Source organism: Rhinopithecus roxellana, chromosome 4, assembly GCF_007565055.1.
Source record: "Rhinopithecus roxellana isolate Shanxi Qingling chromosome 4, ASM756505v1, whole genome shotgun sequence".
In the NCBI taxonomy this organism is placed as follows: domain Eukaryota; kingdom Metazoa; phylum Chordata; class Mammalia; order Primates; family Cercopithecidae; genus Rhinopithecus; species Rhinopithecus roxellana.
The window spans coordinates 114,254,371-114,398,549 of record NC_044552.1 but is presented as its reverse complement, the minus strand read 5'-3'; the positions used below and the strand labels follow the sequence as shown (position 1 = coordinate 114,398,549).

Sequence of the window (144,179 nt, the reverse complement as noted above, 5' to 3'; positions counted from 1 at the left end):
CCACCAGATTGAGGCAGAAGTGGCAGCCTAAGGCCTCCTCCCACCTTTTGCTGAACCCAGGTCTATCCTGGGTTCTGTTTCAACACCAAGGGAGTATATTAACCCTGCAATTTCATCCATCTCCTCCACCTAGGCTTTCAGAGGCCTTCACAAATGAAGGCCATGCAAAACTTCACACATTCATGTCTGTTTCCTTGGTCACTAGAAATCCTTCACATGCACTGTCATGAGAGGTAAGGAGGTTATCTCCAAATACTCCAGGTCAAAATCCCAGTCCCCAAACCCATGAGACATAGGCCAGGCTCCTCCTCTGTAGGCACATGCCACAGTGATAAAGTCCCTCACAGACCGCCCAGAGAGGCTGTATGTGGCAATGGAGAAAGCATGGTCTCCACTGCCACTGTTTAGCTGGGTCTGATATGGTTTGGATGTGTCCCCACCCAAATCTCATCTTGAATTAGAGCTCCCATAATTTCCATGTGTTGTAGGAGGGACCTGGTGAGAGATAATTGAATCATGGGGCTGGTTTCCCCTATACTGTTCTCATGGTGGTGAATAAGTCTCCTGAGATCTGATGATTTTATAAGGGGTTTCCCTTTTCACTTGGCTCTCAGTCTCTCTTGCCTGCCACCATGTAAGACGTGTCTTTCACCTTCTGCCATGATTTTGAGGCCTCCCCAGCCATGTGGAACTGTGAGTCCATTAAACCTCTTTTCCATTGTAAATTACCCAGCCTCAGGTATGTCTTTATCAGCAGCGTGAAAATGGCCTAATAAAGTAACCTTGGAACGTGAATGTAGTCTCTGAATATCAGTTTCTTGATACTAAGGATATTGTTATAATAATACTATATGTATATTTAAAATACATATACCTTTTGATATATCAGTTTCACTTGCAGAAATATGCCCTTCAAGTATTACTGTACAAAATACAAAATGTATTACCTAATTGTTTAAAATAGCCAAAAACTAAAAATAAGCATCAAATGGGGATTGGTTAAATAAGTATGGTACATTCATCAATTAAATCCTATTGCACTTTTAAAAAATAAAATGGATCTATATGTGCTAATAAATGTAAATACCCAGTATATATTATCAAATATAAAAGTAATAAGCCCAATAGTAGATAAAATTTTATAAAATAAATATTGGCTATGCATGGGGGGGAACCTAGAAAATAGTACATTGGAGGTGATTCGGTTGTTTTCCTCTTTTACATTATAAATTTATATATTGCTTTAATTTTCATACCAACATAAATTACTTTTAGAATCAGATCAATCAAGTTTTTTAAAGAAATTTAGACTTCTAAATTTTTTCTTTATTTTGTCGCTGAAGAAACTGGAACCCAGAGAATCATACAAGGAATGATTTCTACCTTTTACATTGTTCACGTTTTTGGCTATCCTCTAACTCTTTGGGAAGCTAGCTTCCCTTCCCTATCTGGAAGAGAGAGATCGATTCTCATTTAATTAGTCTAGGGTGTGACCTGAGCACTGGGATTTTTTTAAATCTACTTAGGTGCTTCTGAAGTGTAGCACCCAAGTTTGCAAACCACTGTTTCATATAGTGTGTACTTAATAAGTAGAACTGATTGTAATTATAAATTTGATGAGGCTCCAAATGACTGTGATGATGCCTAACATATAACACCCTATAATATCATTCTATCATAAGTCGCATACACCATGCTGTAATAAAGAGCAGAGAGAACTGTATAACTTAGCAGCTAGGTCTTACCTAAACATTTTCTTTAAAAAGCAGAAGAAAATGTACCAATCAGATATGGGCATATAATTCTGGCTGACCAATTAGAATATACATCCTGCAGAACATAGGGCTTGGTTCAGGGATGAATATGTGACACAAACACAGTCAATTCAAATCATTTTCAGGAATTCCTATAGATACAGAGAGAGAGGACTTCATACCTTTTACCCTCAATCACTATTCATGAGTAATATCTAAGTTGAAACTACCTAGGCATATCTTTTGCCACAAAGTAGAAAAAATAAACCTGAAAACGAATTCAAAGAAACAAGAAAATCTGGGAGAGCAACAATGTTCTATTCACGTCCATAAAGCCACTGGATCCAGTTGGGCCTATGGCTTGCTCCATCCTCTTGAAATTCTTGGTTTTGCTAACTAGTGTAAGGGAGTTTTGCAGAAAACAGCAGCTACAGATGATTGCCAGCATCGCAGAGCTCAAAGGTGCAGAGCGAGGGCTAACTCCCCGTCCTACCACTCTCCCTCCAACCCACCCATTGCAATGGCTGTCGCACCACACAGATGCCCCATCACAAGGCCTGTGGTGGCGCTGTTGTTCAGATGCTACCTCTTCGGTACAAATGTACACTTGTATAAATTGTCTGGAATAAAACTTCACAAAATGTATTATGAGCCCTCAAAATCTGCACTTCTCTGTGACAAGGGGAAAATGTGTTGACGAATGGTCTTTTTGATCATTAAATGTCTCATTGTCAATGAAGGCATTGCCTTTCTGATTTTAGCGTTTATACTCTTTGGCTCACTATCGCCACTTAGAAAATAGATCCTACGGAAATTTTTTAAATTATGAGCAAAAATTTATGAAGAAAGAGGTTCATATAAAATAGAAAAATGTGAGATATCCTGAGGTATGATGATAGTGAAGCAAGTTATGACATATCCAAAGAATGGAATATTAAGCAGTAATTTTTAAAACCTGTTGCACATTTATGGTCTTTAAAGACAAGAAAAAATAATTAAGTAAAAAGGTAGGGTTTGTTTCACCTATTCCATTTTACCATAGCTAATGTATCTTAGAAGCATTTCATTAAAACCATCTCTAATTTGGGAAGCAAACTGACACAGTATAGCCAAGAGTTAGATTTGCTGAAGAGACCTACAGTGGCAGATCATTATTATTTGGTTGAAATAATATCAGTACTACAATATACATCGCTGAGCACATTTCCAGTCATATCAAATATTCTTCACATCCTAGCTACCACAGTTCCTATGAATTGCTTACACAAAATCTTTGTACAAGTAGTCCCAGAATGATGCCCTTGAGGCAAACAACTGAGCAAGACCACAAAAATGTAGGAAGAATTATGTGAAGCTCCCCTACAGGCAGTTTTGGTTCTTCCAGACCGGTTACCTAAGTCAAGCACACTAGAGCCCCTACATAGCTAACTAAGGATATTTTCTCTATAAAATGAATATTCAGTGTGTCCCCTGGGACTCACTCATAACCAAAAGGGAATATTTTTATCCTGCCACCTGCCTTCTGCTTCTGTAACTGAAAAACAACTCTTCACCTTACTATATTTTTTGCCAAGAACTATGTTTCATCAGGAATCTTGCATTTATTGCTGTTCTTGATAGATAGATTTAAAGGTTTTATTAATAGGGTAAAAGTTTAGGAATTATTGTCGATTTGGTTTACTATAGAAAAATATCAAAAATCTATATTTAGAAGCAGCGTGGTTCTATGGGGAGTACCAGAGACCAGGGTTCAAATCGTGACTGGGCCTGTTTTGAGCTATTTAATCTGCCCAAGCTTTAACTGGGCGGATTAATTCCCAATTTAAAAAATGCTGAAATACCACTTTGCTGGGTAGTGATAACTTTAAGCCTTGCACAGTGCCCAGCACATTGTGGGAGCTTAATAAATTGTTCATAAATGAATGGCTTTAAAATGCTTAGCATTGCGCCCTTCAGAGTCCATCAGTGCTCCCGAAACCTTAAAAGTGCATATGAAAACATCTTGGGCCGGGAGCGGTGGCTCACGCCTGTAATCCCAGCACTTTGGGAGGCCGAGGCGGGTGAATCACCTGAGGTCAGAAGTTTGAGACCAGCCTGACCAACATGGAGAAACCCTGTCTCTACTAAAACTACAAAATTAGCAGGGCGTGATGACGCATCCCTGTAATCCCAGCTTCTCAGGAGGCTGAGGCAGGAGAATCGCTTGAACCTGGGAGGCGGAGGTTGCGGTGAGCCAAGATCGCACCACTGCACTACAGCCTGGGTGACAAGAGCAAAATTCCATCTCAAAAAAAAAAAAAAAGAAAGAAAGAAAAAGAAAACATCTTGCAATATTGATAAAGATCAGGCTCTGATACAGTAAGACTGGGAGGGGGCACGAGAGTTCCAACAAGCTCTCAGGTGATACCAATACTGCCGGTACACAGACCAAGCTATCAGTAGCAAAACTATATATATATCACTGGTTCTCAAACTTGACTACACCTTTGAATTATCTGAGGAACTTTAAGAAATACTGAGGATTGAGTTCCACCCCCAGAAAGTCTCATTAAATTGATCTACGGTATGGCCTGAGTATTGGAATTTCTTTGAATACCCCTAGGTGATTCTGAGGGGTAGCACCCAAGTTTAAAACCCACTGTTCCACATAGTATGTACTTAATAAGTAGAACCTATTATAAATTTGACAAGTGTTCAGATTACTGTAATTATACTTAACATATAAATACTATAATACTACTCTATAATAAATAATATAGATCATGCTGTAATAAAGAAGAGAGAAAACTGTATAACTTAACAGGTAGATCTTAGCTAAACAATTGTTTTTAAAGCAGAACAGAATGAACCAGTCAGAGTCTATATAGAATTTAGAGTTTTCTAAATTGTATATGTAACTACTTTAAATGAATGCATATGCAACACTTTAAAGAGAAGTGCTTTAAGAGTGTCTCTTCAAATGTATCCCAATGCATGGCACACATAAGAAGGTTTCTGTCCTATCTTGTTAAAATGTTTGGGGTTCTTTTAACTGCATTCTCATTTCCAACGGAGAGTGGGAGCACAAGACACATGATACAATAGGGAAAATGTCGAGACAGCGCTTTCAAACATAGTCATCCAAATGTGAAGGGACATGCCGTTCAGAAGAAACAGAGTAAGATGATACAGCAAGAAGAGAGGAGAGCAGGTGACGCAATGTGTTGTGACGCTGACATGCCAGATCAAAGACTCTGAGAGGACAGAAACATTTCATTTGGGAATCAAGGGAATTGTTATAAAGTTAAGAGAGAGAAGGAGGACTGTGGAAATAATAAGACTGGCTTTCAGCCACCACATCTAAGGACTTTGCCCAGAGGAACTAACTATTCAAGTGCTCATTCAGAACACTCTGACTGAAAGCTTAAATGGAAAGGATCCGGGATTCCAGTGGGATCTGCTTGTCTTTAAATGTCTCCACCCTAATTCAGGGACCTCTGACCATCTACAGAATGTCACCCCTATTCCAACAATCTTCCTCAAAGAGCAACAATCTCTAGCTCTTGAGAAATTATAGTATTCTACCAGTTCATTGACTTTAGCACTTAATTTTGCATTTAGCACTTGCAATTGGACTCACTTATTATACATGCCATTATTTTTTAAGTAAAAACTACTTTGCCGTGTTTTTAGACTATTATGTCTTTCTATACTCCTTAAACCAAATAATTTTATAATGTCTTCTTAATTTTTTTTAACTTTTTTCTACCACTTTACTGTTTTCATAACAAACTCACTGCTTCAAAGAAAACAATTTTAAGCAATTTATTTGGAAAACTGAAAAATAATACCTATTGAGTAGTCTGAAGAGAGAGCACTACATGGTTTTCTCTCTAGTTTTGCCAGTCTCTGAGGTTGTTTGAGTTGGGCAAGACATCTATTCTTTTTGACCTTGTTTTTCCATTCATAAGGAACTTCAAAATATGAGAGATTTTGACAAAGTGATACAACATTTCTCAGATGGACACAACGTTAAAACTTATTAAGACAAAGGTAGGAGTGGAATTAATATGAACTAATTGTGCAACTTAAAGAAATTTGAATGTATCTGAAACAACAGAATCATGTTTACATTCACCAGATCATGAATCTTAATAAATGAAGTTCAAGAAATATCATGAAGTTAATAATAATGAGTTTAAAATGTTAAACTAAATATTTCCATAATGGTGACCAGAGTCATAAAAGAAAAAATGAAAAAGTTGAAGATCCTGTCACATGCAGGCAAATGAGAAATCTCAGTAAAGTAAAACAAGGCAGAGAATTTGGAAGGGTCTGACACTGGAGGAGAATGTTCCATTCTTGGACCAACTCAGTGGAGCTGAAGGATAAACGTGGTTGTATGCACTGGAGCTGGCAGGTGCAACATGATCTCTAAAGAGTATAGTCACAGAAGATAAAGCCTGGCACACAGCGGGGACTCAGTAACTTCTGGATGGATGGGTAAATGAATGCGTCTTCCTATTCAGAATCCAAAAAGAGCTATGAGATATTAAGTTATCTATAAAGGGGAATGAGGGATGCAGGAGAAACTCAGCAGCCCCGACAGGCAGGCAGTATCAGAGAGATCCATCAGCAGGTGGAGGAAAGTATGGAGAGAGAACAGAGAGAACTACCAAAATAAATGGAAGATTGTTGAAAAAATAATTTATACACAGGCAAATAACACAAAAACTAAGAAGAAAATAACAACAACAAATGGGTATTTTTCTGCAAGGAGAAAACAACAATGAATGGGTCTTCATTCCTAGACAAAAGCTCAATTCTCAGACCTAAGGCATAGAGCAAGATATCTCATGACCAGCACACAGCTTCAGAAATTAGAACTAACACCAAAGGCTGCTTGCTGCTGGGACCTGGAACTCCTATAAATCTCCCCCTGCCTAGAGGCAGGATTAATCCTCAAGCCCAGGACAGAAGTGAGAACTGCAGGTTTGTCCAGCAAGATACAGCCTTTGGGAGAGGAAAGAACAAAGGCTGAAAACCAGACAACCTGGGAAGCAAACAGGATCCTAATGACTCCAGAGAAGAGAAATGGGAAGTGAAATGGGATTCCAAAAAAAGTAGAAACAGCAAATCCCATGGACTATTACAAGTCATCTAAAAATACAGCCACTTTACAATTGCTCTGTGATTGAGAAGCTTGAATCCTCACGTGGTCTTTCTTCTATGAGCCCCGATTACACTAGTAACCTAGCATACTAGTAAGCCAATAACACAGTTCGAGCCCCAATTACACTAGTAACCAAGCGTACTAGTAACCCAGTGGCACCAGCCATTAACACTCCCTGACTTCCCTTCCATACAAAGAGCCCTGTTCCAGGCTTCTGTCACAAAAGTGAATTCCTGTGATTTAGGATAAACTACTGACAGGAATGCTAAGACTGAACAAGGATTACGTGAAAAATATCCAAGGGTTTCCTTTTCCAAAATCAAAACATAGACCATTTCACGCCAAGAGTAAGGATTTCTGCCATCCATTGGGAAGAATGGAAAACAGCCCGTTGAGCCCACGGGAATACTGCTTGCTGGAATAAAAGAGCCAGAGTGTGCAGAGAGTACTTCCCTTTTCAGCTCGGGTCCAGATCTCTTATTCCCTCATCCAGTCAGGCTCAGTGGCTGAGCCTCTCTCCAGCTAAACAAAGAGGAAAGCTGAAGTCATTGACTCTGTGCCCTAGAATGTGAGCAGTTTGCTCACATGGAAGGAAGTCCCTTCTCCTGCTCCGTCAGCTGCCCATTCTAAGGAGCCTTCCTCACATCAGTATTCTGAGGGGGCCCTCTGATGCTCGGTGGCATTGAGGCTGAGCAGTTGTTTTTGGTTTTAGTCCATTCTGTATTTTTAGCCCCTAGCATTGCCTCCAGCCACTTGCACTTGTTTAAGAGGATCATTTGCTACTGATGTTTGCTCGGAGCATCAGCAAGATGTGATGGTGCTGCCTTTGCTTAGCAAATAAACCCAGTTTCAAAGAAGGAAGACAAGCTGCCTTGCAAAGCAGAGTCACTACGGAGGATTCTATAAGGAAGGCTCGGCCTTTCCAGAACCAGGCTTTGTGGTGCCTCATCCCACAGCTTTGTGGTGCCTCATCCCACAGCTTTGTGAAGCTGCTTGCAACAGCATCCTCACCCCTGAGGCAGAATGTAAGTCTAAGAAAGTAAAAGAAATGCTTCCCCAAAAGTCTGGCTCCAGTACTAAAAAAGGAGGGAAGGAAACCATCTTAGCTCTGAATGTTAATGAACCTTTAAAGAGTAGGAGAGCACCCCCTACACTAATGGAAGATTCCTGTATCCTTCCTACCGTAGCACCATTGATACTGGCCATGATGCCAAGAAGAGCTCAGCCCAGGGACCCACTTTGCCACCCTGCCCTCAGTGCTACTCAAGCAGCCAAAGACAAATTTGGCCAGGCCACTCATGTCTCCTTCCCATGAAAAACCGTTCATGTGTGTCGGAGCCTGGATGACTAAGATGGGGCAACTTTACTCCATTTGCTGCCTCCTTCTGAGTCTGTTCAGTCCTTCTCCTAGCTCAAACTATTAACGTCATCCTCTTTTTCTGCCTCTCCTTCTTCCGTCCCTGTCTCCCTTCCTGGATTCTCAAAGGGGAAAGGTAGGATTGGGGCACAGGACAAATAAGCTAAAGAGATGGATAAGGTTGAGAATGGAGACCTATCCAATTAATTTCGGGGCACTGCTAATGCTAGCTGTATTGACAGCTTCTCCCATTGTCATCCTGGCAGAAAGTTAAAGACCTCTCTTCTTTGAGGCTAGGTTTCCTCCACTGGGAAATCAGGATGATAACACCTATATTGCAGGGTTACTGAGGGAATTAAATGGTATGATGAGTGCATAATGCCCTGCACGCAGTAGTCACAAAATAAACAGGAGCAGTTACAATTGCTCTCTCCCCTGGCAAGTCATGCAAATCAGCACCCGGTTTACTATTGTTGCTTTCTGTATAACGAGCTACCACACATATCACACACAGCTCAACTTCATTACACAAAACAGATGCAGCAATATCCACACCTGGCCACCTTCAGCTGTGGCCCCCAGAGAACAGGTAAACTCTCTCTTTACAAGGCTGTATGAGCCTCAGAGGATAAACTAAGCTTCACCATCAAAGAGAACTGACCTTTAACCTCAAATTGAAATGATACAAGTTCTTTTGAGAATTCAAAACATCCAGTAGCTCTCCTTTCGATTTCGTAATACATTCTTGTAGTTGTAATGATAGGCTGACTTCAGAGAGCAATGTTGTAATTCTAAGGCCAGACTGTATCAATATTTCTGATCCACCTAAAACCAAGTAAGTGCCCAAGAAAATCCTGGACCTTGTAAGATTTACAGACCAATTTTCTAAACCAAAGTGGTTTGCATAGGCTTTGGATAAGAATCTGAAATCAAGTTTTCTTATCTAAACTAGACCACTTTAAAAGAAGAAAAAGAAGAAGATACAATATTAGCTTTTCAGGGAGTGGTTTGCAGCAATACAAGACCAAGGAAAACAATTATCTGGAAAATGAGTGTTACAAATCAACAGTTCCTATACAGAAAAGACACGACACCACATTTCATAGAGCTTGGGAGTATACACTTGAAATAACTACTATGAAACAAAAAAAATCACCAATTGAACTCAAATTGTATCACTTATTTGGACCCTGACTGCTATCTTTCAGATTATGATGAAAGGGATGTGATAAGAGGAGATACTGCCTATCTGAACCGTGACTGGGGCTGGCTGGGGTCATAAATCTGCTGGGGTGTTAACCTCCCATTACAGTCTGTACACATCTCTCACCATGGAAGTAATGGTGGTCATGGGGCCTATCTGTCTCAGATGGAACAGAGACACAGAACTCCATTTAGCTACAGTAGAGGTCAGTTGTTTCTTGGGCATAATCTCCCCCTCCACGACTGAGTATCACATGCCCCTAGGATGAACAGGATTTTATTGGGAGGACTAAAAGCATATTCTTAGAAGTGGAAGTAACCCACACAACTTAAAATGTTTGCCATATTAAACTGGAAAAATGAAAGTTGTGCATGTAAGAAAAATGGAAATAAATAATAGCCATAAATAGGAAATTGATTTTAAATAGATTTTTCAAGTATTTCTCATCTCTGTTGACTGTTGAAGGGCTTCAAACATCATTTTGGTCTTCAAATTAATTTCAACTATTGTAACATTTGTTCATAATCTCAAAGTGGTTTCAAAAATTAGTAGATTCCCTATGTCCCTCAGAAATGAATCTCTGACACCATTTTAAGGCAGATCCTAGAGAAATAGAATCCCAATGCACTAGGGGAAGCAGAGTGTTAAGTGGGGAATATTTAAGAGAACATCTGAATTCAACTTGCTGAAATTGTACAAAATGGATAGATAAAAATATGGGACACTTACCTCTCATTCACTCCCACATTCCTGCCTTCTGGAAGGGTATTGCTTCATACTCTATCATATCCCTACAGGACAGATGTTCCTAAAGGAAGAGCTGTCCAGAGAAACGTGATTCCATTAGCAGTGCCCTGGAACACCGTCTCCAAGCTTCACCTACTCTTCTCCACCCAAAAAACTTGTCTGGTTTTTCTCCTTTCTACTAGATCCTTCTCAGACAGGGAGCACCTATAATACCTGGGAGCGTGTTAGAATGCATACTCTCAGAACCCACCCTGAACTACCAAAAAAGAATCTGCATTTTGGCCAGGCATGGTGGCTCATGCCTGTAATCCCAGCTCTTTGAGAGACTGAGGTGGGTGGATCATGAGGTCAGGAGTTCGAGACCAGCCTGGCCGATATAGTGAAACCCCATCTCGACTAAAAATACAAAAATTAGCTGGCCATGATGGTGAGCGCCTGTAGTCCCAGCTACTCAGGAGGCTGAGGCAGGACAATCGCTTTGAACGCAGGAGGCAGAGGTTGCAGTGAGTCAAGATCGCACCACTGTACTCCAGCCTGTGCAATGGAGCAGGACTCCAGCTCAAAAAAAAAAAAAAAAAAAAAAATCTACATTTTATCAGGATCCTTATGTTATTTTCTTGCACATAGAAGTTTGAGAGGCTGCCACATCATTACATACATTCTTCTTCTTCCTAAGTCCCTCTCCACCTGGCCCCCTGAGTCCTCCCTTTTCTTTTATTAACATCCTAAAGTTTTTCTTAGTGAGTTTGTCATGATTTCAGTCACAAGTCTTTCCCCCATTGCTATTCTGTCCCATCTCCCACAGTACATGAAGCTGTGTGTAGGAAGATATTACTTTTATTTTCTCTTGTGCTTTTCATTATCTGTGCTTACCCAGATTTGCCCTGTCGTCTTCATTACCCTTGAAGTTCAGCTCAAACCACATGAAATTCTTGTCTATTCTGTGCCAGGCACTATGGCAGGTGCAATGGTTACAAAGGCAGCTAAGATGTAGGACAAGGACATGTCCTCCAGGAAATGCAGTCTAGACTCTCTCTTACCATTCATCCCAACAGTAGGCTGTATTGTGAGCACTCCAAGGGCACCAACAACTGAGAGAAGACCTTCACTAACCAAAACTAGGCAAGACCAAGATGTGACAACAAACAAATTAGAGCTATTTAGGTATAAACTCATTTTTTATTTGGAAAAGTGCCTCACTCTACTTTCTATACTTGGATTAGATGGCCAATGTTCAAAGCAGAAAGACCACCATGCACCCTCTTCAGTCCACTATGCTTTCTGGTTTCCTCCTAAGAAAACTTGCCAATGCGTGCAAGACCCATTCAGCACTTTTGCCAAAGGAACAGTAAGGAAGCAGTTGCATTCCCTAGAATCCTTGGGGTGAGATCTATCTCTTAGCCTGCTTTCACCAATATGACCAATCAATGTGTGAACATACAGTGCATGGTAGAGTACAGCTGGCCACAAATCCTGTCACTCTCCCCATAAAACTGTAGTTTATTAACTTTCTCTGTGAATCTAGGCTGTTGCTGTGACTCCCTAATGAATAAAAGTGACAGTGTGCCAGTTCCAGGCCTACGTCTTAAGAAGGTCTGGCAACTTCCCCTTTGCTCTTTTGAGAGCCCTGAGTTGCCATTTGGGTAATCTGACACCCCTGGTGGAGAGACCCCATGGAGAAGAAAGGCCAGTAGCTACATGGAGAAGGAGAGAGATTCAGCCCTCCCAGAATCCCAGTCCAGCCTTCAGGCAACTCCAGCCACGTGAGAGACTCCAAGCAACTAAGCAGAACCACACTGCTGAACCCAGTCAACCTACAAAACCAATGAGAAATGATAGAATGGTTCTTCTTGTAATCCCCTAAGCTGTGGGAACTTCATTACACATCAATAAATAATATGTTGAAGTAATATACTTCTGGTAAGTCAGAAATGGCCTTGGGATCTCAAGAAGATCAACCTACCTATCAGATCAGAAATGGCCTTGGGATCTCAAGAAGATCAACCTACCTATCAGAAATCTATCTTATGTGAAAGAAAACAACCAACACTTCCAAATGGTCAGCCTTCAGTCTATTGCTGTGCCTGCTGCAATCCCAGTGCATGTGGAATAAACACTCTAACACTTACTAAAAGAGGATGACTGATAAAGGGCTGGGAAGTCAGGGTCCAGCTACACTTGCTTCAGAGTGAACATGACTACTGTTTTCAGGTGTGACCAGCCAACTCTCAGCCAGCTGAGGTAATCTGCCCCATGAACTATATCACCTTCGTCAATGTTGAACCTCAACTGTGTCACTCCATTCAAGAGAAGGAAAGACTGCAAGAACCTGCTTAGGATACCTGTAGACATGCCAATGTCTGATGAGGGATCAGGAGTTTTCAGTGAAGAGTGTTGGACCTCCCAGAATCAAAAAGCCCTAGCAATTTGTTTCTGATCATTAAGTGTGTCCACCCATCAGGTCATATTCCTCCATTCACCTCTCAATGCTAAAGAAAAAGCAACACACCCGCGACCTGATCAACTATACAATCATTGGTCATTAGGTCTCAAAGGGCAGTTAGGTGAGTGCAGGGTGGACCAACCTGAGCCTGAAGAACTAGAGATGCTGGATGATGAAGTTAGCAACATGCAGCCAATCAGCATCCCACCATTCAGAGTTCAACATAAAGCCATGTAAAAGAGAATGGTCAATAAGAGGCCCATGATGTCCCAGCATCTTTCTCATGTGACAGCAGGTGGAGATAAATTTACCGGAATCATTGGCTGCAAAATAGTCAGCACCCAACCTGTGGTTGGCAATGCCCTGGAAAACATGCATATGAAAACTTACATCGAGATATAATCAGCCAAAATTAGAGGAGTAATTAAAGTACTTAGGGTATATTTATGTGAAATTTAATGTTGCCATTAAAAATTATGCTAAGGAAGAATATTAATGAATGGTAAATGCTCACGATATAATGCTGTCTAGCTAAGTAATCTTGGACACATAACTTCAGCTTTCTGTGCCTCTGTTTCCTCATCTATAAGTGAAGATACCACCACCATATTTAATTAACTTTAAGATGCATATTTTCTCACACTTTAACATCTCTAGGGAAAGAACAAATTCTAATTTATAGTGACTTAAAATTAGTGGGTAGTGTTTTCTTTATTTCTTATGGTACATAAGATGCTCTAAAGTGATGCATCTTAGAACCCACAGCATCTTACACTTGACGAAAAGGTAGGATCTACTGTATTAGGTTGTTGTGATGATTAACAGAGTTGAAATAGATGGACAAATCTGAAACTGTGTGTCACAAGAGGCAAGCACTCAAAAAAATTAGCTGTTATCACTCTTATCAAATGAAACAGTGTACACATGTACTCACCTTAACAGGAACAGTCAGCTGCCTGCTTGAGAGGGCTGAGCAATGCTGATAGGCAATCCCACCTAAAACAAATGTACCCCTCTCTCTATTTTGGTGCCTGGACTTCGCATCACCCATCCCTTTCCATCCACAAAGCACAGCTTCCCAACTCTGATTGCACAGAGGAATCACCTGAGGAGTTTTTTAAGTGCCAGTGGCTGGGACACCTCCCTCACCCAAACACACATACACACACACATTCTGATTTGATTAGCCTGGGATAAGGCCCTGGCACTGGGATTTTTAAAAGCTCCCTAGGTGATTCTGATGTGTACTCAAATTGGAGTCACCGCAGTAAATTATAAGGTCTTTGCGACGAAAGGCTTTCCCAGGGAGAAAACCAATATAATGGCACAGTAGGGTCCTGGAGTCAGCCAAACCTGGGTTCAAATCCCTGCTGCTCCCCTCGACTAGTTAAGTGACAAATTGCTTAACTTCTTGCAGTCTCAATTTCTTCATCTGCAAATTGGGAATAAAACCAACCTCACAGGGTTGTTTTGGGGATTCATAAAATGTCAACAAATAAGCTACGAATATACATTTAATAAGTAAGTTATTAGTGCCATTTTGTGGCCTTTTGGGCACCTCTCTAGTGACTTGCCACTGGAGGTACTTAATAAATAATTGTTGATTTGAATTGGAATGCTAGAGAAAGACTCTTTCATGAGAGAGAAGGACATAAGAAGAGGTCATCAAAGGATCGCAGGTAAAGGCCAATCCCAATTCAGTCCAGACTTGTCTGTGTGTCACTTGGTAGGAACACATCCTTCATCAACAGGGCAGCATTCAGTTCCATGGACCTCCACCCTCATGGCATCCTCTCCACGTTCAGGGTCCTGGGTAGGTAAACTGACAGTTGACCAGCATTTGATAATTCAGTCAGAGGCACAATCTGAGGGATTTTTACAAACAAGGGATGTTGGAAAAAGAAAATGTATAAATATTCGACTAAATGCAGGGCTCAAAGTTCCTTTCCTTGGGAATAAACCCCGACCTTAAAAGCTGGGTGGACAGAAAGGCACCATTCCCATAGGCTTTTCCATCCTGCATGCCTGGGCCAGGAGACCACCCGCCAGGACTTGCCAGGCTCCTGTGGTAAGCTGTACTAACAAGAATTCTCAGAGAAATGAAACCAGGTCCCATTCCTCAAATCAGCATCAAATTTTTATTTCTTGACTAAATAGAAGCTCTGTGGCAGAGAAGCAAAATGACTTTTAAAAAGAAGCAAAACTAGAATGGAAATCATTTGCTGCCCTCTTGTGGATGCCTTGGTATCCCATCTTGCTGCTTGCCAAGGGAGGTCTGGGTTATCTCCTTAGCCTTGGAAGAAATTGTGAAGGAGGAGAAGCAACAAAAGGCATAATTTGTCATAGTGCTTATAGTTTTCTTGTGGTACAAATCTGAATTTGGGCTCTTGGCTTAACCCTAGGCCACCCAGGGGTGGTGGGAGGTAGGAGAAAGCTAGTAAGATGAGGTATTCCAAGACCGATCCTCAGGGTTACATCTCCTCTAGAGAAGAGGAGGTCAGGGGCTCAGGCCAATTACAAAATCTTGGACTAGATCAACCGTGAAACCAAACCAGACTTCAGGGAGCAGGAGGTGAGGCCGATTCACAGTAAAGGTGGCCTGAGCTGGGAGCAGGTGCTGCGCCCCAAATTGCAGCTTAAGTCCTGTCCACAGTGGGCCAAATTAGACTTTAGCCCATCAGGAGCTAAGTGAACTGCTTTCGTTTTTAGGAACGTTGAAAGATGTTCTCCCTAGCTTGGAATAGATCCAAAATGTGTGTTGAAGTCACAGTCCCTCTAGAGATCACCCTGTGCTAATGACAGATTTAAGATTTCCCTGTGAGCTGCCACACCATTTGCAACTTAACTAGTGACAGAAAAATGAACCTAAATGGATTTTTAAAATTATTACATTCTTAATATATACATGAAATTTCAGCAATCTTACAGAAATGTAGCCACATATTCTAATAATCTAAGAAAATCGGGGAGCCTTAATAAAACAATATTTTATTTACTATTATCTTTGTATTGATATATCATAATCCAAAGTCTACTAATACTATTGCTGGAGTAGTGCTTTTAAAGTAGCATTCATTCTGATCCCACAAGCATTCACAATAGAAAAGCCTGTTTTATGAGCATCCTCTATCCTAAGGTAGTAGTTTTCATTCCAAAGTTGGTCCATGTAGAAATCAAGCAATGAATTTATTTTTTCCTTACTTGATTGACCTAGCATTGCATAGATACAGCTTCATATTAATGATTCCTCAAATGAAGACTCATTAAACACATACCTGACTGCATCACTCACCTACCTGGAAACTCCCATGGCCCCCATATTCCAGAGTGGCACTGTCTGATATTGTAGCCACTAGCCATGTTTGTCTAAGTTTATATTTTAATGCACTAAAATTAAAGTTTCCTCATTGCACCAGTCACTAGGCCCTTTATTGTTCAGTAGCTACATGTGGCTACTGTATTAGTGCAACTGTTGAACATTTCCAAGATTACAGAAATTGTTCTTAAAATAGGATACTGATGAAAATCCTCAGCAAAACAAACAAAGCCCTTTACAGCCTGGTCCCAAATGCCTTACTCTCATCTCTAGCCTCTTCCTCCAAATATCCCCACTACATCACTCCCTAACCCATCACTGCCACTGATCTCCCTGGGATATCTCCCCTCTACTTCCTACCCCACTACCTGGGATCTGCTTACTCATCCTGTAAGACCCAGGTTGCTTAAATATCACCTCCTCCCTGCAGCATTCCATAACTCACTTTCTCTCACCAAACAACTGTAAGGTTAATTGGTCTCTTGTGAGTAATTTCACAACTGTTTATTTTTTAATAAAATATGTATTACTTGTTAATTGGTCTTAACAATACATTTTACTAATATATTTTGTTATACAATATTTTATCTTTTATTGATATTTAGAAATTTGGGGAACTATTACTTTTAAAAATAAATGTGAGCTTTGATTTCACCCATGTTTGAAATAGAGCTCTCAGAAAACACCTCCTGTATCTTCAGGGTCATAGTGAACTGGGAGAAAGAAAATTGAACTGGGAAGTGGGAAGCCTGGGGTCAAATCCTGGCTCTGACCTAACTAGCTGTGTAATCTGAGACAAGTCACTAAACCTCTCAGTTTTCTTATTTATCATGTGAAGATTTGGGTCTGGCAATTTGAGTTCTTCTAGGACTTATGTCTAAGCAGGCAGCCAATGGAAGAACAATGGACAACACAGGTGAAATTGGAGAATCAGAACACCCCTCTCTTTGTAATGAAGCTTCAGGAAACTAAACCTAAATGTCTGCTTATTCTCCCCCAACTCATACCAAACTAGATTAACTCCAAGAGTTGTTGCCTCAGTCAAGCCACCAGAGCCAACAGATTCTTAGAGGCAAATCAAGATTCACCACTCAGTAGCAATCTACCTAGGGCTTCACTCTCAGACTTGCTGTCTTTACGATTAACTTGCAAATACTAGAATTATTGGGGGCATTTAAAGGTACTAAAAAACTTGAATGCTACGCAAGTCAAATATCCTTAGCCTTCCGCATCTATTGATCTGAATGTTTCCTGACATGTTGAGGGCTCAGCTCAAATGTCATCTTCTCAGAAGGGCTTTCCCTGGCTGTGCACCAGCCCCAGTTAGTCTTCTTCACACTACCTTGTTTTGTATTCTTTGTAACACTGATCATTATCTGAAATTATCTTTCCTGTTTGTTTTCTTGTCTATCGTGCCATAGACACACTACAAAAAGCTCCAGCAGGGCAGAAATATGCCTATCTTATTCACCAAGTTTTCCCTAGCACCTAGAATGATGACTGGTACATAGTAAATACATAAAAAATATTTGATGAAGGAACGAACAAATGAGGTCAGCAACATGATGGCAGAACCACTCCTACAGTATAACCAACTTTTGCGGTGTAATTAAACCTCTCGCTATTCCCTTGGTTGCTCTTCAGCACTGGGTAGCTATTGAAGAAAATCTTACTGCCCTGACCTTGCTCTTGTCTGTACTAATAAGACTATATTCTCATATATTCCAGTAAACACACTTTGTTCCTTTGGCATTCTCTTTATACTATGCCATGTCTTTATTAGGAATCATTGAGGGTGAGTAGCTTATAACATACATCCTTCACTGGGAAGTCCAGAATGCAGAAGCTGGGTCCCAGGGGTTCTGTGTATGCATAACAAAACCTTGAACTTCTGACTACATGAGCCACAGCAAAGTGGGACTGCCAAAAGTGGGGAGCTCCAGGGACCTCCAAGGCAGCTCCAGAGACCTCAATGATACCCAAGTTGGATCAATCAGATTCTTTCACCAAGAATTTTGAAAAGTAGAATGGAAAGACCTAGGAGCTAGGAGTCACCCATCTCTAGAAAATGTCACAAACACTTAGCACCAAATTGCCCATTTCAAGGTTTGATTATCCCATTCTTCTTTAGCTTTGTGAGATGACAGAGTTCTCCCAATTGACTGCTATGGTTTATAATCAAATGAATCTTAACTGACGCAAGACAGGGCATACTCCATTCCACCCTGCAGCACATGACTCTGTCACTGAACATTTTATCTGGAAGATATCAGTAACAGCATGGATACTTAATTATAGCAAACATAAATTTACACATCGATCAAATGTGGCTGTTCACCAGTAGGACGATGTCAATACACTGTAAAGTACAGGAACCCGAGTGAAACCAGCAGCCTAGAAAGAGCCCAGGTTGCTGGAGGAAATGGCACAAAACCAAAATGACCAAATTTTATAGGAATAACTATTAAGACCCAAATTAATGCTATAATCATCTACATAATCAAATAAGAAGAGCTGGAAAGAGGCCAGGCGCAGTGGCTCATGCCGGTAATCCCAGCACTTTGGGAGCCTGAGGCAGATCAATCACCTGAGGTCAGGAGTTTGAGCCCAGCCTGGCCAACATGGTGAAACCCCATTTCTACTAAAAATACAAAAATTAACCAGGCATGGTAGTGGGCACCTGTAATCCCAGCTACCTCAGGAAGCTAAGGCAGGAGAATCACTTGAACCCAGGAGGCAGAGTGAGCTGAGATAGTGCCATTGCACTCCAGCCTAGGCAACAAGAGTGAAACACTGTCTCAAAAAAAAAAAAAAAAAAAAAAGAAGAGCTGGAAAGATCTGGTTTCTTTGCAGTTCAAATGCATGAGACCTGAAGATTTTAGCTGGGCCCAATCTCAGGATAAGCCAACACTATACAAGCACAACATGATGAGCATTATTAAAATGACAGAACTCCCAGAATATGATAGGTAATGATTCTACAGTCTGTATAGATTAAATATTATTTGAAGTATTATGCCCGATTTGTTGTCATCCTATAAAGATGACACTGGCTAGGGATCATCCAGCGAGGGCTCTAAAGTGAAGAGAAATGTGTAAACTGTGTGATACAAGGAACCATTAACAGAACTTGGAGGTGTTTGGCCTAGAGAAGGAAAGGCTTCGAAGTCTAATTTCTTCTTCACATATTGAAAGAACAAGCACATAAAAGAACATGTTCACTGTAACTCTGGAGGACAGAAGCAGGATCCTGGAAGAAAATTACAGGGAAGCAGAATTGTTTTTAATAATTTCAACTTTTATTTTAGATTCATGGGGGAGTGTGCACGTTTGTTACCCGGGTATATTGCATGATGCTGAGGTTTGGGTTACAATTAATCCCGTCACCCAGGTACCAAGCATAGTACCCAATCGTTTTTCAGTCCTTGCTCACTCCCTTTTTCCTTCACTCTAGTAGTCCCCAGTGTCTATTGTTAACCATCTTCATGTCCATGAGTATCCACTACTTAGCTCCCACTTAAAAGTGTTAACACACAGTATTTGGTTTTCTGCTCCTGTATTAATTCTCTTAGGATTATGGCCTCCAGCTGCATCCATGTTGCTACAAAAGATATGATTTTTTTCCTTTTTATGGCTGTGTAGTATTCCATAGTGTGTATGCACCACATTTTCTTTATCCACTCCACCACTGATGGGCACCTAGTTTGATTCCATGTCTTTGCTATTGTGAATAGTGCTGCAATGAACATACACATGCATATGTCTTTTTGGTAGAACAATTTATTTCTTTTGCATATATACTTGCATATATACCCAGTAATGAATGGTATTGCTGGGGGAAATGGTACTTCTGTCTTAAGTTCATTGAGAAATTGCCGAACTGCTTTCCATAGTGACTGAACTAATCTACATTCCCATCAACAGTGTATAAGTATGACTTTTTCTCCATAGGGTGGCAGAACATAACTTAAAGAACAGCTTGCTTTCACAGTTCTCCAATAATGTAAATAATGTAACAATGCACCTAACCAAGAAGTGGGTTGCCCTCCCTGGAAGTATCCTCCAACAGTCTAACAATTTAAGGATGCTTGGAAAGTGTTTCCGTGTTAGATAACATACAGTCTCTTTCAATACTAAGACATACCGCTTTTTTGCTCATGGGCTAGGTGACTTGAACAAGTAAGTTAATTTCTTTTGGGCTTTTCAGCCTCACCTATAAGAGAAAGCTAATTACACGATTTGAGGTCTCTCGCGTTGCAGAAATCTGTAACTTACAACAGAGGGAACAGAATATCTGAGGTGGAGAAAGGGTAGACTCAGAGAGCAAGAAAGAGGAGGGAATGGGGAAGGGAATCTGCAATTTGACAAAAAAAAAAAAAGGAGAGGCTGATCAAAGACCAGGGTAAATAGCAGTTTTCAAGAGGGAAGAAAAAGCATAAACACAGTCATGTAGCAAGAGAGAAAAAAAAGGAATCAAAAAGAAGAAACAGAAAGGTCAAAAGGGAATGGTGTTCTGCCTTTCCCCAGCCCTTGCTAGATCTATCTAATAGCTCCATCCCCACCTTCTTTTTTGTTCAGCTATTCTGATAAATTTCAACTGGCATTAATGTAAAGCATATGGATAATACCATAGTTTTAACTCCCAATTCAATTTTATTACTAAAGGTGTCTTTTTTCCAAACAAGAATTTCTCTGAGACTCATTGCATTTTCCCTTTATATTCATCACATATTAAAGGTTTCCAGAAGCCCCTAAATTTCCCATTTATGCTGATGTTCCCATTTGGTATGCTGAAGGTACTTCATTGCCATTCGTTATGAATGAGCTGCAACAGTATTGCAACAGTGCTCAGCAAACAGCTCCTGACTTTCAGGTGTCATTACATGCAAGTTAAACTAAATGGATGCATTTTTAGCAGGAATAATGTAGTTCATGTTGACATTATTCACAGCTTTCCCAAGAAGACAGGTATTAATCAGAAAACACTCACGTAGGTCTCAGTATATAAATATTTGGGCGTCTGGCTAAACAGTGCCCTAACCTTTAAAAGGCATATAGACCTTATGCTTTAAATAGGATCATCAGTAAAAAGGGCAATTTAGGACAAATAAAAGGAAGAACTTCCTTGCACAGGAGTATGGATGTATATGGAACCTATCATCTCAGGAGTTTGTACAGCATAAAAATAAAAATAAGCCCAAGAAGGATTTAGGTAGGTCAGTAATTACAAAGTTCTGTGAATTCTTCCTTCAAAATCACTCATCTATTTGCCTTTCCCTTCTATTTTCACTATCCTCACTTTGAACACTGTATATTTATTGAATCCTCCAAGAAAAATTTTTAAATGCAAGAAAACTGTATTTTCTGAAAATGTATAATCTCAAAAGTAGATGTGATATAAAACAAGAGATGAATAGAAAATGACATAGGCACATGCTAGTTGCTAAGGGAAGAGATAAACAATAATTGCTTCAAACCTTAAGAAGAAGGGACTATTTCTCAGGGCAGGAAGACTTCCTGAAGAAGGATAAACTTGATATGCCACACTGCATGGGGTGAGCACAGATAAGTAGACAGGATGGAAACCCCGCAAGCCAAGACACGAAGGCAACCAAGAGTATAACCCAATTTGAGTAAATCAGTTGTCTGGATGGACAACGGAGTTCATTCAGGTGATGAAACTTCACATAGGAGAGCAGGAGAATGAGATCTTTAGGAACAGGATATTAGAAGTTTTTGATAAGCAAGCTAAAGAGTTGAGACTATTCTGTCATGGTGAGGAGCCACCAAAGGTGTCTGAGCAGGAGGTTCTGCCAAGGAGAAATAAGGACCCAAGTTGAGAGCAACAATGTAGAAAGAAGGGAAGAAATTTATAGGACAGTCTGCTCTTCCCTTCTAATGCACACTGCTGCTGGATTAATCCTCCTTTATCAATTTGCTAATCTTCCACTCAAAAGACCTCATTGTATACCATACAAAGTCCAAACTCCTCTTCTTAGTATCCACTATGCTTTGCCATCTTGCACAAATCTATTTATAAACTCAGTTGGCACTTACAACATGACCCTTCCACTGCATTCAACTAATCAGTTGACTATATCCAGCATACATATAGTTTATTATTAACAAGGTCACCCACTGTGCCCTGCTCTGTGCTACATGTGAAAATGAAAGAATGATAAAATAGAGACTATTCTTGAAGACCCAAATCTAATGGAATCCCTCTTCCACTGCTTTTTGCCTGAACACTATTCATTCATCTAAAAGCATGTCCATATCTTCTCCAGGGCCACTGATGATCACACTTACCTACACCGCCCTCACTTACTCTGAAATCATCTGTACCTATAATCTTTTCCATTTATTTTATAATTTTATTATAATTTATAATTTTATATTTATAATAATTTATAATTGTATTTTAGTAATCATTTCTGATTTTAACATATCAAAAAATTATCACTTTCTAAAAACAGATTCAACACCTAAGATTGGTTTTTGTTCACATTCCCTGCAATTTGCACATGCTGTCACCAGGAGGCAATAATGTGCCAGGGGTACAACAGCAACCAGACTTTAAAAGCATAAATTTCTATTTTTATAGGTTTTAGGTTAGCCCTAATGTTATAAACAAGCATAATTAAAACACAATTTTCTTTTTGAGATGGAGTCTCACTCTGTCACCCAGGTTGTAGTGCAGTGGCACAATCTCTGCTCACTGCAACCTCCACCTCCCAGGTTCAAGTGATCCTCCCACCTAAACCTCCCATGTAGCTGGGATTACAAGTTTGTGCCACCATACCTGGCTAATTTTTGTATTTTTAGTAGAGACAAGTTTTCACCATGTTGGCCAGGCTGGTCTCACACTCCTGACCTCAAGTGATCCGCCCACCGTGGCCTCTCAAAGTGCTGGGATAACAGGCATGAGCGACTGCACCTGGCAAAACACAAATTATTATAACTTCCCTGAATCACAACTTGGGAATAAACTTCTATGAACAATTTATCCTTCACTTTTGGCTTTAGAAGTGAAACTTTAATAACAATTTTTCTCAACAGATTCCACTTACTTTTCATAAAGCCAAGTCTCCTGCTAGTCAAGCTAGGCTCCTTGACAACCCCTTGCCCATTTTCTAGGTATCTTTTCACATACACATATTTTAGTATTCTCATATTAAAGAACAATCTTTAGTCCCTTCAACTCCCTAACAAAGAATAGAACATGAGGTGAGCAATAAATATCTTTTGATTATATGATTGATTTTTATATATGTGTATTAGTTTCATTTCAGGTTATTAAAAGAACATGTGGAAATATTCCTACATACTAAGGGGATATCACCAGAGTACCTCAGAATCTCACTTCAGAGACAAGATACAGAGCTAGCTTAACCAGTTATTTGGGCCAATGAAGAATTTTTACTATCTTATTTTGCAATGATGAAGAAACAGATAGGAGCTTACAAGAAAGAACTGAACAGGTGGGAATACTTGGAGCAGAGCCCTTGTGATGAGTGCCTCTCACACCAAGCCTGAGGAGAACACACACCAGAGTCCTGCTCATCAGTGGCTCTTAACAGACTCATGAATATCAAGCCTATAAAATTACTTGGTTCTCTTTCACATGTATATGTTACACTTTACAGGATAGTAAAGTGGTACTATGCCCTCACCTTCAACTGAGAGCTCAAGACAATAGACACCAACTAATCTCACTCTCCTCAGTGGAGTCTTAGACCACATAAGCAGAAGTGGATGATGGATGGGGGAGTCACCTCAAGCTCAGTGATTGAGGCCTGGTAGAGAATTCACCCTTTGAGTGGAAAAGTATACATTTTAACATAAAGAAAGGCAGAGAATGGTACCATCTTGGAGACTGCCTAAGAGGGCTTTTAGAAGAGTGGCAGAATTCTAACCAAAGAATAACAGCAGAGTCATAAAGGTTCAGCCAGAGAAGATGCACTTGCCTGTGTCATTGCAGCTGCCAGGTCATAGATCCCCAGTACTAGCAAGTCTCTAAAGGGCCCGTGAATGTACCCACAAGAGAGCCATATTTAAGCATCTGCAAATATCTACAACCATTTTGGTGGCAGGAGAGTTAAACATGCCCTCCCTTCCTCTACTCTAACTCTAGAAGGGTCAGAAGTTGAGGCTAACTAATGCATGGATGGGGTGGGATGGAGGTAGGAGGTAGAAGACTTGATTGAGGAAAGAAAATAAATGTACCGTGCCCCTCTTCTGATGGAAATCCAAGCAAAGCAAGAGAGTAACTTCAGTGTTGAATGCAATTCAGAGTTTTGATGATTACACTTGACTGGAGGTATTAACAATAGAACTGCAACTGTTTTAAGGGATTACATAGATCCCCTACTTTTCATTGTGTAAGAGCGAGCAGATAAACAGTGAGGCTTGCCTGAAATTTCATCTAATATCAGGAGAAAAAATGATCCCCATTGAGTGACTTTACAGGGGCAGTTATTTAAAAATATAAGTTGCGTTATAATTGTTCCTGACATGTGTCTGTTTTAAGCATATAACAGCACAGGAAAGACGGCTAAAAACAATAGCATATTACTATGAGTTCAAATTCTTTTTTTTTTTTTTTTTTTTTTTTTTTTTTTTTTTTTTTTGAGGCAGAGTCTCTGTCGCCCAGGCTGGAGTGCAGTAGCGCGATCTCGGCTCACTGCAAGCTCCGCCTCCTGGGTTCACGCCATTCTCCTGCCTTGGCCTCCAGAGTAGCTGGGACTACAGGCGCCGCCACCACGCCCGGCTAATTTTTTTTGTATTTTTAGTAGAGATGGGGTTTCACTGTGTTAGCCAGGATGGTCTCGATCTCCTAACCTCGCGATCCGCCCGCCTCGGCCTCCCAAAGTGCTGGGATTACAGGCTTGAGTCACCACGCCAGGCTGAGTTCAAATTCTTAATAACGGGGAAGAGCTACAGCAGAAGGAAGAAAAAGTAAGAGAAGACAACTTATCTCCTACCTACTAAAACGGGAAAGGTTCCCTTGTCCCCTTGCAGGGCGTGCGAGAGTGGATGAGGGAATCTTTCCTGTTTCAACTGGGGCCTTGCCCTGGGATCCTGGAAGGTGAGTGTGAATGAATGTGAAACTGTCATGTCTGCCTCTCTTCCGAAGCCCTGTCACTTCTCTCTCTTTCCTGTGGGTAACAGGCTCTGTTTCCCTTCAAAACTCTGCCCTAACTGGCAAGTCAAAACCCCCAGACTTTGTCTCTTTTCTTTCACCTGGTTTGAAATGGCTCTTATCTCTGTCTTTATAACGTTAAGAGTTTTGCCACAGGGAACGGCAATGTCACTAAGTAAAGTGAGCATTTCGCTCAGCTGCCAAAGGTGCGATCAGACCAGCCGTCCCTAGAGGTGCCATGCATGCCACCACTTTGACAGCCGCAGGCACGCATGGCCCAGGACACCTCTCCTTATCCTTTCCCACAGGTGCCTAGCCGTGCCCACAGCAGGCAAAGGCTGAGCCCTACAGCTACGAGTGAGGGGAGAAAACCGCGGTGGTAGCCACGACCCTACAAGGTGCTTCTAGCCTGCCGAGCAGATGGAACCTTTTCTCTCCTGGCCAAGGAATTCAACCTGGTTCAGGGAAAAGATATCGAGATTAGGGGTGCCCACTTGCACTAAGCAAGGTTTTCTTCCCCCAGAATCTTCCCCTCTTTCCCCTTAAACTGTTTTTCTCTTTTTCCTTTTCTAAGTGAAAGGGCTCCCCACCCCGCAACACCCAACTCTGTTTCTGGTAGGGAAGTTAACAGAGGAATGACACCTGCTGGCTGAAAACTTCGACAGGACACGTTTGAGACACTCCAAACAGATGCAAACAGCCTCTAAAATGCCTTTTCAGTCCCAAACTCGATTCCAAGCTTCAGGCAGAGGCCCTAGAAAGAAAAACTAGGTCTGCATGGGTCCAAAGCCAGGCAACAGGACAATGTAAATGGGCACGACGAATTCCTGCCAACTGAACCCTCCACCCCAAAGAAGGAGGCCACGCTTCATGGCATAAACAGGCCCGGAGAACTCAAAGTTTGCCAACAGCAGGAAGAAATGGAGGCATAGGTGAGGGTGGTTAATTCCTATTCTCCAGAGTTTCACTGCTTCATGAGTATATTCCGCAGTGGTACCTATGGCCGGCTCAGGGATAAGGGTGGATCGTGAAGGGAGGTGGCTCGCTTTCTCCCTCCATCACCTTCTGAGTTTTTGCTGAAAGAAGGAAGGGAATGAGAGACACCTCTATCCCCTGTCTTTCAGAATGGGCAACCAGTTCTCTTCACCACCCCCAGCTATACTACTCTGGAGTGTATCCTGAACCATTGGGACTGCTTTGACCTTCCAAATCTGGAGGAAAAATGCCTCATAGCCCCCTCTGCACAAAGCTTCAGCAAATTATGATTTACAAGGATTGGCTTGACCTCAGGAAGGAACTATTCATTTCAATACCATCTGGCAATTGAAACTTTTCTGTAGACATGAGGACAGATGGTCTGAGGCCCCATATGTGGAGGCTTTCTATAACTTGCAAGGCAATCCAGACCTTTGCAACAGTGTAGGATTGATCCAGCCCTCCTGTTTGCCATCTCAGGGTAGGCTGCAAGGGGCAAGCCCAGGGAAGTAAAGATAGGAGTCCCAGAGGCACCCCCAGCAGAGGAGCTGGCTCTCTCCAACCTTGCCTGTCCAGGTTCACCCCTACCTCCCTATCCTGTTTCAGCCTCTCACTTACCCCCTCCTAAAAATCCTTGCCCTAAACAAGCCCCAGTCTCTCTCTTGCCCCCACCTCAACAGATGCCCAGTGAATTTGGGCCCAGTAGGGTTCAGCTTCCCTTCTCCCTTCAGAACTTAGGGCAAATTAAGGGAGATCTTGGCAAGTTTTCAGATGACCCTGATAGATATATAGAGGCTTTCCAGGATTTCATTCAAATATTTGAACTCTCCTGGAGAGATGTTATGTTACTTTTGAATCAGACCCTGGCGGACAATGAGAAGCAGGCTGCTCTGCAAGCAGCAGAGAGGTTGGGGGATGAGCTTTGTATCACATATAGTGTCAGGGAAGTGGACAAACATTATTCAGCTGGAAGAGAAGCAGTACCAATGAATTACCCTAAATGGAACTCCAGTGATGAGATGGAAGTCTCAGGTGTGCATAATGGAAGGCTTATGGGACCAAACCTCTCAATTATACTAAGTTGTCCATGATCGACCAGGGATTTGATAAAAACCCCACTGCCTTCCTGGAAAGGCTAAGGGAGGACTTGGTAAAGCACACTTCTCTATCTCCTGATTCAGTCGAGGGACAGCTAATCCTAAAGGACAAATGTATTACTCAGGCAGCTCCTGACATCAGGAGGAAGTTGCAGAAACAAGCCCTGGGACCAGAAAGTACATTAGAGGACCTCCTGAAAGTGGCCACCTTGGTCTTTCATAATAGAGACAGGGAGGCCCGGGAAAGAGAGAGAAGATATAGTTATTCCCAGGGTGCACCTGTTAACTGCTAAAGATATGGCAAGAACAGTTATCTCTCTTCTAAAACGTTATCTGTTCCCATACAAGGTTTAATTTCTTTCACCAGGGTAAACCAGCTCAGGGTACAATGTTGTTATTAGTATACTTTACTTCTTGTCTCTGTAATCTTTGGCACTAAATCCTTTCTTTATATAATACACATGTTTAACCCATGCATACTTAACCTTATAAAACTTGTTTTTTTCTCTCACTCCTAGAATCCATTAAACTCCAAATGGTCAAGCAACCAGAGCCTCAGATGATACCTTACCTTTGCTAGGAACCCTTAGATAGACCTCTGGGAGGAGTCTGACTGCTGCTTTCCTCCAAAACAATGACTGCTGTCAGGAAGATGCAGCTAAGACCTGTCACCGTCCATATTCTAAAGGCAGTTAGATGTACCTCTTCAGAGGGGGAAATGATACGGAAGTGCTGGGAAGGGAAGGAGCGTTCCCTTTAAATGATACGGAAGTGGGGAAGGGAAGTGCTGGGGAGAGAAAAGGTGTGGTTCCTGGCTAGGGCTCCACCCTCAGGGACCTAGGTGAGGTCAGGCACTTCTGCCTTCATGTCCAAATGTTGTGTTTCCCAATACTACCCTGGCCTGCCATGTCACCATCCTGTGCCTCTAAAAACCCGAGCAGGGCAGAGACAGAGGCAGCTGGATGGGAGAGGCGCACATCAGCGGAGGAACACACAGGTGGCTGGACATGGAGAGGAATGCACCAGCACTGGCATGCCCACAGGCCACTGACCAGCAGAACCACGTGGAGTTTGGCTGGGGCAGTTGGAGGAGAGCCTGGCCGCCAGGTGGCCGACTCCACTGGAAAACCGTCTCCCTTCTGGATCCCCCATTTGCTGAGAGCTACTTCCATTTAATAAAACCTTGCATTCATTCTCCAAGCCCACATGTGATCTGATTCTTCCGGTACACCAAAGCAAGAAACCCCAGGATGCAGAAAACTCTCTGTCCTTCTGACACAGCAGAGGGTGTAATCGAGCTAACACAAGCCGCCTATAGAAAGAGAAAGGCAAACTGAAAGAGCACCCGATAACACATGCCCATGGGGGTTTCAGCTGTAAACATTCACCCCTAGACACTGTTGTGGGGTGGGAGTCCCACAGCCCGCCCATCTGTATGCTCGGCTAGAGGTTTGAGCAGCAGGGCACTGAAGAAGCAAGCCACACCCCCATCACATGCCCTGGGAGAGGAACAAGGGAACTTTCCCGTTTCACTACCTCTCTATTGTGGTGTACAAAGATCAGACTAAATGTATACTTGCTAGCACTTAAGCAAAGAATGCACCGTGCACTAGCCTCACTCTGCTTCATACAGGATGCAAAAACTGACCGCTAAAAGAAATAAATTTCCAAAACCCCAAAAGAAAGCCATTCACAAAATGTTCATCTATGTAGTCTCATTAATAAGTTAAACACCCAGTAATACATGGAAACAACATAACACAAAGAAATACGGAAATGTACCTAACACTAGAGGCTTCAACAGAAAAATTTATTGGGCAGCGAAAGAGTGCAGGAGTGGTGAAAAACAGTGTCAACCATGGGCAAGATTTGGGATTCAAATCCATGGTATGCTTCTGTCAAGGAAACAGGAGCTATTTGAATTATGGGGCTATAATTCCATCGAGGGATGCTGAGGACTGCATAGACCACTTGAGCCTGCAGAAATTACTACCCCATAATTCAGTCACCTGTGATTTGTTCTATGAATAATTTATTGGCTGTCTTTGCACAGTATGTTGTGTCAAACCTGAAACAGGATATTTCTTTGGAATTTGATTTGTCTTTTACCTGAGAATCTGTCCATTTCTGTAACAAATCTTTATTGAGCATTTACTACATGTACCGAACTGTGAGGGGAAGTGGATTGTGCAGTTACCTTCGGACCTCCAGCTACTTCAGGCTTTAGGCCCATAAAGCTATTGACACCAGAAAACAGATATTCTATAGCCAGCTAGAGAGTCCTGCCTGCAGAGTAAACACCCATCAATAACAAAAAAAAAAATTAAACAAATGTTCAATGAGGACACAACCACAAATGTTCTGGAGTGGGGGTTCTCAGAGTGTTCTATCCTTAAACCTCTATCTAAGCAGTTTCCCAGGACTCCACCCATAGGGAAAAGCTGCTGCACAGTGACTTTGGGAAGCTGCTGTTAAGGAAAAAAGGAGTGACTTAGTTGATACTAAGACATAAACCACATACACCCAATCAGCCCACACCACCTGCCTCCAAACAGCTAGCATGATACTGCTGAGCAAAACCCTGTCCCTCCCTTTTACAGATGCACTCCATGTCCTTTCTGACCTTTTTGCCTCCTTTATCCCTTCCATGTTAATGTTATTTACCTATATAAGATGCTGATAGTGGATAGAGAGCCCTTGACAGTGTAAGTCGTCTCAGGAGGATGCAGATGAACAGAATCTTACACTTAGAATTCAGGTCCTATGGTCTGTGGACAACTATTTCTTAGACTTCCAGCTTTCTGAAAGTCTTTCTAACCAATAAAAGACATGTTTCTTCCTTTATATGCTAATGAGAGGGCACATCTGAAGGTGATATGATTTAGAAAACTAAGTTAACCTTCAGGCCGGGCACGGTGGCTCACGCCTGTAATCCCAACACTTTGGGAGGCCGAGGAGGGTGGATCACAAGGTCAAGAGATCAAGACCATCCTGGCCAACATGGCAACACCCCGTGTCTACTAAAAATACAAAAATTAGCTGGGTATGATGGCGCATGCCTGTAATCCCAGCTACTTGGGAGGCTGAGGCAGGAGAATCATATGAACCAAGGAGTCAGAGATTGCAGTGAGCTGAGATCGTGCCACTTTACTCCAGACTGGTGACAGAGCGAGACTCCGTCTCGAAAAAATAAATTAATAAATTAATTAATTAATTAAGTTAAACTTCAGTACTACAAGGGCAAGGAGAATAATAGAGAGAGGCACAGAGCCTGGAAGGTCACTTCCAAGAGGCCTCCCTGTGTTTCTGGAAGGCCTGTGGTGGAAAGACTCTCTTTACTATAGAGTCCAAATTATCTTATTATGAGCATCTATTTTGGGAGGTTTTCTTGGAGACAGAGTCTTGCTCTGTTGCTAGGCTGGAATGCAGTGGTGCGATCACAGCTCACTGCAGCCTCCATCTCCCAGACTGAAGTGATCCTCCCACCTCAGTCTGCTGAGTAGCTGGGACTATAGGCATGAGCCGCCACAACCAGCTAAATTTTTGTAGACAAGAGGTCCCCGTCTGTTGCCCAGGCTGGTGTCAAACTCTTGGACTCAAGCGATTCTCCTGCCTCAGCCTCCCAAAGTGCTGGGATTATACGCTTGAGCCACCGGGCCCAGGCAGCATCTACCTTTTTTTCAGAGTTTTGTGTGTTCATGCCTTACCTTCCATTGAAGGCAGGATCAGTGCCTGGTTTATCTTTATATCCACCACTGTATTAGTCAGGGTTCTCTAGAGAAACAGAATAAGAAAGAGAGATATTTATTCTGAAGAATTGGCTTATACAATTTTGGGGGCTGAGAAGTCCCTCGCTGTCTGCAGGTTGGAGACACAGGAGAACCAGGAACACTAATGATGTAAATCCTACCCCAAGGTCAGGAGAAGATTAGATGATATGTCCCAGCTCAAGCAGTGAGGCAGGACAAAACAGAATGAATTCCTCCTTTCTCCACTTTTGTTCTATGCAGTGCTCAAAAGATCCAATGATGCCCAACCACATTAGGGAGGGCAATCTACTTTACTGAGTTTACCAATTCAAAAGTAAGTCTCATGTAGAAATATACTCACAGGGGCACCAGAAACAATGTTTAATTGCAGCACCCTATGGCCCACTCAAGTTCACACACAACATTAACCATCATAACTATAATTAGCAATAGTATATAGTTTCAAATAGCTAGAAGGAAAAAAATAATAAATGTTTGAGATGATGAATATGCTAATTACCATAAGCTGATCACTGTGTGTACATATCACAATATCACTATCTATTCTGTAAATATGTGCAATTATTATGTGTTCATCGAAACTGTTTTGAAATTTCAAAACATTTAAAAAATTTAAATAACAATAAATAAATAAAAATAAAATTAACCATTATAAAATTAAAGTGATAGTTAATAAAATTAACTGTCATTAATCCACTATATCAAAGAAATGAAAGAGAACCTTCTAGTGATCCTCTCTCCTTGGTGAAACGATAGTGAAATAAAGGTGCTCAGCAGAGAACACAGAAAAATTAACCATAACCAACTATTTGCTATGTATGTAAAAGAAACAGACAAAGATGTCTGTCGCAGTCTGTTCAGGCTGCTGTTACAAAATACCACGGACTGGATAATTTATAATATAGTAGAAGTTGTTGATACTTTGGGCTTGGACTTCCCAGCCTCCAGAACTGTAAGAAACAGTGTCTGGTGAAGACTCACTCTCTACTGTCAAAATGGCATCCTCACATGGCAAATGGGCACAAAAGGGATTCTGGATCTCACTAGACCTTCTTTCATAAGGACACAAGTGCCATTCATGAGCACCCTGCCCCCCCAAAGGCCCCACCTCAATACTATCACATTGGAGATTAGTTTTCAACATATGAATTTTGGAAGGACACATACAGTCAAACCATAGCACTGTACAGATTTTTTTTAAACAGCATTCATCCCTTGGTGGTGGACTGCCATGTGAAGCAACATGACCAAAAACAATACATAGTTTGGTAGCTCTGGAATTTGGTGTATGAGTATGGAAAGGGCAGTAGTGGGAACTGTGATCAGTAAGGGAGGCAGGTTCCAGGGCACTAAGATTATTGTATGCCTGAACTTTATCTTGAAATCTACAGAAGCAGCATGAACAGGTTTTTGCTTTTTGAATAGCTTGGCAGCAAGGTAGAGAATGGGAGAGGACCCAGATAGAAACAGCCACTCCTGGCTGGGTGCAGTGGCTCACGCCTGTAATCCCAGCACTTTGGGAGGCCAAGGCAGGTGGATCACTTGATGTTAGGAGTTGAAGACCAGCCTGGTTAACATGGTGAAACCCCATCTCTACTAAAAATACAAAAATTTAGCAGAGCGTGGTGGCACAGGCCTGTAATCCCAGCTATTCGGGAGGCTGAGGCAAGAGAATTGCTTGAACCCAGGAGGCAGAGGTTGCAATAAGCTCATGCCACTGCACTCCAGTCTGAGTGGCAGATCAAGGTTCTGTCTCAAAAAAAAAAGAAGAAGAAGAAGGAGGAGGAGGAGGAGGAGAAGGAGAAGGAGAAGGAGAAGAAAGAAAGAAGAAAGAAGAAGAAAAAGAAGAAATAGCAGCTTCAGAAATTCAGGTTGAGCTGAGGAGGAGAGAAATTAAAACTATCTTCAAAAAAGAACAAGATCATGTCCTTTACAGCAACATGAATGGAAGACAGTCATTATCCTAAGTGAACTAACACAGAAACAGAAAAGGAAATACCACATGTTCTCACTTATAAGTGGATGCGAAGTATTGAGTACACATGGACACAAAGAAGGGAACAACAGACACCAGGGCCTACTTGAGGGTGGAGGTTTAGAGGATGAGGATAGAAAAACAACCTATCAGCTACCATACTTATTATCTGGGTGATGATACAATCTGTACACAAAACCCCTGTGACATGCAATTTACCTATATAACAAACCTGCACATGTACCCCGATTCTGAAATAAATTTTTTTTAAAAAACTATTTTCAAAAAGCAGAATCTACAGGGTTAGCTAACTCAAAATTTTCAAGGGGAAGGTAGGAGCCTTTTAGATGACTCCAAGCATTTTGCTTAGACATTGGGTGGATTAGAAACATCAGGAAACAACAGACTAGGGGAAAATGATTACAAGTTCACTTCTGAATATGTTGGGACGTCAGAGGCAGTGTCCATAGATGTGTTTATACATGGGTCTGGAGATGGGGAGTAATGTTTGGGGTTAGAGATGTAGAAGTGTGCATCACCTGCTTGTAGATGGTGGAAAGCAATATGTAAGGCAAGTTTCTCAAGGCAGTGGCAGTTGAAGCCCTAAGAATCATGCCATTTAAGGGTGTCTTCTCCTTTTTCAGTAATATTCCCAGGACCCAAGAAGTCAGGGTGAGCGAATTGTGTGGAACCAATGGTTATAACAATCAGAATTAAGGTGAACTGGCTGGATGTGGTGGCTCACACATGTAATAGCAGCAATTTGGGAGGCCGAGGCAGGCAGATCACCTGGGGTCATGGGTTTGAAATTAGCCTGGCCAACATGGTGAAACCCTGTCTCTAATAAAAATACAAAAATTAGCTGGGCATGGTGGCACACAGCTGTAAATTCCAGCTACTTGGGAGGCTGAGGCAGGAGAATCACTTGAACCAGGGAGGTGGAGTCTGCAGTGAGCCAAGATAGGGCCACTGCATTCCAGCCTGGGTGACAGAGTGAGACTCCATCTCAAAAAAAATAATAATAAAAATTAAAGTGAACTGACCATATATAATTCACAAATCAGACAGGCCCTCTAACAGAGAATCAAGGAGTGTCTGAACATAGACGAAGGGCATGATGATGTGTCCGGAGTTGGTTCCTTCCAGTGGGTTCTTGGTCTTGCTGACTTCAAGAATGAAGCCGCGGACTCTCGCGGTGAGTGTTACAGTTCTTAAAGGTGGTGCGGACCCAAAGAGTGAGCAGCAGCAAGATTTATGGCAAAGAGCGAAAGAACAAGCCTTCCACAGCATGGAAAGGGACCTGAGCGGGTTGCCACTGCTGGCGCGGGTGGCCAGCTTTTATTCCCTTATTTGGCCCCGCCCACATCCTGCTGATTGGCTCGTTTTACAGAGTGCTGATTGGTCCATTTTACAGAGTGCTGATTGGTGCGTTTACAAACCTTTAGCTAGACACAGAGCGCTTATTGGTGCGTTTACAATCCTTTAGCTAGACAGAAAAGTTCCCCAAGTCCCCACCCAACCCAGAAGCCCAGCCAGCTTCACCTCTCAATCCCCCCTCTAAACAGGACACCCCAACTGCTCTTGGGAATTGGCCGATGACCGCTCTAGCTACTTCCTGCTGGATAGGGGCGAAGAAGGGGCCCTGCAGTTGTAGTGTCCTCCAGTGGGGAACTCTGTAGGCCAGTGAAAGGACCAGTGGGTTGGTCCAGGGGTCCTCAATAGAAGTTGTTAGTGGAGCTCATTTCGGGTTCCATTTGTAAGACCATCTGTAGCTTGATGGCCTCAATCCTAGAGGAAACAAATTTGACAAGGAGGTTAAAAATATAGGGCCCGAAGGCAAGTAATAGCAAGATGGCTGCCACGGGACCTAGAAAGGGGAGAAGCCGTGTTGCCCAACTCCAGAGATTGGTATAAGAGTTTGAAAGGCATTGTCTGATTTCAGAAGCCTTTTCCTGTAAATGCCAGGTGGCATCTCGTATTATCCCTGACTGGTTAGTGTAAAAACAACACTCCTGCCCTAAGAAGGTGCAGAGTCCTCCTTTCTCAGCAGTGAGGAAGTCTAGGCCTCAGCAGTTTTGGAGTCACTGCTGCCAAAGAGTTTATTTGGGATTGTAGTTACTATCCTTTCTGGATAGATTTTATTTCTTGCAAACTGCCTGAGAAATCCTTTGAGAGTGTGTGGTAGTAGGATAATGCATGTTACACTGTTAACTTTTAGCAAACTTTACTTTAGTTGAAAACCTTGTAAGTTTGGGATTTTAATTTTTCTTTGCTATTAATAAAACCTTGTTCAGTCCATATTAACTTAAAAATGGTATAGATGGCTCCTTCCTGATTCTGTAAGTACTTTAAGATTTGGCTGAGTGCAAACAACTCGCATGTTTGAGCAGATCAATTATTAGGCAATTTTACTAACTGCTTCTACAAGAGTTTCCTTATCACTTACTGAATACCCATTGTGTCTTTTTTTTTTTTTTTTCCTTAATTGCCTGGGAGGAACCATCTATCATCCTGTCCTGAAGGGAGATCCTCCTAGATCTGGTCAGACCTTTGTATGGTGATTAATTAAGATTTAGATCCTCTGTTAGGAAACCTGCTGGGTTAAGGATTTTTTGATAGGAACGCTATGGGTTGTCAGTGGCCTCAGTGCTTTCGGGCTATGCCCTTGTTTGCACTGACAACAGGTGGTATTGGAGTGTTATAGGGTCACAGAGAAGACCTTCAATTATCAATTATAGGTTTTAAATTTACTCTGGCTTTTAAAGGAATAGGGTACACTGTTTTTTCTTTACTACTTCCATCTCTCTTTCTTTCTCTTTTACTTCTTTTTTTTTTTTTTTTTTTTTTATTATACTTTAAGTTCTAGGGTACATGTGCATAACGTGCAGGTTTGTTACATATGTATACTTATGCCATGTTGGTGTGCTGCACCCATCAACTCGTCAGCACCCATCCATTCATCATTTATATCATGTATAACTCCCCAATGCAATCCCTCCCTCCTCCCCCCTCCCACCTCCCCATGATAGGCCCCAGTGCGTGATGTTCCCCTTCCCGAGTCCAAGTGATCTCATTGTTCAGTTCCCACCTATGAGTGAGAACATGCGGTGTTTGGTTTTCTGTTCTTGTGATAGTTTGCTAAGAATGATGGTTTCCAGCTGCATCCATGTCCCTACAAAGGACGCAAACTCATCCTTTTTTATGGCTGCATAGTATTCCATGGTGTATATGTGCCACATTTTACTTCTTTGTCTCTCTGTTTCTGACTCCCTCTTTGTCTGTCTCTTTCTCTCTCTGACTTTCTGTCTCTCTCTCTCTCTCCGACTCCCTCTTTGTCTCTGTCTCTTCCTTTCTCTCTCTATCTCTCTGACTTTCTGTCTCTCTCTTTCCTTTCTGCTGGTCTTTCCCTGCCTCTGCTAGCTGCTTATGCTTCTGTTCTCCCCTCTCCTTCCCCTTTTTGATGGCTTCCGCAGTATAAGACTGCCACCTCCTTGGGTTTTTGTACTGCATGCAATAACTCCATAATTTTCTTGTGGTATTTAATGGGGGTTCACCCAGAGGTTAGGAACTCCCTTTCTTTCCATATTGCAGCATGGGCACGTAGGATTAGACAAGCATAGTTGCTATCTGTATACACATTTATTCTTTTTCCCTTTCTCAGTTCTCCAGTTCTAAGACTCAGGTAAGTGCCACTAGTTCTGCTAACTGGACACTGGTCCCTGGGGAAACAGGCTTACTTTCAGGTGTGGTTACATCACTAACAATGGCATAACCTGCCCTTCGTATCCCATTTTCCACAAATGAACTTTCATTGGTATATAGGTTAAGGTCAGGATTAGTTAAGGGGACTTCTAAGAGATGATCTTGGGCGGCATAAGTCTGGACTACAACCTGTTGGCAGTCATGCTCAACCAGCTCCCCAGCCTCTGGGAGAAAAGCAGTAGGGCTGAAGGCTGCACACGTACATACTTGAAGCACTGGTCCCTCAAGGAGTACCACCTGATATCTAAGCAGGCGGTTGTCTGATAGTCATAAACTTCCTTTGGCACCTAGTATGCCATTTACATCATGAGTAGTCCAGACAGTGAGATCCTTTCCTTGTATTATTTTCATAGCCTTTGACACTAAGATGGCCACCGCCACAACTACCCATAAACAGTGAGGCGAGTCTTTTGCTACTACATCAATTTCCTTACTTAGGTATGCCACTGGTTGTGGGGTTGTCCCATGGGTCTGAGTAAGGACTCCAAGAGCTATCCCTGCTCTCTCTGTGACATATAAAGAGAAGTTGTGTCCTGTGGGAAGGCTTAAAGCTGGAGCTTGTACTAGGGCCTGCTTTAAGGTTTTGAAGGCTGTTTCTGCCCCTTGTTCCCATTCTACTAGATGAATACTTGCCTTCTGGGTCTCCTTGATTAGAGCATAGAGGGGCCTGGCTATCTCTCTGTATCCGGGGATCCATAGTCAGCAAAAGCCGGTGATTCCAAGGAACCCCTGCAACTGTTTTAATGTCTTAGGGTGAGGATAAGCCAGTATAGGCTGTATTCATTCCTTGCTGAGGGCCCTGGTTCCTCTGGCTAAGATTAGACCTAGATATTTGACCTGCTGTAGGCAAAGCTGGGCCTTTGACCTAGACGCCTTGTACCCTTGATTAGCTAGAAAGTTCAAGAGATCTAGAGTAGCCTGCTGGCATGAGGCTTCCAAACTGGTAGCCAAAAGTAAATAATCCACATACTGAAGGACCAGAGTGCCTGAACTTCAGAAGTGGCCTAGATCTTGGGCCAGTACCTGACCAAACAGATGAGGGCTATCCCTAAACCCTTGGGGCAAGACAGTCCACCTAAGTTGGGACGTGTGGTCTGTGGGATCCTCAAAGGCAAAGAGAAACTGGGAGTCAGAGTGCAGGGGAATACAGAAGAAGGCATCCTTGAGGTCCAGAACAGTGAACCATTCTGCTTCCTCTGGTATTTGAGAGAGCAGGGTATAGGGGTTGGGTACAACTGGATATAGAGGAATTACTGCCTCAATGATGAGTCTAAGATCTTGCACTAGTTTCCACTGACCGTTCAGTTTTGTACTCCTAGAATTGGGGTGTTGCAGGGACTGCTGCATTTCCTTACTAAGCCTTGAGCTTTTAAATGTTTAAAAATATCCTGTAATCCTTTATGAGCTTCAGGCCTTAAGGGATATTGCCTTTGATAAGGAAAAGTGGTGGGCTCTTTTAGCCTGATTTGGACTGGGTGGGCATTTTTTGCCCTTACAAGTTGTCTTTCCAATGCCCAGACTTCAGGGTTGATTCCCTCCTCAAGTAGGGGACAACAAATGGGTAACTTGTTCCCCATATTCATGTAGATAATAGCTCCAGCTTTGCCTAATATATCCCTCCCTAATAAGGGTGTCGGACTTTCAGGCATAACAAGAAAGGTATGTGAAAAGAGCAGTCTTCCAATTACAACTGAGGAGGTGGGAGAAATACTTGGTTACAGGCTGTCCCAGGATTCCTCAGATGGTAACGAACCTTGAGGACAGTTCTCCAGGAGAGGAGATTAACACTGAGAAGGCTGCACCAGTGTCCAGGAGGAAGTCAGTTTCCTGGCCTTGAATGGTTAAACGTACCCGGGGCTCAGTGAGGGTGATGACATGAGCTGGTGCTTGCCCCGGGCACCCTCAGTCATGTTGTTGGATCATCTGGTTGGGGACTTCTGGCCCAGAGAACCGTTGCACTCTAGGGCAATGCGCCTTCTAGTGATTGCCTCGGCCATAGTGGACATGGACAAGAGGGCGGCTTGTTTCTCATTGGACAATCTCTTTTAAAGTGTCCTTATAAACCACACTGATAATAAGCCCTATCAGTTATCAATCACTGATAACCAGGGTGATTGGCCTGATCCATTTTCTGTCCTCTCTGAATCATCAAGGTTTGTTTGTCTGAGGGCTATGACTAAGGCTGCAGCCTTTCTCTGATCTCACTTTTCCTTTTGAGCCTGTTCCTCTTGGTCCCTATTATAGAACACTGAGGTTGCCAGGTTTGATAATGCCTGCAGATTTCGTTCAGGGCCCAGGGCTCGCTTTTGGAGCTTTCTCTGGATACCTGCGGCTGATTGGGTAATAAACATATCTTTTAGAATCAATTGACCCTCTAATGAGTCAGGTGTTAGGGGAGTATATTTTCTTAAGGCTTCCTGTAGCCACTCAAGGAAGGCAGAAGGATTTTCTTCCTTTCCCTGAGTTGTGGTAGACATCATTGAACAATTTATGGGCTTTTCCCTAATTCTCCTTAGTCCTTCTAGAACACAGGTCAACAGATGTTTACAACTCCAGTTCCCATGATCTGAATCGAGGTCCCAGTGAGGATCCATACTGGGGACAGCTTGCTGACTGGTAGGGAATGTGTCCCTTTCTTTGGCTGTCATTCTGTCATTTACTTGATTAAGATACCAGGTATCTCCAAACTCTCAGGCTGCAGCTAAAGTCGCATTCTTTTCATTAAAGGCCAGGGTTTGATCTAACAATAGCATGACATCTCTCCAAGTGAGATCAAAGGTTTGCCCTAGACCCTGTATGATATCTATGTACCTATCAGGATCATCTGAAAACTTCCCAAGATCTGCCTTGATCTGCTTTAAATCAGAGAGGGAGAAGGGGACACGCACCCGGGTTGGGCCAAATTCCCCTCCCCCTACAGCTTGAAGGGGACATAACTAATAGCCGAGGGGAGTTTATCATCCTTTGGGGATTTCTTTACCTATTTCCTTCTGGCTGGGAGAGATTACAGGAGGCTTATCTTTTATAGGGAGGGGAACTATAGGGAGGCTAGGATATGGGGGTAAGCTAAGAGGTCCTTCTGTGGATGTAAATTGCAAGCTTTGCATAGTTGTGTATTCTTTTTCAATGAAAAGAAAGCTTGGACATAAGGTATTTCACTCCATTGGCCTTCCTTCTTACAGAAAAGGTGAAGCTTCAGGATAGTATTGTAATTTATACTTCCTTCAGGTGGCCATTTTTCCCCATCAGAGAGAGAATATTGGGGCCAAGCTGTAGTGCAGAAAAAAATGAGCCACTTCTTTTTCAGGGTGTGTGGGTCAAATTGGTCCCAATAGCTTAGGATGCATTTCAAGGGTGAGTCTGTTGATGCCTGAGTGTTTCCCATCTGAAAGACAAAAATCTCCTGCAATTTTGGTTTGTTTGTCTCTCCCCCAATCCAAGAACCCACAATGGTACATGGACCATGCTGATCAGAATAGTTGCACTCATCAATGCAGCAGCAGAAACACTAGTTGTCTTCCTAGACCACAAGAAGGACCGAGGAAGGTCGGATTTAGTGGCCCTTACTAACGTATTCTCGAAAACCTGTTAGAGTCCTAAGCGTTCTCCTGTTAGTGTTGGGATCTTACCCATGTCCTATAAAGATGTTATGCCCCAAAAATGAAGTGGAGGGCCACACCCTGAGGGAGGGAAGGAATCTCCAGAGTAGGAAGAGTGATGCCTTTTGTCCTCATTTATATGAATAGGAAGGATAAAATTTCTGAGGTTCCCCATGTCCTAGCTTCAGGAATAGCTTTTGTTAGGCCTGCTTGTCCGAGGAGGGATCCTAAAATTCCAGATAATCCCCCCTACAACACAGCATAGGGCAAAAATAATGTCTTTCTGGATGCTGAGCCCGGGTGCCTAAAGAAGATAACAGAGTCCTGAAGTTTATACCAGAAATCATTCTTAAGGAGAAACTAGTAAAGCACCACAGACAGGGAGTAGTTTTTAGAAGTGGGATTAGCCTCAGAGAAGAGAGGCAAGAGGAAGTTTGTCTGACCGGCATTAGGACCCAGGAGATAAGGGTCAGGATAGATAGGATAGATGGGCGAGTCTTGCTTGGGTGATATGACTTTGACAGTTCTGCTCATGGCCGCAGAGTCAACCAACTTGTTGTCGGGACCCCGGAGCTGAATGGCTTTCCTCTCTGTTGACCCTTGGCTCAACTCAGAAGTACAGGAAAAGCGCAAGCTGGTTCCAGGCAACCCAACGCTCCAAACGCAAACGCCGAAGAGTCGGGGGTTAGAGACCCCTTTCCCAGAAAGCCTGACACCCGTGTCTTTAGTCTGGCGGCCATGTTAGTTGCTTTTAACTGGCCGACAGGTGCCTGGTATTTAGCCCCTGAATTCTAAGGAAAAATAGGACAGAATAGCAAGCAAAAGGGGTTCAATGGTATTCACTGCTTGGTGATAGGTGATAGTCCCATCTGGGTCACCAAAATGTGTTTGGATTTCGTTCCTTCCAGTGGGTTCTTGGTCTCACTGACTTCAAGAATGAAGCCATGGACCCTCACGGTGAGTGTTACAGTTCTTAAAGATAGTGTGTCCAGAGTTTGTTCCTTCAGATGTTCAGATGTGTCTGGAGTTTCTTCCTTCTGGTGGGTTCGTGGTCTCGCTGACTTCAGGAGTGAAGCTGCAGACCTTCACAGTGAGTGTTACAGCTCTTAAAGGTGGTGCAGACCCAAGAAGTGAGCAGCAGCAAGATTTACAGTGAAGAATGAAAGAACAAAGCTTCCACAGCTTGCTGCTGCTGGCTCAGGTGGCCAGCTTTTATTCCCTTATTTGGCCCCACCCACATCCTTCTGATTGGTCCATTTTACAGAGCACTGATTGGTCCATTTTACAGAGTGCTGATTGGTCCATTTTTACAGAGTACTGAGTGGTGCATGTGCAAACCTTTAATTAGACACAGAGTGCTGATTGGTGCATTTACAATCCTTTAACTAGACAGAAAAGTTCCCCAAGTCCCCACCCAACCCAGAAGCCCAGCTGGCTTCACCTCTCAATGGTACAGATCTGCATGTGTTCTGCAAGAAGGCAAACCCTGCATTATGAGGTGAGGGTGATTTAACAAAAGTTGATGAAGTAAAATCACTTCCGGTTCAACACAAGCACCTCCCAATCTTCACAGCCTTCTACCCAGGAGGCTGTGTGGTCTGACAGCAGAAGAGATAGAGTAGTGTAGAGCTAGTATTGTGTAGGGTGTAAAAACTACATTCCTAAACCTAGACTCTTTGCTTTCAAACCCCAGGCCTGTTGTTCACTTGGCATGAGATCTCCAGTGAGTTATGTAACCTCACTTTGCCTCAGTTTGTAATCTGTTGAGATGATGATGGTGATGGTGATGGTGCGGATGGTGATGGTGTTGGTGATGGTGACAATGGTGATGATGGTGGTGATGATGATGATGGAGTCACGTGATGGTGATAATAGTGATAATGATGATGGTGACAATGACAATGGTGACAATGATAGCACCTGTTTTATTGTGAGAATTCAATGAGTTAATATATGCAGCTTGCAAAGAACAGTGTTTAGTACATGGTAAGTGATATGTAAATGTTAGCTATTATTAGTTGATTTGGTCAATAAACTCTTCATTGATATGAGAATCAGGAAAGCAGGAGGTAGAATTAGTGTTTATAGAGAAGTGGTACTCAACTTCAGGATAGAATGGAAGGAGGTTTGAGCGAGAAGGTATCTTAAAGATCAACCTACAGGCCCTCTCATTTTGTATAAGAAGATAATAGTGACACGCTCCAGGAGTTACTGACAATATCTTAATGATAATTAAACACAATACAAATATAAGGTGCTAGTAATTTTTATTCTGTCTCTAGCTCTCCAGTTTATTTGCTTTATATCCCTTCAGAGGCTGTGGCTTCACTTTACCCCATCACAAGTTCCAGGCCTGTATTTGTTACTGTATCCTCAAATTCAGTGTGGCTAAAACCAAACTCCATTTTCTCTGCAAACCCACTGCCCTTCCTCCACATTTCCCAAGTCCTGACAGCAGCATCACTACATCCCCAGTCTCCTGGGGTAGGAGCCTAAGCACTACCTTCACTTTCACTATCTCTCTCCCCTTGTTGTTCCTCACATCTTAGGAACCTCAGCGTTTCCTTGTGCACGTGGCCGCTCTCTCCCTCTCCCCCTCTCCACCACCCCCTTCCCCTTGCACACCTTTAGCTTCACTCTGAGCCCCAGGAATCAGCAGGTCTCATTGTTCTACCACGGCCTCTTATCTGACTATATCCAGGCTGTCCTCAGATGAATCTTATTTAAAATAATACTCTTCCGTTGTGTTAGTCCCCTGCTCAAACACCCTCCTCACTCCCAAAGGGATGACTTCCGTAGAATCTGGCCCTGCATACTTCCTCCTCACTTACCCCCGTTCCCAAGCTGTGCCACCAGTGAATCAGGACTATTTGACTTTTGACAGTCACACAGGATTTCCGCCATCTTCCTTTGAATTCCCCAGCTAAAGTTGGGAGGAGACCTGTGACAGTGGAGAAGGAGGCAGCCAGGCCCCCACACAATCAATGCCTGTAAATAGGTAGAGTAGGGAAGGGAGCTGGGCCTGCCCCCTCCCACACACAGCCCCTCCCTCAACCCTCCGCCCTTCCGGGGCTGCCTTTCGTGTTTGTTTTCATCCAGATTTACCTGGATACAACGTTGAGCATAGGTTACCCAATGTGTTTGCTCAGGCCCAATATACCCTGCGATAGGTGAACGTAACCCTCCAATCCTAACAGTCCCTACACTGGAGAGGAGCCCCTGTCTTCATAACACTAGCACTAAAATAGACCTCTTAGGTACACCGGACAGAAACACACTAATTCCATAAGGAAGGAAGCTGGTTCTTTTTCCTCTTTTTTTTTTTTTTTTTTCCTCCAAAATCCACTTTTATCCAAAGGATAAGGTGCTCTGACCTTGACAGTTTTTAAAAGAAAAATCTGTTGCTAATGGGAACCAGCCCAGCTGTGAAAGATCTAATGAGTGCCTGCCAGTGGCATCATCTAGAAACAAATCAAGCAGCTTCTGAGAGAGCAGGGAGACCAGCTGTTCCGCCTCTCCTCTAAAAGGAAAGAAGAACAGAAATATGAAAAATTGAGTCAAGAAACAGTACAAATGGCAGTAAAACATGTATTTTAACGCTTCTGAGAGCACAGCACACTGGAAAGGTAAATGACGCCCTTCCCTCTGAACAGAGTACTGAAAGCTAGGACAGCAAAGCTTCCCTAACGGGACAGACGGGAGTCCAGGACCCCAAACAAGTTCTAGAAGGGTCTGGAACCAACTGACGTTGACGTAGATGTAGATCTATGTCAAAGCATTTCTGACTAGGGTCTATGTTAATAAACAGGGCTGATAGGATTTATAGATCAAGAGAAATGGAGTCTAAAAAGATAAAAACCAAACTACAGGTTGAGCATCCCAAATTCAAAAATCCAAGATCTGAAATGTTCCAAAATCCAAAACTTTTTGAGCACCAACATGACACTCAAAGGAAACAGACATTGGATTATTTCAGATTTCCAATTATGATTTTGGGATACTCAACTGGTATAATGCAAATATTTCAAAATCTGAGAAAAACCCAAATCCAAAACACTTCTGGTCCCAAGCACTTCAGATAAGAGATATTCAACCAGTATTATCTCTGAAATGTGGGATTAGGGGTTTCTCTCATTTGCTACTTAATAGATATTCCCATGTTGGGAAGGGAGGGTTAGAATTTTGAATGTTACCTGATTGTAATTTGCTCTAAGTGGTAAAAAGCTGACATTTGAATAACAGTATTATTATTTTACCAAAGATTTGGTCAAATTTTAAGATAAAACTTGAAACATCCTGCATATCTCTATAGATCTTGACATGCCTATACGCCCAGCTTTCCTTTAGGGTTCATTATGATACACGTGTGAATCACTTCGTAATAAGATTTGACTTTCCAAAATCTTCCTGTGAATCTCTGACCCCAATGACTTGAGCATATCATGGCCATATTACCATATGCCAGTTTATCACCCCAAACCTCTTTCTTCATCTATAAATTGGGAATAGAATAATTACTTTATTGGAGAGGTATAATGAGACTAGATAGATAGATAGATAGATAGATAGATAGATAGATAGATAGATAGTTTTTTTTTTTTTTTTTTTGAGAAGGCGTTTTGCTCTTGTTGCCAGGCTGGAGTGCAATGGCGCAATCTCGGCTCACTCCAGCCTCCGCCTCCCAGGTTCAAGTGATTCTACTGCCTCAGCATCCCGACTAGCTGGGATTACAGGCATGTGCCACCATGCCCAGCTAATTTTGTATTTTTAGTAGAGATGGGGTTTCTCCATGTTGGTCAGGCTGGTCTCAAACTCCCGATCTCTGGTTATCCCCCAGCCTCGGCCTCCCAAAATGCTGGGATTTACAGGCATGAGCCACCATGCCCTTCCTAATTGAGACAATATTTATACAAGGGAAAATTGGTCTATTATAAGGCATAGCCATAGCAAAGGTCTTAACATGTGCTCCCAGCTCTCCCTCTCCTCCTTTTCTTCTCTGTACCAGTGGTTCTCACACTTCGTAACACTCAGAGGTACACTGGGCATGAAATAAAAGCAGGAGAGGATGGGACAGCATATTCCGGAGATCTGTTTTTCTTCTTAAAAGCCACTCATTTGAAATTCTATCAGAAATTTATATGCCTAAAATATTCATTACCTCTGTTTTAATTATACAAGAAGCTTACAACTAAAATACTCTCCCAATCATCTAAGAGACCACCACTTAACAGTATATTAGATGCAAACATTTCAGATTTTCCCCATAAGCCTGAAATTTAAACATTCAAATTTGCAAAACAGAAGTAAACTGGAATAAAGACATTCACAGAAAACTATTTCATATCCATTAGTTATCATTTACACATCAAATACATACAGCATTAAGACCAAATATACAGAATTTCCACATTTATATACAGTAATCAACATAGTGCACAATTCAAATCTATCTTACAATCAAGTGTACAAGTTTAAATATGGCTTTATAAACTACTAATAACTCTGCTAAAGTAACTCATAGATCCAGAAATAAACACTGAAATGCCACCTTCACACTGGGGTCATCATTCAGCAAGATGCTAATCATTGTGTTTGCAAAACAGATGGTGCAGGTAAGTGTTTCCAGGTGGTGTCCGCCCGTTAGCCCCCAAGTAGCTGAAATGTGGGTTCGAATTATGCCAACACTGGCCCTTCCTCTCTCAGATACCTGAAAATAAGTCTGCACATCTTCCACACATTTGAAGACACAAGATTATAAACAAATAGAAAAAAAGACATGTAATCAGTGAGATGATTAATTACCAGGCATTATCAAAACATGTTTTTCAGATTGTTGCTGAAATTCACAGACAATACATCCTGCATTTGCATTATCTGGGTACCACCCACCCCTACTTTCTTTTCTTGTTTTGCTTAACTCAGTGGGTTGTTAAATCTCTCCAGAATTTTCAAGGCATTCTAGATCAAGTGGTCCCAAAAGCAGAATTAAAAAGTGCAATCTTAAAGGTGACATCAAATTGTTCATCCTTCTCTTCCCCAACCAAAAATGCTTATTTTAAGTAAAAATAATTAAATACGTTGACCTAAAATCATGCGTCCATGCTTATTTTATATCTGCTTTGCCACAAATGGTACATACACATTCTCTAATCAATTACAGGCATCTGGGTGCTACGCCTAAAGACCCCTTGTCCCATTCTCTAAACTCCATTGAGGACCAGAAACTATACTTTTAAAATGTCTATGTTTGCTATGGTTTTTAATGTTTACATCAGGAAAACAGTGTATACATATACAGCAGTGTATACATATATACATATATATCATAAATAAATACATGGAGGGGCATGCTCAGAAAGTTTTATTAATGGGGTGAATAAGCACAAATGTTTGGAGACCGCTGCCTAAAAAGGGATGATCTGGGCTGTCTCCAAACATTTAAAAGACTTCTCTAAAACAAAATATACATTACTTTGTACATTTTATATTTAGAAAATGGAAAATATATGCCGCACTCTTGAAAGACTAGAAGGAAATTCCAAAAATAAAGGAGTAAACATCAGGGCCAGACCCTCTAAGTTGCTAAAGTCCCAGGCCTGGCTTCAGAAGAGGAATGGGGGACATGAGCATAGAAATTAACATAAAGATAAATGTGACTTCAACACTTGCTGCACTGGCCACTTGTATATGCATAGACAATCCTTCCCTACGTAGATTGCACTTGTTTTGATTTACAAACCTGTACTTTTTATTATTTTAGCAAGATGGCACCATCTAGAAAACTTTCAATTGCCTGATACATCTCTACCACAGCTATACCACATGGTTGCTTGAAACTTTGACATTCGTTACTGTTTTCTTCTCTCCTCCTACTCAGCTAAATTCTAATGCCACCAAATGAAGGACTCAGACCCGAATTTTTCCAACATCACCATGGAAAAACCATCGCTGTCATCAACATTTGAGTTGTCAGATATTTGACATGACGTAGATCACTGGGAAAAAAACATGTGTTTAAAATAAGCATGTTCTGATCCCACGAGGCTTATTACTTGCAATAAAATCATTTTGACAGGAGTAACACAAACATGTCACCCCTACTGAAGCAGAAGTCTTTAGCCTTATTTCTGCAAAAAACAAATCCCAGGCATAATTTTTTACGGATAAAAATACAATCATTTGGACATGGTTTATATTTTAATAAGCCAGATATAATCTCTTGTAGAAGAGAAGCAAATACGAAAGAACATTTCCGATTCTAAACAATGAAAGAGGAAAAAGGAAAAATATTTTTTAAAGAGGAAGAAGATAGTAAATATTCACAGCATTCCTTTTTAGCCCTCAGTGAACAATTATATTATATTCCCTCTGCTATCTGTTTAGCCACCATTAACTAACATAGCAATTCAGAAGTTGGATCTTATTTTTTTAGAAGCCATGGGGTAACTAAAAACAAAAAAGGTATTAAATAAGGAAAAAAGCTTAAGCATTACTAACAAATGAAAGGTAGTCTATTCCAGAGCCACAAATAAAAATAAATGCATGCCAGTGGGGGGTGGGAGGTGAATTAGTCACATTTAGTAACACAACTTTTTATAAAGTTAATTGATTATGATATATATTGCTTTATGGTTAGTGGATTGTTTCAAAAATGCATGATGGCCATTAAGTTCATTGCTAAAATTATTTGTGTGCAGAACACCAAAGTACCGTATCCATCTTTTACTCCAGATGACTTGTTTTCCCACTGAAATGGTCAGTTTGGTGCTGCTAGACCATATCTATAGGTTATTTGTTTTATTATTGCAATGGTCCCCTTTATTTGTCTACCAATTTGACAACTTAAGGCAATCATCCCCATGAAATTTGAGCATCCTAGTTTGTCATGGTCCAGCCAGCAGCAGGAGTTTTAGAGGGCCTAGGTCTGGGGACAAGTTCCTTGCTTTGGCAAAAGCAGAATGGTTGAGGAGGTCACCCTGTCAGCTCCAAAACAGCTGAGTCCCTTTTTTTAAATCTATGTTTCAATGCCCCCTGTAATCATCGCTAACAGGCAAGGCTAATGTTGCTGGTTCCAGCAGTCTAATCTCAAAGATTAAGGAAACTTAAATATCCTTAAGATATTCTTGAAAGTCAGGGACCAAAAATCTGAGTTTCTACTAAGGAATTCAGACAAGGAAAACATGCCACAGATGTTCACATCCACCCTTGACACGAGCAAGAGTCTTACAGGTAAGAGGCCCCTCCCTCCTCATCCACCAAGGGGATCCTTTTGAACTTCCCAAGTTATATCCAGACCACTGGAAGCAACTGAATAAAGGTCAAGCACTTCACAATCACATGTAATTGATCCCTGGACCTGTTAAAGATGGGTTGCCAGAGCCCAACATTTAGCCTGGGAAGGATTTGTCATTGAATGTACTTTTATCAGTTCTAGTTTGACTTAAATAGCATTGCATATAAAGGAGAACAAAGGATCTTGGGTCATAGTCAGGAACAATAAAATAACTGTACCCTGTTAAGTAAATAAATAAATAAATAAAAGAAGAATAACCTGAGTTGTTCCCTATCGACAAAACACACCAACTTTTATTGAAAATACACTCAACAATTGTTCTATGAATGAATGAATGAATGAATGAATGAATGAATGAATGAATGAATACAGGAAAACCTGATTGTGCACATCTTTCTTCTGTAAGGAGAAATCCAGCCTCTTCTCTCCCACCTTCAGCCGAGGCTGATTGCCCTATCCATGCAGAAGCGGTGGGTTTCAGGGCTGAAATGAAGTGCACTTGGCCCTGAACTCATTTTGATAAATCAATTTTGGGGGTGGTTAAAAGATAAATGACAAGGACAACAACAAAATCCTATCACTTTCAAAATTTCAAACCTCCAAAACAAAATTTTTTCAAATAACCTAAGAGCACTTCTTTCTTCTTTTCTGTCACTCAAGACATACTGAACATGGATAATAGAGATTACTTTTGCTTGCATAGCCTGTACCAATTTTTCTTCTCTCTGGCTGTGTTAAAAACAAGAACAAACACAATGATAACATTTAAAGACTCTTGGGAACAAGACTTTTTAACTGGGTTCCATTAACCCCCTGAGGAAACCATGGATAATTTCAGAAGGTCTCTAAATTTCCTGAATTTATTTGTAACATTTTATATATTTGCATATACGTGTTTTTCTGGGAATAGGGTATAGAACTTTCATTAGATTATCAGTGGAGTTCCTGACACAGAAAGTGAAAAATCACTATTTAATGGTATGTGACCCACTCTCTGAGCATCTTTCCCATGCAACCTTCAGGGAAGAAAATGATGAGTGCTTCATTTTCAAAGGAAGAGATTATAATCAGCTGGGAAGCCTTCATGTGAAGCTGACGAAGTCAGACCTTGAGAGATGGGCATGACTTGGGCCGGTGGAGCAGAGAATAGAACATTTCAGAAGGACTGGCATGAGCAGAGGCACAGAGATGGGCCACATGAGGCTTTTTTAGGCAATGGCAAATGGATCAACCTGGCTGCACTGGATGGCTCTCATGGAGGAGCTATGCAGACAAGGTGAATAAAGGTGAAAACACCAGACCCTAAGGAGTACCCCTCACCCTGAGGCAATGCCACATCCCATCAGGGCCAGAGCTTTTTATAGAGATTAATCCATTTGTAGTGGGTGGAATGGAACAGGGAAGCAGCCAAGTAGGTAAAAGAGGCTAGAGAAGTCTAGGCAAAAAGGGATGCCCTGAAATCAGAGTTCTGTGCTGTTCTATTTGCCACTCTGCAACCAGTGTAGATTCGAGGGCCAGGCACAGGGTAGGTGCTCTGTAAATATTCAGCAAGTGAGGGAATGGACATGGGTTCTTTAAAAGATACATAAGAAAGTATGAGGAGTCTCGGTGATTTGGGAATCCATCTTGCCATTCTTCAGAGTCTAGCAATGCCCTGCAGAGTCTAGCAATGCCCTGCACTGATGAAAGGTCTCCTGTATTGGTCTTGACCAGGCTGAACAAAAGTGAAGGATTCCAAGCAGGGAATGGCTGGAGATGTGCTGGTTCTCTGAACACAGGGTGACTTCTCAGGTAACGTGCATTTTATAAGACAACAAAGCCAAGGTGGTATAATGGAAAGAACCATCAAGGGCAAGGTGGTGTAATAGAAAGAAACCATCAAGGGCAACGTGGTGTAATGGAAAGAACCATATTGACCTCAGTTTTTGGTCCTGCCCTTCAAATAAGTATGTATGTGACACCGAGCCAGTAAGGTGCTTCCTACAGCTAATTTTGAGCACAGCTATACATTTCTATGACTCTACATTTTCTCTCAAACAAATCTAAGCAAGACCCACAAGGCCAAAATCCTTAGTATGTCTGTTCCTTGAACCTTAGTTGTTTCACAAAAATATACTCTAATACCTCAGTATACATGGGCAGGGCTCACTTGAGGAGTAGACTGCAGTTGTGATTCAAGTCCAAGTTGTTCCAAGTCTGTGATTAGTCTCCCAGGTAGCCCACAGCCTTGGTAGTGTCACTTTCTACAATTCATTATGTAACAACAAAAAATTGGTAAATGCTGACAATATAGTTTATCTTTGCATAAATATAGATTGTCCTTATATCTGTTCTGATGGAGAGTAAAGCGCAATGATTCTGCTCATTAATCTTGTTGAGTGAGGGTGCAGGTGGGCAAAGAGAGGTGGATACAAGAGCTTGATTTACTTTTACAATGAGAGGTAAAAAAGGAACGAATAGCCTATGGGTCTTTTGTCCAACCAAAAGCATCTGTTAACATTAAAGACCACATACTTCAAGTTATCTTCCAGCAAAAAGGAAACACAGAACTTGAACAAGAAGCCAGATGACCAAAATGTCCCTTAACTTCTTATTGTTTTTTCTTATAATTAGCACCTGTTCATGAAATGGGAGAACATTTCAAATCTGGGTAGCTTAAGAATGAAGCACATAAAATTAAATCCTTCCGGATAAAGACTCACACCATGGTGACTTTGTCTTGGTTATTCTGTTGGCATAACCCACCTTGGGAAACATAAAGCAGGAACATATTCTAGGGCTCTAAATCAAATTGACACCTACAAAATGTTGATGCCCAGTCATACGCTGTCAGGCAAGTACCCAAGACTCCAGGTAGCAAAGTCCATTCATGCCCCTGTAAGAGGCACCTGGATGGAATGACTTATTCTACAACTTCATTTTCAAAGTTGGTTCTCCACATACTTGTATTCCAAGTAATACAAAATTAAAAACATATATGAATCTACATTCTCATAACTTAATCATCCTTTGAGAGAACATACATCACACTTGGTACTGTACAGTAAGAATAAATTGTTTATAGAAAAAAATTCCAATACATTTCTTTTCGGCTAAAATGTGGTGGGAAAAGAACAACCCATGCTTTGTGGAGACAGGTCTGCAGTCCACCTGTACATCATATTCATATTTTCAGTCCAGGAGTCTCCCTAGTCACATAGAAATGCCACCAGTTGGCCTTAAAACACACTTGCTAGAGAGAGGGGAGGCAAACAGTCCTCCCAAATGACGCTGGAGCCTCAAACAGGGTTATCCATTCATATCTTCTCCACCACATTCTTATTAGGCATCAAACAGTCCCTTTAAATAAGACTGGTTTTAATAAGATATTAACAACTAAGTTTCCCGTGAAATAAGAATTTCTAAATTAGGGTATCTCAGCACGTATTCCCAGTCACATATGCCCTACACAATTGCTTAAGTGGTAAGCAGCCTTAAAAACTCTCCTCTCTTTACCTCTTTGTGAATCTACAGCAGTCTTTTAAGATTGTTTTGCAAATGCTATATTCACAAAGAGGTGTTTTTTTTTTTTTTTCAAGTAGAGTGCATGGATTTCTCAGAAGTTTCTGTATTTTAAGAAGTGCCTCTTTAACCCCATAATGAGCAATCCTTATGTTGGTCAGAAGCAAAGCAGTTTTGTTTGCAGTTGTAAAACTTGGCTCTCCTAGCCCAAATTCAACAGCCATCACCCAGGATCTCTGCCCCATGTGTCTCTGGAAAATGTCCTAAAAAAAAAAACTTCATCTTTAGAAATAGGGCGTCTTCACAAATATGGGTAAGCCAACAGTTCACAGAATACTTTAGGGAAAGAGAGAACGGGGAGCAGACAGCAAAAACATTACGACTTGTTCTCAGCATTGTTCTCCTCTCACTGGGCAGTGGCCTAAAACACCAGAAAAGTTGCATTAATAAAACTGCATATAATCTAACACTGCACAGAGTGCTTTGATACAAGTATCCTCTTGCTACTTCATCTTTTCAATACATCTTTGCAAGTTTTGTTTTCAAAAAGATGTTACAAGTTGGCAGGCTTCTGCTTACAAAAATCAATGAAATATTTTCCCTTCAACTCTATGAAACCTGCCATATTCCTGAGATTTATTCTCCTCAAATAAACCAAACATAGGCAACGTAACACTCTGGAGTCAACACAGAACATGCCAGGGTGAGTTCAGGCAATGAAAGAACCACTTTTCTGCAAATACATGGTAGAAATGAAGACTGTGTGTAGCTGTCGATAATTTGTAAAAACATTTCCAATGTTCTTTCAACAAAAGATTTTGATTCAGCTAAGATCACAGAAAGGTATGATGACAAAGTCCTAAGTGTACCTTTGTGTGTATTTCATCTGCTCAGCTTTTGCAAGTGACTGTGGTGGTGGTTGCCTGGATGTGGAATTCCTTTGCCCTCAAATCTTCACATGCATGAAGTGCAATAAAGAATAAAATGCTGTGTTTATGTCGCACCACTTCCAAGAGGCTTAAACCGCCGTACGAATGTTACCACATGAATCCCCACAACACCCCTGTGAGGTAGGTAGGTGGAGAGTATTGTCATCCCCACTTTACAGGTGGGAAAAATGAGGCACACAATAGTTAATAAGAGATTTGCTCAAAATCACACAGCTAGTCACTGGCAGGGCTTAGAATAAAACATATACTGATTAGCACCTAGCACAGTGCTTTGCACATAGTAGGTGTTCGTTGAATATCTGTGGATTTTATTTGACTTATGTCTCAACATACAATATACACACATAAAGTACAAGCAGCCACCATAAAACATTTATCTCCTACATTTTCTCTGATGATATCTCTCATTACTTCAAATCCTGGTGGATGAAGGAGGTTCAAGAATCCATCTCACAACTAAGACCTCAAGGTTGAAGAGGATCATCATAAACACTATCAGCTGACAACCCGCTCTTACAACTGCTCTACCACACAATATTATTAATAGTTTTCTAATGAAAACAAAAATAGATTTCAGGAACCATGCTGACATTATTATTTTTTGCCTGTTTGTTTTCAATGGAGTCATCTGAATGGTTCTGTGTTTTGTTTGTACAAAAAAGAAATAAGGCTGCTATAGTCCAGTTAGCATGTGAAAACTGTGCCAAGCACGAAGATCTCCTCCCAGCTCGGATGGATTGCTACCTGGGAAAATGGACCGACCCAGGGAGTGGCAGGTACCAAGGAAGAGGGTCAGCGAGGCTGGACGTCACTTGCATTGTTCGTGGTCTGTATAGTCATCCATGTCCACATCCGAATCAAAGAGTGAGTGTCCGGTAAAATCCGTGTCTGGGGTTCTGGAAAAACTGTTTTCTGCTCCCTCATCTTCAAAGGTCTCTGTCCTTGAGTAAAAGCTAAAATCCAGCAGCGGGGTATGGGTTTTGCTGCCTTCGCTGCTCTCCTCGGACTCATAGATGGTATTGTCATCATCGTGGTGCCACTCTGGCCAAAATTTCCTCCTTATCCTCTCACAGTACATGGCAAGGTTGATCAGCTCACCTGCAGTGTGGTCAGGAAAGCAAGGATTAGTTCTCAAAGGCAGCAGTCTACCACGTCTATGGTCTGTGTTCCCCCAAAACTCCAATGTTGAAATCCTAACTCCAATGTGATGGTCTTAGGAGGTGCGGCCTTTAAGAGGTGGTTAGTTCATGAGGGCCAAGCCCTCATTTGTGGGACTAGCGCCCTCATAACAGAGGCCTGAGAGAGCTTCCTTCCCCCTTTTACCATGTGAGGACACAGCAAGACAGCACTGTGTCCAGGAAGCAGGAAGCGGGCCCTCACTCAGGCAGGCCCTCGCCAGATCCTGAATGGGCCAGAGTCATGATCCTGCATTTCCCAGACTTTCCCAGACTCCACAACTGTGAGAAATGCATTCCTGTTGTTTACCAGAAACCAAGTTTACGGCATTTTGCAACAGTGGCCCAAACTATGACATTCAGCCACTAGGCTTTCTGGGAAACTGGAATAATGGGGAAGGTAAACATTAACAGTATTTTTCCATAGAGATACTGTGAAAATATTTAGGTTTTTATGCACATAATAAAAAACGGCGAGTGAGAAAAGTTAAATTCAGTGAGTGAGCAGAATGAAATGAAGAAGTGAGTCTGATGATGATCTCAGTGGCAGAGTAGTTTATCCAAAACGGCAGATAAACTACCATCACTTGGCTTTAGGAAGCATTTTATTATTTTCTGTTTACATATCAAGAGAACTAATGCTTTGATTGGTTCATATATAAATTAATTTATATTCCATGAAAATACATCAACTGTTGGTTGCATTAAGTCAGCCAGAAGTAATCGTTTACTCAACAAAGTTTTACAATGCTGCTATGGGCTGAGTACCATGCCAAGTAGCTGAAAAAAATTATGTTAGGACATACACTTTTCCCCCAAAAAAATCCATAAAATGGATAACTCAGAATTGTCTTTATGGATAAGTGTGCCTGCAAACACACTTAGTATAAGATATTTTTAAATTTTTACATGAAATTGAACAGCGGTACTCAGGATCCGGGTCCCACTCAGTCACTAGACTAATTATTTTTTACGTGAATCAAAGGAACTCTTGTGTTAAGTCACTATTACTGTCTAGGCATTTGTCTGAAACGTGACACTCTACCTGGCCTTCATTTCCTAATTCCAAATGAAAAACAAAGAAAGTGGGTGAGTTTCTCCCTTTGATCCAGCAGATGGCAACATTGCTTATAAATATATGATTTGCTACTGTCGCATATAGGACATTATTACTCTAAGAGTATCTTTGGATTTAAGTTATACAAACATTCATTTATAGTGTAAATAATCCATGTTTTAGTGCAGAAAATTAGAAAAAACAGATAAGCAAAAAATAAAAGCATTACCAATAATCCCATTCCCCATAATAACATTTTCATTTATGTTCTTCCAGAAATGTACATACTTACATATACATTTACATATATTTACATGTGCTATATAGGATTTACTATCTATTCTTTTTCTTATCCTACTTTTTTCCACTTAACAATGTACAATAAAAATCTTTGAATTTCACACTCTGACCACAGTGGTAACTGCACACTGTTATATGGCTGTACCGTAGCTTCAGTTCATCTTTATGAATCCCCATCACAGGCTGTTTAGGTTGTTTCCATATTAATGGTTCTGTTAATGACAGTTTGTCACTAACTTTTCTGTTAAGGAAAATAACATATTCTCATTTTGGAAAATTAGAATTAGTCTGTATACAGAAACTATACAAATACATAAACAAGAAAACAAAAAGTACCCATGATTTCATCGAGCCAAGATAATCACAATTAACATTTTGGTGTGGCCGGGCGCGGTGGCTCAAGCCTGTAATCCCAGCACTTTGGGAGGCCGAGACAGGCGGATCACGAGGTCAGGAGATCAAGACCATCCTGGCTAAAACGGTGAAACCCCGTCTCTACTAAAAAATACAAAAAACTAGCCAGGTGAGGTGGCGGGCGCCTGTAGTCCCAGCTACTCAGGAGGCTGAGGCAGGAGAATGGCGTGAACCCGGGAGGCAGAGCTTGCAGTGAGCTGAGATCCGGCCACTGCACTTCAGCCTGGGCGACAGAGCGAGACTCCGTCTCAAAAAAAAAAAAAAAAAAAAAATCTTGGTGTAAGTTCTTTCAGTATTTTTTCTATTTACCTATTGCCATTATTATTACATATTATCTCCTGTAACATTATTGTAAACATTTTCCCATGTTGTTAAAATTTTTCAAAACTTGATTGCTGTTTTGCATACACCCCCTGCAACACATAACAAAACAAATCCCCCTGCTTAATGGATCCCATGGATACGTACTGGTTCCAGGTCACCATTTCCAGTCTTCTCAAATCATAACAGCTCAACCCCCACTATGTAAAAATCTATTCTCTTCTAAAAGATATTTGTGCACATGCTCAGGAGCCAGAAACTCAGAAGTCAACAGCATTGCTCCTTTTGAGGAGATGCAGCCTGGAAAACCTTCACTTACTTTCTCCCTCATGGGGACGGTCATGAAACGCCTCACCAGGTATTGCTGCCAATGCCAGGGAACCAAGAATTTAATAAAGATGTGAAGGCAGCAGCAAGAGGAAATAAAATATCTAATTGGGGAGGTAAAGAGACATCAAAGATGAAATACAGTCACTTCACAGTAGGACCCGGGGCCAGCCCTGTTTGACTCAATCAAATCCATTCCTTACTAGCTTTTCCTACAGAAAATCAGAATCTATTCACAAGATCCACTATGAATACCACTTCATTCATGGCTTTTCTTTCTACAGGCTTGTTTCTTCACCTTTCTCCGGAAGAGTTGCCTGTTCTGTGACCATGTGACATCAATACCACTTCAGTATGCAATAATAACAATTAATAATCATAATAGCAAAGAGTTATATAGTCCTGCTTGTGTGCCAGGCATGTGAAGTGCTTCACTCACCTTTTGAATTCATATTAACCTCCTTAGTCCTCATGCCCTTCACCTCCACTCAGCTCTCTACTGATGAGCTGACAGCATGGCCTGGGAATTAATAGTATTGCACTACCTGTCATGGAATATTTTTCTGTAATTATTCTTGAGGTCTCAAGACTTGTGAGGAGACAGGTGCCACCCCTTAATGGCAATGAGTTACCATAAAAGAAGTGATCATTCCCACATGTAGTTGAGAAAGGGTTTGCTTTGATGAGCCAAGAGCTGGGAGCCCACACACTCCTCAATTCCTGCCCCTGATAAAGAGTGAAACAGAGAGTGGACATCTATAGTTCGGTTTTATCTTTTTCTGGCTTTGCCTATCCCTTTCTGTGGCTAGATTCTCCATCAGCTGAGCCACTTAACATGTTACTGGACAAAAGAACAGAAAAAGTTGGCAGCAGAAATAGGTTGTGTGGAGTGGTCTGTGTGTGTGTGTGTGACAGAGATAAGCCTGTGTTAATATAAATGCCTATACAGGCCGGGCGCAGTGGCTCATGCCTGTAATCTCCTCACTCTGGAAGGCCAAAGTAGGCGGATCACCTGAGGCCAGGAGTTCGAGACCAGACTGACCAACATGGCGAAACCCCATCTCTACTGAAAAATACAAAAATTAGCTGGTCGTGGTGGCAGGTGCCTGTAGTCCCAGCTACTCAGGAGGCTGAGGCAGGAGAATCACTTGAACCAGGGAGGCGGAGACTGCAGTGAGCCGAGATCTTGCCACTGCACTCCAGCCTGGGAGATAGAGTGAGACTCTATCTCAAAAAAAAAAGCTTATACAGAAGACATAAACTTTGCAAAATAATAGAAAAACTGCATTTCTTCAAAATGTACTCAACAATCGGTAACAGTTTCATCCACTGAACTGGTAAAAAAAAGTCTGATCATGTTAACAATATCAATGCTTCCAATCCAGGAACTGAAGATGGTTACCATTGACTTGTGTCTTCTTTAATTTCATTCATCAATATTTTATAGATTTTATTGCACAGATCTTTCACCTCCTTGGTCAAATTTATACCTATGTATTTTATAATTTTTGATGCCATTATACATGCAATTGCTTTCTTAATTTCCTTTTTGGATAGTTCATTGTTAGTGTGTAGAGACACAACTGACTTTTGCATGTTGCTTTTTTATATGGCAACTTTTCTGAATTCACTTATTACTAATAACAGGTTTTTTTTGTTTGTTTGTTTTTGTTTTTGAGATGGAGTCTCGCTCTGTCGCCCAGGCTGGAGGGCAGTGGCCGGATCTCAGCTCACTGCAAGCTCTGCCTCCCGGGTTTATACCATTCTCCTGCCTCAGCCTCCCGAGTGGCTGGGACTGCAGGCGCCCGCCACCTCTCCTGGCTAGTTTTTTATATTTTTTAGTAGAGACGGGGTTTCACCATGTTGGCCAGGATGGTCTCAATCTCCTGACCTCGTGATCCGCCTGTCTCGGCCTCCCAAAGTGCTGGGATTACAGGCTTGAGCCACCATGCCCGGCCTCACTAATAACAGTTTTTGATGTATATGTTGAAGAGCAGTGGCAATAATGGGCATTCTTGTCTTGTTCTGATCTTAGAGAAAATGCTTTCAGCTTTTATCCATTACATATGATGTTATCTGCAGTCTTGTCATATATGGCCATTTTATGTTTGGGTACATTCTTTATATACCTAATTTGTTGAGTTGTTTTTAATTATGAAAGGAGGTAAAAGTTTGTTAAACATTTGTGATTTTTACCCTTCATCCTGTTGATGGGATGTATCACGTTTATTGATTTGCATGTCAAACAATTATTGCATCCTATTTGATCATTATGTGTGATACCTTTAGTTTGCTATTGAATTCAGTTTGCTAGTATTTTCTTGAGAATTTTGCATTTCTGTTCATCACATTATCCAACATCAAGCTATACTACCAGGTTGCGGTAACCAAAACAGTTTGATACTGGTACAAAAATAGACACATAGATCAGTGGAACAGAATAGGGAACATAAAAATTAAGCTGCACATCTACAGCCATCTGGTCTTTAACAAAGTTGACAAAAATAAGCAATGGGGAAAGGACTATCTATTTACTAAATTATGCTGGGATATCTGGCTAGCCATAGGCAGAAAAGTAAAACTGTACCCCTCCTTTTCACCATATATAAAAATTAACTCAAAATGGATTTAATATTTAAATGTAAGACTTCAAACTATACGAATACTAGGAGAAAACCTAGGAAACATCATTCTAAACATTGACCTTGGGAAACAATTTATGACTAAGTCCCCAAAAGCAATTGCAACAAAACCAAAAATAGACAAATGGGACCTAATTAGACAACTAAAGAGCCTCTGCATAGCAAAAGAAACTATCAACAGAGTAAACAAACACCTTACAGGATGGGAGGAAATATTTGCAAACTATGCCTCCAATAAAGGACTAATACCAAGAAAAAAAAAAAAAAAAAGTCTGATAACATCCAGTGCTGATGAGAATGTGGAGGGTCAGGCATTGTACTACATGGCTGGCAGAGGCATACATTGCTATAACCTTTTTTGGAAAGTAATCTGATGTTATCTATCAAAAATTTAAATGTGCATATCTCTTGGCCCAGGATTTCACTTTTAGTACTCTATTCAACTATAATGAAAGCAGTGGTATGTAAAGATATATGTACATGGATATCAAATGAAGCTTTTTTAAGCAAAAAAAAAGAAGAAAAGTAAAAGATGAAAACAGCCTGAATCTCCATCAATAGGTTTTGATTAAATAAATTAAGGTGCATCTATGCTATAGACTACTGTGAAGCTGTTAAAATGATATGATATTCTGTTAAGTGAAAAAAACAAGTTATAGATAATGTGTATATATAATTCCATTTAGTTTAAAAACAGTGAAAATAAACAAACTGAAACACATATATGCATATGCAAATATGTACCTGAAAAAAGGCACAAAAGGATTTACATTAAATCCTTAATATTGGTTATTCTGTGGAAATAATATTGGACATGGATGAGGAGAAGGCCATAAATTTTTTAAACTATACCTTTGTAATTCAACTTACTGTAACCATCACGTATTACTTTTCATATTTAAAAATCCAATAAAATCAATCGGTAAGAAACAAAGTGATATTCTCAGACAACTTGAGAGGATATTTATCAGAAAGCCGAATGCCCCTCTACCCAGAAGATAATCCCAGATAGAATAAAGACTTTCTCTTAAAGTTTCTCAAATGGAAACACCCTCCCTGCTCTTTGAATAAAGTGACACATTTTATATTCCTGTATTCCTCTAATTTCTCTAATAATCAAAACATTCTGTACAATTTGATGCTGCAAACATTGTCAACCAAATCCAGAATCCAGAACTAAGGTTCTCCCAGCTGCCAATCATGCAAGGCAGGAATGCGGGTGAGAGAGAAGCCTGCCAATGTCTCACAGCAGCACCTGCCAGCCCTCGGTCACAAACCAGCAAATAACTTGGAAAACCCAGGCCAACATCCAAACACACTCATTTGCTCTACAGGTATTTACTCAGCACTTCCCTGTTCCAGATCCACGCTAGGCACTGACTACACCCTTGGTTGCTCCTTTTAGCATCTGTCATGCAGGCATAGAGGACACTGAGCATATATCCTCTTCAGAAAAATTCCTAAAATACTTGAATACTGTAATGAAAACACCCCCCTTCCCTTGTCTCCTTGAAGCTAAAAAATATTAATTCACAGATCTCCAAATACAAAAACAGGCCAAGGTAATTTGATCCAGCCCTTTCCTGAAACCCAAATCTCCTCACAGAAACCTCTTCCTGAACACTTCCCTCCAGATGGAGGATAGTAAGAGTGCAGGAGTGAGGAGATATTTACATGCTGGTCAAGGAGATGCAGCATTTTTTCCACTTTTTAATCTATCAAGTATTAAGTAAAAAAGACATTCAAGTACAATAAATAATTGCTGGTGAAAGTTGCTGAATGAGGTTTTTCCTAGAGCACAAAAGGCTGGGCTCCTCCTAATTCAGAAAATCGCATTAAGGTCTGTGGTTTTGATAGGACTCTGGAGGACAGGCAGACACACTGCAGAGTTCTTGACCCATTATGGCTTCAATTTCACTTTTCTCAGCTTTCTTAAGCTTTCCACATTGGTTCTAAGGAGCGCCCCAATCCACACGCAATTCTCTAATAAGAACCCTGATTAAAATATCAAATCTGATTCCACATTAAGAATGTTGCTAATAATAAAGCTGAGATTTTTTTAGTATAAAATGGTAAAAATTTCAAAATAAATTATATTCAACCCCAATCAAGGAACAAAAATTGGAAGTACTTTCGGACTTTGCTCATGAGAATATAAATTGGTATAATCTTTCTAGAAAGCAATTTAGCCATGTAGACCAAGAAAGAGCTTATGCCCTTTGAGAGAGTAATTACCGAACAAGAAATTTAGCCTAAGGAAATAACCAGAGATGAACAAGAGTATATATTTATAACAATATTCACCATAGAATATTAGTAAAAGTTATTTAAAACAACCCACAAGTCCAGAAATAGATTAATCACATAAATTACCATGTAGCCATAGGATAGGATATTCTGCAACTATTAAAAATACCATTTTGAAGAATATTTCATGACAAGGGAAATGGCCAAAATATAGTTAATTTTAAAACTTTAGGTTATAATTGTATCAACATTATGGTCCCAGCTTAAAATATATATATACATACTTCTATTTGATAAAAGATTAGATACATACCACAATATCAGCAATCATTCTCTGTGAAACATGGTGTCACAAGTTATTTTTTATTCTTTTAAAACTTTTCTATCTTTTCTAAATTTTCTTCAGTAAGCAAATTATTACTCATATTTATATGTCTATCTAGATAGATAAATGCATACATATGTATATTCAAAGCCTGTCCTCCTGCTCATCTAAATGAAGGAAACTTTCATACTATTCTACATGGTTCCAGAAGTAGCTTGTGTGGCTTTGTAAATAATACATTGGACCAAAAAACTAATATTCATCCAAACACACTCACAATGAGGCAAGGCCAGTGGTGCTTCTGCCGTTCCAAAGCTAAAGCAAAAAACTGCCTGAATCCGAGCCATTCACATGCCTAGGTTTCACCCAGTTCTAAAATCTCCAGGCTACTTGTTGTTTCTACTTAATCCTTCTCACGTTACCTCTTGAGAAAGTCTCTACCACAGAGACAGCAAAGGCAGGCAAAGAGGTTGAGAGCAAATTACGGCAGTAGTAGTTTGGCTGCACGTTATCAGCTCCCCTCCAAAGATTTAGAAAGGGTATGGAACTAATGCCTAAAATGGGATTTAGAGATCCCTGTGGACTTTAATAATTCATGCTACACCAGTACCCAGGGAAAGTTGGAAGCTACTTTAAGAATCAAAGTACATGCAACTATGTGCCAAAAGCCCCCTGCAGACAATGGTGTCAGACTCCCCAGATGTGCACGAGGCCCAAAATCAATCCTCCAAAAGGCTGATCATTTCTTTCAAAAGAACACTAAATGCCTCAAGTCCTTTCAGGAAGTAACAGAGAAAAGGGCCAAATCATAACAAAAAATGCATCATTTCTGAAAGAAAAAATTCTATAGTCTGTGAGTTCTACTGATAATGGGGTCTCTAAATACTTCAGACGAAGTAACAGATGACCACAACAGTGTGTGTGTGCACATTTGTATGTGTATGTGCACACGTGTGTATGTAGGGATGTGTTCGGGTAGAAGTGTAGGTATAACTGTACAAGTGAGTGTGTGGGGGGTGTGTATAGAGCATGTGAGTAGATGTGGGTGGGTGTGTACATGTGGGTGTGTAAGGGTGGTATGGTAGGAGAATGGAGGGAACAGAGTAGGAAATAACAGGAACAAAGAATGGATATAAAACACAGCCCTAAATGAACTAAAAGGAATCAACATCTTTTAGACCACTACGGAAAAATGATTAAATTAAAGGGAAACTGGTATTTTAAATGCCACAAACCTCACCAATGGGATAACATATTTAGTTTAGAGAAGTTCCAGTGTATTGCAAAACAAGGAATATCCTCATAATGACCATTTAGGAAATTAAATGACAGTCCATACTATCCCTAGTCCCACTCAGCTGAACTTCCAGAAGACCTTAGATCAATACCTAACCCATTCCAATGAAGTCTGATAATGTATCTGGGGCTCTGTCCCCATCAATAAGAGGATCTGGAGAGTGAGTGCTGCTGGCGTCAGCCTGGTCTAACCTCCTGGGCATGCACATGAATCGACACACACATACACACACACACACACACACACAAACACACACACTCACACAGAGCTGCAGTCTCCACCTCCCCACCCATCTACATGACACCCACACATGACTGCTTGCCTGCCTCAGTTTCTTGTATGATTCTGCCTTGCTTGGTTCCATCCATCCATCTATCCATCCATCCATTCACCCATCCATCTGTCCATCTATTTATCCATCTATCCATTCACCCATCCAGCTATCCATCCGACATTTATTAAGAGCATTCTATGTGCTATTCTACTGGTCTCTCATCTACATACCCAGCCTGCCCAGTTGGACATAAGCATTTTGATTAACTCTTGTCAATCCTCTTCCCCAAACCTAATTATTGAACTTTGATCCCCACATCCCTGGCCCCCAGGTACTTGCTTAGGTACTGCCTCAAACAGTTCCCATGCAACTATGCAGGGGAAGCCTCTCCCAGAAGCCCTGGCTGCCACATACAGATGCTCCTCGACTTACATGGGGATACATCCCTATAAACCCATTGAAAGCTAAAAATATCATAAGTCAGCTGGGCATGGTGGTTCATACCTGTAATCTCAGCTACTTGGGAGGCTGAGATAGGAGGATCACTTGAGGCCAGGATGTCAAGACCAGCCTGGGCAACACAGGAAGACCTCATTTATTTTAAAAAAAAGTTTTCTTAATTAGCTGGACATGGTGTCTCACTCATGAAGTCCCAACTACTCAGTAGACTGAGACAGGAGGATTACTTGAACCCAGGAGTTTGAGATTACAGTAAGCTATAATCATGCCACTTCACTCTAGCCTAGGCAACAGAGCAAGACCCCATTAAAATATATATATGTATATGTATATGTACATATGTATATATGTGGGTGTGTGTGTATATATACACATATATATATAAAGTCCAAAATGCATTTAACACTCCTAACCTGCCAAACATCATACATACATTAGTTTAGCTTGCCTTAAACGTGCTCAGAACACTTACATTAACCTACAGTAAGGCAAAATCATCTGGAAACACAGCACACTGTACAGTATCAGTTGTTTACCCTCATGATTATATGGCTGACTGGGAAGTGTGGCTCAATGCCACCACTCGGCATCAGAAGACAGTATTTCACCACACATATGGACAGCCCAGGAAGAGATAAAAATTCAAAGTATGGTTTCTACCGAACAAGTATTGTTTTTCACAACCTTAAAGTTGAACAATCATAAGTCAAACAATGGTAAGTCAGGAACCATCTGTATATCCCACCACCCTACCCCACCACACACACACACACACACACACACACACACACACACACACCAAGATCTGGTCCCTTGCACATCAAATCCAAGGTGAACTGTCTTTTTGTATGCCATTTCCACCATGAATTTTACTTTTGGCTACAACCCCACACCCACCCACACATATGTTCATCCTCTAGCACGGGTTCTACCTATCCTTGCTCCTTAGCTTCCCCTGTCATGTCTCTTGTAATTCTGATAGGCCTCACATCCAAGGTACACATCACACAAAAAAAGTACTAAGATTGTATTTCTTTGGTCAAAATTAATAATACTTTGGGCGACCAGGCGTGGTGGCTCATGCCTGTAATCCTAGTTCTTTGGGAAGCCAAGGTGGGCAGATCACTTGAGGTCAGGCATTCAAGACCAGCCTGACTGATATGGCAAAACCTCATCTCTATTAAAAATACAAAAATTAGCTGGGCATGGTGGTTCATGCCTGTAATTGCAGCTACTCAGGAGGCTGAGGCAGGAGAATCTCTTGAACTCAGGAGGCCGAGGTTGCAGTGAGCCAAGATTGCACCACTGCACTCCAGCCTGGGTGACACAGCATGACTCTGTCTCAAAAATAATAATAATAATAATAATAATACTTTGGAAAGCACTAGACTTACACAGTATTTGTTGACATTTTCATTTTCCCACAGTCTTGAACTTTTTAGCTCTACTAGTTTTATTTTTTAATGTAAGACAGAGTCTTACTCTGTCACCCAGGCTGGAGTGCAGTGTCATGATCTTGGCTCACTGTAACCTCTGCCTCCTGTGTTCAAGCGATTCTCCTGCCTCAGCCTCCCGAGTAGCCGGGATTACCGGTGCATGCCACCATGACCAGCTAAATTTTTGTATTTTTAGTAGAGATGGGGTTTTGTCACGTTGGCCAGGCTGGTCTCGAACTCCTGACCTTGTGATCTGCCCGCTTTGGCCTCCCAAAGTGCTGGGACTACAGGCATGAGCCACTGCGTCCGGCCGCTCTGCTACTCTTAGTGTATGATCTACAGCCACTCTTTTAGAACAGGAGGAGAGAATGGCTTCAATGCAAATGGCACAGAATCCTATGTACTTATAGTTACATGTGCAACATCTAAGAACAGTTTAGACTCAGAAGATCTGAAACAGCCAGTGAGTTCATCAGCATCACGCCACCGTGGTTGCTGTAGCACTGGATATACCAGAAAGTGGGGAGCCCCCATTGCCCAAAGGAAATTAAGGAAGACCAGCAAACCAAGGGCACTAGGTGGAATTCAAGCCCTATTTCAGGAACAAATCTTAAGTCCCACTATGTAAGCAGATGGAAGAAAAGCGCTAGCATAAAAACATGGCAAGATCTGTGTCAGCACTACTAAGAACATAGTCTGGGCAAGACAACAGGTGAGAAGCCCAGACTCTCTTCCACCTCAAAGTATCCTGAGTACAGAGAACCAACCCTAGCCCTGTACACCACAGCCTGGTGTCTCCATAAAGCACACCCAAGACCAAAGCATTGGTCTAGAATTCTCCACTGTGCTACCCCACTGTCCACCCAGCCCCAGTAAGCCCCAAAACCTGAAGAGGTGTGTAGGGCTTGCCTTTGATCAGCCGTTCAGGTCTTGTCCCTGGTAAGGTCCACATTGCCTGTGCCAAGTGTCCAAAGACAGTGGCATCAAGAGTGGAAAGCTTGGGACCCATGATGTACTTCTTATCACCTGCAGTAAATAAAGCAGAGAAGTCACTGGGCTGGCCCGCACTACCTCACATCATCACAATGGCATGCAGCACACTCTATTACACATTCTTATACTGAATACCAAAAAACTTTGCAGAGTCGAAATGCATGCACACCCGTTTGCTTAAAAAAAAAAATAGAACAAAGGTAAAATGAATTAAGCAATCATGTGATACATCAACCCATAGGATAGAAACACAAGGAACATATCAAAATAAGCAGATGAGGGAGGGCATTCATGGAAAAAAGGGAGAACTGATCACCACTAGACCTCTGGGGAACCCATCTCAAACTCTAGTTAAGTAAAGTCTGTGATGCTTAAGAACACCTGGAAGTTTGCTTAAATCGTCTCAAAAGTAACCCAAAGCAAGCACAGCCAACATCAGCACTTATATTATTAATTTAAATACATTTCCCCAGGAAAAACAAGAAGCCTAAGCTCCTTAAGAGGTTTGGAGGTGAGATTTCCCATGACACTACATGGTCCTGGCAAGGTTCTCACCTCTGAGGACCAGCTTCCATGGAAAACATTAAGAGAAGCTATGAGGTCACAGGCTCAGCCCTGGCATCAGGCTCTCATGAAAGGATGTTTCACACTACTGCTCCCATCTCTCCGTTTCACACTACTGACTTCATCCAGGCCTTGTCACCGGACTATCACACTCAACCTATTAAAACTGACCCAAGTCATCTCCCAGGCTACTGTTAGACACTGCTGCATATGGATGGAGCACTGGGGGAGATGGATCTGCCTAGTTCACATCCTGGCATCACTGTTATTCAATGTGGGAATCTGGTCATCACATAACCTCTACAGCCTCAGTTTTCCCATCTGGAAATGGGGATGAAACTAAGAGTGTCTATTTCTTTGGGCTATTGTGAGGATGAAATGACATAATGTACATTAGCATTCATGATAGCCCCTCCCTTTCTCCAGTCCTTTCCACATCCCACCTGACACTATCAACTTCCTAAGATCTTTTTTTTTTTTTTTTTTTTTTGAGACAGAGTCTGGCTCTGTTGCCCAGGTTGGAGTGCAGTGGCACGATCTTGGCTCACTGCAAGCTCCGCCTCCCAGGTTCAAGTGAGTCTCCTGCCTCAGTCTCCCAAGTAGCTGAGATCACAGGCAGCTGCCACCATGCCCGGCTAATTTTTGTATTTTTAGTAGAGACAGAGTTTCGCCATGTTGGCCAGGCTGACCTTGAATTCCTGACCTCAAGTGATCTGCCCACCTCAGCCTCCCAAAGTGCTGGGATTACAGGAGTGAGCCACTGCAGCCGGCCCTAAGACACTCTTTTAATCATGTCACTCCCTTCAAACACCTTCCATGGCTTTTGAAATGAGTTATGAAATGAACTCCAAACTCAACTTAGAACTTAAAGTGCATTATACATTGCCTCCAACACAGGTTCCAGCTTTATCCTTCATTCCTCCCTTATCCTAGCAAACCCGGAGGCCACGCCCATTCCCCAGCACACTTTATGCCTCCAACTGCTACACCTTTGCTCTTGCTGTGCCCACCCTTTCTCTGCCCCCACAACTTATATGTGCTCACCACTTCTCTCGAATCAATTCTATCCATCCTTCAAGGTCCAGCTCCAGCCTGCTTTCAAAGCTTTCTGGTGGCAACAGGAGCTTTCAGTTCATACAGTCCTGTATTTACATCTCCCTTTTGCACATATAGCCTTATAGGATTTTAAGGCATTTAATGCCTATTAACCTTCTCAACTATAAAATGAGAAGAATAACTGAGGTGACTTGAGCAGAGCACACAGCAGATATATCCTACCTCTTCTCTCTCAGGCTTCTTGAGTGACATTTTTCCCACAATGCTCTATACACAGTGTGTGTGTGTGTGTGCGCGCGCATGTGTGTGTGTGTGTCTGTGTGTGTCTATGTGTGTTTGTGTGTGTGTGTGTGTGCATTTTATCTTTCCAGCAAAATTGTTAGCTCTTTGAAAGTAAGGGTCAATTCTTGCTTTTATTTAGCAAACCCTTATACCACATTTACTACATGCCTGGCCTGGTTCTACAGGCTGTACTCTAGGAATATCTACCCCTTTCACCACTCTTGAGTGACAAGCTGAGGAAACTGAGTATCTGATGACAATGCACAGGAAAGACAGGAAGAGGAAATGGTTGGAGGTGGGAACACAAGTTAACAACTGTTATAGCACAAATGAAGCAGGAAGTGATTTTTAAAAATCATTTCTCCTATATATGCCATAAGGACCAAGGAATACCCTATAGTAGGGCAATATGCTGAACCTAACCAAATTGCCTTTTCTGGTGAGGACAATCAAGTCATTCACATTAGAGCCCTTAGTTATTTCCCATTGTCAACCAAATTCTCCATCATTTGAGTCTTATACCATTAGCCAAATACTGGGGGGAAATCCAGAGAAAGTACTACCTGGACAGAAATAATAACGAAAAATCAGATACCATAAGAAGTAATTCCTAAGGTGTTACTCCTGGGGTTGCATCCCGCTGGCGTCATGCCTCCGCGGCACCCCTGCTGGCATTAAGTGAATGCAGGGAGGCAGAGGGAAACTGTACAGAAGCTCTCCTGCCATCCTGCTAGGGCAGGAGGGCATGTCGGCCAGGTGGCCCAACAGTCCTCCCTATGGGATTGTACCAGGCTCAACCCATTCAAAGTCCAAATACAGGACTACCCACATACTGGAAGCCATTAGAGGGTTTCAGGACCATTGTGAGAAGGGCTACACACAGCCTCAGAGAGAAGAAAACAGGATTTTTGTTGTGTGTGTGTGTGTGTGTGTGTGTGTTTTAAGAGCAACAATGACTTCGTGATCAAAAAAAAAAAACGGAAGAAAGAAAATGTTGCTGTCCTTGAATTACTCAAAAGGACTCTAAGGGAAACACCAGAGTAAAGTCCATCAATTTTGAAGTCTGTTGTAGAATCCAAAGACTTTAAAGGCAAAATGTAAAACACAAATATGAATAAAAATTTGGAAAACCTAAAAATAGAACACACAGGACTTTGATAAAAAGAAAAAATCATTTAAAAAAATCATTTGAACCCACACATCAAATAGTGCATATAATGTTTGGCCAAAATTCACCATCTGGCTTCAAAATGTTAAAATAGAAGAACACTGAATTAGTGAGTAAAGAACAAGGCTGAGAATGCTACCACATCTCCCGACTTCTGGCCGAAGCTCTCAGTCTCCACAATGTGCCACAATGATCTTCATCTCAGAGATAAAGACTGCATGGAACAGCAGGAGGGTTGAGCTGTGAAAGTTTACAAAAGGATGCTTTCATCAGGAAGGAATACAGAATGCAAAAGGGAAAAGAGAACAGAAATCAGGTGTTTTCAAAGGCGCCTGCAAAAATATAGGTGGAATTTACTATCTGTTTTTTTTTTTTTTTTTTTTTTTTTTTTTGCTGAGTGGCAGATATAAAATTATATATGTGTACACACACACAGGACAGTTACGAATGTCAATAATACAAAAATATCCCATCATTCAAAAGTCCTCATAGTACCTGATGGCAGAAAGCCTTTTTAAATTTTTGTTTTAAAATAATTTTAGATTTACAGAAATGTTGTAAAAATAGCACAGTGTGTCTGTGGGGGTATTTCTGGATGAGATTAGCATGTGAATTAGTGGACTGAGTAAAGCAGACTGTCCTCCCTAAGGTGGGTGGGCCTCATCCAATCAGTTGAAGGCCTGAATAGAACAAAAAGCCTGACCCCTCACCTGAGTAAGGAAGACAGATTTCCTTCTGCCTAACTGCCTTCAAACTGGGACACTGGTCCCTCCGAGGTCTCCAGCTTGCCAGTTCATCCTGCAGATCTTGGAACTTGTCAGCTTCCATAATTGTGTGAGCCAACTTCGTATAATAAATCCTAATGGATCGGTTTCTCTGAAGAATCCTGACTAATACACCTTCGCAGGGCATCATATCAGGGAGCATGTAATGTCCTATATCTTATGACTATGATATTAATCTTAACCATGTGGTAAAGATGACATATGCTAGATTTTTCACTATAAAGTTAGGATTTATTCCTTTGTAACTAATAATCTTGACAGAGACACTTTGACACTTCATAAATATCCTGTTTCTCCTCAAACTTTGGCCTGCTAATTTTAGTGTCCATAGGTGAATGTTATCTGAAGCAAATATTACTGTGGTGTTTGCTTCATTGTGAGTTTCGATTTCTCTCATTCTTTGTATTGATTAGAATTCTACTGTCCTTTCCCATTTCCTAATGTATTCAATTATTTATTTATGTAAGTATGCACTAATGGATACCTATTTTATTCTATAGGCTATAATCCAATACTCTCATTATTTTGTTGCTCAAATTGTTCTAGCTTTGGCCTTTGGGAGCTTGGCAAAAGAAATTTTTTTTAAGGAAATCGAATTAGATTTGACTCGGCTTAGAGACAAAGAGGCCAAGTTAAAGGCTTCAGACTGCAGCACTCTTGGGGTTCGCAAAGTAGCCCCGGATCTCACAACCAGGGTGTTTTGACAAAAGCAGAACACTCAGGACACTTGTGAAGGGCACTGAGGGAGGAGACTTGGGTGATGAGACACTGTGAGCTTCATTTTTGGGAGGTGAACCATCCGGTGACTTCCACAGGATGGACAGAAGCAGCTGAGGGATATGTGGGCACCTGTAACTCCCCCGCCAGCCTCCAAGCTCAGAATGTGAACTGTGAACCACGGGTGAAGGAAAATGAAGATTGAAAACATCAAAGCCATGGGGTGTGAAGGGACGAGGGTACATCAGACCTTTTGAAGTATGCTCCACCTGAGGCCAGCTGCTAAGCACCCAGAACACCTCCCCAAGGGTGCAGAGCCCTCCTAATGATGAGGGTGAGTCTACATGCTGATAGTAGCAAAGTGACTTCAGGTGCCCAGAGTGACCCAACAGACCTCATGGCTTGGTTTTCAAGTGGCAATCAGAGAGCAGAGAACAGGAATGAAATACGAGGACAGTGACTATGCAGCCAGAGGGAGGGGCCATGTGGATCTGGAGAAGGAGAGCCCCCAGGGGGAGTGGCAGGGGGAGTGGCTGGTTCTACTGTGCGGCTGGAGAATGACAGTTGGCCCTGGATATCTGTAGAATTTCGTATGACCTCTCCTGGTGGTTTAGGCAGCTCCTCTCTGTGAGAAAGGCCATATTGTAGATGAAGGAATCATTGGGACACCCAAGGATGACCAAAAACTGAGTGGAAGTACTAAACCATGAATAACAAGAATGTTAAGGGGTCCTGATGGACATTAGCTCTCTTACACAGACTTGAGTTCACTGTGATTGGACTATGTCATGGATCGTTGGTTATAAGCCTGTAGCGACCTTGATTAACCCAAGGCTGCTTATCCTGACCACCAAGCCTGACCAGCTCTTCCCACATTGTCTTCCACTTCTGTGGCAATCATGGGCAGCCACAGAGGGTTGACCAGGAGATAAGGGACACAGCAAAGACAAGAGTATGTGGAAGAGGACTGAGCACGTAGACTAGGTCCTTCACCCCCACTGAGTAGTAACTGAGCGGATGGCTGGATGAGCAGGGCAGGGAGAACAATAGAGGACAAAGACGCACAGTTGTCCAGGGAGAATGGAAGCAATATTGAGTCTGAGAAGAATGTCTAGAATCCAGGCCTGAAGACTTAGGCCAAATTGAGGGAACTAGCAAGTTGCAAAGCTGAAGCAAGCTGAACTTGATGAGCAAAGGAACCAAGAGAATAGGAGGGGACAAGCAGAGAGTCGCATGCACCTGAAAGTTCCATTGGGGAACGGGGGGGCATACGCAGCATAACTGAGGAGTGCTCACAATCCTGGGCTGTTTGCTTGCTGCCTGGCTCTGAGCTGCCTCCCTGGGGAGGATGCATGAGAGCTGACAGTGTGCGACACTCTCCAGACCTGGGCAGGACAAGCTGAGCTCTACCTCCTATGAATGGTCTACTTCAGTCAAACATGTAGGTGCTCATCCTATCCTCCCTGCTCCAAATAACTCCGGCTATCTAAGGCTGACTTTTCCCTTAGGACTCAGACCAAGTCCTACCTCCTCCACTGCACGAAGGCTTCCCGCACTGTCCCAGTTTACTGGAACCTCTCATTGTCCACGCCTCTGCTAAATCCCAGAGGGACGTATTGCTTAGAGTGAGGCTACTCAGAGAGTAGTCTAGCAGCACCAGAAGCACCTGAGTGTTAGTTAGAAATTCTCAGATCCCATCAACTGAATCAGAATACTTGGGAATGGGACAACAGAACCTGTGTTTAACAAGCTTTCGGGTCAGGGTTTCTCAAACTTTAGAGGCATTAAAATCATCAGGAGAGTCTGCAGTTCTTGGACCAGACTTTGAATAGCAATGTTCCAGGTGATTCTTGTGCACAGTGAAGCTTAAGGAGTATTGGGCTAAACTAGAGTATATCATTGGTCTTAAACTTGAGCATGTAGTATAATCACCTGGAAGGCTTCCCCCCACCCTTTTTTTTAGTAGAGATGAGATCTCATTATGTTCCCTAGGTTGGTTTTGAACTTCTGGGCTCAAGTGATCCTCCTGACCTGGCCTCCAAAGTGCTGGGATTACAGGCATACACCACCACACCAGGTCTTGAAGGCTTTTTAAAAACACTAACTCAAGTCCCTGATCCCAGGAGTTTCTGATTCAGTAGGTACAGAGTGAGATCCAAGAACCAAATTTCTAACAAGAGCCCAAGTAATGCCGATACTGCTGCTCCAGGAACCACACTTTGAGAACCACTGATCTAGCTCACACATTAGGTAAATCACACAGCCATCTTGCAGTCCTACCTAAGTGTAGGTCCTATCTCCTAATAATTTTTAAACACTTTGAGGGCAAGTAAACCTCTATTTTACTTCTCTGTCCCTCTGGCATCTATCACATAGGAAACATCAATTAAGGTTATGATAGCCTTAATTATGTTTGATCTCTGTCCTTTCTCAGAATGTAGACCTATAATAGTGATTAAAAAGTATAATAACGTGAAAGCATTTTGCAAACTAGGAGGTGCTATTCTAACATAAGAAATTCTTTTATACTCATCTCCAACAGTCAAAACAAGTAATGTGGACAGAACCAGTCCAACCTCTCTCCAAGTATAGGAATCCCTTCTCACACTTTCCTACCAGATACTCACCATCCCAACCCCAACCCTGCTGAAACTTCTCTCATAATTTATTGGGCAGGGCAGACTATTCTATGGTTAGATGGTTCCTTATACTGAAACAAAATAGCCTTAGAACTTCCACCATGCATCTCAGTTCTTTCCTCTGGAATTCACAAAAAAAATTATGGCCATATTTATTCTACCACAACACCCATTCCTAGTCTACACTAACATACTTCTAAGGAAATACTGATCACCTGTTTCCATATATATTATTATGAGATAGTAGACAGAAAGTTTATTTCAGACCACTGGAAACACTACAGAAATGAACTTTTGAATCTCATCTCCTTCCTCCCTAATTCTTTTCCCACTTCCCACTGGTCACTGTCAGCTCCACTTCCACAATTTAGCTAAATTTCCAAATTCTATAAGTGACAAAGGAGACAAGGCTGGCTGTGCTATAAAATATAAGTTCAAGGGAGAAACTAAAGAGAATAATCAAAAGATTTTCCAAGACTCATTTCTCTATGAGTCTAAGAGATAAAGTATAATTGCGTGTTTTACGTAGGGTTCCCTATACCTGAGCACTCATGTGATTTATAAGCAGGCAATTATAGTAAAATCAATGTGGACATTATTCATACTTCTAATTCTCCCTCTCTCACCTTTCATTAACTGGAAATTGAAGAAAAATTAAGAAACAAAGATTTTGAGTGCTTTTCCCAAGGAAATAGGAGGTCACGGTAATCTTACCATCCAAGCATCAAAGAGCACACACTTAAAACTTTTTTTCTGCAAGTGAGTGTCCCAGAGGGCAAAGCCACAGGAAAAATAAAATCTACTTCCTGTTCTCTTATACAACTGATCAGACCCCACTTTGTCAGAAATAATATATAAGACAAGCCACTTCCTTCAAAAAGCCCTTGTTTTCATACAAGCATACTCTAAAATCACTGTATAGATTGTGATTAGCTCACGATCGCCAATTAGCTCACACTCTGGGAAAAAATAAAGGTGGGTAGAGAAAATACCAGAAGAAGCTCCTTAATTTAATCTCTCTTCAGATTTCATTCTAGAAAGCAACTAGATACTCCTGTAATTTTTAAAAAGATTTCCTGAAAGAACACACAAAAATGTATCTCTTTTCAGCTCATATGAACTATCTTGACACCTTTCTCACTGGCCACCAATACCACCATCACCCTGTCTCTGCTGATGTCCCAGCTCTTACAATTCCTTATGGATGAAAGCAGAAAGTGCATAAATCCCTGACTCTAAGCAACGGGTTAGGTATACTCCTCTGTACTTCTCCTCTATTAATGTGTCTGAATACCTTCTGAACTCTGGACACTCAGAGAATCCATGGGCATACTTTATAATTTTAGGAAACTTGATGAAGGATTTGCACCAGTGTGGAAAGACTTTACACATCTAAATTAGGAAAGTATTCCTCAGGATGAGGCAAATGCCTACTCAGGCTCACTTATAATTTAGCATCACTAAACAGCTTCCGGAAGCCTTAAAGATCTGCAGCTAACATCTCCAACAAAGATATCAGTTTTACCAACTCACTGATGATCAGCCTTCCTGGTTCTCTACCTTCTTGAAGCTGCTGCAATATTGTTACTTCTGAGTGACTGCACAATTCAGCTGAAATGGTGAGATCTCAGAGCTATAAAAATTATATGAGTTTCTCTCCCCAGTATCACTTTCCCAAATACATCTTCTGAGGATAAAGAAAATATATCACTCAATTCAAACTGCATTCCAGGACAGGCTTTCCCCTCAATTTCATTTCTGTTTCATCTGCCCTGTGCTGGGCAATCAAGGGAACAAGCTGTTCTATCTCTTTATTCAATAACGACTATCTGGTAGCCCCCAAATTCTGGTTAACGAAACACCACATCAGAAAGAACACAATGTCATGTTCAAATTTAAGTTCAAATCCTTTTATAAGGAACTCACCCATCTTTTGAGAAAGCTGAATAGTAGTAGATTCTAGTGGGAGGTTTTGTGTTTGGCCATCGGGGCCAGAAAAGCTCAACTCTGCAGGCAGATTCCACATTCCTGAAGGACCTTTCCTCATTTTATGGATTTTTAGGCTTCACCTTAGCTGGAATCCAGGATCCTTGACCACTTTCAAACAAGTACATAGTCAGCAAAAACTGGTAAAAATCTTTAACCACCAGCGCTGTTTAGGACCTGCCCAGAGAGGTGAGCCTTGCTCAGATTAACTCGCTAGACACAGATCCCTTAGGAGGAAACCAAATTGCATTCGATCTTATATTTAAACATGGAAATCCTAAACCTTCTCAAACCGTAGATTCATCAGCATGCTGCACATCATGTCAAAACTCTGTGTGATGCTTCTCTTCAAGTGCAGGACTGAATCTCTATCTTCTACTCTGTGGGAGACCATGTTACTCCTCTAACTGAATGTGCTTGTCTCTGTGTCCTGACAATTCAATGGTTAAGAATGGCTACAGGCATTGCATGCTTGTACCAAAAACCTCATGTACCTCATAAATATATATGTCTACTGTGTACCCACAAAAATTAAAAATCAAAAAATTTTAAGAAGAAAAGAAAGTGAATAAAAACCAGGACGGCCACAGAACTTTCTCCAGTGCACACTTCTTTCTCAAAGATCACTGAAGCCAGAAACAGAAACCTCTTGTGTGCCAAGATCTGTAATCTTGGAACAGATCCTGGTTTCTTCACAGCCAAGATGAGAATACTCCTGCTAAAATCAGAATGGCTAATAATAATAGTCCCTGGAGAGACTGAAAGGTAAGATTCTACTTCTACAAGATGTAAAACTTTTTATCTAAATAAATAACTTGAGGCAACTGAGATCGGGTACTTGCCACCTACCATAGCAGGATAAGCTATGACAACCTCTTCTGACAGCTTGGCTTTACTCTGCACAGCCCAGCAGCAGCTGAAAGAAGTGCCTACTGGGATTAACAGGATTGGGGCTATGTAGGTGTATTGGTTATTGCTGTCTGCATAATAAATTACCCCCGAATTTTGCAGCTTAGAACAACAGACATGGGTTATCTTGCAGTTTCTGTGGGTCAAGAAACCAGATAGCCTTAGCTGGGTGCCTCTGGCTCAAGATGTCTCACAGGCTGCAATGAAGATGCCAGCCCTTTGCAGTTATCTCAAGGGTTGACTTGGGGAGGATCTCCTTCCAAACTCACTCACATGGCTGTTAGTACATCTCAGGTCCTCACTGGTTCGTGGCCAAAGATGGACCTCTCCATAGATCAGTTCACCTCAGAGCTGACTTCTGTCAGAGCGAACAAGGGAGAGGGCAAGAGGAAAAAAGAAAGGATGCCTAAGATAGAAGCCACATTCATTTTGTTATTGAATGTTGGTTCATCCCGATGCTTCTGCCATATTCTACTTCTTAAAAGCAAATCACGGCCAGGTGCAGTGGCTCACACCTGTAATCCCAGCATTTGGGAGGCCGAGGCGGGCGGATCACTTGAGGTCAGGAGTTCGAGACCAGCCTGGCCAACATGATGAAACCCTGTCTCTACCAAAAATACAAAAATTAGCCGGGCGTGGTGGCTGGCGCATGCCTGTGGTCCCAGCTAGTTGAGCCAAGATCACACCACTGCACTCCAGCCTGGGCGACAGAGCGATACTCTGTCTCAAAAAAATAAAAATGTAAAAATAAAAGCAAATCACTAGGTCCAGCCTACACTCACAGGGAGAGGAATACACAAGAGGCCGCACAGCAGGAGGCAGGGGTCACCGTGATCCATTTTGGGGGCTGCCTACTACAAGAAGAAAACATCCTTATTTCCCAGAGCGACATTCAAAAGTGATTAGGAGTTAAATGTCATGATATCTGTAATTTACTTTAAAATACTTCTGTACAGAAAAAATAGGTGAAGCAAATATAACAACATGTTAACTATTAAATCTAGGTGGTGATTATAAAATTGTTCATTGTACTGCTCTTTGACTTTTCTGTTTGAAAAATTTGATCATAAAAAATCAAAACTGCCTGATCTTGTTCACTTATAGTGGGGTCAATGGGAAAAAAAGTATATTAACTATGCTAAATTTTAAATTATGATATTTGGGAGACATCCTCCAATGTATAAACAGGCAATGCTAAATAACCTCTCTGACAAGTGAACTAAGTCCTCTGGGACCTATTTGGTACCTATATGCCCTGACGGTCTCATCAAAATGTTTTCCTCTTGTGATTTTGTCTAGACTGTATATTCAGTGAGGACAGAAGTCACACCAGACATGAACTCTACTTGAACACTAGGACTACATCCTAGTACTCAGCCCAGTGCCCAGTATACTGTAGGTATTCAGTAAATATACTTACTTTTAGTAAATGGCAACTATTTATAATACCTTTCTCTTAAATATTTTAGACCAAAATTATCTCTTTCAATACTTGATGGCATGGAACTCCAGCGTCTAGAAATCTGGGGTTTAACCAAGGACGTGTGTAGGTGCTTGAGCTAAAAGTTCATGAAGACGTATTCTGGCCTGCCCCATACTGCTCTAACACACTGCCCCAGGAGGGCAAGATGACCTTCTAACCAGGCAGCATGGCAAGTCAGGCCCTTATGTTCTCTTAAGAGAATGTCCAAGGTTAGACCACCTAGTGTCTAATGCAACAAGACTTCTCTTTTACCAACAATATGGGAGAGCTATACCTCTGGAGGTCACCAAAATATTAAATGTAAAACAGTTTCATTCAAGACTTGTCATGGCTTGCCCTCTCTCCCATAAAAAATAACTTGCATTAGAAAGTGGGTCTAAGAGGTGCCTGTGCTATTATAGTTGTAAGGCAAGTTAACAAAACCTCTAGGCTCTTTAAGCTCTACCTCTATAATAAATTTGATCAGAAAAAAATATATAGGAGCTATATTAAAGTAGATCTTCAAAGAAATGCTTTTGGAACTTCAACATTCAATCCTAAGCTTTTATTAAGAAAGGTTTTTACAAATGTTTATATTCAAAAAACACGGTCGGCCAGGTGCGGTGGCTCAAGCCTGTAATCCCAACACTTTAGGAGCTGAGGCAGGTGGATCACCTGAAGTCAGGAGTTTGAGACCCGCCTGGCCACATGATGAAACCCCATCTCTACTAAAAATACAAAAAAATTAGCCGGGCGTGGGGGCACACATGTAATCCCAGCTAGTCGGGAGGCTGAGGCAGGAGAATCGCTTGAACCCAGGACGTGGAGGTTGCAGTGAGCCAAGATCACACCATTGCGCTCCAGCCTGAGCAAAAAGAGAGAAACTCTGTCTCAAAAAATAAAATAAAATAAAATAAAATAAAATAAAATAAAATAAAAACACTGTCTACAAGGAAACCCACTCTCCCTTATGTAACATCCATGGAAGAATCTTCTCCTAGAATTCAGGACCAAGAAAAAATATTGTCCCCATTGAAGAACTTGAGTGTTTCCTTTTCTTAGAAAATAAACACAAACCCCACGTTTCCCTTTTTACCTTGGTTGCCAAAAGCTCAAAGTTAAATTGCACCTAATCTCAGGAACTAGCTCATTCCAAGAGTGTATTTTTTCTAACAGGCTTCTGAAACTTTTCTATTAATGTTTTGTAATATATTGTCCTGTCTTATATGTATTATAACACTGTGGATTGCCTCAACTGACCTTGGGAAGTTAGTATTCATTCAGCAAATAGTTGATTGATTACTGTTTACTAGGCCTTCTGTTAGAGACCAGGACTAGAGGGAAGCCAGTCAATTCCTTCAGGACGACAATGTCCACAGGCAAGGTTATCGGAAAGTGGGGGAGGGCAGGAGGACAGGAAGAACCCAGACAAGTATAACACAGCACTCCCTCAATGGAAGTACAAGCTCAGTGAAACGGCACAGAAGAGAAGCACCTCCAACACAGCCCAGGGATGTTGGGGGAGGTTAGGGAGAAACTTAAGAAAGTTTCTGAGTAAGTGGAAATAAGTCTTGAGAAACTGTGAAGTGAAGCAGGGGAAATAGCTTGTGCAAAGGCGTGAAGTTGCAGAACAGCACAGTGGACTTCAGGGAACAAGGGTAATTTCGTGTGGCAGGAATCAAGGCGCAGACGGGAAGAAGTAGAAGATGAGGTTGGAGATGTGAGAATTAGGCTTGTGGAAAAAAAGAGTTTGAATGTTAGCCTAAGAGGAACTGAGAGCCTACAGCTCTAGTCTACATTTCAAAGTAACCATTCTTAGTGTTAAAAACCAAAACTGGAGGTTGGGACATCAGTTAAGAAACTGTGGTTAAAATCCAGGCGAGAGACATCAGGTGTTTTACTACGGTTGTGGGGTAGAAAGGAGGTAGGAGATTCAGGTACCTGGTGAGCACCCCGGTGATGAATTATAGCCATCTGTTCGGTAAGCAAGCACTTACTGAGCATCTGGCTCTACAGCCAGACTCCCAGGGCCAGGCCTGACCCCTACCCCTTATTAGTCATGATCTCAGGTAAGCTAATTCACTACAATGTACCTCAATTTCCTCATTTGCAAACCAGGCATAATAATACTAATGATAATAATAGTACCTACCCTCATACGCCTTTAGTGAAAATTAATGAGGACAATTTCTACCTCATTTAACTCTCACCAAACCCATGAGAATATAGGTATTGTTATATCACCATATGAAAAAAAATATAGTAGGTATTTTATATTATACATATATGTATAATACATATTATAACATATATATACACATTATATATAGTTTTGAGGGTAGGTATATTATACATAAGGGTATATATTATATATTGCATTACTGTTTGCCTAAGCACACTGTAAATGCTCCATAAATGTCAGGTCTTATCAATATTAATCAATATTATTTTCACTATTTGCAAGACACGGCTCTGGGTGAGTGGGATACAGTGACAAATGGAACAAAGTCACTGCTTTCACGGAGTTTACATCACATGAAGAGACAATAAGCAAATCAACCAATCAATTTTTAAAAAGCAGCCAATGATCAGTGCTATGCAGAGAATTAAAGCAAGGTGATGTGATAGAGAGTGGCCGGCAGCTACATTAGAGTGGGTGGTCAGGGAAGGCCTCTCTGTGGAAGTGCTATTTACACAGAGACATGAATGTCAAGCAGGATCGAGCAGATCTAGAAGAAGAGAATTCCAGGCAGGGAAAGAGTTAAGGCACAGGCCTGAAAGTCAGAATAAGCTTGGAATGTCTGTGAGACAGAGAGAACAGTGTGGTTAAGATACAGCAGGCAAGAGCCGGGGGCTACAAAATGAGACTGGAGAGGTCAGGCAGTACAGGGCTTTGAAAGCCCAGTGGAAATGACGCAGGAGGAGCCCTCGGGAATGACTTCTGGCATCCAGCTGGAGCAACTGGATGGACAGTGCTACCATTCATTAAGAGAGGTCACAGGGAATGCTGGGTTGGTGGGAAGATGAAGAGTTCTGTTGTAGGATGTGCTGAATTTCTGTAGGCTCTGGGACATCTAAGTGAAGATCTAGAAAACAGCTGGGATTCAGGAGAGTTATTATATGTGGGAGTGTGCGGAGATAAATATGTGGGAGTATGCAATGTGAGATGAACAGGGTGGGGGCTGGAATCCTGGGAATCACTGATACATTTAAGGAAAAGCAGGGATGAAGGATCAGAGAAATCTAATACATAAGGTAAGGGCTAAAAGGTGTTCAGCAATGACTTCTGGCTTCTCCTAGACTAGGTTGAAATTTAAGCTCTACCATTTACAAGCTGGGTGTCCCTGGGCAAGTTACCTGTTTGTGCCTAAATTTCCTCATGGATAGGATCGTTGTGAGCATGAAATAAGTTAATACCTGAAAAGCTCTCAGAATAGTGCTGGCATGGAGTTAAGTGCCTGCATGTGTTAGTAGTTGCTACATCCAATAACTGGGGCTCACCTGAAACCACAAGAGACTAATGTCTCATCAAGAGGGAGCTGGGAATCCCCGGAGCTGAAAAGGTGGGATAAAGCCTCCAGAGAAGAAAGCCTGTCTTTGTAGTTTAATACACCCAAGAAGTCTCATTTCCATTAGCATTACAGCAGAGAAGAAAGGCTCCTACGTTCCTCTATCTCCAGTAGAAGCTTCCTACTTTCAAAAGGCCAAAACAGAATAGGAAGGCTTTTGAATGGTAGGGTATTATTTACCCTTTCAAGAGCAACTAGTAGCAGATCTGGGAGTCAGGATGCAGTGGCTCTGAGAGTAAATGGGAGGTAAGGGAAGAGCATTGGCTACAATTTAAATACGCTTTTGTGTGAAGGGAAAGCAGGAGACAGGACAGAGCTGGGTGGTGTCTTTAAAGATAGGAGACTTAAAGAGATAAGAGTTAAAGACAGGGAAGATACTTTGCTCAAAGGCCTCAATGGAGAGAACAATGAGGCGATGGGGCTGACTCCCAGATGGGTGAGGTGAGTGAGAGGCTGGGGCACCGACGGGGAATACTACGGAGAGAGTGGCTTCCATGACGGAGCTCAGGCTTGACTAAGTGGAAGGGAAGTCAATATAGGAAGGGGCTAATCCACTGTGGTGGCAGTGGGGTGGTCTAGAGGCAGGCAGAGATCAAGCGTGGGGTGTTGTGGGCTAAGCAGGAGTGCATTTGCAGGCTGTGAGGGCAAGGTCAGGGGTCAGAGAGCCCCATGAAACAGTTAAGTCTGGAGCTGGTCTATGGGAGACGGCAGCTTAATGGAAAGAGTGAGGTAACTGCAGGGCTGAGGCTCACTGCTGTGAGGTGCTGAACAAAAGGTTCATACAAGCACTGCGATGCCTACAGTGGATGGGGATGGCCGCAAAGAGGATGAGCCTAAGTCAGTGTCCCTCCACATAAACCTTTAAGATTCCATGTGACTCTCAGGAAATATTTCCCTCAAACATCAGAGACAACACTGTGAAATATAAATAGATCAAATGACATTAAAAAAAAAAAAACTCAACATTCACTGGAAAAATGGATAAAGGATTGGGACAAATCACAGACAATACACAATTAGAAAAATCCAGGCCAGGCGCAGTGGCTCACACCTGTAACCCTAGCACTTTGGGAGGATGAGGCAGGTGGATCACCTGAGATCAGGAGTTCGGAACCAGCCTGGCCAACATGGTGAAACCTCGTCTCTACTAAATATACAAAAATTATCCAGGCATGGTGGCGGGCACCTGTAATCCCAGCTACCTGGGAGGCTGAAGCAGAAGAATTGCTTGAACCCGGGAGATGAAGGTTGCAGTGAGCCGAGATCAGGCCATGCACTCCAGCCTGGGCAACAGAGAAAAAAAAAAAAAAAAAAAAAAAAAAAACACACACACACACACACTCCATCTCAAAAAAAAAAGAGAGAAAAATCCAAAAAAGAAAAATATTTATTCTTACAAGCAATTAAAGAATCAGAAAAATCAGAAAATAGAGTAACCTTAAGATATCAGTTTACAATGAATAAAGTAACCATTTCTGAGTAGTAAGATCTGATACTGGTAAGACTTCAGTGACATTGAAGCCTCAATCTTTTACTGGTCACTTTGTAAATTTGTGCATCTTTTGGAAAGCACCATGGTGATGCCTAGGAACAGACCTAACAATGTGCATAATCCTTCACCCAGCAATTTCACTCCTATGAACTTATCTCAGGGAAATTATTCCTCAGAAGTAATGCATCCAGACCTGGAAGAGTCATCTATAATACAAAAAAAAAACTGGACTAATGTTAAAGGAATCAATACAGGTACTTTCCAACACAATTATGCAGCTATTAAAAGAGATAAACTTTTAAAATATGTCAATACAGAGAAAAATGTTTAGTGTTTGCTTTTAAAAAATAAACAGGATACAAAGAGATGTGTACATCAAAAATTAAATTTCATAAAAATATGTATGTGGAAAGTATAAAGAAATAGGAAACAGTTACTGAGTTAGGTGACAGAATAATGAATTATATCTACTTTTTTTACAATTTTTAAAATTTTGGTTTATTATACAAGTTGAATCATTTAAAGAAATAGAAATAATTTGTTAGGTTGACCAAGCACCAAACAACTGACAATGTATTACAACATACCAGGTCATCACTTATCTATAATTCCTCCTGAATTGTATCCAGGCAAATCAGCCCCGCAGAATACACACTGGGACAGCTTCCACAGCTGGCAACTTAGGGGTGGGGATGAAAGGGAGATGCTGAGACTTCTCATTCTATATTCATCTCTAACACATAAACACAACTAAGGGATGTGTACTCATAAAGATTTTTTAAAGACTATTGTCTACATGATGCTATCTTGTGAGGGTTTTTTTTTTTTCTCTTATTGTAATCATTCAGTAATTGGAACCCTGAAATTTAAGCACAAAGTCAAAGTCGCTTTTCTCAGGGGAAGAAAAAGCTAAAATATACCCAGATAAAGACCTAGGATAGAGACCAGATAGAGACTGTCAGAATTGTACCAACCCATTTGTATTGCTAAATAAGCCACAAGGATTTCTAAGAACTCGGTATTTATTAGTATTTAATTTTATTCTGCTAAAACTAATTATTTCATTTTCATGCATAATCAACATAGTTCTACCAATTCAGATAGCAACAAGGAAAATGGAAAACAAATAAACCACAATTCAGGACCTCCACTGCCTGGTCCCCATAAGAATTGCCAACATGGATGGGGCCTGGTCCCACAGTCCCTGGCTATTGAAACATACCAGGCCCTCGGCCCTCTGGGAGTCTGGAATGGAGAGGCTGAGTGAAAAGAAGAGTTAATGCTTTCTGAGTGTATGATCTAATGGTCCCTTCCATTAGAGAGCAGTGAGCACCTTAGAGTTATTGAATAATAAGTAAAGACCTGTCAGAGTAAATCACTTCGACTTCAATAGATGAGCACAGGACTCCAGTATGAACTTGTAAGAGGGTGAGGCACTCACCAGAATGCAATCAATACAGGTAAACTTAGAATTTACGGTTTTCAGGTCAAATTATTATTCTTCTGGCATGTGACCTTAACAAACCACCAAGGTAAACACACAGAAGTTCTACTGGAACAGAAGAAAAGCACTGTCATTTGCTGAGTTGCCTCAGACCCATTCCCTAGCCCTTCTGAACCCCATCTGGCCCTCTCATCTGTACGTTAACTCACTCGCAGGGCTGTTGTAAGACCAGAGTTATCTTCAAGGTGCTACTAAAAATAGCATCTAAAATTTACCCATACCAAAAAAGTCTACTGCCTGGGCAACTGGTTTTTGACATGGAAAGAAGGGCTGGGCTATGTACCACGCAGACAGACCGAGCAAAGGTAACCTTTCTGGCAAAACTGTGAAGTAGGCCTGATTTGTTCTAGATTTTGTCACCTCCTCTATAAAAGACTACAATGTTCTCCCATTTGGTGCCTGCCGAAACCAAGGCACACTGACCTCACATGGCCCTTCCCTCCTCTATCCCTGTCCTATATTGGGTTACAGGACATTTGAATTACCTAGTGAGTTTAAAACTACCTTTCCCCAGACCTCTTTGCCAGAGGCTGAATTATCTGTTCTGGCGTGGTACCCGCATAGCTGTGTTTTAAAAGCACCACCCTCCCGCTCCATACCTCCCTGGGTGATTCTAAATGAGCAGTCAGGGCTGAAAGCCACTGTTCAAGACAGTCCCCTGTAGTTTAGGGAATGCTTAGAATCTGCAATAGGAAACACTGTTTTGAGGTTCGAGATCATTTCTTTTAATGTCTATGGTTTTTTTTCTTTTATCTGTGTATTTTATCTTTCTAGCTAGATTGACAGGCATAATTACTTCCATGTCTTCATTTTTCTTCTCTGATCTCTGTTCCCAGTTACTCAGCGTATGCTAAATGTGCTAACGTGTGTGTAGATACTCATCCTTTTCCACTGCCTGGTTCTGAAGGCTTTTTCCCTTCACTTCCATAGGAGGTAAGAGTGTGTGACCGCTGTGTTGTAAGCAAGCAGCTTCTAGCCAAGACTTGAAGGCCTAATGTGGAGATGACGTGGGCATCTCTATGAGGTGCTGTTGCATGATCTAATTAGAGTAAGAAGAGCAGATATTAAAACAGCCTATCCCCAAGCTTTCTTAAAAACAATTTTGCTACTGTCCAAGTAAAAAGAGAAAAAACTTTAAATGAAGTGGAAGATTCATAGTTCAAAGCATAGATTTAATAACAAGGGATGTAGAGTAGTGCCATAAACACGGATCCTTTAAAGCACTGAGACTTCAGCAGGTGTGAGTAGCAGCCTAAACATAAATCACCACCCAACAGAGCAAACAGAATTCGAGATAACCAATCTCTGCTTTGGCCTCTGCCTTGTTTTATGACTTACAAATCTACTCTTACAAATCTACTCTTCTCCCCAGAGAGTGAACATAAAATAATGAAATCAATCACGGTGGCTCACGTCTATGATCCCAACACTTTGGGAGGCTGAGGCAGGTGGATCACGAGGTCAGGAGTTCGAGACGAGCCTGGCCAAGATGGTAAAACCCCGTCTCTACTAAAAATACAAAAATTAGCCAGGCACGGTGGTGGGCACCTGTAATCCCGGCTACTCGGGAGGCTGAGGCAGGAGAATTTCTTGAACCTGGGAGGTGGAGGTTGCAGTAAGCCGAGATTGTGCCCCTGCACTCTAGCCTGGGTGACAGAGCAAGACTCTGTCTCAAAAATAAATAAATAAACAAAATCATGAAACCCTTAGAACTGGAAAGACCTCCCATTTCTAAACATCGCACCATCTGTAAAAAAAGACCCCTCCTCAATTATCATGACAGTGGTCATCCAACCTCATCTAGAGAACAGCAGCTCAGGCCACATCAGAAAATAAGTCCTCCCAGTTGTGGACACCTCTGTCTTACAGTTCTGCCTTACCCTGAGTTGTAAGCTATTATTTCCTCAAATATACATCTCACCATCCCCTCTGTCCCTTCTCCCCTCCCCTTTATGCCTGTTATCTACAGTGGCACTTAAGTAATTAGCCACTTTTAAATATTCGAAAAAAGCTAGTATATTACCTGATAGCTTTACTTCTCCATACTATCCATGCCCAGTATCCTCAAATTCCTCACATGAAATTTTTTCCCCACTAACTACTCCTGACCAGCCTCCTCCGGAAACACACTAGTTTGGCCATTTTTCTTTTAAAAGCACGATCCCAAAACTGCTCCTTACACTCTTGTTCAATAAACATAGGCTGGATGCCTCATGTGTGCCAGGCACTCAGTCGGGCTCTCAAGACAAAGGAGGAATCTGCCAGGCCTAGCGCAGAGCCCAGCTGAGGAAACACTCAAACCAAACCATTAGGAGAGGGTGCAAGGAGAGCTCTGAAAAAGAAAGTACCAGGTGCCTGGGAGCATGGAACAGGCTTGCTGGGAACACTTGGGGAGAAAAGTCCACTGAACTCCAACCTGGTGAGGCCCTTCCCTCCTCTATCCCTGTCCTATATTGGGTTACAGGACATTTGAATTACCTAGTGAGTTTTAAACATTTAAATGCTTGATTCATTTGGAATTTATTCAGGTATATGACATGAAGTCAGAATTGAACGTCTTTTGTTCCAAATGGTTAGCCACCTGTCCTAGCACCATTTATTGAATCAATTTGTCTTTCCTCCACTGATTACGGCTGCCCTTATCATATACTGCATCTCTACTCATGTGTCTGTCTCACAGGGACCTCAAACTCAGCATACCCACACCTCAAATTCATGATCTTCCCCTCTTCTCCAGTGTCCTCCAACGCTGTGAATGGCTACCAAATCAAATGTTTATTTGTCCTTTGTTTTTTGGTTCTTTTCAGAAATGAGGTTTTGCTATGTTGCTCAGGCTGGGGTGCAGTGGCTATTCACAGTTGTAATCACAGTTATCTGCAGCCTTCAACTCCTGGCCTCAAGCGATCCCCATTGCCTCAGCCTCCTGAGTACCTAGAACTATAGACACGTGCCACCACACCCAGCCATCCACTAAGTTTTAATGTCCAGAACTTCATTATGCCTGACCCCACCGCTCTCCATCACCATGACCCTCCCCCTCTACACATACACATCAAATCACTCAATTTTCTCAGTTCTGTCTCTAACACATGGTTCTCATTCATAACTTTCTGCCCAACTCTACCACCATGCCTACAGTCGAAACAACACCTTATCTTTCCTGGACCCCGTCTCTACAGAAAATACAAAATACAAAACCCCGTCTCTACAAAAAATATAAAAATTAGCTGGGCGTAGTGGCACATGCCTGTGGTCCCAGCTACTCGGGACAATGAGGTAGCAGGATCACTTGAGCCCAGGAGATCAAGGCTTCAGTGAGCTATGACTCTGCCACTGCACTACAGCCTGGGCAACAGCTTCTTCCCTGGGCCACCCAATCTACTCTTGGCCCCTCCAGCACATGAAACGGATATAGGATCACACCATGTCCCAACTTTCAACCTCTGCTGGTTTCCACTGCTCTTGGGAAAAAGCCCAGATTTATTTATGTTACAGCCCCTGCCACCACTGCCTCATGCCACTCCTGCTCTCACACAATTTCCAGACACACTGGCCACCTTTTCACTCCTTGAAAGCTCCCAGCTGCTGTTCATCTCAGGCTGTTTACATACGATGTTCCTTCCCTAGTCCACGCTATTCTACTCACTGTCCCACCCTTGTTGCCCACATCTACACACACGCCTGCCTTACTCGGGCTTATCTTTCAGAATGCAACTGAAATGTGACCTCCTTGGCCAGGCGCAGTGGCTCACACCTGTAATCCCAGCACCCTGGGAGGCCGAGGCAGGCGGATCACCTGAGGTCAGGAGTTCAAGACCAGCCTGGCCAACGTGGTGAAACCCCATCTCTAATAAAAATACAAAAATTAGCCAGGCGAGCACCTGTAATTTCAGCTACTCTGGAGGCTGAGGTAAGAGAATCACTTGAACTTGGGAGGCAGAGGCTGCAGTGAGCTGAGATCATACTATTGCATGCCAGCCTGGGCAACTAAGCAACACTCCATCTTAAAACAACAACAACAACAACAAAAAAGCAGTAAACGTCACCTCTTGAAGAAGGCTTCTAGAACCACTTCTTCATCACTACCACCACCATGTTCATTTCCCCTGCAAAAAAATTCCTCATTGCACTTTGCACTTTACAGTAGCACTCCTCACAAGTGCGGAGATTTTATAAATGTTTACCTGCAATATCTCCCTCAGGTGGCAGCTCTGGTAGCTCAGGGCTGTGCTCAATGTGTTCACCACCAACCCTTAAGTCCCTCAAAAAAGCTCGGCACACTGTTCAAGGCATGTGTGTTTAACCACCCAGTCCTAAGTCAATGGAATTACCCTTCTGCCTGAATTCTAATTATTACAAGTATATGCTCTTCCTAAGGTGTCTAACAACAGAAAAGTGGCTGAAAATAACATTGCAGTTTCCACTTGCACAACCCATTGCTATTTCTGATCCTACCTACTATTAAATACATTTACAAATCTAAATTTTGTGCTCAGAAAGTACTCCTAACATCCACAGACCCTGGAGTCTATGCTTGCTATCTGCTAACAGCATTCTGACATTCACTCATTCTTTTCTTCATTCATCCAGCAGGTATTTATTGACCACCAGCAGTCCACAGCTGAGCCTCACAACTGAAACTGTATTTTTCTTATTCTCCCTCTATATGACTATTATCTCCCAAACCAACTCTATTTATCAATTATTCATCCACTCTTCCCATGAGATAACTGCTGTGTCACCACCCAGGATCTATAAAAATCCAATTAAAAGCAAAGAAACATTAGGCTTTAGTAGTCTGTGCTGCCTCACTATGATCAGTATCACCAAACCCAGCCGCCTAGCACCCTGTACCCCACCCTGAGCTTCAGGGGTCAGTAGAGAGATCAAGAGAAGAAACTCAGGCCCAGTTTTAACCCACTCACCCCCAACACGCAAGGCGCTGCCCCGTCAACATTCCTGAATAGCTCTGAGCTCTGGGAAACTTTATGAAAGCTGCTTTCCAGAAGCATCAAAATCTAATCTTGTGTTGGTGCTCAGAGAAACTTGAGAACCACAAGATAAGGTGTATAAAACCACAGAAAGCGTTTGACAACAACCCAAGGCACGCTCCCCAGAGGGTAGCTCTTCTACATTTGTTAACCTACTCATCCCCCTCCCTCTGTGTATTTCCTATAAGAGCCCAGCCTTGTCTTTAGATTCTGAGCTCACTGAGGCCAGTTCTCTCTTTCTCAGCATGCCAGAGCCATAAGAGGGCTGCAGTGTGGCACCCGCCTTTCCAAGGTTTTTGACCTATACTGCAAGGCATAATTGCACCCATATTTTCTCTACCTTTCCCTCAACACATGCCCGTCTCTGAATTTCCCTGACTTTGCTATAGTCCATCTGCTCCCTGAACAGCATCAACACTGCTTGATAGTATAGGCTTCCCAGTCTGGAGGGTTGGAACCCCAAAGGCATTTCTGGGTAAGAGCAACCTACAGATTTTCTATGAGTAATCACAAAAGCTTAACCCTGCTGTTCTTTGAGAATATTTTCACCTTCCATGTATTATTTAACTCTGAACTAAGTGATCACCCAAATATCTATATACTTGGAAAACAAAGTTGCTTGTTTTATTCTACAGCAAAACACAGTCATTCTGAAAAGCAAAACCACAGTGTCATTATACATGCTTAGGAAGCTGACATGAAGCAGCAAATGATTCATTTTTACTGCCTTTAAAGGGAAGCACTACTTTGCAACTCCCTACTCTTTATTACAGTCAAGATCACATTGACGTTTACTAAAATAACTAAAAGTTTGGTTCTTAAAAATATGTTGATCCAGTGTCAACAAAGACTAAAAAATAATGACTCCTCAAGCCATTTTCGGACTCAATAAAATGCTGTAGACTAGCCAAAAAAAAAAGTGGAAGAAAGGCACATTACATTTTTTATTAATCAAATGAAGTTTGCTGGAAATCAGGTTGTTTTTTCACTTCCACTTACAAACTCCATTTACCACTTCGCTCTTTCAGAAGCAGCCCCCAAAAAAGAGATCATTTCTCCTTAAGCATTTCAGCCTAGAGACTAGGCAGCAAGTCTCCTGACAAAGGGCACAGCTTCAACTCACAAGGCTCAGGATCTCTAAATCAGTGATAATACTCCACATTTAAATCTGTACTCTGCTTTCAGGGGCAACCTAATCAAATGTACTTAAAAATCACTTTGAAGACCACATTTTAACTTGCCAGTGGAAGTTGTGGCAATTTTAGAAAATGTTCTAAAGAAGTCATCCTGACATAATTTAACTTGTGTACTTTACAGCACAATTCTTAAGAAACCAAGGTAGTAGTCAGGTCAGAAAACAGCAGGGGCCTTAGGTCTGACAGCCTGGATTTGAGTCCTGGCCTCACTTGTTAGTGGTTGTGTGACTGTTGGCAAGTCAATCAACCATTCTGTGCCTCGTTTTTCTTATCTGTCAAATGGGTGGTGTTCCTTTGACTTTGTACTAGAGTCCATCTTCCATTCATATTTTGTATCTCATGGCCACAGCTGGGGATCTCTGTGTTAACATGGGACACAACTGTACAATTCTTATTTTCATTGTCTTATTTCCCATCCACTTCAAGGTCACACCTGTAATCTACTATGTAGGACTGATAACAGAAATATTAAAAAGGCAAAAGACAGAGCAGGGTTTTGTCTGATAAATCTTCTATCAGTTTTCCTGGCACCAAGTGTGATACCCCGCACACAGAATTACATGGTATAGAATATTTAAAAATAGAAGAAATGGAAAATATATATGTATAAATATGTATATATAGATGATTCAAAATTATGCATAAAAATATTGGAAAGATATGCACCAAAATGGTAACAGTTGTTAGCAATGGGTTAGAAGATTATAGCAACAAGGAGTGAGGGAGGGATGAGAAAAATATATTTTTTAAAAATTGTGGTGACTTATTTTCCTTCCTTATACTTTTCTGAGCCTTCCCAAATTTCTACAATAAATTCTAAAATCAGAAAAAAGATCTTTGTTACATAGACATTTTTCCCAGATAACAATGTTTGCAATGAAGTTGTGTTACATACAAAATCAGTGACAGTGATTATGAGAATAACTAATATTTACTTAGCACTTCCTATGTGCCAGGCCCTGTAGTAAGTACTTTACAGAAAGCATTTCGTTTAGTCCCCATCCTCTGTGATGTAAGTATTGTTCTGATCCTCATTTTGCAAATGAAACAACTCAAGTTATTTGTGTGACATCAAAGAGCTGGCAAGCAGTTACGCCCCAGATGTGAACCCGGGATCCGACTCCAGGATTCCCACACCCATATGCCAGCCACTAGGCTTCCTGCCTCTAGCCACACTGGTTCCCAAAAACCTCACCTTTCTGTTTTTGATTTTCATGTCTTCTTTGCTCTTTATCGACTCTCATCCCTTTTTGGTAGTGTTCAGAAATAAACAGTGTATGCATTTCTGGCATGTGGGGGCAGTCAGGCAACCACTACACATAGTTCTCTGCTGTGAACACACACACCTTCCCATGAGAACATGAGAACATGAGAATTAAAAAGCAAACCCTCCAACTGTCAGCTCTCACAGCATCACGAACCTCTCCTTCCAGACACTGGTCACGCCTGCTCTCCACATTTGCTTGCTGTTTGATTACTTCTACATGCCGACCACTTTTCAGAGCACTTTGCATGCATTACTTTTCTTCTCACCATTACTGGTCCTACTTTACACAAGGAAACTCAGGCCCAGAGAAGTCAAGAGACTTGCCCAAGGTCTTAGAGCTGGGGTTTGAGTTCTGGAGTCATCAATCTCCAGTCAGTGAAGAATGAAGGCACACCTCTCCATTTTCTAAAAAAAAGTTCTCTTATTAGGATTGCTTCATTTTATTTCTGTAGGTCCTGAATATTTCATATAAATCATACTTCTAATATTTTTAAATTATATTTTCCAACTAGTTATTTGAGATACTCAAGAAAACTTGTTTACATGTTAGCTTTGTATCCTTCATAAACTTACTGAATTCTCATTAACTGTAGTAATTTTAGTTGATTCTCCATTATATCAGCGACATGATCTCCTAATTTCTATAAATCCTAATTTTGTCTCCTCCTTTCCAATATAAAGATATCTTTTTTCATGTTGTACAACGACATTGTCAGAACCCTCCCAAAACTACATTAAATAATAGCGACAGCAGGCATCGATGCTCCAAGTGATTCAACATTAAGTCTGACACCAGTTGTTGGCTTAATATAATACCCTTCCATCGTGTTCAGGAACTAGTCTTTGAATCCTATTTCACTAAGAGATTTTATCAGGAATGAATACTGAACTTCATCATCAAATGTGTTCCCAGTACTCAGATAATTATGACTATCCTCCTAACTATTCATCATATTATTAATGTATTTTATATCATAAAACCATATTTTCTATTCTAACTCTACCTGATTTGACTGTAGAGTTTTTTCATATATGAAAATAAAAATTAGCTAATTTTATTTAATGTTTTATATAGTCTGAATTTCATTTATTTTAGTTTGAATTAAGTTATAATTTTTTTATTTATTTTATTTTTTATTTTTTATTTTTTTTTGAGACGGAGTCTCGCTCTGTCACCCAGGCTGGAGTGCAGTGGCCGGATCTCAGCTCACTGCAAGCTCCGCCTCCCGGGTTCCCGCCATTCTCCTGCCTCAGCCTCCCGAGTAGCTGGGACTACAGGCGCCCGCTACCTCGTCCGGCTAGATTTTTGTGTTTTTTTTAGTAGAGACGGGGTTTCACCATGTTAGCCAGGATGGTCTCGATCTCCTGACCTCGTGATCCGCCCGTCTCGGCCTCCCAAAGTGCTGGGATTACAGGCTTGAGCCACCGCGCCCGGCCTAAGTTATAATTTTTAAAACTACATCCATAGCTATTCACTGTCTGTCTCCTGTCTCTCTTTACCACCTTCCACCAGGCCTAATTCATCCCCTACAATGCCAACAGATCTGCTTTTCTGGATCACACATGTGGCTCCTTCTCTTTTATTCTCAGCAATCTGCAACATCACCATGTTTCTGTATTATAAAGTATACATCTTTTAGCATGGTAATTACTGTCCTTTATAAGACTGCCCACAAACTATCTTTTAATCTTCATTTCAACCATGATTCCCAAATGCCACTCACTTGGGATTCCTTTCCTCATGATTTCCCCAAAAAGTCCTTCCGTATTTTCTTCACTGAGACAACGCTTTTCTTTCTTGGACCAACACACTGCCACCTCATCTATGGCCTTCCCCAGTCCTCCCTGCTGTTTCATCCCAGAGTACCAAGTACAGGTCTCTGTCGTGGGACTTGCCCCAGCCTGACTTGTGCAGTTTCTCATTTGGAGCAGAGGTCAGCAAACTTCTGTGAAGAGTCAGATGGTGAATATTTCAGGCTCTCCAGGCCTCATGTGCACATTTCTGTTACATTTTTTCCCTACGCTTTAACAAAGTAAAAACCATTATTAGCTCACCGGCCATACGAAAACAGGCCACCAGGGATCAGCAGTACTTTGCCTCTCCTGGTTTACAGGCTCATCACCCACTGGACTATAAGCTGATTGAGACAGGGGGAAATCTCTAACCCATCTTCATATTCCTCAGCTCCTGGCACTTGGGAAATGTTCAAATCGCTGAAGTTGATTGACCAGGAACACTGATAACTAATGTATCCTGATGAGTCAGATATATATCCATGGACAATTATTTCCCCAAATCTTGAGCTATTTCAACAAAAAGTAATTTTGAATTTTGAGTCTCTTAGGCATCTGGGCATTAAAAATGAGCCATGTCCGTCGGGATGGCAGGGAGGTAGTTTGAATTTCACTTATTCAATAAATGAAATGAGGTTTTTGCCTCATTTAGTAAGACAAATTCTGATATTCAGCCCAAGAACCTCTCCCTCCCCAAATATAGCAAAAGTGCTTCTCTTATCACAGAGTTCACAACTACACTGCCCCCTGGTCTTCACAGAATATAACACCAGCTAACTCCAACTTTTCAACTAGCCCTCTCAGCTTCTCATCCCAGAAAATCGTCCAGACTTTTGATGCTGTTTTGAATACTTATCATGTATCCAACCTAGCTATCAGTGATTCCTTTTCCTCCCATCTCCTGAAAACTGGGGAGAAAGCATTGTCTAAATCGTTAATCGCGAGAGAAACAACTGTCAGTCACCATTATTATTGGTATCACCCTGCTTCCTGATTCTCCCAACCAGAAATGTCCAGAAAGGTGAAGGTCGCCCCTCTCTGGTTAAAAAAAGCCACACTGTTAAAAATTGTTAAAGATGTGTGGTGCTTATAGCATAATTTCTGTCATAATTCCAGGGACTCAATTCCTTGCTTACTGGGGCTCACAAGAGCATGGGCTGGTGAGGAAGGGGAGGAAGCCAGGAACAGACATAGCCATTCTTAAGGAGAAATGGCCTAGTTGTGAGCCTGGTTTCTGAGGCCAAGAGTCCAGCATTAAGTTTCCAAAGGAATGAGGTAAATTTGAGGTTAATTCCATTCACATCTACATGAAGCAGGTCTACCTGGTCCCAGTGGAGCAAAACAACAGAAGGCCTAGACAATGTCAATTCTGCAAGCCAGACAGAGCTTTTGAAGGAGTCCAGCCAGCATCAAGCCCCCACCCCCAGAACATAGCTCCTGTAACGAAGCTAGCCAAGAGCTGGATGTGGTGCTGGGATCTGCCCTCTGCAGGCTGGGGTTCAAGGAAGGACCCCAGGTCTAGCAACTGTCTGAAATGTAGAGCAGAAAGATGCAGTCAGAGCGGGTCACTCTGCAAGGGGCAGGTTATACCCAGCATGGCCTCTACCCAGCATGGCTTCCAGTTCCTAAGGCATGAGGTGGTCTTCAACAAATTCTAAACTCGATTTCCTAGCAGAGGTGAGGTACTTAACGTGCTCTAGAGTGAGGATGAGGGTGAATCTGGAAATTACTGCAGATGAGGGAGAGCCAGTGAAAACTCACCTTCTGCAGAAAAAACTAGTAGCCCTCAAAGGACCTGGTCAGATGGCCTAGTTACATGGAGGACTTGGCTCCTTGTACATTAGCTATCCCCCAGGAGAAGCCATTATTTCACACATAGAAGGTCCTGAATTCAATATCTGTTTATGAATTGTTATCACTATGAATCAAGCTCTGCCCAGTGAAGAACCACATCAGCCCAGGCCCCCTCAGCCAGCCAGGTGACCAAGAGTGCATCATTCTATTCCCAGCCATCCTCACCAGCCCACGGGTACACACTGCTCTCTGTGCTTCTCTTTTAGTGGTTTCCCAAATAAAATGATATCATTGTGTGTGATAAATACAAAATCAGGGTTAAAATGTGCTCGTAATGAGGACTAGGAATACAACGAGGAATAAGAGGGGTGAGAAAATGACAAATGTTCCACATATACAGGGAATGGATCAGAATCAGCGCTGTCAGCAGGTCTCTCAAACTCTTGACGTCAATGGGTACACTGTTGAACCTCTGAGCAGTTTGTTCCTAAAGCAGCCTGTGACCCTGACCTGTTTATAAACAGAAGTGCTTCCTTGCTCAAAATCCCCGTTTTCTTACAGCACATTCAGAAATGCCAGCAACACTTGCAGCCAGGTGGTGAGGCTGAAGTATGTTCCATACTCTCTTCACACGGGCTCACCATGCTAAAAACAGTCAAGTACCAGTGATTAAGTAGAAAGACACATGCTTTTGAAAATTAGAGGATTTGGTTAAATGTGGGGACTGCAATCTACACATGGAAGCAAAGAAATCAACCAAAATTAAAACATAAATTAGTGAACCAACAGTGCTTTACTAATCATGCAAAAGGTAAGAATAGCAAATATAGAATAGAAGGTGTGGTACATTACCCAAAAGCCCTGCTAAAGACCGCATGTCCTTCTCCATCAGCATGTAAATCTCTTCCTCGGAGAAGCGGCCAATGCCGTGGCCGTGCATCTCGCGTTTCACAATTCCTTTCGTTATGTGGCACACGACCCACCTCAGCAGGTTGCTGAAGGGACCACCACCACTAAGAGAGAGCATCTTCCGGGTCTCATTGAGATTGTCCACCCACTGGCAATAAGCTAATGTCCTGGAATTGTGTGGAAACAAGTTACTACTGTGCATCAGGTACATATCAGCTCCACAGGGTCACTTTAGAATGAGTCGTTCAGAATTTAGTACACTCTGGAGGAACTGAATAACTGCAGCTTTAATCAAGAGCAATCTGCATGGCAGATATCACAACAGTCTGTAGTCAATGCCTAGACTTAAGGGGTTGTGGAAGAAATGGGAAAAGGTCCAGATAAAGATGCCATGAGATCTTTCCTGGTACCCACCCTCAGACATCTCCCCTCCCATCCCCTCCCAGTGCCACATTTCTGCCTTCTCTCACGCAACCCCACAGTAGAAACCCACTTGAAACAAGTAGAAACCCACTTGAAAAGTCTTTGAGTCAGGAGAGTGAGCACTCATGGGGGCACAGAGCAGGAGGCCGTAGTGACAGGGGTGTTGGCATCATTCTCTTTCCTGAGCAAAAGGATGGTTCCACAGGTTTATGCTTGGTGTTCATTAATTAAGCTGCATATTTCTGTTTTGTATACTCTACATGTGCATTTTACATTTCATGATATAAAAGAGTTAAAAAAAAAAAAAGGAAAGAAAGAAATTTCTGAAAGAAACCTTTTTGCCTTTTTAAAAAAAGATACAGGGCCTTGCTATGTTGCCCAAGCTGGACTCTAACTCCTGGGCTTAAGTGATCCCCCCATGTTAGCCCCCAGAGTAGCTATGACTATAGGCATGCACCACCACACCCAGCCTTTTTGCTTTTTTGCTAGCACATTAGGGAGTAAGTGCACCTGTCCATCTTTATTATAAATTAAAATATTATGCAAATGATTTGCTCTCCAAGAAAATCAACTCTTTACCTCAGTATGTTCTCAAGAACTCTAAAGGGAACACAACTGCCAATGGAACTTGGCTGAATCCTTTTTCCTGTCTAGGTGATCCTAGTGGTAAACTTGCTCATTCGGGTGCTCCTGAAAACAGTGTGATCCGTATGGAGAGGCCAGCAGCTGTTCACTGTTCAAATATTTTGCTGGCCACCACACCCAGGTCTTTGCTGATTTTATTCTCCAAACGGCAAGAATTTTTTTTATGGCTAATAGTGTTGGTAGATAGAAAGTCAAAGGGTTTTCTACCAAAGGCTGAAGAGAATGTAGCTGTGTGGGAGTACAGGCATAAGACATTTTCAGTTTTCCTCCCTGATGAGTAATAAAAGATGTATTGGCAATCACCTCTACTCTTAGTACTGGCTGATACAGCAGTAAAGGCCACTTCAAAAACTTCAGAAGCCAGGTGTGGTGGTACATGCCTGTAGTCCCAGCTACCCGAGAGGGCAAAGCAGGAGGATCGCTTGGGCCCAGGAGCTTGAGGCCGACCTGAGCAACACACAGTGGGACCACTGTATCAATAAGCAGAGGGTGAAGGTGTGCACATGAAGAGCGTCGGCTGCCAGACAAACTGCAATCAATAAATAAAAAATTAGAAATAAAAAGAAATTCATGCAATTGGAAAGTGGCAGAGCCAGAATGCTGCGTTTTTTAAGGTTTTTCTTTTTTTTTTAAATCAAAGGGCTGAAAAATATTTTGAGAGAGAACTCAAGGAATGATAGTAAATCACAGCTACAATGAAATGCTGTTTTCCACCTCAAGGGGAAAAAAAAGGCATTTTGAACATTTTATATAGTTCTGTTCTATAAGGGTTCTCTGTTCTAAAAACAAATAAAAATAAGGAATAGATTTCTCTAAAATTGTTGGATTCCTGATTTTTACCAAAAAGTCTTACAGCCAATTTCAACATACTCCCTGTGCTGTTCTTGACTACCTTGTTAAAAGAATGCCCACAAATCTGATTAGAAAGCTTTGTGTGCCTCTTTCAGTAAGTCTCTCAAAATAAAGTACTGAAGAATCAAGAGATAGTTTTTCCCCAAAACAGGAAGAAGTACATCACAATAGTGACTAATTAATGTGTATAGTCAGAGCATTCCATTCATCTTTCAATACAGAATATCTTGCATTTTTTCTAGTAAATTCTATATAGACATGGAAACGAAATGCTTTCCTACTTACTCCTTTTTTCACACCTGCAGTAATTAGGGTGGCAATTTTCACATTCCATTAGAATAATTCAGCACTTTGATTCTAATTGTACTAGGTCTAAATTCACAACAAAAGAGTTACACAACCTTTTACCATTTTGGAAGTCAATGGTCTTAGGATAAAACTAAATCACTCTAAATTGAACATGATCAAGTAATAATAGCATACGAAAAGCATTTAAAGTGTAAAAATGCGGAACATGTGGCTCTAAGCTAACAGGTTAGAAGGGGAAAAAAAATCCTTTGTAGACAAATTACACAGGTTTGATCATAAGCGTAACTGATCAAGCTCACCGGGCAGAGCAGAGGTTGAAGGTGTGCACGTGAAGAGCGTCGGCTGCCTGACAAACTGCAAGAACTTCTGTAAGGGGCACGTGGGTACAGGCTGCATTTGGGGAAGCCTGGAAAAGGTGAGGCTGGAGGCGCAAGAAAGGGCCAGTCAGGACAGGCCTGAGGAAAGGGAGCTGAACTTTATTCCAAAAGCAAAGGTTAACTGCTGGAAGGCTTTAAACAGACAAGAAACATAGTCAAATTTGTGGCAATGTAAAGGAAGAACTGGAAGGTGGAGAAAATGCTGGCACGAAGGCCAGGTACCAGACCAGGCAAGAGATGATGCACTGCGTGAGGCAAAGGTAGAAGGAATCCATAGGAGAAACACTGCGACAGAAGGAAAAGAGTCTACTGGACTACAATGGATGTAAAGATTTATGGGTAAGGAGAAATTAGGCATTTTCTCCTAAAATGATAGTTTGAGTGAATGGTAGTACCATTAACCAATACTAAATTGTACAAGGTAGAATATATTTGGTAGAATATATGATGAAAGATTAGTTAACCTGTAGCATTTGAAGCTCCCATGGAACCCCTAAGTGAAGATGTCTAGAAGGCTGAGAACTCAGGAGATAAGTTGAGACTCTAGAGAGAGAACTGGTGAGCAAGGGCGTGTTGGTGGTGGTTTAAAAGCTATGAGAGGAGATGAGGTCTCCTTAGGAAGTTTCTAGAGTGTTGAGGAAACCACAGTTCAAGGGCAAGTTAGAAGATGTGAAGGCCAGGCTGAAAGAGGCAGCTTGGAGAGAAGTAGGGGCATCTTTCTCTGTGCTTCAGAAAGACAGAGTGTTGTAACGGGTGAGGGGCTACAGAGTTTAGAGTTCCTGTCTGATGACTTCAGCTTCCCCCTTAGCATGGGAAATGAGGGCGCGCACACAAGGTGAAAACATTGCAGTGTAGAGAGTTTTAGGAGTAGCAGGCACGAAGGGAGAGGCAGCTGTTCTGTTCTTGGCAGGGAGGAGTCTCCGCCAGTGCAACGGTGTGGGGTTCTCTACCTGCAGCAGGCTGAATGCAGGACACAGAAGAAGAAACACTGGCTTGATTCAGAATTTCACAGCTAAAAGTAACTTCAGAAACTGTCTGGTCTTCCTCTCTTCTCCTTCTATCTTGCTCTTGATTTTTCTTCCTCTCTTTCACTCTCTGTGCCCAATATGATCGATCAGTGTCAGGGAAGAGAAGTAAACGGGGTCAGGCAGGTATTTCAGGGTTGAGGCCAGTGAAATGTGTATAAACTTTAAATACCAAAGAAAATAGATGCTTCACAGATTCCTAAATCGACTACTACACATAGAAGACATCACATGGTATACGTTTCCATGTTATTGCAAACAAGAATCCACCTCCTCTCACAGCCAAGATTCTTGAAAACTCTGTTCACATGGTTGGAGCCTCTATCCCAGTTACTCCACCAAAATCACTCTTGTACAAGTCAACAGTGCAACATCTAAATAAACCATCTTTCTGTATTCTCGCACTCTCTAAAGTATCTGACACTATTGGCCTCTTTCTTGGAACACCCCCTTAGCTTAGACCTCTACTGCTTTTCCTTCCACCCCTTACATATTCCCAGGATCTCTATCTTCATTCCTCCTATCTTCCTACTCCACACTCGTGGAGCCATCTAACTCACACCTATTACTTTACACTCATGTCTACCATATCCAGCCCTCTCTCCTGAGATCCATGGATCCTATGTGGAAGACCCTCAAGAACTGCAAACCAACATTTCCAAAATTGCACTCATCATCTTTGTTCCATTCAAACCTGATACTCCTTGCCCAAGTCAGAATCCCAGGAGTTATTCTTCACTGCCCCCTCTCCCTCACTCCTGACAGCCAGTCACCCTGTGAATTTGCCCTTTCTCCAACTCCATAAACACTGCAGTTCAGCCCTTCATTATTTCTTAACTACAAGGAACATGGCCTCCTACCAGGCCCTTCAGAAATCCATTTGCTCCGTTGTATACAAAGAGCTTCCTAAACACGAACCTAATTATAACACTAATGCTTCTTAGAGTCATTCATTAACTCCCCACAGCTCCTTTGCATGGCATGCCAGCCCCTCCCCCAGTCTAACCCCTCTATGACCTGGCCCTTCTCGGGCCCCATCTCCCAGCACTGACTCCCATGCACCCTATGCACAAGCCATAGAGAATTACATGAACCTCCCTGCTATAGACTGAACGTTCATGTCCCTCTAAAATTCATGTGTTGAAATCTAACCCCTAGTATGTTGGTATGTGGAGGGACCTTTGGGATATGATTAGGTCATAAGGGTGGAGCCCTCATAAATGGGACTAGTGCCCTTATAAAAGAGACCCCAGAGAGCTGCCTTGTCCCTTCCACCATATGATGTTACAGTGAGAAAGATGACCATCTATGAACCAGGAAGCTGGCCCTTACCAGACACCAAATCTATTGATGCTTTAATCATGGACTCACCAGACTCTGGAGCCATGAGAAATAAACTTCTGTTCTTTATGAGCCACTCAGTCGAAGGTATTCTGTTATGGCAGCCCAAACGGCCTAATATACTCCCCAAATGCTTCCTTCTTTCCTCTAAATTTCTGCAGATGTTGCTCCCTCTACCTAGACATCCTAATCTTTCCCTACCACCAGCCCCTTCATCTGCCACTCCAACTGTCCTTGGATTCCATTTTGACAATACCTCCTCCGCAAAGCCTTCCCCCCTTCTCTCCAGTAGTAGCTGGCTGCCTTTCCTTGGTTCTTCAAACCCTCCTCCAGCACTAACCATTGCAAAGGCTTGATGTCTCCCTCCAGCCTTTGAGTCACTTGATAACAAGTGTACATACCATCCTGGCCACTAACAGTCATTCATTAAGTTTGCAGAAATAATGAATTATTGATTAAACGAAAAAAGGCTTTGCTTTTGAGCCAGCTATTGCTAAGTAGTGTTTCTAAGGGATGACACATACATAGAAAAATGGGAAAAGAGACAAAGAGATGTGCCTATGGAAAATGAAGAAGAGGCTGCCAATTTTCTCTTGAAATCCACAGCTCTTCACTCTCCACTGGGAGGAGGCCCATTGCAAAAGGAATCATGAATCATTAACAGGAGAGGACAGGGAGGGTCAATTTGGAAAGCAGACAAGGCTTAACAATCTATCATTCTGAGAATCTATTTCAAGAAGTTGAAATACTCGTTTTCCTTATCACAACGAATGTATCTAATCTCTTCTGCAAAAATGGGGTCAAAGAGATTTTTTTAAAAGACTATCTTAGAACAGAGGAACAAAACCTGCTCAAAAATGTTTAAAGGTGAACAAGAAAATAGTCAAAGAGAAGCTGACCCCTGATATTTTAATGAAGATATCACGCATTATAACTTAATACCTGGCCCATGATAGAAATGAATATTTATTAAGTGGGAACCCATAACAAACTCCAATTTGATGACTGAGTATCAACACCTGGACTTCCAAATCATGAGCATGCCTTTCTCTGCATAGGGCTACATCCTTGCTGTCTTTTGCTTATACTCTGAATATCTACTCAAGAATATAGGAGCACATGATATGTTTCTGTAGTTTCACCAAGTTTCACAAGCATTAGATCAACCCCTCCAAACAGGGGCCCTCACTACATCTAAAACTGGGGTGGGGAGAAAAGAAAGAAAAGGAGAACATATGAACGAAGCTATAATCAGAAAGAGTAGTCTCTTGGCTTTTAGAAAAGATCTTCTTGGTTAAGTCAATGCATGAAAGTATCCCATCTCCTGAACTACACTCAAAATTTTAAAATTATGGCCAACCTAGAAGCGAGCTTGAATTCACTGTTCTAATGCCTGTGTGTGTGCATGCGTGCACACGCATGTGCACACACACACAGGCATTAGAACAATTAATTTTTGTTATTTTTTTTAGAGACATGGTCTCACTCTGTCGCCCAGGATGTAGTGCAGTGGCGCAATCACGGCTCACTGCAGCCTTGAACTCCTGGGCTCAAAAGGTCCTCCTGCCTCAGTCTCCCAAGTAGCTGGGACTACTGATGTGTGCCACCACACCTGGCTGTTTTGTAGAGAAAGGGTTTTGCCATGTTGCCCAGGGTGATCTCGAACTCCTGGGCTCAAGCAGTCCTCCCACCACAGCTTTACAAAGTGCTGAGATTACAAGCATGAGCCACCATGACTGGCCCTAATGCCTATATTTTTATGGGGGAAAATATTATAAATAACTAGATAGTCTGAAAATGATACTCATATGGGATTGAAAGACTCTGAAGACGCTCACTGACATCCACAAAGGGGCAGTATGTCACACTGAAGAAGCTGTAGTGTGTGTTACCCAAAATCAGTTTCATTCCAGTAATTTGACCCTGTGTCAAGCTGACTTCTCTTTAAACCAGGTTCTCTGTACTTAAGCATTCAGTAGAACAAAGGAGATTTTTAAAACTGTGTTCATGATCTTCAATAATAGTTTTTATAATGCAAGGGGGACATCAGTGTATAGATTTCAAGTGGAAGAAAAGCCACTTTAGAGTTGAGTGTGTTTATTTGAATAGACCTAAAACAGTTTCGGAATTGTGTGATGTAACACAACAATGCTGGCTTTCCATTGCCTTTGCTTTTCATAAAATCATGCCTGGGGTGTTTTTAAAGTTTCAGGCCAAAATAAACATATGAAAACTCCACATAATTGAATCTATTGAGGCAAACAAGGTGGGTTTATTAAATTTCCTCTCCTGGCTCTGTGAGTATAGACACAACCTAGGAGCTCACTGACTGTTAGAATTTAACAAGATATCATGGAAAGCTCATACCTGTAATATTTTCCTACATATTTTGGTCAGATAACGATATGCTGGGCCTCAGCTTCCACAGGTAGACATTTTGTGTGTGGCCTTGGAACCAGAAGAGGGGAGGAGGGGAGGCGCCGGAGGGAAGAATATCTGAAGATTCTCTGCCCGGGGCATGGGGAAAGGAGGGTCTTTTCTCCATTGGGATTTAGAGCTCTCTTAAATGTCTCTTCAGGGTTTCCCCAAAGCAAGAAGTTGGCTAAAGGCTTGAGAACCTTAAGAAACAGATTTGTTTTTCCTTCTGCTACTAGGGACTAAATGGAACTGTGGGAATTAGCAGTGTTGCTTTGAAAGTTTATTAGATATGTGCATCTCAATCAAGACCTTTCCTCCCACCTTCACTATTTTTTCCTCAAATTAACCATTGAGAAGACATAAGCAAGACATAATAGCTAACTCCTCCAACATTTTTCAAATTAAACAGTGAATTAGAGAAATAAAACTGTCCTTAGAAGAGTCTACATATGACCCAAACAGATCCCCAAGCCTTTGGGAATTTGCAGTCCACAAAATTAAGATCCTTTCCCATGGGGTACCACTTCCCAACTCTCGCCCCTACCCCTCACCCCGCCCCCACTCCACCCCACATGGAGTATCAGCTTGGGGCTGGTGAAAGGAGAGATGGAAAGGTCAGGGAAGGGATGAACTTTTAGCAGGGAATAGAGTTATATAAAATGACATGCACACACACACAGAACAAAAAGTAGTAATGTGTGGTAGCTGGAAATGTTGCTGGGTCAAAAACTTTCTAATGGGAATACATATTTTCTAAACCATTGTGGAAATCAAAGAGTTGTAGCCAAAGTGACAACTAAAATGTATGGCTTTCAGCTTTTCAGACAGCTAACAAAGCGACAGCTCTGGCAATCAATGGGCCCATCAATCAAATGAGGTAGTGCCTTGGAGGGCTGATGTCGAGGGAAGGCACAAGGGTCAAGTGGCCTTGTGCGGGTCCTTCCTTTCCCTTCATAGCGGCAGAACTGACTGGAGCCTAGTAAGCAAGTGTGATGGGCTCTTCGTGAGGCTTTTCTCAGAAGCTAAGTTTTTCCTGGAAGCTATGCATGTCAGACACAGTCATGCATTCTGGTTCCACTGTGACTGCTGCACACTTTGGGAGGGGAGCCCCAGCAGTTCCCCCACTATTACAAGGAAAAGACCAGGTTCATTCCATGAACACTGAGTCTGATTACTTCCATACTGATCTGTACCCCTGTCTCCAGCCTCTCCCCAGCCCCCTCCTTGCTCCCCACTCTATCACCACTTTAGTGAGGAGGGGGTAGAAGTGGAGCTTAGGTCAGCCCTGGAATAAACTGGGCAAGAATCAAAAGTAAAAGGAGAAAAAGAAGAGGGTCACTTAAAACCTGAGAGATAGGAACAGCAAGTTCTCCATTTACAAAGAGAGGGAATAAATGAAATAGGGAGAGGAGGAAGAGGAAGAACCTTCTCCAATCAACCCCACACTGAGGATATCACTCAGTGGGAGAGGTTTAATAAAAGCTACTGGGTCAGCATCTGCCTGCAGATAACAATTAATGCCAAAAACGGTGGGCTTAACAATTCTTAATTCAATCTTTGGAAAAAGATAAAGTTTGCAGAAATCAAGAGAAACTTTCTCTAGCTATTGGGGTGTAGAGAAAGGTGCAGAAACTCCAGAAAACGGATGAAAGAAAAATTTTAAAAACCAGATGACTAGTGAGTTTGTAAAGCAAGAACCATAACTGCTTAACTCATATGGTACCACTGCCAGCTCAAGGCTACAAAAAACAGAACAGGGAAAACTCATCAACTCATGTGATGCTTCAAACTTGGGGAATACAACCTAGGACTTTGCAATCAAGCCAAAGAAAATCCAGAAAGGAGTAGTATGCTTTACTCCTGGAATACAGAGAAGCTCTTGTTATCTATGGACAACTGATCCTAGGAATTTTATCTTGACTTAGTCTTCCATTCCCTCCTCTGAGTCTCTGACATAATATTACTTTAATTCAACAGTTTATACAGTATTGGTAAAAAGCCCTGAGTCCAATCAATTGAACTATCTTCCTCAACTCAGTGAGTTCTAGTCTAGATCAAGGCCCATCAAATTATAGTCCACAGGCTAAGAAGTTTTTACATTGTTAAATGGTTGAAAAAAATCAAAAGAGGGATACGGTACATTAAATGAAATTCAAGTTTCAGTACCCATAATAAAGTTTGAGTGGAACACGGTCATGCTCATTTGTTGGCATACTCTCTATAGCTGCTTCTGTGATAAAACAGCAGAGCTGACTAGTTGCAGAAGAGACGTACAGCCAGCAAAGCCTAAAATATTTACTGGCTGGTCCTATACAGAAATGGTTTGCTGACCCCTGGTCTAGGTAACCAGAAACTTAACGGTCATAACAACTTTGATGACTGAGCCACTCATTTCATCCGAAACTGTTAAGGTAGAAAACTGTTGAAAAGGTATAAAGAGGATCTGAAAAGTGAAACAGAACTTGGGGCTTACTTCGAAAGGACGGGGACACTCCAGAGAGGACTCACCAGTAGAAGTGCTCCTCCACCATCTTGGTCACCGCTCTGGAGATGGCTCTTTCATGAGGGCCAAGGTTTTTGTTTAAATTCACTCCAAGTTTCTCTTCCAGAAAGTCAATTATGAATTCTGTGCCAGAAACTTTTTCATGATTATATTCAATCCAAGGCATTTTCCCTTGAGCAGAGAGTTTTCCACCAAAATAGTTCTAAGCAGAGTACATTTTTAAAAAGAGAAAAGCAATATTGTATTTAAATTCCACTGTATGATTAATAGAAACAAACATTCCAACCTTATGTTTGATAGTGACAGTACTATTCAAGTGAATGAACTCAGGGCATAAACTCCTAAGACAATACATGGTTACTCTAGGAAAAAACTTGTTTAACCACACATAAAGATATCACTTTATTCTCCCATCAATTCGATCATGGACTTTGGCTTATCATGGAAAAGAAAAAAAAAAAGACCCCAGGGGCAAGGGATGATGGGGGTAGGGGGTAGCAGATCGAAAGGGCTGAAATGACCCTGGTAATAGTCAGTCTAGTTTTAATGTACAAACAATTCAAAAACTCCAAAAGTGAAAATAAACCACAAGGAGGCCTGTATTGACTGGACAACTAACCAAAGACCTCACGTGAAAACCAGTATCTCACACCTGAATAATAATACCGCTACACTGTAAATGAACGGTCCCCCAAAATTATAATGCTTAGGTGTAACAAAGTATGTACAACAGACTCAGCTACTGTGTCTCTTAAAAAATGCAGGTTCCTGCCTGGACTTCTGGATCAGAATCCTGGGGATAGTGCCCAGAAATCTGTGTTTTTGACAAACTGTCGTTGGTAGAGAGAATAATGGGGATTTGGGCTGATCTCTGCCTCGTGGTGTCTTGATATTTTATCTCATTGCTTATTCTAAAGAATCAAAGTAGGCCTAACCTCAAAAAGGGTAATTACTATTGGGGATGTTACAGGGGCTGCTGTTAGTCATACTGCCTTTGTGCAATTTAGAAAATAGAACTTCCTCTGGGTGGAAACGGTCCATTAGGTTTGCGGCTTGGCAAACAGAACTGGGTCAAGATTTCACCCCCACCCTTTGGCCAGGCACTGTTGTGCAGTGAGCAACCTGCACAACCATACATGCCTCTCTAAACATTATCCCGGATGTTAAACAAGAAAAATGTCACCTACTTCTAGAAGTTGCTAATACACCTAACATTCTTGTAATCTGTATACTAAAGGTGTAAACTTACCACATACCATAGCCCCTATTTCAGATTTCTCTCGATGCCATCCATATCCTCTTAACACATCCCTTTCTGGACTCTTGTCATTCTCAGATGCAATCTATCCTCCACACTGCCACCAGAGGGAACTGTTTACAATGCAAATGAGACCCAAGAAGGCTGCTGCTCAAAATTATCCAATGGCTTTAATAGCTCTAGTCTACAAATTACCCCTTTTCACACAGCAGTCTAGACCCACACCCACCATCTAGCCACTGCCCACCTGCCCGGTCTCATTGGCTATCTAAGTCCCTCTGGTCTCCTGAATTCCAACTGCCCCTACCCAGCCAGATTAAGGTGTTTGCCCACCTCCCTGACTTTGTGCACTCTTCACCTTTTACAGGAATCCTTTTCTCCATCCTCTGTAAAGTCATATCGATGCTTTTAAAAAAAAAAAAATCAGTTCAAATCTCACCTTGTTATGTAACTATTTCCCCAAGATACAACCATTATTTGCCCTTCCTCTGTGCTTCCACTGTACATTGTGTAGTCCCCTACCCTTACAGAGTAACTATTTACACATCGGGCCTTCCCTCTAGACCACCCTTTCCCCTGAGAACTTGTTACATGTTTATCTTGACTACTTTTTAAAATAGAATAAAAATTGTAGAAAGTAAAAAGTTTCCTCTTCAAAGTTCCCCTTCTTGTTAAAGAATAAATCATAAGTGTTAGAAATAATAGTTTCTTTTAAAGACTAACTTTCTTCAAGCCTCCTTGCTTTGTGCTGGTAACTCTTTGTTAAGTCCTATCCTATGTAACTGTTGGACATGCTCATAGGCACGTTCTAGCTCACAGCCTATGCCCCTTCCTTATTTGGAAATGTTATTGCTTCCTCAAACCTTTCATAAGCAACTTCTTTGTTCTTCCTTGCACTTAACTATTTAGGAAAGTTTTAGGCTATTAGCAAATCGGGTATCAGTTTAAGCCTGTGAGGCCCCACTCCAGCCAATGGATGCAGGACACAGCAGTAAAGACAACCCAAATGCATAAGGGATAAATATGTCTGCTTTTCCTTTGTTAGGTGTGCTCCCGCCATTGTTCCATATGCAACTGAGCACCCTTTCTGCAGAAAGTAAAGATGGCCTTGCTGAGAGATCTTTTGTCTCCGTGCTGACTTTCCTTCGCAGCACCGATTATCTATTTCTCACAATTTTGGTATTTCTAACAAAATTAATAATCAATTCTTATGGAAATGGAAGTTCTAGTATGTTTTCACAATCAACAATTATATTTTGATTGCTAGGTAAAAAGCAAGAGACAACATTTTAGAGACGCTCTGATTACATCTAAGTAAACATACATGAATGAAAAAGCATTAAAAAAAAGAGAGACTCACAAACATGTCACAAGTAATTGGGAAGACTACTGGTGAGATGCCGAGGATCTTTTTTTCCCATACATTTCAATTTTTCTAAATGTGGTTGTATAATTTTTAAAATAAAAAAAAAATTTACAGAGACGGGTGTCTCACTATGTTGCCCACGCTGGTCTCAAACTCCAGGGCTCAAGCAATCTGCCTGCCTCAGGCTTCCAAACTGCTGGGATTACAGGCATAAGCCACGATGCCTGGCCCAAAAAATGTATGTTAAAAATGTTGATTTTTCTTTTTTTTCCTTTTAATTTTTCCTAAATATTTTTATTTCTAAAAAATTGAGACAGGGTCTTGCTGTGTTGCCCAGGTGGCTCCTGAACTCCTTGTGATCCTCCTTCCTCAGCCTCCCAAGGTGCTGGGATTACAGGCATGAGCCACCACACCTGGCCAAAAATAATTTTTCTTAACTTCTTTACATCTATTGAAGAATTCCTAGACTATTTTTATTTAAGCAATTAGACTCTGACTAATCCACTGAGGGTAGTTTCTGAAAGTAATTTTGAGAAGATAAATAGGTAAATCCTCCGTATTTTTTCCAAGCTGATGTTTCCTTCTGCAAGTCTGCCCCAGGTGAGACTGATGCAGTCACACATACGCTACATTATTAGCATGGCAGTGAAGGCCATAGGCTTTGGGTTTCAAAATCTCATTCCATCATTTATTCACTGAGTGACCCTGGACCTCCCTGGGTCTCCCTTAACCCTCCCTGGACCTCAATTTCCTCATCTGTAGAGTGGGGATAATAACCGTTGCTAGGATGAAATGAGAAGATGCACAGTGCCTTCATCAGAAGTATTTTGAGATGAAGAACTTGAGACTCTTAAGAGAGATGCCAGAGTCTTGGGACTCTGATTTGATATACTGTACCCATAGGTTTTAGGTAAATATCTATCTATTATATTCACTCCGCCCTGGAGCTATCTTGAGTCATCTTCCACTGGCTAAATTTGAAATAATTTGAGCAGCCTGTGTGGATTATGACACATTGAAGAAATCCACACACCCATTATCTATTTAGTTTTGAAGAAGAATGTCCTTATTTTTCAGAGCTGCATGTTGAAGTATTGCAGGGTGATGTGTCAGGATTTCTGCAACTTACTTTAAAATGGTTTATCAAAAACATTGTTCACAATTGTAGATGTAAAGGGGGGGAAGCAAAGGAGAAGACGTATTAACCATTCACAATCTAGGTAAAGGGCATGGGGGTGTGCACTGTACTATCCTTTTGTCTGCAACTTAGGATAAAAAAAGATGCAGGAGGGGAGACAAGATCAGCAAATAAATACAACATCAAAAGTTCGGGCTGACAGTCGAGGCAGAGAGCTCCAAAGGAAACATTTTCTTTTTTCTTTCTCTTACTTAAAAAGAATTCTTTTGTGAAACGTATGCTTCTTATACAACTACTTATATCAAATGGTGTAGGTGTCTTTATATATGTCCGAAGAAATGTAAGGAAGAAAAGTCAAAAATATCAGTTATGATAATAATCTCCAGCTTGTAGGATATCAAGTAATTTTCACTTTCCACATACATTGTTTTGTACTGTTTGGAATTTTTCTAAGGACCATATATCATCTACACATAATCAGAAAATACAGTAAAGCTATTTTTGTGTTTTTCAAAAATTAACCACATCCCTAGGACCGCCCTGTACATTGTTTGTAATTTCCTATAAGTCTACCATTATTACAAGATAAAAAGATTTTAAAATTGAACTCCCAATATTCATATCTTGATAGAGAAAAATAATAGTAACTGTGTTCAATACATTGAGCTTTTTTAAAAAATAAGCCTTTTGATTTCCTAACTAATGGTCATCAAATATTCATTCCCATTCCATTTAGGTTAAAAAATTCAAGAGCGGGCCGGGCGCGGTGGCTCAAGCCTGTAATCCCAGCACTTTGGGAGGCCGAGACGGGCGGATCACGAGGTCAGGAGATCGAGACCATCCTGGCTAACACGGTGAAACCCCGTCTCTACTAAAAATACAAAAACTAGCCGGGCGAGGTGGCGGGCGCCTGTAGTCCCAGCTACTCGGGAGGCTGAGGCAGGAGAATGGCGTAAACCCGGAAGGCGGAGCTTGCAGTGAGCTGAGATCCGGCCACTGCACTCCAGTCCGGGCGACAGAGCGAGACTCCGCCTCAAAAAAAAAAAAAAAAAAAAAAAAAAAAATTCAAGAGCTTCTAATATAAAGTCATGATCTGAGGAACATGGCATTTTTATCTTTTTTTAAAATGGCACAGGCAAAAGAAGGGGCAGAGGGTACAGCTCCCTGGGTCCATGACAAAATATTTCTCTACTGATCAATCCAAGAAATGAACTCTCCAGCACTCCCCAGACACCCACTGCATCAATACAAATCCCACTAAGGGAACGGGAATCAGGGTACCACCAACCCCTGCAACAGAGCATCCCTTTCTAAACCACAGCACCTTTTTTTTTTTTTTTTTTTTGCCTAAAATCTGTCACCCCCCGAGCATCGCCCACTCCATTTATCTTCCATGGAGACCTCAGAGAAGAAAAACAGCCCTATACAATTCTTTCTTTAAAAATATACTTAATAAGAAATATAATTTTGGAAGGGGTAAGCACGCCCCTTCTTGAAGACCTCTGTAATGGCTGCAGGCTTCACAGCAAGGCATAGTCCCGCTGCTCCAGTTACACTAACTACAGGTAGCTGCTCTAAAATGTGAAGAAAGGTAGATACGCTGCAGGTAAAGACAGGTCTGCAGCAGTCAGGGCTTGATGGCTTGAAGGGCAGAAAGGAAAGTGCAGAAAAGCCTGGCAGCTGCTGCAGCCACCACAAATGACAGGATTATTTTATCAAAGGTGGGGGAGCACAAAAGATCTTGAAAGTAGTCAGAGACAGCAGTGCACAAAATTCAGGTTTTGGACTCCCACTGCCCCAAAGCTGTCCTGACTAAGTGAGGCAATCTGGTCAAGAGTGATGACGGAATAGAGACAGGTAGCTGTTGGGTAGCAATCTCTTCCTTCAATTTGGGTCTCCAAGTGACACACATCTTCAAGTGCTGACTGCCAACACCAAGCTGAACAACGATCTCTCAAATATGAACCAATGCATTTAGATGCTGCAGGCCTTGTTTCCTCCACTGCTGTCTTCGCAAGTCCTAAGTATCTTCTCCCTGCTGCTCTCTCTGGACTCCCCTCGTGCATTCCACTTACCAGTTACGAAGATCCCCTTTCTAATCTCTTTCTGTTCCCAAACATCCCATGTCCTCCCTGATGCCCCAATCCGAAGTCTGGACTTGGTGCCACTTCACCATGTCCCCAAAGGACCTGCGTTATAGCACTTACTAAACTAAAGCATGTCAACCATGTTGTCCCAGCATTGCCGGAGGAGGATCACTGCCACCCCCTTCCCCTCTTCTCTACAGAAACTGGCTCAAAAAGCACAGGCTATGGGGAATCAGGAGCTGGAGGGGTAATATCATTATCGGGGCAGGCAAAAGCTTGGCTGAGTGGGGAGCCCACCCCCTCCAACCTCCCAGTTGGTCTCTTACAACCTGAGGAGAATACCTCCTCCCAGTGTTGCTGCTTTGTAAGAGTCTAAAGATGAACCCCAGAGCTGCAGGAGCCATTTGGGGGAGTGGCAGCAAATCAAAAGGACCAGAGTAGTTTGGGGATGCCTGAGGCTCACCTCCCTTCTTTTTTTAAACTCCCCCAAAGGTACAGGACCTGTGGCCTGGGCTTTAGCCCTTGTCCGGTACAAATTCCCAGGCAGAGAAGTTGGCATCCCTGGCAAAAGGAACTCTCAAACCAAAATAACTAGATAAGTACCACTACTATGAGAAGGGCAACGCACTGAATTATATGACATGAAGCAGAATTATTGGGACACACCAAAAAATTTAAGTAACATAACAAATATCCCCCAATGGATAAAGGAAGAGATTACTAATACAAACTAAAAGAAAACATTAAGAAGAAAAATACAAAGGTTGAAATAAAGAACACAATAGATGGGGTAAATAGCATGATGGATACAAAAACAAACAAACAACAACAACAAACACACACAGGGCAATGCAAAGGAAGCTCAGCGAGAGGAACGCTTCTAGAAAGCAGCAGAAAAGAATTCAAGTAGAGAGTAGAGAGATATAGAAAATAGAAGCAGAGGTTCCAAAATCCAGATAATAGGGAACAGGGAAGAGGAAGGGGAAGAAAAACAAATATAAAAGAAAAGGAAATATTTTAAGAAAATTGATCATTAATTCTCCAGAATTCAAAAGAGATTAAAGACCTCAGATAATAAGAGTTTATAAAGGACCAAACAGGATATATAAAGACCCACACCAACACATGCCATATTGAAACTTGAGAATATTAAGATTAAATACAAACTCTAAGATAATTTAGAAAGAAAGAGAAAGAAGAATGAGATTAACATGAATTCTTTTTTTCTTTTTTTTTTGAGACAGGGTCTCACTCTGTCTCCCAGACTGGAGTGCAGTGGCGCGATTTTGGCTCACCATAACCTCCGCCTCCCCAGTTCAAGCGATTCTCCTGCCTCAGTCTCCCAAGTAGCTGGGATTACAAGCACATGCCACTACCGCCCAGCTAATTTTTGTTTTTGAGACACAGTCTCGCTCTGTCACCCAGGCTGGAGTGCTGTGGCACGATCTCGGCTCACTGCAGGCTCTGCTTCCCAGGTTCATGCCATTCTCCTGCCTCAGCCTCCCGAGTAGCTGGGACTACAGGCGCACGCCACCTCACCCAGCTAATTTATTGTATTTTTAGTAGAGATAGGGTTTCACCGTGTTAGCCAGGATGGTCTCAATCTCCTGACCTTGTGATCCACCTGCCTCGGCCTCCCAAAGTGCTGGGATTACAGGCGTGAGCCACCGCGCCCAGCCTAATTTTTGTATTTTTAATAGAGATGGGGTTTCACCATGTTGGCCAGGCTGGTCTCGAACTCCTGACCTCAAATGATCCACCGGTCTCAGCCTCCCAAAGTGCTGGGATTACAGGCATGAGCCACCATGCCTAGACTAATATTTTTAAAATATAGAAGGAAAAGAACTTTGAACACAAATTTATCAAATGTGAGAGTATAATAACAATATTCTCAGGCATGCAAAGCCACTGAAGGTTTGCCATGTAAAGACTCACTCTAAAAATATTCATCAGGGAAGTTCTCAAATAAAAAGATAAATCCTTTAGAATAAGATATATGGTAAATAAGGTTAGTCAAATAACATAGTAAAGTTTGTTGTCTAAAAAGGATAAAAAAGAAAGGAAAAGAACTGCTAAAATTCCATTTTCTCTTTTCTTTTTTTTTGACAGAGTCTGGTTCTGTTACCCAGGCTGGAGTTGCAATGGCGCGATCTTGGCTCACTGCAACCTCTGCCTCCTGGGTTCAAGCAATTCTCCTGCCTCAGCCTCCCAAGTAGCTGGGATTACAGGTGCACACCACCAGGCCTGGCTAATTTTTGTATTTTTAGTAGAGATGGCATTTCACCACATTGGCCAGGCTGGTCTTGAACTCCTGGTCTCAAGCGATCCACCTGCCTCAGCCTCCCAAAGTGCTAGGATTACAAACGTGAGCCACCGTGCCTGGCCGAAAAACTCCAGAATTAAAATCTTAGACAACAGCAACATAACTGGGATGAGGGCTGGGAAGAAAGGGAGAGACACAAGGTATACGTAAACTGCTAATGTGTTTGTATTATAACAGAATAAACACAGACTTTAATACATTTAACAAATTAATGAGCATAAACACAAATTTGGGTCTTAAGAGTAACTACAATAACAACAAAAATGTAATTTGTGTTAAATGAGAAAAAAATTATTAGAAAGCAGGAAATGAGAAAAAATTTTTAAATGAAGTATAGTAAGGAGAAAAATATTAAATAAGATATTAGAAATAAGTTCTAATAAAACAATCATTTCAATAAGTGTAAATGGATTAAAGTTGCCAATTAAAAGACTCTCCAATTAGATATAAGCGAGAAACAAATACAAAAAGAGAGAGGGAGAGAAAGAGAGAGGATGAAGAAAGATATCCTAAGCAAATAAGAACCAAAAGAAGGCTGGAGAATCTATCTCGATATCTGATAACACAGAATTCAAGTTTTTTAAAAAATCGTAAGAGACATCAATGGATGATACATACTAGAAAAATAAACAAGAGTGAAAGATGTGAACTTTTATATGTACCTAACAATGTAACCTAAAATATATAAAACTCTAACATAAAGCAAGAACTGACAGAATGACACGAAAGAGACAAATCAACAAATACACTTGAATATTTTAACATGCTCCTTTCAGAAGCTGCTAGAACCAGCAGACAAAAAATAAGCAGAAATATAGAAGGTCTAAATAATACACCAAATGTGTTTAAGCAAGTAGATATATAGAGAGCTCTATATCCAAACAGAGCATATGTAATTATTTTCAACATTTTTAAAAAGGAACTACAAACCAGGCTAAAGCTTCAGTAAATTCCAAGGAATCAGTAACACAGAGACTATCTTCTCTGACCATAAAATTAAAAATGATAACAAAAATCAAAGCTTAAAATAATTCCATATGGCTAGAACTTGGTTAAAAATAAAAACATAAGTAAACTTTTAAAAAAATACATAGAATTGAATGACTATGAAAACACAGCATGTTGACTTTGTGAGACACAGCTCAAGCATTACTCAGAGAGAAATATATACCTTTAAGTACATTCCTCTTCCTTACTTCCTACTAAAATGAACAAGTGTTTCCCTGAAAGTCACACAAACAGAACATGGAGTGCCGTGGAAAAGCTCTCACTACATATACAAATATCTACCTCATGGCGTACTGGGCCTTCTGCCCCCAAGATTCATGAGGGACAAAATACAATGCTGTCAATAAACTAAAACCTAAAGTAAAAAACCACATTAGGCAGTGGCACACCAATCTTTCTCAAGGCCCAGTAGGCCTGTCAAAATTATTAACCAAAGCATACTTTTTTTTTTTTTTTTGAGATGGAGTCTTACTCTGTCACCCAGACTGGAGTGCAGTGGTGCAATCTCGGCTCACTGTAACCTCTGCTTCCCCAGTACAAGTGATTCTCCTGCCTCAGCCTCCCAGGTAGCTGGGATTACAGGGGTCCACCACTATGCCTGGCTAATTTGTATATTTTCAGTAGAGACAGGGTTTCACCATGTTGGCCAGGCTGGTCTCGGACTCCTGATCTCAAGTGATCCGCCTGCCTCAGTCTCCCAAAGTGCTGGGATTACAGGCGTGAGCCACCACACCCAGCCCAAAGAATACTCTGTTAAAGAAAAATATCATGGCGCTGAGTCTCTCAAAAGTTTAGACCTTTTTGATCCATCATTAAATTGGATCTGTAAAAATCACAGACTCTGGAACCAAGTATTTTATTTCCCTCTTACTAAGGACTAGTCACTACTAGTTTCAGCTCCCACCCCCTCTGGCATCCACTGTGTGAGATGAAATATTCCCCCCTTTAGTTAAATACTCATCCCCTGATACTGATGTCATAAGAAGAAAACATATTTGCACACAAGTACCTGATACGGTAAGTCAGCCATCCTTAAATAAGTTTCCATTTTTAAACAGAAAGGAGATAAACTGGGAACACCATTGTTAGGTCTTGCAAACTGATGTAAAATAATAGCATCTTTAGAGTCAATCTCTTGCTGTTTCCTGTCAAAACCAAAACAGAAATAAAGAACAATCCACATGTTATCCACATTCAGTTCCCTTACTTCTTCAGAGGACCCTGCAGGGTTGTAGCTCCTCAGTGAACAAGGAGATCTGTTTGTCACAGGGGCTTACCTCACCCAGCACCCAGTTTGTCGAAGGGGCTTACCTCACCCAGCACTCATGGAAGCTTAGTCAAAACACAAGAGAACCTTACAAACTCCCATGATATTACCATGACCCCAGTGGCTCAGCAAAGTAACTACATACCAACCAACCTCCTTCTGTTACCTATGGCCTCTGCGCAACAAGAACATTTTCTGGTACCAGTCCACCTACTCTCCAGCCAGCTGTGTTTACCTGCCAGGGACAAGCTGGATGGATAAAAATGATACTCTGTGCTTGCTGTGTGTCACACATTGTTCTGAGGGTCTCACAGGTCTTATCTCCTTTAATCTTCACAATAACCTTATGAAGTAGGTACTACCGCTATCCCCGTTTTATAGATGAGGAAATTCAGGCACAGAGGATTAACTTGCCCAAAGTCACATTGCTAGTAAATGGCAGAATGGGCACTGAATCAAGAAGTCAGAGTCTGTGTTTTTGGCCATTAGACTGTACCGTGAAACAGTCTATTTATCCAGAAGACCCAGGAATAACAGTGCAGATTTGCTCTGCTACGACCCAAGTCTGTAGGGAAACTGAGACTGAATATTCTGGTCCCTCTTCCCAACTGCCCATGCCCTCACCTAACCCTTCTTTCACCTGTAATGCTGTGGAACCCACCTTCTGGATGCTCTCTCTCTAGCTCTGTCTTCCTTATTTTCTGCCTTCGCAGCATCCCCACTTTTACCATACAGCATGTATTTTAGTACCCCTGCTTTTTCCCCTTTCTTCTGTCTCAGCCACACATCCATCTTTTCCTTTGGCTACTCTTTTGGGTGGGGAGGACTTCCCTGCACACAGTTTTTCAATAACCACTACATAATGGAATGAATCCTGGATTCCAAGTCTGGACACCTGGTGTCAAATCCAAGCCCTGCTTCCCTTACTGGCCACATTAGCCTAGATCTCTCCACCATCTTCACCTGGAGAGTGAGGACAGTACCAATTCTGTAGGGATTATCATGAGGATTACACAAGGTAATTCTGTAACTATTTAGTGAACTATCAAGCATTAAGTAATAGTGGAATTTATTCTCATCCAAAGAGATATGGTCTCATCCCTGCAAGCTCATCATTCCACACAGCCCCACTCATACCCCGCTCCTCGGGACCCTTTTGCAATTCTGGTGTCAAATCCAAGCCCTGCTTCCCTTACTGGCCACATTAGCCTAGATCTCTCCACCATCTTCACCTGGAGAGTGAGGACAGTACCAATTCTGTAGGGATTATCATGAGGATTACATAAGGTAATACTGTAACTATTTAGTGAACTCTCAAGCATTAAGTAATAGTGGAATTTATTCTCATCCAAAGAGATATGGTCTCATCCCTGCAAGCTCATCATTCCACACAGCCCCACTCATACCCCACTCCTCGGGACCCTTTTGCAATTTCCATCTTCATTTGACCCAGCCGATTCCCAGTCAGATAAACTTCACTCTTCCTTCCCCTTGGCCTTCCCTGAGCCTCTGGTTCCCTCGCATTGTTCCCAGTACAACGCCACACCTGCTTCTTTCTACCCAAGCAAGAATAATTTCTTTGTATCTTCATCACATGGATGCCCACTTCATGCAGATCCCCATTGAGTAAAACAAACTCTCTTGAAAAGTTTACTACCCAAGGGCCCATTCAACTTCACAATTCAGACTCATTTTGAAAATAACTGTCAAGTCAAAAAAAAATAAAAATATTTGCTGCTTTCTGGCAATATTTACTATAAAAGAAATGTTTTCATTTAGATGGAATGTTTGGGAAGTCAGATTTTAAAATCAAGAACTCATTTAGATGATGTTCCAAGACAGCACTACTATAGATTTGACAATTAACTGATTTTGTCCAGTCAAATTATTCCCATCACAAAGTGGTATTTTCATGTAAATTAACCAGGCAAAAATTTCAGAACTGACAAGAGAGAAGACAAACAAAAAATCCCTGCTCCATCAGCCAGAACGATCTAATTCTAATTGTTAATTTGGGCCATGTCATAGTAAAAATGGATGCTAATTATCTACCAAGCATATGCCAATGACTTTATATATATTATATATATTAACTTATTTAATTCCGACAATGACACTTTAGAATGGGTATCGTTATAGTTTAAATTCGGTATATCATATTATACTATTTTATAGTAGATAAGAAAATTGAAGCTCAAAGACGTTAAACAACTTGCCTAAGGAACATCAATTTAAGATTGACTCTGAAATAACTCCAGTTTCCAGCTGTTAAGCACTTCAAGGCCACCAAAATGGGCAATTCCTCAATTAATCGTATTAAAGCTGCCAGTTTGACTCAGACCACTGAAGCCTGGAACTTTCTGATAAAAGTCACAGCTAATGATGGCCAAGTTTTATTGAATTTTGACCATGACAAACTCTGTTCTAAGTATGTCACGTGTTAACTCATTTAATCAACTCTATGAGAAAAGCTACTACTACTATTACCATTTTACAGATGAGAAAACTGAGTCTTCAAGAGCTTACTGTCATGTCCAAGGTTATGTGGTTGGTTACAGACAGAGTCTGAAATTGAACCCAGACAGTCTGGCTCCAGAGCCCACCCTCCAACAGGTTCCAGAGCCCTCCCTCCAATATGTCAGAAACTCCTCTCTAATTTAGGATCAGACGATTGAGTGAGTTGTTTCCCGCACAGCTATATTTTATAAAGTGACCTTATCATAAAGTTTGTATAGGAGAACACCCATAGAGCATTAACTAGCTAGTTTACTACCATTCCTGGGGCTAACAATATCACAGATGAACATGCCTCTGTATACAGCTGATGATTTGTTAGTTTGCAGAGATCAGATGTTGATTCACCAACTAAATGTTCTAGAAGAGGCTGACCCTGTGTGTCAAAAGTGCAAATAAGCACTGGTAATGAAGTTATTACTTAGTCATTCAATTTACAAACAAAAATTTCCAAAGCCTGATTGAATTTAAGACAGCTGCCAAGCTATCTCTACTCAGGGAAAACAAAGTAGTGTGTTGGAACAATATTTATTTAAAAATATGGTGCTAAAAAAACATGGATAAAACCCCCAAAAGCCTACTATGGTTATATTCATTAATTAAATATCCTAAATAATTCTCACCTGTCAGCTTTACTCTTCCACTCTAGAGACATAGTCATAGATTAAGGTTATGTCTATGCTGCAGAAAATCCAAGTAGGCTGGGGAAGAGTTTACAATAGCCAGTAAACTCAGGGAAGTCATTTTAAGGTGTATTTTCCGTCTCACATATTTCAGATTTTGTTTTGTTCTCTGCCTAAATTATAAAGACTGTTGAAACCTCGATTTCACCTTAGTGGAGGTAGCTATCATGTAACCTCTAAAGCCTTGGTCTTTGCCCTTCCTGCCTGTTTTTTTCCCTTTGCCCCTCCACTCCTCTTTCCCTAGAGGCTGCAAGAAAGGCACCTGCTACAGGCCTGTCTTCCTGAGCAATGCTTCAGTTCTCCACATTGCTCTTCCTTCCTCTTCCTCCAACAAAACTGATTTCAAAGTAGGTACTTTCTTTTTTTTTTTTTTTGAGACAGAGTCTCGCTCTGTCACCAGGCTGGAGTGCAGTGGCACGATCTCGGCTCACTGCAACCTCCGCCTTCCAGGTTCAACCGATTCTCCTGCCTCAGCTTCCCGAGTAGCTGTAGGACTACAGGCGCATGCCACTATGCCAGGCTAATTTTTGTTTTTGTTTGTTTTTAGTAGAGACGGGGTTTCACAATGTTGACCAGGATGGTCTCAATCTTTTGACCTCATGATCCGCCTGCCTCGGCCTCCCAAAGTGCTGGGATTACAGGCGTGAGCCACCGCGCCCAGCCAAAGTAGATACTATCTAAGAGGCAGTGGTTAAAAAAATGCAGGCTCTGATATGAATCTAGATCCTGCTACTCTTAACTGTGTGATCTTGGCCAAGTTGCTTAACCTCCCTGAGCTGCAATTTCCTTATCTATGAAACAGGTGTCAAGCTTCAAGCAACAGTTGCGAGGAATAAATGCAGTCACATATGCAAAGCCCATATATGCAGAGTCCCTACTCAAGTGTTCAGAAATAGCCCTTTTTCATTGTTTGCATTACTTCAGAGGTATCTAATTCAACTCAAACATTAGTCCAGAAACAAAACTGGCCAAGCATGGTGGCTCACACCTATAAACCCAACATTTTGGGAAGCCAAGGAGGGAGGACTGCTTGAGGCCAGGAGTTTGAGACCAGCCTGGTCAATACCATGAGACCCCATCTCCACAAAAAAGTTAAAAAAAAAAAAAAAATTAGCCATGCCTGTAATCCCAGCAACTCAGCAGACTGAGGCCAGAGGATCGCTTGAGCCCAGGAGTTCAAGAGCAGCCTGGCCAATATGGTGAAACCCCATCTCTACTAAAAATACAAAAATTATCCAGAAGCGGTGGTGCATGCCTGTAATCCCAGCTACTCAGGAGGTTGAGCCAGGAGAATCTCTTGAACCAGGGAGGCAGAGGTTGCAAAGAGCTGAGATCGAGCCACTGCATTCCAGCATGGGTGACGGAGCGAGACTATGTCTCAAAACAAAAAACAAAAAAAAAAGAAAAAGTGCATCAACCTAGGATTAAACTCCTTAGTCCAAATAAGCATCCAGTGCTGAGGTTTATAGTCCCCTAAATGAGTTAGGAGCTATCTGTGGGCAGAGAGCTCTCCAGGCTCCAGTAATCACACCTGCCAGGGCATGGCCTACTCCAGAGTGGGAGCTGAGCTCCATACCGTTTCTGCAAGGTCATTTAAGCTCTGTTTTAAACTTGGTCCTGTGAAGCCTTCACTCCCTCCACTGCTGAGAAGTCTCATGGTCGGGATCTCCTCAAAGGCTTTAGACTAGAATACAACTGAGAAACAACTGGGTTACCATTTAAATTGCTGCCCAAATGTTTTAGTTCTTTAGGTAGCTTGAAATCTAACTTGAAATACAGTTCTAAAACTAGCACAATTAACAAATAATCTAGAGAGATAATTCTCTTCAAATTTTTTTTGTTTGGTTCAGCTAGATTCAAGGCAATGTGTTAAGTGAGAGAATTAAATGTGCAACAAGCTTAAAATAAACTTCCTCAAATATGGCTACATAATATGAAAACCAATACATTTCCCCAAACCTAAATGATTTCCCACCCTCTCAGAGATGGGAACTATTCAAAATATGTATGTTAGGCCAAATACCTGCATTAGGCTGTCACAATAATCTCCTCGGATCCCTGCAGGCTAGTAAAGGTCACCTATCACTGTCTTTGTTTATAACCTATTGTGTAGGATTCCTCCACTGGAATAAGGCAGTGTGGACACATTTCTTCCACTTTAGAAAATACTGGCACAGGGACAGTCTGAGCTATTGAAAACTGGGCTTCTGGTAATCTTCCAGTGACGGAGGGCTAAAATGCACGGAAATTTTAACCATAAACTGATGTATCAATTAGCCAAACGACTGTCTCAGTGCCCTGTGGTATTACTCTACCCAAACAAAAATCTCGTGCCGGTTGGATGTACCAACAACAGGGGCCTCCATTTTCTGGTATTTCCAACTCAATCTTGTAAACATTCTGCGGCAGCGGATGCAACTGTTTACGGCACTGGGCGACTCCGTGTTATGCCCAACACACCCATGTGCTAGCCTGTCCTACTGCTCACACAACAATGACATCTAAGCCTGAAGATGGTGCTTGGCGTTCAATACCAGAGAAGCAGAGAACCAGGTTAAGGCTGCATCAAAGCTGCACACCACTACACTTGGTCATGCATCTTTAACAGGGACCCGCAGGTTTCTGCAGCTTTTGCAATTTTTCAGCCTTTTGATGTTGACATTTAGGGAAGGATGGTGAAGAACTAACCTTTAAGTAAAAGATAAGGTTAGCAGTTAATATTCCAGCATTATTACTTATAAACAAGGCATTTCATAAAAGTGTAACCTATTTCTGCAGGGCCCAATTCTATTGTTGCAAACACACTGCTCTTAGATCCTCCTCCTAAGGACATTTCTTAATAGATAACGACAAGTGACCCAGAGCATTTTGGGAGACAAATGTTTTTCCCTCCCAGCACCGGTTTAATTCTCCTTTCAACTCCAAACTGCCCCTCATGGCCAGGTGACCACCGAATGCCTTTAGGGAAAGGTAATTGCAGGACGCTTGGGCATCTGGGCAGCGTGACCGAGGGGCTGGCAGGGGCCCCCCTCGCGCCAGCCCTGCCCTAGCCAGGTGCCCCACTCGGTGCCCCTGTGCGGGTCCCTCTCTCCGGCTCACCTAATGACCAGGAGTTCGTGGAGCAGATACGCAGCTGCGGCCAGCAAAGCTCCCCCGGTCAAGTAAAGGGTTTTCTTCCACCAGGGATCGGAGCCCAGCCCTGCCATGATCCCACTGTAATCCTGCAAAGGGAAAGCGATGATGTCCCCATAAAAGGAGAAGGGCTCCTCGGACCCGGCCCACCAGCCGAAGAAGGAGATGCTCTGGTTCCAGCTCAGATCCACCACGCACGGCCTGGACGAAGCAAAGCCAACCCCCCAGTGCATGCTGCGCGGCTGGCTCTGGGCGCCCCTCCCAGGGCCCGCGCCGCCCGCATGGGAAAGGGCCGGCGCGGCCCGGCGCGGGCTCAGAGGCGCGCGGAGGACGCGGGCGGCAGCGACTGAGGAGGCGGCGGCGGCGGCGGAGGAGGAGGAGGAGGAGGAAGGACGCTGGCCGCGGACTGCGGGCCTGGCCGGCGGGGCCCCAGAGCCCTGGGCGGCAGCAGCGGCCGCCGGCTCCCCCCGCAGCGGCCTCTCCGCCCCGCTCTTTGTGTCGGCGCCTGGAGAAGGCCGCGTGATGTCATTGCTCCCCGGGGCAGGCAAACAGAGGCGGGATAAAGTCACCTACCCCGCGCCCTGCCCCCGCCCCGCATCTCCGCGGTCCGGCCGCCTCCGCCCGGGCCGGATCTGCAGGGCTGGGGCACGCCGGGCGGGCTCCGCGCCTCCAGGCGGCACGCCCAAAAACCGCTCGCCGCGCGCGGGCAAGGGCGGCGGAGGTGCCTGGAAATGCGGCTCCACCGCGAGGAAGCTGCAGTCGGGGCCTGGATCTCGGTCCTCCCCTACCCCGGCCCGCCCTCCGCCTGCGCTCCAGCCCCTCCCGCGGGCCCCAGAGCGGAGAACGCGCAGGACTCACCTGGGGCGGCGCGGAGCTGCGGGCAGGAGACGCCACCAGGCGGGGGCTGGGAGCGGGGCCGGGATTAAAGTCGGGAATCAGATTGTTCCGGCCATCAGGAAACCGCTGTGTATTTGCATAATGTGTAAAAAACACTCTTATTACATTACACAGTTACCTCGAGATTGACCAGGTGTTCGCAGGGACGAGATGTCTGGTTTGACAAATAACAAAATACCTAGAGAGATTTCTCTGACAAACCCACTTCAAGTCTCTCCTCTTTGAAGTCACTATCAGGGAACTCGCTGATACAGGGTTTTGGTTGGGGGGGCGGGGGTCCCTCTTTTGGTTAAGAAAATCTGTCTAACAACTGTGTGTGTGTTCAGTGTATTTTTTTCCTTTAACTTCATTTATTAAAGTTCATAAGTACAAAGAATAGAAGCTTGTAATATATGCACAGATTTTAGCAAGAGCATGGATAGTTTTAAATTGGAAGAACTGAAAAAGGAAACAGGGCAGTGGAGGTTCATCACTCTTAAGGTGGAAGGATGGATCAAAGAAACCTCCAGACTTTTGCCTGGGGAGCAGAGATTGAGGTGCAAAAGTACTCCCCCCTTTTTTCCTCTCCTGCCACACCAGCCCCTTAGAACAGGCAGGGAGTGTGGTCCTGTTGTTAAAAAAATAATAAATATGGACGTGTTGCCTCAACGAGACAGGGGGAGGGGCTAGTCAGCTGATACCTAGGCACCAGCATGCGAGACGCCCCAGACACTCCTGGGAACGTGTGACTTCCCAGGAAGAAGTAATGTGTGTGGTTTTAAGTGAAGTTCCCGTGAGTAGGTTGCAAGGAGTGAAACCCAACGACCTCCTGGGGTGACTGAAGTGGTCACCAGCCGATCTTGCAAGGAGAGAGACCAGAAAGCTGCCTGGCCTTGTTGGCAAGAAGCAGAGTAGTTAAGTTTGGGACCAGAGCTGCAGTGCTCTGGAAGAGGGAACAAGGAGGGCTGGCACCAGGGATTCTCCATGCTCCTTCTGTGCCCTTCCCACAGAGCGCTCAGTCTTTGCTCTCAGTGAACACTGAGCCAATATTTAAAGAATATAAGTTCGATACTTGGGATCACATTATTTGCGTATCTAGGTCTAGGCATGGGGATGGGCATAAATTACCTTGAGTGGAAGAACATGGAAGGCAAAAGGGAGAGTCAATCCTGACAAACCTAATGCCCAAAAACAAGTTAGAAACCAGAAGAAGTATAGTATTTTTATCCCAGAAAGACACTGACTACAATTGACTCTCACTCATGGTGACCCGCCCCACTCACACATGCAGGCCAGGGGCCCACTGCTGCTTCCTGGGAGTATCAGACAACTGTTGAGCATCAGCTGGTCTCTGGTTCAAACATGGTTTACATTTTTAGAGGAACACTGCAGTGAAAGTCTTTAAGAAGCAGATGTGGGCTGGGCGCAGGTGGTTCACACCTGTAATCCCAACACTTTGGGAGGCTGAGGCCAGTGGATCACCTAAGGTCAGGAGTTCGAGATCAGCCTGGCCAACATGGTGAAACTCCGTCTCTACTAAAAATACAAAAAATTAGCCGGGTGTGGTGGTGAGCGCCTGTAATTCCAGCTACTCCAAAGACTAAGCAGGAGAATTGCTTGAACCTGGGAGGCAGAGGTCACAGTGAGAAGAGATTGTGCCATTGCACTCCAGCCTGGGCAACAAGAGCGAGACATCATCTCAAAAAAAATAAAAATAAAAATAAAATAAAATCCCACAAGAGAAACTAAAATGTCATCTTAATCTGATACATGTTAAATTTTAACTTTTAGATCCATGGCATAGAAGAGAAAATGTGATTATTGCTAGGGCTGTATAAGATGAATGGAGGAAGAGTAGACTGAGGAGACAGCAAATCTGAGTTGGACAAATATTTGGTATCAGAATGTCAGAATAGGCCAGGCATGGTGGGGTGACTCACGCCTGTAATCCCAGCACTTTGGGAGGTGGACAGATCACTTGAGGTCAAGAGTTTGAGACCAGCCTGGCCAACATGGTGAAATCCTGTCTCTACTAAAAAAATACAAAAATTAGCCAGGCATGGTGGCGGGCAACTGTAACCCCAGCTACTCGGGAGTCTGAGGCAGGAGAATCACTTGAACCCAGGAGGCAGAGGTTGCAGTGAGCCGAGATTGCACCACTGCACTCTAGCCTGGGTGACAGAGTGAGACTCCATCTCAAAAAAAAAGACGAAGAATCTCAGAACAAACCTTTGGGGAACAAGGAAAGCAGCTCTAGCCGTAAAGGCACCGACTGATGCAATCCTCAGCCAACTCTTCATCCAAAGTCAGACTGAGTTCCAGAAGGAAAAGCTGCTCTACCAAGGGGTGCAAGCCAGCTGTAGAAAGATGGTAGACTCAGGCTCAGGGGCAAGGGACTCAGCCCCAGAGGAGTGGTAGTGGTGGGATGAACTCAGCAGAAAGGAACTGAACACAGCTGGGTTAACAAGAGGAGCTAAGGAGGCTGACTCTTCAAAAAATGCCTCCTCAGAATCCCCAGTGTAGAGCCAGGTCGCAGGCTGAAGCCACAGTAGCTATGCAGGGCCTGCCCGCTGAGGCTGAAGGTACAGGAGCTGAACATGTCTGCACCCCAGCTCTCCTCTTCAGGCTCCTATAGTTAGTGAAAAAATTTGAAGACTCTAGGCACTAGGCTGGGCATCTCTACTCCACTCTTTCTACCACCACCACCACTAATTTTGACAGCTTTGGTGCCATACGCATGGACATTAGCTCCAAACTAGAGGCAACTTATTTTTTTTTTCCAAGGACTTTTTCTTAACTAACTTTAATTGAGGTGTTATAAGACAAGAAAAAAGAAGGAACTAATATTGATTGAACACCTATTTGTGTTGTATAGTGATTTTTTTTTCCAGTAACAAGCTATGTTAGGTAAGTATTGTCATTACAATTTTACAACCGAAAGAAACTAAGGCCCAGAGGGGACAATTAACAAGTTCAATTTCCAGAGTGAGGTGATGATGGATCCAAGCATGTCTCACACCAGCGGCCCTGTGGGTGCTCCACCACCTCCATCAGGGGTGTCCAATCTTTTGGCTTCCCTGGCCACATTGGAAGAATTGTCTTGGGCCACACCTAAAATACACTAAGGACAGCTGATGAGCTTTTTAAAAAATCACAAAAAATTCATAATGTTTTAAGAAAGTTTACAAATTTGTGTTGGGCCACATTCAAAGTCGTCCTGGACCGCCAGGTTGGACAAGGTTTTGACCTGCAAGGGTCTCACACCAGGAACAGTGAGTACTGGAGTGCTGCTGTCCATGGTATTCTTGCTTTACACTATTAGTCTGGGGCTCAGTTTTGAACTGTCTCAACTGAATGACTACAAAGTGTCAAATGCCTGCAGATTATACTGTCACCTGAAAAAGGTAGCTTCAGATAACTTATTACGCGGATATCGGCATGCCCTATGTCATGTGGGTCTACAGCCTCGCCAAGACAATTGGGTAAGGACAACTAAATCAGTGTTTCCCAAACCTTAAAGTACATATGTGTCACCTGGGGCTCTGTCATGATGATCAAACAAGAGACAATTAGGTCAGAAGCAATTGAGAAGGTGGGTCGTGAGAAAAGTTTAGGATGTTTTGAGTATGGGCCTCTCAAACATTACCGTGTATATGAGGATACTGTTAAAATGCAAAATCTGACTCAGTAGTTCCAGGGTGGGGCCTGAGAGTCTGCATTTCTAACAAGCTTCCAGGTGATACCAGACCACAGTATGTGTAACAATTGTCTATACCACTGGTTTATAAGGAAGATCAAGAACTCTGCCCACCAGGTGTACCCCATGTTGGATGGTTTCTAATCAACCCAATCAAGTCACCACCTTTTATTAGTTTGAACATCATACATTGCAGATAAGTTTGGGGCAGTAGTAGAATGAGAAATAGGAAGAAAATAAATCAAGACTCTAGAAGAACAATTAGAACAGAGAGTAGTAATGTGTATCCCTTCTGCAAGACTGACCTGATGCCCAAGTGGTAGGAGCTGAGGGAAGAAGTCATGGGGAAGGAGAGATGTAAGGGGAGGAGATAGGAGATAAGAGAGATGACAGAGAATAGGCAATTTATCATGTCTCTGTTTCACTACCTGGGTGATTAATAATATCATGGAGCATTTTTCAGGCACCAAAACAAACAGCATAAACAAATGAACAAAATAATTTACAAATTTATCCTAAATATATTTTATCAGAATAATATTATACTTGATGTTTTAAAATCGAGTTTAAGAGATTTAAAGCCTTGCTCCTATGGTAACAAATGGATGTGATGTGGCACTATTGCTGGTTTTTACATAGTAAAATTTACTATGCTATTGCATTAAAATATCTCTATGTTATTCAAATGTAGACAATTTAATTGATAATATTTATCTGAATTTTGTTGTAAATGTCTGCTTTCTTGGTTTGATTTGTGGAGAGGACATCTCACACCAAACTACCCACCTGGCACAGGAGAACTCCTTTTTTTTTGTTTTTTTTGAGACAGAGTCTAGCTGTGTCACCCAGGTTGGAGTGCGGTGGGGCAATCTCGGCTCACTGCAACCTCCGCCTCCCGAGTTCAAGCGATTCTTCTGCCTCAGCCTCCCAAGTAACTGGGATTACAGGCGCCTGCCACCATGCCCAGCTAATTTTTGTATTTTTAGTAGAGATGGGGTTTCACAGTGTTGACCAGGCTGGTCTCGAACTCCTGACCTCGTGATCCGCCCGTCTCGACCTCCCAAAGTGCTGGGATTACAAGCGTGAGCCATTGTGCCTGGCCCATAGGAGAATTCTGAATCCTAACCAACATTATAGCTGGAAGCCAGTCTCTCACCTCTCACCATAAGGTGCTTTGCCTATATAGTTTCTGATCCACTGGACTTGAGCATTTTACAAACCATTATGCAACTCTCAGAAAGCATGTCCTGTAAGATTAACTTGATGCTGAGAAAAGATATGCAAATAATAACCAGGCTCAGATGAGTGAGAGGCAATTGAGAAGGTGAATCGTGAGAAGTGTAGAACATTTTGAGTTTGGACAGTGTATTAGTTTGCTAGGGCAAAGAACAGAACCCTAAGAACACCATATTTAGAGAATGGGCAAAGAAAGAGAAGACTATCCAGGAAATGGAGAAGGAGCAACAAGTGGGAGGGTGTCAGAGACACAGAAGGGAATAGGGAGTTTCGAGAAACTTAGAGGTAGGATCAATAGTGTCACGTGCTACCAAAAAGTCAAGTAAAATAAAGTTAGCCAGCAGGGCAGACATTGCTGACCTTGGTGGGTGAGTGCATTCAAGTGTTGAGGAGGCAGAAGCTAGCTTGAAAAAATGTTACTGTCGACAGTGTTCAGAGTATCTGTTTCCTTGTCCTACCCTTACCGTACATGATATTCTTCTTCTTTTTTTTTTTTTTTTTTTTTTTTTTTTTTTTTTTTTTTTTTGAGACAGAGTCTCTCTCTGTCGCCTAGGCTGGAGTGCAGTGGTGCGATCTCCACTCACTGCAAGCTCCGCCTCCCAGGTTCCCGCCATCCTCCTGCCTCAGCCTCCCGAGTAGCTGGGACTGCAGGCACCTGCCACCACGACCAGCTAATTTTTTGTATTTTTTGTAGAGATGGGGTTTCACCGTGTTAGCCAGGATGGTCTCCATCTCCTGAACTCGTGATCAGCCCACCTCGGCCTCCCAAAGTGCTGGGATTACAGGTGTGAGCCACCGCGCCCGGCCCGTACATGATATTCTTAAATGTTTTGATCCTCCCTAATTTGAAAAAGCAGTGTCTCCTTGTATTTTTCAATTTGTGCTTCTCTTATTACATGCATGGTTGAATGCATTTTTTGGAAAGATGCATTTCTATTTTGTTGTGAACTGTTCATTTGTTTTGTCTTAAGAGTCAAGTCTCACTATGCTGCCCAGGCTGGCCTCGAACTCCTCAAGTGATCCCTCCACCTCAGTCTCCTGAGTAGCTGAAATTATAAGTGCACACCTGGTCCTGAACCATTCATTTTTTCACTTGGCATTATTTATTTATTTATTATTTCTTTATTTATATGAGCTCTTAATAGAGAAAAATAACTCTTGGTCTGTAAATCAGAGTGATGAAAATATTTTCCCCAGCTTGTTATCTTTCCATTTTTTCTTTTTATTTTACATATTTATTATTTTTGAGACAAGACTGCTCTGTCACCCAGGCTGGAATGCAGTGGCATGATTACAGCTCACTGCAGCCTCAACCTCCAGGGCTTAGGTAACTTCAGATAATTCTCTGAATTACCAAACAATCCTCCCACCTCAACCACCCCAAGTAGCTGGCACTATAGGCGGGCACCACCACGGCCACCTAATTTTTCTCTTTTTTTATTTTTTGTGGAGATGGGGTCTCACCATATTGCCCAGGCTAGTCTTGAACTCCTGGCTCAAGCATTTAGCCTGCCTCAGCCTCCCAAAGTGCTGGGATTACAGCCATGAGCCACTGTCCCAGTCTCTTTCCATTTTTTTTTCTATGGCTTCTTGATTTTCTTTTATAGTTTTAGAGTGGCGTTATCCTCTGAATAGGATGCTCAAATCTATTATTTCAACGTTCTGGGGTGACCTTAAGTCCTGGGGTGTATTAAAGAAAAACTTATTCTGATACTTGTTAAAGGCAGTAAGGAAAACCTTTTTCAAGGGACTACTGCAATGGGGCTTTGCAGTAGGGGAGAAAGATTGAGCTTAACTCCAAATACAACAAGGAAAAGTGAGGATTTACACCCAAGTGGCAGGGAGAGGGGAGCAGATGTCAGGGGGTGGAGAATTACTATGAGAAGACATCAAGGCTAGGAGGCTAAACTGGCTAACAAGATTCCTGATGAAGACAGGCCTAGGTGATCAGATGCCACCTGGGAGATGAGAAATTTGATCAGACACTGAAGGTGATCAAATATCAAGGATGGGGGAAATCTGGCTAAACTGACTTAGCAGCATTCTCTCTAAAATTGCGCAATGCAAACATAGACACAGAAGTCCAAATGTTGACGCTTAGTTGAGAAGACGGCTTAGTGGATCCTGACTACAATTTGGTCAAGAAGAGAGTCTTTGTCATTTGTGACCAGGAAAGTAGAAGCCTCTAGAGATAAGGGTCTGTTTCTGACAAGATAGGACAGAGACCATCCACAAAGACAGACAAGTTATACAAGAATACAGGAAGACTCAGGAAGAGTAGAAGAAAAAGATGCTGTGATTGAGGGGTGTGAACAGAAGTGGGAGTTTGGAACAGAGGAGGAGTAGAGGATGGGAGAGCTACACCTGAAACTTGGAGAAGCATGAGCTTTTACCCAAAAGTAATGGCAGTGAGTGAAGAGAACATAAAACCCATCTCCAAACTCTGAGGTTCATAGAACATGTGGGAGTTCCTCCGGGTGAAATCATGTCCTCCTAGGAGAGCAGGTTTCAGTTGATATAGGAAGTAAAGGGCACTACAAAGAGGACTTGAGAAGGTAGGGTAATTGGTACATCATGAAACGGGCCTTATAGAGGTTGTAGCAGAAAAGTATAGAAAATCAATGTGAGTTAGGCAAGAAAAATTCAAGAAACACTCTTAAGGAGAGATTCTGGGAAAGAATCACTATGGGGTGTCTACATGTTGGGCAATGACTAGGGATAGCAGAGATCCTTATCAGGCTATAAGAATGGCACAACCATCTGGACTCAGCGGCTCCCTGGAACGCCAATGACCTGCACTTGAACTCATTGTTCCCAGGAAAAGGTGTCATCTAAGGAGCACAGAGACAAACACCAAGCCTGTTTTAAATTCAAAAAGGAATGGAGATCTTATGAAATATCAGTGAGTTCTATATCCATTTGGTTCTGTTCCTCAGTGAAAAACAAGGATTCAGATCTAGTTGAAGTGGGAATATCTCGTGTCCATATTTACCTTGAAACTCTCTACTCCCATTCTTAGCTCTGCCACCACATCATCTTGAGAACATATTTTTTTCTTTGGGTCCAATTGGTGCCTTTTATCTCCTAGACAATGGTTCTTTATATGTGCGGCATCACTTTTTTGCTCAGATACAAGAGGTTTATTGAACTCACAATTCATTTTTTTTACTTAATTTTCATGCAAACGGTCAGTGTCAGGTTTTTTGACACAGAAAAAGTTTGTATGTCATTTGCATCTCATTAGTAATTGTCAAGTAAGAATTTCCCTTCTAATAGAGTCACATTGTAAGTTAATTAACATAAGTTAATCAAAACAATTATGTGTTGGCTATACTAACACTTTTATCTGGTCTTGCTTCCATCTTTATTTCTACGTTGACATTTTCTTAGATGTTCAGACCTCCTTCTGTATCCTATAATAATGTAAATATGTTAAATAGAATTGTGGGGACCTCAGCAGTACAGGTTTAAAAAATATTCCTAGTAAGCATGACTTGAGCTTGTGCTCGGTTACTGAACAGTCTCTAAAACTTGATGCTTCTCAATGTTATATCTATTCAAGGCCAGTAGTAGCACAGAAGCTCTCTTAGGTGTCCCTAGGACACATCAAAGGGCTATTTCAAATAGTGTCCAAAATTTTGACTAAGATACTTTCGATGTATTATGTTTTAACTTGATGCTTTTCTTCAATTTATCACTAATATAATAGTAAAACATCCAATTATAATACAGAGAATAAGGATATAATTTTATGCAGGGTATTTAAAGCATTTTTATTAAGTTGCAATTGGTAGCTCATAGTTGTTTTAATCACAGAAGGGGAATTAATCTTTAAGAGAACTGAGGCAAGAGCCCAGACTCTAGGCTTGCTGATGTTCTGTCTGATTTCAATATTTTTGGAGATACTGCCTTGCATACAGACAATTCAAATATGTGATTAAAATAATCCAGCTGAGCATGGCTATGCTACTGCTATGATTATATGATGGCATGGACACTAGATACAAGTATAAAAGTGGTGAAGTGCACAGGCTCAGGAATCAGACTGCCTGGCTTCAGATCCTGGCTCTGTCTTTCTAGCTGTGTGATGCTGAACATGTCAATGTCACTCAACATTTCTGAGAAATGTAGCTAACAATAGTTTCTACCTCATGGGGCTATTGTGAGGATTAAGTGAGATTGCACATGCATAGCATTTAGCACAAGATTTGGCACTTCATAAATCGAAAGGATTACAGTAAGTAGCCAAAAGTAACTATGAATTGTTTGTTTGTTTGTTTGAGACAGAGTTTCACTCTTTTGCCCAGGCTGAAGTGCAATGGCACAATCTCCACTAACTGCAACCTCTGCCTCCTGGGTTCGAGCGATTCTCCGGCTTCAGCCTCCCGATGAGCTGGAATTACAGGCACGTCACCACCATGCCCGGCTAATTTTTGTATTTTTGGTAGAGACGGGGTTTCACCATGTTGGCCAGGCTGCTCTCCTGACCTCAGGTGATCCGCCCGCCTCAGCCTCTCAAAGTACTGGGATTATAGGCATGAGCGACCGCGCCCGGCCAATCATGAATTCTTTTTAAAATGCAATATGAGACAGAGACGATAATCAATGTAGGCCTTCTTTTCTTGGCCAGCTCAAAATCATAATTTCACTAACGTTTTCTGCTAACTTTGGATTTTGAAAATTTTCAAATTAATAGAAAAGTTGAAGGAATAGTAGCCTGTGTACCCTCGTCTAGACTCATCAACTGTTAGTCTTTTGCTACATTTACTTCCTCTCTGTTTCTACATAGGCAGGGACACATACACTCTCAGAAACTTCAAGTTCTGAAAAGTACTTCATCTGTCTCTCTTTATCTGACTATTCCCATTTGCCCCTTATCATGTTCTGACAACATGGCCTGTTTTCATTTTCTTAACCCTTTGAACATTAGTTGCAGGTATTTTACTTTTCAGCATGCAATTCCTTAGAACAAGGACATTTTCTTTCACAAACATAATTATCACACACCAGGAAATATATAATTCCATAATGCTATCTCATGTCCAGTACATATTCAGACCATATTCAAATTTTTCCAATTTCCTCAAACATATTTTCTAGTTGTTTGGTTGTTGCCATTGTTTTTTCTGTCTAGAATCCAATCTTGCATTGCATTTGGTCACTTTTAACCTACATCCCAGTTTAGGCCTGTTAACTTGTAGAATGCCTCACATTTTGGATTTGTCTAGCTTTCCCCTTATAGTTTCTTTCAACATGTTTTCCTTTGTCATATATTTCTGGAAACTTAAGCCTAGAAGCATAATTAGATTTAAATTTTTTCTTAGCAAGGACACACCAGAGATATCATATACTTCATATTGCATCATATCAGGAGGACATAATGTAAGGCAGTCCCACTATGAGTGATGCTAAATGTAATCTTTCCATTGTAAAAGAACACTTATTCATTTGAAATCAGTAAGTAATCTGTTAGGTGATACTTTGACATCCAATAAACATCCTGTTCCTCTCAACTTTTATATCAATGGTTTTAGCTTTGTGGAAGTTATCAGTATCAAAATTGATTCACTTAAGTCATATTCTTTCAAAATGCAGCTGAGAAGCTATGAAGAAGGAGCCCTCACATATCTCTATCTGTAATAGAAATTATTGCAAGAAATTCCTCAAACTCACACTATTCCAGATAAGCCACTAGCAAAGGATACTCGCCTAACAATGGCTGTCTCCAGTAATAAGCCAGTGCCAACTCTTGCAACAAGCCAGTGGATTTGTTTCAAAGCAGCTTACATGGATGTTTCCTTTTTTTTTTTTTTTTTTTTTTCATTTAAAAGCATCCCCTTGCCCCAGCCTCTTCGTATGTGCCTATGGTGAATTGCATTCTGAATGGCAATTTCTTGCTATTCCCAAGTAGATTCTTTATTTTGGAGAGTCAGTCTCTCTGTTGCCTATTTTAGATCGACAACTTTCATTGATGACCATTGCCTGAATCAATTATTACGTTGTAGGCAATGCGAGTGCTTTTAGTTTTCCATTTGAGAGACTGAATAAGTCAGTTAAAAAAGAGTAGAGACAGGGGCTTAAAGGGAAGAAGAATATCTAAAAGTTGACAGAAATCACCAAGGGCTCAGAGATTGTGTTCCTACACCACGTGTAAAAAATGATCTAATTTTATAAGTATATATGTTTGTTGGCTGGATTTCATAAAATAAGCATTTATTCATTTCAACTATTATTTAATAGTGGCTGTATGTGCCAGAAATTACACTAGAAATACAGAGATAAGACATGCAGTTCCTACTCACAAAGAGCTTCCTAATAGAGAATTAAGGGTACTAAGATGTTATAAACACTTGATAGAATAACTATAGGATCACAGAGAGGGGCAGGTGGAGGATGGAAAAGGGTGGCTCTAAGATGTGAATCATCAGTTCTATCTGAGTAAGAAAGCTGGTGAGGAATGGGTTCATGGCGGTGATATTTAGGCTGAGTCTGGAAGCAGGTTAGCTACTCACTCAATGGACAAGAGAGAAGGGTGCTGAGTGAATAAAGACATGGACACCTGCCGTTGCCTCTCAGTTGTCTTCATCCTTATATCATCATGGTCCCCTAGACCTAAAGTGGTCATTCTTATAAGGATTCCTAAATCATTGCTTTCCTTTGTGTGGGATCCTCCAATCAACAGATGTGAGGTTTGTTTGGGTTATTTATCCCTACTCTCTAAGTGGTAATTTGGCTCTAGGTCTGGATGTTATGGTAAAGCAAGCTACAATAAAATATGATTTGATTTGGCTGTGAGTGAAAGAAAACCCAAACTTCGGTAGCTCAAACACATTGATTCTTTCTGACTCTCTGTGTTTCTCTCTCTCTTCTCTCAAGTATGGAAGTCAACAACCTAAGGCTAACATAGTACTTCACATCTCAGGCTTCTCAATCTTGTTTCTCCAACTGAAAGTCTGAGATGACTGCTCCAGTTTAAGCCAACATGTCCTCTTTTCAGCCAGCAGGAAGGAGGAAAGGGACAGCAAAGGGCATACTTTTGCTTTAAGGACACTTCTTGAAAGTTACACGTATTATTTCTATTTACACTTCATTGGTCACAACTAAAAGGCATGGCCACATCTAGCTGCAAAGAAGGTTGAGAAATGTAGCTAAAATACAGTTATTTTGCTACAGAAGGGGAGAGGTTTAGGGAACATCCATCAGACTTGGCTACGTCTGTTCACAGGTGGCTAAGAGGGTCACTGAGGAGCAGTTAGTGGGGAACAAAAAGCAGACTCTCCAAGCATTGGGGATGTCATGGGTTAATCTTTAGAAAGATGAAAACATACCATATTTTTAGGAAAAGATAAGGGGAAATTGAGAATAAAAACAGGCAGGTTAAATACTTTTCAAAACCTCAAGAAAATTTATTTATTTTGCCTTCTCTGAAGGTGGTAGTCCCAAAGTGAAGAAAGTGTAAGTTTTGAACCTATTAACAAAAAATTGGCTGGGCGTGGTGGCTCATGCCTATAACCTCAGCACTTTGGGAGGCCGAGGCAGGTGGATCACCTGAAGTTCAGGAGTTCAAGACCAGCCTGGCCAACATGGTGAAACCCTGTCTCTATTAAAAATATAAAAATTAGCTGGGCATGGTGGCACATGCCTGTAATCCAAGATACTCGGGAGGCCGAGGCAGGAGAATAACTTAAACCTGGGAGGCAGAGGTTAGTCTGGGTGACAGAGCAAGACTTCGTCTCCAAAAATAAAAAAAATTTAAAAAATTTTTTAAAAGTCTATAGTAGTAACCTCTCAGATATCCAGATTATTGACTTTATTAGAACTTTGTTGGAATATATTACCAACACTTCATTCATTCATTTTTTTATTCAATAAACATATATCATGTACCAGGCACTAAACTGGGTCAGGGAATGCAATCGTGAACACAGCAGAACAGTGGACCCAGACTGCAAGGTACTTATATGAGACAAATTTGAATCAAATATTCACATGAATAAACTTAAGCCTGCAATTGTGATAAGTGCTACAAGAAAGGAGATAAAGTATAATATTAAAAGGGTATTTCGCTAGTCAGGGAAGTCAGAGAAATATCCCCACGAGAGGTGATGCTTGGGCTGAGGTCAGAAGGAAAAGTAGAGTGAACTAAGTGAAGGGGTGGGTGGCTAGTGGTGAGAGAGTTTAAATGTTCCTGACAGTGGAGGGAGAACTGAGCAACAGTTCCAATAACAACATAACAACATGAGGCCTGGGACAAAGTGCAAAGCACCACCAATAGTTTGCCACTTTTCATGTAAGCAAGAGAGGAAATAATATACATGTCTGTTCATTTCTGCAAAACCCACAAAACCAGAAAAATAATGAGACTGATCACTTAGAACGAGTAAGCAGGAATGGATGGAAAGAATGGGGCAGATGGAAACTGAGTAGAAGAGATATGGGGGAGTGATATGTCTCTGAGTATAACTGTTGTATAGTTCTGACTTTCAGTACTATGTCAGTGGCATGTATTTCCAAAGCAAATAATTTAAATTAGCCAAGATGTGGGCAAAGACGGCCCAAAATGAAATAACAGGCCAGATGCAGTGGCTCACCCCTGTGATATTAATGCTTTGTGAAGTGAAGGCAGAAGAATCACTTGAGGTCAGAAGTTCAAGATCAGCTTGGCCAACATAGTGAGACCCTGTCTCTACAAATGATTTTTAAAAATTAGTCGGGTAGGGCCAGGTGCGGTGGCTCACGCCTGTAATTCCAGCACTTTGGGAGGCCAAGGTAGGCGGATCACGAGGTCAGGAGATCGAGACCATCCTGGCTAACACGGTGAAACCCCATCTCTAATAAAAATACAAAAAAATTAGCTGGGTGTGGTGGTGGGCGCCTGTAATCCTAGCTACTCAGGAGGCTGAGGCAGGAGAATGGCGTCAACCCAGAAGGCAGAGCTTGCAGTGAGCTGGGATGCCACTGCACTCCAGACTGGGCGACAGAGCGAGACTCCGTCTCAAAAAAAAGAAAAAAAAATTAGCCAGGTAGGCTGGGCGCCTGTAATCCCAGCACTTTGGGAGGCTGAGGCAGGTGGATGACTTGAGGTCAGGAGTTCAAGACCAGCCTGGCCAACATGGTGAAACCCCATCTCTACTAAAAATACAAAAATTAGCTGGGTGTGGTAATATGCGCCTGTAGTCCCAGCTACTCAGGAGGCAGAGGCATGAGAATCGCTTGAATCCAGTAGGTGGAAGTTGCAGTGAGCCGAGATTGCACCACTGTACTCCAGCCTGGGCAACAAAGTGAGACTCCGTCTCAGAAAAATTAGCCGGGTATGGCGGCATGCACCTATAGTACTAGCTCAAGAAGCTGAGGTGGAAGGATCATTTGAGCTCAGGAGTTTGAGGCTGCAGTGAGCTATGCATGGGCTACTGCACACCGGCCTGGAGTAAGACCTGCCTGTAAAAATATAGATAGATACACACACACACACACACACACACACACACAGAGAGAGAGAGAGAGAGAGAGAGAGAGAGAGAGAGAGAGAGAGAGAGAGAGAGAGTACCATAAGAACCCAACTGTGTTACCAATGAATGACATGCTGAGATAGATGAGAAGGAAAAGAACTAACTCGCAGTGGTATGGGTTAGCAATTGTGAAACTAAGCATTCTGGAATTGGGGAAATAACTGAATATATGTGAATAATGAGAGCTAGGTTTCTCATTGTCTGAGAAAGGGTTACAAATAAAGAGGAACGTTGGGGCCGGGCGCGGTGGCTCAAGCCTGTAATCCCAGCACTTTGGGAGGCCTAGACGGGCGGATCATGAGGTCAGGAGATCAAGACCATCCTGGCTAACATGGTGAAACCCCGTCTCTACTAAAAAATACAAAAAACTAGCCAGGCGAGGTGGCGGGCGCCTGTAGTCCCAGCTACTCGGGAGGCTGAGGCAGGAGAATGGCGTGAATCCGGGAGGCAGAGCTTGCAGTGAGCTGAGATCCGGCCACTGCACTCCAGCCTGGGCGGCAGAGCGAGACTCCGCCTGCAAAAAAAAAAAAAAAAAAAAAAAAAGAGGAACGTTGGAATAAACCCTGTGATTTTGGATTGTAATCAGAGGTATCCGTATGAATTCATTATTATATACACACAAACAACACACCCACAGATATGGAAATAGAGATATGTATATTTGTATGCATTCACATATTTCCTAGCTATCTGCTGAACCTGGAAACAATGACACCTCAGTAGTTTCAAGGGCCCTTAGTGCTCAGATCTTGGTTTCTAAATACCATTCTCTAATTAAAGGTATTGGAGTCCCTCGATTTCCAGGGCTAGTTCAGGAAAAATACAAGTTGAACCCGGAGCATCTTATGGCGCCAGAAAAAATGTGGTGTTCAAAAAATTAGGTCGGGCATGATGGCTCGCGCCTGTAAATCCTAGCACTTTGGGAGACCAAGGCGGGCAGATCACTTGAGGTCAGGAGTTTGAGACCAGACTGGCCAACATGGTAAAACCCTGTCTCTACTAAAAAGAAAGAAAAAACGAAAATTAGCGGGGCATGGTGGCAGGCACCTGTAATTCCAGCTAGTCGGGAGGCTGAGGCAGGAGAATAGCTTGAACCTGGGAAGTGGAGGTTGCAGGTGAGCTGAGATCACACCGTTGCACTCCAGCCTGGGTGACAGATGGCCAACATGGTGAAACCCTGGCTCTACTAAAAATAAAAATAAAAAAATAGCTGGGCATGGTGGTGGGTGCCTGTAATCCCAGCTACTCGGGAGGCTGAGGCAGGAGAATCTTGAACCCCGGGAGGCAAAGTTTGCAGTGAGCCGAGATTGCACCACTGCACTCCAGCCTGGGCGACAGAGTGGGATTCCGTCCCCCCCCCAAAAAAAAAAAACTTATGAGGACATGAAAGGACACAGGAGGGTTTCCAATGGCCAAATCTGGGACAAGTTGAAAAAAGTAATAATGAATAATCATTTCATGAAATGGTAATGAATAATAATAACCCATCAATAATAATAAATATCTGTGAGTCTATATGAATGTAAATAAATAAATAAGTAAATGGAGGAAAAGTGACAGCTCTTCCTTTCAGAAGAATTCCATTAATAAGTGTAGAAAGAGACATACATCATAGGCACAATAGTTCCAAGCAAGAAGCATCAATGGATGATACAACTAATGGGTAAAATATGATGAAAAACAGAATATTTATATATTTCTAGGGTTATCTTGCTACAAGATACTCAGCAAAATATTCTGTTTTTCTTTTTTTTTCTTTTTTCTTTTTTTTTTTGAGGCGGAGTCTCGCTCTGTCGCCCGGACTGGAGTGCAGTGGCCAGATCTCAGCTCACTACAAGCTCCGCCTCCCGGGTTTACGCCATTCTCCTGCCTCAGCCTCCCGAGTAGCTGGGACTACAGGCGCCCGCCACCTCGCCCGGCTAGTTTTTGTATTTTTGGTAGAGATGGGGTTTCACCGTGTTAGCCAGGATGGTCTCGATCTCCTGACCTCGTGATCCGCCCGTCTCGGCCTCCCAAAGTGCTGGGATTACAGGCTTGAGCCACCGCGCCCGGCCAATATTCTGTTTTTCAAAGGGAAAAATACTAACTTTACCGTGAAGGAACCTGGTAGACACGACCTTAGTCAAGTGATGAAAGTTAACATCACAAGTAACAAGACAAATTGACATTATGTGTCTCCTGATAGGATGCATTGAGGTGGAGAAGAGTGCCTTATCATGTCTGTGGTATTCTTTCCAAAAACGCATTATCAGAATTTAGTCACAAAGAAAATTCAGAAAAGTTCAAGTTAAGGTACATTCTAAATAACTCTCCAGTGCTCTTCAAGTGTCAAAGTCATGAATGTTAAAGAAGGATGGAGGAACCATCCCAAATTAAAGGAAACTAAGAAGACATGACAAATTAATGCAATGTGGGATCTTGTTTCAAAAGGAAAAAAAAGAACCCAACTAGTGGCACAATTAATACAATATAAATAAGGTTTTCAGATTAGATAACAGTATTGTATCAAATTTAATTTCCTGGTTTTTATAATTATAATGTGGTTAAAATAGTTAACATTTGGAGAAGCTGAGTAAAGGATATATTGGAACTCTTTGTATTTCTTTTGTTATCTTTTATTCTAAGTCTGAAATTATTTTTAAATTATTTTAAAATGTAAAGTTTAAAATAATGCAAAGGCCGGGTGTGGTGGCTCATGACTGTAACCCCAGCACTTTGGGAGGCCAAGACAAGTGGATCTCTTGAGGTCAGGAGTTTGAGACCAGCCTGGCCAACATGGTGAAACCCCATCTCTACTAAAAATACAAAAAAATTAGCTGGGCATTTAGCCTGTAGTCCCAGCTATAGTCCCAGCTACTCAGGAGGCTGAGGCAGGAGAATTGCATGAACCCGAGAGGCAGAGGTTGCTGTTAGCAAGATCACGCCACTGATCTCCAGCCTAGACGATAGAGTGAGAATGAATCTCAAAAAATAAAATAAAATAATGCAAAAGACTTGTAATGAACTGTTCTGTCATTCAAATACAGCAAGCTTGTCAAAAAGCAGTCTTGAGAAGTAGGTAGGGCTACACCATGAAGGCACTTGGTAGCCACGTTAAAGGATTTAGGCCTTGTATCTTAGGAGCAATGAGAAACCACTGAAGAAGAGGTTGGGGCATGGGGTCAGTGTATCTGTGAGGTTTTCAACAGGAAAGAGATGGCATGCTCAAAATAGATGATTTGAGGAAGATTTGTTTACATAGAGATTGTGTAAATGATGCTCCTATGTAAAGGATACTCCTGACTTCTAAATCCTGACATTATCATCAAAAATAGGAAGTTTTCTAAGCTTACAGTTGTAGTAACATTGACATTTTCATTTGAGAACACTCAGGCATAATTTGAGGAATCGATGCTGACAATTCTAGTGCCTCCTGAAAGATGTAAAAGATTTTTGTTGTCATGTTTTGCTGAGGAAATATGTAGAATAGGTACCTGATGTTTTATTGATTTTATTCATTACTGTTGCTAGTTTCTGGAATCTTGCCAGAAGGCTCCTCTAGGTTCTACAGGTGTTTTGTGTGTGTGCTGGGTGCTGGCTCCTATGGTTCCTTATGGATGTTTTCAAAAAAGCTACACCACTTGACTTCTCTCTTATGACTCTTCCTACCATCATTTATTACTACTTCCAAGTGCTGCAAGTTTTGCTTTCCTAATGCTTATAGCTCTGGGAGCCAACCTTAAATGGTCTAGGAGTTTTTATAATTAGTTGCCCCACTGAGCAATCTGACCGCCTTCATGAGGACTACGTGAGTCATCTACTTTTGTAAGTAGGGAATGAATATTCATTCAGATCATCTCTCAGCTTCCCACAGCTGTTCCTCTGACCCTAAACCAAAATCACAAACAAATTCACCTTCCTGCTTTCTCTAGCCTTATTCTTTTTCTTCCTAAGACAGATCTACAGTCTCTTTTGCTGGACTATCAGCCCTCAAGTTTCCATCATTATTTCTTGCAGGGACTCTTATGCCCCAGGGTTCCTAAGGGAAGTTTTGCATATTAAAGTTTCTACTATAACCCTAATTGCTACATTCCTGGTTTTCAAAAATAGGTGGTTCTCAAAATTAGAACTTTTCAGCTGAGTAATCCTCACTTTACAAATACACATTTAAGAAATTGTAATATCTTTTAAAAGTCTATTTCTTCTGGAATATGATTGAAGTTGGCCTGCAAGATCAAATTATACACAGGGGCAAGATATATTTTCATTTATTAATTCCATAGGAATTAACAGAGGTTACAGTGAGCCGAGATCATGCCATTGCACTCCAGCCTGGGCGACAGAGTGAGTTTCTGTCTCAAACAACAACAAAAATTTAGTTATGGAAACTTCCTTTTTCAGCTAACATTTTTATAATGAAAAGGACTAACTGGAAATATATTTTTATGTCTCTTGAAGTACGCAAGTCTCTGGCTTTTTCTGAAAATCTGGATGCCGCATAACACGTACGCAGAACGTGTTGGCCAAATGTGACAACACAGATGGGGCAGTGTGTGGCCCATGTAGAGGTCAGCTTTTACTTTCTGCCTTTTCCACTTTTCAGTTCATAGGTTTTCTATATTCCTTTGTCAATGTCTGTTGGTTTAGGTTCCTTGAGCAAACACTTCCCAACTATCTTAGCTTATTATTTTTTTTTTCCAGTGGCATTTTAGGGGAAGAAAGTGAAATTTCAAGAATTAAAAGGAAAATGTTAACTTTAGTTGCCAGTGACTAATTAGGGGGCTAAAAATGAGGAGTTTTCATTGGACTTCATCTAAAAGTTTGATTCTTAGTCTGTTTTCTAGTGGCTTCCTTAGTAAATTAAGCCTCCTCACTCTATCTGTTGGAAGAAGAAGTATTGGTATTAAACATTAATCTAAGAAATATGTAATGGAATTGCTTCGAAAGCAGTCCCCAAAACTCATTTATTGTAGAAAGAGATGCCTAACTTTCACAGTTATTAAATATATACCTTGTTAAGTACTAGAAATTCAAGATGATTCAGTAATAACTGCATATCACTTATATTTGGGAAGATAAAATATGTACTTTTTTCCTTTAAATTTTACTTTGTTGGAAAGCAAATTAGTTGTTAAATATGTGCTGGATTTGGATTCAAATATTAAATTCAAGAATTTCAGGTTATTTGGACATACTTCTGTATACAGTTCCTTAACTGTTTTATGGTGCTTTTTTTTTTAAGTAGAAAGGATTTTTTTTAAACTCAGTTAAAAAATTTAGTTATGGCACATGGACACAGGGAGGGGAACACCACACACTGGGGCCTGTCAGGGGGTTGGGGGCTAGGGGAGGGATAGCATTAGGAGAAATACCTAATGTAGTGACGGCTTGATGGGTGCAGCAAACCACCATGGCACATGTATACCTATGTAACAAAACTGCATGTTCTTCACATGTACCCCAGAACTTAAAGTATATTAAAAAAATGAGTTATGGCTCGGGCATGATGGCTCATGCCTGTAATCCCAGCACTTTGGGAGGCCGAGGTGGATGGATCACCTGAGGTCATGAGTTTAAGACCAGCCTGGCCAACATGGCGAAACCCTGTCTCTACTAAAAATACAAAAATTAGTTGTGCGTGGTGGCGGGCGCCTGTAATCCCAGCTACTTATGAGGCTAAGGTGGGAGAATCGCTTGCACTTGGGAGGCGGAGGTTCAGTGAGCCTAGCTATGAGGTAGCGCCACTGCGCTCCAGCTCAGGGGTGACAGAGCAAGACTCTATCTCAAAAGAAATAAAAATAAAAATAAAAAAAAATAGCAAAGCA

General features: G+C 41.9%; 1 protein-coding gene across 1 annotated transcript; it reads right to left on the bottom strand.

The window, feature by feature from the left end:
- Positions 1 to 53,324: 53,324 nt before the first annotated feature.
- On the bottom strand, positions 53,325 to 123,334 carry FAXC (failed axon connections homolog, metaxin like GST domain containing). Its single transcript, XM_010367681.2, has 6 exons — positions 123,025 to 123,334; positions 116,471 to 116,606; positions 106,287 to 106,483; positions 96,332 to 96,555; positions 66,221 to 66,337; positions 53,325 to 54,135 (listed from the first exon to the last, which is right to left on the bottom strand). Exons 1-6 carry the CDS (start codon positions 123,288 to 123,290, stop codon positions 53,846 to 53,848), a joined length of 1,230 nt encoding a protein of 409 aa, XP_010365983.1. The 5' UTR covers positions 123,291 to 123,334; the 3' UTR covers positions 53,325 to 53,845.
- Between the last annotated feature and the right edge of the window lie 20,845 nt (positions 123,335 to 144,179).

Coding starts and splice junctions, on each gene's coding strand:
- FAXC (XM_010367681.2), bottom strand. CDS start 123,290: ATGCACTGGGGGGTTGGCTTTGCTTCGTCCAGGCCGTGCGTGGTGGAT. Junction 116,607..123,024: donor CACGAACTCCTGGTCATTAG/GTGAGCCGGAGA, acceptor TGGTTTTGACAG/GAAACAGCAAGAGATTGACT. Junction 54,136..66,220: donor ACCTGAACGGCTGATCAAAG/GCAAGCCCTACA, acceptor ACCACACTGCAG/GTGAGCTGATCAACCTTGCC.